This window comes from Ceratosolen solmsi, unplaced genomic scaffold (assembly GCF_000503995.2).
Source record: "Ceratosolen solmsi marchali unplaced genomic scaffold, CerSol_1.0 scaffold10, whole genome shotgun sequence".
In the NCBI taxonomy this organism is placed as follows: domain Eukaryota; kingdom Metazoa; phylum Arthropoda; class Insecta; order Hymenoptera; family Agaonidae; genus Ceratosolen; species Ceratosolen solmsi.
The window spans coordinates 19900923-20045101 of NW_011948412.1; the positions used below are offsets into that span (position 1 = coordinate 19900923).

At 25.5% G+C, this 144179-nt stretch overlaps 11 protein-coding genes across 12 annotated transcripts; all 11 read left to right on the plus strand.

Annotated features, from left to right (window-relative positions):
* The first annotated feature begins 26893 nt into the window (after positions 1-26893).
* Positions 26894-29151, plus strand: LOC105361770 (trypsin-1-like). The gene is made up of 4 exons (XM_011499040.1): positions 26894-26989; positions 27526-27838; positions 28227-28542; positions 28830-29151. The coding sequence occupies exons 1-4, from the start codon at positions 26944-26946 to the stop codon at positions 28992-28994; spliced, it is 840 nt and encodes a 279-aa protein (XP_011497342.1). The 5' UTR covers positions 26894-26943; the 3' UTR covers positions 28995-29151.
* Positions 29152-42546: 13395 nt separating this feature from the next.
* On the plus strand, positions 42547-45291 carry LOC105361776 (trypsin-1-like). Of its 2 annotated transcripts, none has more exons than XM_011499062.1 (4): positions 42547-42787; positions 43814-44096; positions 44405-44744; positions 45091-45291. In XM_011499062.1, exons 2-4 carry the CDS (start codon positions 43828-43830, stop codon positions 45253-45255), a joined length of 774 nt encoding a protein of 257 aa, XP_011497364.1. In that variant the 5' UTR covers positions 42547-42787; positions 43814-43827; the 3' UTR covers positions 45256-45291. The 2 variants fall into 2 exon arrangements, with proteins under 2 accessions (XP_011497364.1, XP_011497355.1); XM_011499053.1 differs by lacking the exon at positions 42547-42787 and adding an exon at positions 42845-42927.
* Positions 45292-52177: 6886 nt separating this feature from the next.
* LOC105365793 (trypsin-like) lies at positions 52178-55210 on the plus strand. Its single transcript, XM_011504046.1, has 4 exons — positions 52178-52223; positions 52872-53154; positions 54336-54672; positions 55040-55210. Exons 1-4 carry the CDS (start codon positions 52178-52180, stop codon positions 55208-55210), a joined length of 837 nt encoding a protein of 278 aa, XP_011502348.1.
* A 3430-nt stretch (positions 55211-58640) lies between these two features.
* On the plus strand, positions 58641-62056 carry LOC105361791 (trypsin II-P29-like). Its single transcript, XM_011499073.1, has 3 exons — positions 58641-58919; positions 61290-61629; positions 61855-62056. The coding sequence occupies exons 1-3, from the start codon at positions 58642-58644 to the stop codon at positions 62020-62022; spliced, it is 786 nt and encodes a 261-aa protein (XP_011497375.1). The 5' UTR covers position 58641; the 3' UTR covers positions 62023-62056.
* Positions 62057-64207: 2151 nt separating this feature from the next.
* LOC105365801 (trypsin-2-like) lies at positions 64208-67749 on the plus strand. Its single transcript, XM_011504057.1, has 5 exons — positions 64208-64267; positions 64828-64878; positions 65405-65687; positions 66700-67039; positions 67561-67749. Exons 2-5 carry the CDS (start codon positions 64833-64835, stop codon positions 67723-67725), a joined length of 834 nt encoding a protein of 277 aa, XP_011502359.1. The 5' UTR covers positions 64208-64267; positions 64828-64832; the 3' UTR covers positions 67726-67749.
* A 1797-nt stretch (positions 67750-69546) lies between these two features.
* Positions 69547-70536, plus strand: LOC105365808 (transmembrane protease serine 3-like). Its single transcript, XM_011504069.1, has 2 exons — positions 69547-69624; positions 70247-70536. Exons 1-2 carry the CDS (start codon positions 69579-69581, stop codon positions 70534-70536), a joined length of 336 nt encoding a protein of 111 aa, XP_011502371.1. The 5' UTR covers positions 69547-69578.
* A 226-nt stretch (positions 70537-70762) lies between these two features.
* On the plus strand, positions 70763-72047 carry LOC105361802 (kallikrein 1-related peptidase b5-like). Its single transcript, XM_011499084.1, has 2 exons — positions 70763-71083; positions 71784-72047. Exons 1-2 carry the CDS (start codon positions 70859-70861, stop codon positions 71949-71951), a joined length of 393 nt encoding a protein of 130 aa, XP_011497386.1. The 5' UTR covers positions 70763-70858; the 3' UTR covers positions 71952-72047.
* Positions 72048-77288: 5241 nt separating this feature from the next.
* LOC105361811 (glandular kallikrein-3, submandibular-like) lies at positions 77289-79284 on the plus strand. The gene is made up of 3 exons (XM_011499095.1): positions 77289-77571; positions 78115-78451; positions 78930-79284. The coding sequence occupies exons 1-3, from the start codon at positions 77291-77293 to the stop codon at positions 79116-79118; spliced, it is 807 nt and encodes a 268-aa protein (XP_011497397.1). The 5' UTR covers positions 77289-77290; the 3' UTR covers positions 79119-79284.
* Positions 79285-81021: 1737 nt separating this feature from the next.
* On the plus strand, positions 81022-82920 carry LOC105365818 (trypsin-1-like). The gene is made up of 3 exons (XM_011504079.1): positions 81022-81358; positions 82161-82509; positions 82756-82920. The coding sequence occupies exons 1-3, from the start codon at positions 81078-81080 to the stop codon at positions 82918-82920; spliced, it is 795 nt and encodes a 264-aa protein (XP_011502381.1). The 5' UTR covers positions 81022-81077.
* Positions 82921-84598: 1678 nt separating this feature from the next.
* LOC105365829 (uncharacterized) lies at positions 84599-91182 on the plus strand. The gene is made up of 7 exons (XM_011504090.1): positions 84599-84644; positions 84900-85185; positions 86028-86367; positions 86614-86768; positions 89299-89469; positions 90013-90349; positions 90828-91182. The coding sequence occupies exons 1-7, from the start codon at positions 84599-84601 to the stop codon at positions 91014-91016; spliced, it is 1524 nt and encodes a 507-aa protein (XP_011502392.1). The 3' UTR covers positions 91017-91182.
* Positions 91183-92132: 950 nt separating this feature from the next.
* LOC105365840 (trypsin-6-like) lies at positions 92133-94571 on the plus strand. The gene is made up of 4 exons (XM_011504101.1): positions 92133-92229; positions 92790-93075; positions 93762-94101; positions 94407-94571. Exons 1-4 carry the CDS (start codon positions 92184-92186, stop codon positions 94569-94571), a joined length of 837 nt encoding a protein of 278 aa, XP_011502403.1. The 5' UTR covers positions 92133-92183.
* The last annotated feature ends 49608 nt before the right edge of the window (positions 94572-144179 follow it).

Consider the following 144179-nt stretch of genomic DNA (forward strand, 5'->3'; position numbering starts at 1 on the left):
TTTTACATTCATTTACTATTTCTCTACATATTTTTTAACAGTTTAGAATTTGATTTAATACTAATTTTTACATGTATATTATAAGATGTGACAAATTTAATTCTATTATGTAATTTATACTGTGGCTAACAAAAAATATTGATTTCAATCAAATAATTAATAAATACATATATTAAATGTATATTAATTTTACATTCAATTCAGTAATTTCAGCCCATTTTAATATTAGAATAACATTTAATTATAAAAAAAAATAACTATTGTATTTTCATTTGTAATGTTTTGTAGTATTATTTTGTATAATTTACAATTTATAATTAATATTATATTAATGCAATTAGTTTGATAATTCTATAGTAAACATTATCATAATTAATAGTATAAGTTTAGAAAGAAAGATTACAAAAAAAATCAGTTTATTATGATATATTTAAGACTTAAAAATTGCGTGGAAATTATTCAATTAAAGACACTTTGTCATAGATATCGCTTGAAATATCCCGATTTACTCTCAACATTATTCTCAACAAAAAGCTTCAAAAGCTGGAATTCTCTCATTAAGCGCTAAGCACGAAGGTGATGGTAAAATTTTGAGGAGTACGCTTTTCGAACAATGGATAATCGTTGGGATAACATCTGCCGAACAATCTCCACTACTCAGGGGAGAAGTTTTGTTTTCTCGATGTCGGGTCCTGAAATAGTTATAGCTGCGGTCGCACGAGTGTACTTTATTCGGTCAAGTAGGAAAAGTTTCCAGGCGATTGAGTCGATATTGAACAATCGAACTAATTAAGCGTGTACGAGGACATTTTAAGGTTTAGAATTCCAGGCCTTATTTGGCAAGCATTCAAAGCATCACGCGAAATTCATGAAGTTCATTGTCCTGAGCTTAATTAATTATATTATCTAATATTTGATGCTGAGGTTTGTATATGAGGTTTACAGCTGCTAACGTAAATAACGAATTCAAATGAATGCAGCGGATTATTGGCATTAATGAATGAACTTTTCTTTGAAATTCTTTAACATTATTTTATTATTTATTTATTATTATTAAGTATTTTATTATTATTATGTAATAATATTAATCTTAATAATAATCATAAAGATTGTAAATGATAGTACAACTGATCTATAATATAGTAATACAAGTTTTGATAGTATAAATTGAAGTAATAATAAAATATTATGGAGTACATAGTGATTATTTTGTTAAGAAAAATATGAAACAACAGAATTAGTATGCTTCGTACAACTAACATTATGAATGTTTGAACCTGTCTAAATAACAAATGATTCAAAAACATTTATAGTAAATATATATTGTTATATAATTTCATCTTGAGACGTATTTTTGTTAATTTTTTATGTTATTAATAAACAATTACATTTAATATTCTTTAACAATTTTTTAAATTTTATTTCAAGGATAATATGTTAAACAATGAGCAGTTCATTCAAATATGATGACTTATCAAATATATCAATATAAATAGTATAATATTTACATTTTAAACGTTAAATAGTAACTAAATTTTTATAAAAATTTGTGTTATTATTAAAGATAAATAGCCAACAGCAAAATGAAATGTTACCTTATTTTCTCTCTATCTTTCTTTCTCGCTATATATATATGTATAAATAAATTATTAAGAAAACTTTATAAAATATTATTATGCTCGGCAATATATTCCAAGTTTCCGCTACTTACATAATTTCTTTCCTTTTTCTTTCCTTTTTCAATACTCCTCAACTCAATTCATTCGATAAAGCCATTGCTCCAGATTTCCTGATAAAACGGAGAAAAAACGGGAAGAAACATGTATAATCAACTATACAGTTGTGTCTCCAATTTTAGTTTAACATAATAATATGATGCGGGGAAGTGGGGTATAGAAGATCGTAATGCGTTTAACCATTATGATTCCTACCTAGGCTGCGGTTGACTGCATGCGATGCTGCATTTAGCAGTACATGTTGTCTATGTAAAATTATTTACTTTCTCTACTATCTATTTGAAAAGATATTTATTTGCAAATTGCTATTTTAAAATAACTCATGCATACATTCATATATATATATATATATATATATATATATATATATATATATATATATAATATACATTACACTAGCTCTTATATTTCTATATTACTTTGATTTGAAATTTATATTGAAAAATTAATTCGATCAACTATTACAATTTATTATTGTCAAAAAAATATTTTTTATTTTTTATATCTTGTTAATTTAGTCAACAAATATAGTATAGTAGCAGATATAAAATGTTTTGATATCCGACAAAAGTTTCGAGTTTTGGAGAACATTAAGTAATTTCATCAGACCCAATTTATCGGTAAAAACAGTTAAATCTTTTAAAAAGAAGGCATTACTTTTCATAACTTTATCTTCGAAATAAGATGATGTATGTGCTTCGACGTATTTCATATTTTCACTAAATTTCAGCGAGTCATTGATAACTGAATTTCGAGAACCGTTATACAGACAGAAATATCATTTTGAAATTATTGAATAACTATTGTTCATATTGTCTTGGTTAATAAAAAGTTTCATGATATAAACTTTCGTATTTAATTCGATAATGTTTGATGGATAGCGATTCATTAAATAAATACAGAGAATCTCTTTCATAGGCAGAGTTAACTTATTGCGAATGATTAAAAATTTAATATTTAATATTTTTTAATATATAAAAGATATAAAAGATATAAAAGAAATAAAAGACTCAATACTTACTGTAAGCTTATTATACCTATAAATATTTTAATACTCTTTAATTTGTGGAGGATATTAATTGTTATTTATATAATTCGTATTCAATAAAAATGTAACATAAAATTATTATATGTTATAAAATTATTAGTTACAATAAATAGTTGAATTAATTACAAAATTAACATTTTGAAAATAAAATTTAAAATAAAATATATATGTATTCTTTTTTTTTTTGTTTACAGTTTTTAAGTTCTGTAAACATTTAAGCTTAATCGTCATATATTTAAAGAAATATAATTTAAGCCATAATTGCAATTATTTACATATTAATTCACAATAGCTATAATACTAGTTTTCGAATTTTTATTCCGAATTTTATTCCAGATACAATTTATAATTCTTAAATAAGAGTTTGAAAACTTTCGATTATTCATTCAACTATGAAAATATATAAAAGATATAAAAAAAAGATTAAATGAATATTGAATATTATTGTTCGAATTCACGTAACTTCAATTTTTTATTCTGATTTTATCTGAAAAATTAGGAATGAATACATTACGAAGGCAGTACATTTATGAAGTACAGTAAGTATATATTAAAATATATGTTTAAATAAGCTGAAAGGAATATTCTGTTCTTAATATATATGGATTATCAGAGATTTTAATAATATTTCAATAATAATTTGATCAAAGAAGAAAAGTCATGATAGAGTTGAGTTTTCATCTATCTTATTATCTTTGAAAGAAGTTCTTTATTCCTTAATGTACATGGACTCATATTTTATTGTTAACAGTTGTAGAGGTCACTATAACTTAGATAAGTCAAAAGTGCTTCTACTTACACGAATGTATAACCAGTTTCTCCAAAAATATCGTTCATAAGTCGAAAATGAGTCGTTAAAAATTGTCTGCGTCATGTACGAACGGCACTCGGCATTTCAAGTCACGGAACCCCAAAAGTCTCCAGTTAAAAATGATCATCGAGCTTTTACTATCTCACTCGCGCAGAAGCTACTGTAGGCTTTTCCAGACAGTCCTCACAATGGGCCTCGAGATGGCGTTTTTAGCACCTTCTCTCTCCCTTCATCATTTTTGGCGCCATTCAAAGCTACGTGTGCCTTTGACTTGTAGACGTGGGCCAACGTCTAGCAGTGAGACGATTGAATAGGCCTTTCAATACCCTCGTGCGAAGCTTTACAGAGACGCCAATGTAAACTCGAGGATCGATGGAATATCGCAATATTTGTTACCATTGCTCTCAGACGACCGAGTTACGAATGAGTGGATTCTTTTCGCGATGCATTATTTTATAATAAATGTTGTAAAAATCTTTCTTTCTTATACTTATAGAATTTCGTCAATAAATATTTTATTAACTGATAAATAAGTCTACTTATTCATCGAATTTGTTTGTAGAACAAAAATTTCAGTTACAGTTTAAAGTCCTCTAAATTGGTTTTTGTTGAAAAGAGTTTCACATTCACTCGGGCAACTAATTTTCGTTGAACAAAGTTTTGTATGCTTCTAGTTTTTCTCTTAATATTTCAATTCATATGTATGAAAAAGGACATAAACATCATCAGTAATATGACATAAATATTAAATTAGATTGGAATATTGTTATATTAACTGCCATTGCAATTGTACTAGTTTGACATTTTATAAAATAATTTCGAAATTTTATTTGAATTTTGAATTGATTGTTTTGAATTTGAATTTAAAACTGATTCGAGACATTGGTATTATAATAATTTAATTTTAAATAAATGTAATTCTTATTGTCATTATCGCGTATTATTAATTTTCCAACCGAACGGAAGATCGCAGTTACGTAGTAGAATAGAAAAAATAGAATAAGAAATAAAATACCATAAGAAATAAAGTGGAAATGAATCATTTTCTATTTACAGCTCTCGTATTTAAAAGATAATATTCCAATTGAGCTTTACCAATTAATAAGTTGTGATAAAGTCTTAGATGAATTTCGTGAAGCGTTTCTGCGGTTGACGCGAAAATCTTTACTGCGGCACTGAAACAAATCTATCCTGCACCCAAATGAATGCCTATCTAACTTTTTGTTTTAATTTTGCGTAATGAGGTGGAAGAGAGGAAAAGTTAAGCCAACAAGACAGGGAAAATCTGCATTGTATCGTATTTTAACAATTACATTGGTCGCAACAACTCGAAATGTTTTTTATATCAAATAGAGGATTCATATTTGTTTAATGTAATGTAGAAAGCGAATGAAGAACAGCGATAGTTAATTTTATAAATACTGACAACTACAGAAAAAGAGTTACTCTTTTTTATAAGGTTCAATTCAGCTACTAGATTTAATTTTACGATTGTCGAGTTCAAGAATAATAATAATAATTTAAATAATAATAATTTTTTTAAAATAACTTCTTAACAAAATCAAATATATCAAAATCATACGTATATATACTATTATATATATACCACTGTAAAAAATTTATTATAATATACAAAACTTATTTTGTATTAGTTATTAAAATCATTACCACAAAATTAAAAAATAAGAAGATAACAAGATATTAATTCACAATTACTTAACAATTAAAGAATGAAAAATATACTTCATGATATTATTTTAAAATTTGTCTGATATTTTGATCGATAAACGGGATATTTCAGATAATTTATTCTAAAGTACTTAAAATACAATCATTAAAGAATATAGTTTATAGAATAAATTATTCCATGTGCATTTTACAAGTCTATCTTATACTAACGTACACGGATGGCCACATATATACTTGCTCATGTATATATAGTTTGGATAAGCTGCTGATACAGCGATTGTTGAAAATGGTATAGTAACTCGTTACTTCGATCAGTTTCCGATTTTCACCTACCTCTTTCACTCTCGTATTTCGTGTATGAAATATCGTTATTGTCCAATCTTGAAAGCTGTTGATTGTTAGATGTAAAACCGATATATCGTTCATGATACGGACCCATCAATTTAAAATATACCAGATCTCTCAGCTTTTCAGTTTGTCAGTATAATGAGCCATTAGAGACTTTACTTCAATATGCTGAATAAATTAGAATATAATTAACAAGTGAAAGTAATTTCATACAATTTATAATTTATTGTTTGTAGATAAACGAGGATAAGATGTTAGAAATTTTCTTGATAAATAATTAAAAATTCTAAAATAGTAATATAAAAAAATATTCACTTAAATGATAACATTCATTTTTTAATATAGTTCATATGGAATAATCCTAAAAATAACTAAATTCAAACTACGTAATATTATGTAAATGATAAAATTTCGTATTATTTAATACGTTATTTATAATTTAATTAATGTTGGTGGTAAAAAATTACTTTAATAACAATTAATTATATTTATAATGTTCGTTTATATTCCTATTAATATTCATTTTGGAGGATAAAGAAAATTTTGCATGATGTTGAAAGAGGATGTTCGAGTAAACTGGCATTGCTCAGAAAATATGCATTAGAGTGGGATTCAGTAATCGATTAGAGTAACATCCGATAAAGCTGATTACCTCGGTTTGAACTTTAACTGCTTCTTTTACGCTGTCTAAACTCCTTAATATATTGATGCAGAAGTTGTATTACGAATTTAATCGATTATGTAATTGTACATAGAAGTGTTAGCTAATGTAAATATTTGAATTAAACTCTACATTATTATTGATTTTTTATATTTATTATATTTTACACAAATTTAATAATTTATGTGCTAAATTTAAATGGCGTATTTAAATCCTGTATGTATACAATATTTATTTATTCTTGTATATGTGTATTTATTTGAATGATATTTGTTCTAGCATGTGTTACTATTTAATATACTATTCAAATTCAATAAATTATTATAAAATTCAATCGCATTTTATATTTAGTGGTAATTGATTTTAATATCCGATCTAAATTAATGATAAAAAAATTATATAAAAAATTTGTATACATTAAATTATATCAAAAATTTAATGATTTGTGTAAAACTATCGATATAATTGAATATATTAATTATGAGAGCGAAAAATCGTTTCGATCGATAAAAATCGAATTTTATCGAATGATATCATTTTTAGGAAAATGCCAACCGTTATCATTTCTGGAAAAACCCTAACTATCGTTGGACTTACGGAAAAAGCCGTTCCATCGGAAAACGTGCACACTCGCATCCATTGTTTCTAGCACCACAATCGCCTTCATTGTTGTTAGCACTAACTAGGCTGTCGCGTGGATATTTAAAGCAAGCGCACCACGAGACACGCGCTATTCACTCATGAACTAGTCACTCAGGAGTTACTGACTCAATCACGCTCTCGGTGAAGCCATTACACAAGGAACCCACGTCAATTCTTCAGTGTGCAACAGTTAACAAGCAGTCAAGGGTGTTGACTGCATTACAAGAAAATATTCGACTAGAAGAAGCGTGGCATCGAGGTACTCCCTCCAATTAAATATACAGGACTTCTTGCTAATCTTTAGAACATTAGCAAAGGCCTCAATTACATAAATAAGCCATACTCCTTTCCAAGGAGTGTGCATAATCCATTGCTAATCCTTACAAGATCAGCAAAAGTATCGTCATCATCAACAAGGAGCAAATACATCCTTGTGATTGAACATAGTTCATACTCTCCTATGAGAAGTCAATTCAACTCATCAATAATATAATGTTCAATAAATCATAATAAACGATGTTTTAACGAAGTCTGCACACACCGTACACCTCTAAATCCCTTCCACTGAAATCCTTACCTAAGCATCCGCTAAGGCGGGCGACAAATTAATTGAACTATCGAACATTGGCAGTTCGAAGCAGAAAATGAAACACTTTCGAACAGAATGATTAAACCGTTATTTAAGCATACACATATAAATATATTATTATTGTGTAATGAATATGAAATTAAAAAATTTTATTATATTTATTTATTCTTCTTATTTATAAATATATATACTAATTCTATATATATTAAAAACTAAAAAAGTCTATTATTGGCCCACTTCTTATAAAAAGAATATTGCATTGAGACTAAAAGTATTTTGACTTGTTTTTTATATTTTTTATAGAATAATTCTAAACATATACATGAATTTAATCTCATAATAATATATAAAACAATAATAAATTCATATTCCCAAATGAATTAACTGATTTGCCTAATAATTCAAAAGTTTTAAGAAATGCTTTTGCATTATTTATATTTAGATTCGTTAAAGTATACTTTCACTTAATAACGTTTTATATTTTACTTTAATTATAAACTAAAATGTCCAAGATTTTTTAATTAACATAAATTTATTAGCAAAATATTTTAAGATTATATTAAAAAATATAGAAAAGCATTTTGTCCATTTTGACAAAACAATATAAGAGTTTTTGAAATTTTTGTATGAGTAGGAGTAAGCTATAATATAAGAGGAAATATATTTTTTTAAAGTTAATTCAGTAAATGTGTGATATGTCATAACATAGAGAGAGAGAGAGAGATGAATAGATTTAGAAAATTGTCTAGAATAAAATTTGAACAGTTTGGATTAAGTCTCTGAATTATACAGAATATAGCATTATTTTTTATTCTACAAAACTAGAATTTTGAAGATTTGCTTAAATTATTATTTTGGAAAGAATGGAGGTTGGAAATTTTGTATTGGAATAAAGAAATTAAAGAATATATTTATTAATAAATGCATTATTAATAATTTTAATTTTATATAAATTATTTATAAATTATACAAAAGTCCACTTATTTAGAGTAAATTATGAAATTATAATATATAGATAATATTTATAATTAATAAATTTATTGTACATAAACATATTGATTAAAATGTATATATACTGATTTAAATACTCTAAAAATTACCAGTGTAAAATGAAATGTAAAATTGATATAAGTTTATAAGATGATCCATCTATTAACTTCCGTCAAATAATCTGAGTAGAGGGAAAAAATTCATAATTACGTCCCCGTTGAAAAGAATGTCCCAAACAAGCTCTTAAATTCTGATTTTCCAACAAGCCGGTTCCCATCTCAAAAACTCTATCTCCCTAAAGAATCTAATTCATTGATCGATACAACCATGAGTTAATATTCATCCCCTCGATGCATCAAAACTCGCGTACACTGCTCTGTACACGTCGTTTTTAATTCGTTTGCGATATTATCGCTGAATAAACATGACACTTTTAAGCGACGAACGGCAAACGCTTGCGAATTAACATACAAATTAAGCGAGCCTATGGCTGCTGACTTTTGCGCAAAGGCTCTTTCGGTCAAGAGCTTCAAATGGCCTCAACGAGTTTCAGCACTTGACCGATGCTATTCAATTATCTTGGCTCTAATATTTATTTGAGAGCTATCGTATATTCAGAGAAAGCTTTTTAAGACGAAGAAATGTGGGATAAATTCTACGTATATATACTCGATTTAAGGCTATTAATTGTTGCATTTTTCTTGAATATAAAGTTTCGTCGCTGACAGCTGATTCTAATTTTACTATCAACTAATCACATCCTTTATAAAGAAACTCTCATGTTCATCAACAACTATCGAAATATAACATTGTTTCCGACTCTACTTAATTGACTTCAAGCGATCAAATTTATTATCGTTTTAGAATATTTTATAGATAAACTACAGTGTTGGTTAAGTTAATTTTCAGTTCACATTAAAAGAAACATTCTATTCTATTCAAATACAGTGCTCACATGAATGAAAAATTCACTTAAATGCTTCTAGTATCATCGAATATCGTGAACGATTAATTTCATTAATCTATTATGTAAGAGCATGAGAACGTAACGGGGTGGGGCGGAGGGTAGGGGTGTTGAGTACAAACCACGATGTATCTTGGCGCGTGTGGGCGCCGTTAGACAAATGTTCTGAATATTTCAGAACGTTAGCTTGCAAGCCGTGATGTTTAGAATTCTAAGTGACCGACATCAACGCCTCTGTAATTGCGCATGCGACTATTCTTCTCTCTCCGCTATCTCGACATCTGAAAAAGATAGCGAATGCCGCGCGAGATTTATGGACTCCTTAATTCTTTCCCACTATTGAGATTCCTTTCGTTTTACTCTTCATTTTTATTGCACACTAGAGATTTTAGAGCGGCACATTCATTGCACTTAACGGGACAATTTGAATTTCCATTACGATGTTGATACTAATAAAAATTTCCTCTAGGATCAAGTGTTGAAGAACGTTAAGATTTTATTATGAAATTACAATTAGTCGTATTACGTTACAGGAAACATTAATTATCCGATGGCTTATAAATATATCTGTTGAAATGATTATGTTTGTCAAGAATTTTGTTGCAAACTACAAAAAAAATTTTAAATTAAATTAAACTAAAACATCTTTTCATACAAATTTTATTTTTGTCTAATAAAAGATATACGAGAGCTCAAACTTTAATATAATTTCAATATTATGAATACGAATTATTTATTGGTAATTGATTAATTATCGAAAATACCGAAATTTATAAAATAAATCATTTATCATCGAAAAATAAATATAACAATACCAACATTAAAAGTGAAATAGTTGATGTTATCTTTTTACACATGCCATAGCTTTACAGTATAAAAATATCGAATATGAAACCACGAAGGAGACAAAAAGTTATTCAAATTTTCAATAATTTGATAATCGTTTTCCAGTGAATAACATGCATCTAACAGATGCATGCCAAGTCTGGCGGAGCGCTAAAAAATTGCGTGCGAAAGTGATTATAGGGGTCGAGTCGTCGTTCTCTACTCGTTCCGTTGTGTCGCCTCAACATGACATCATATTCTAGTGAAAGAGAGCGAGAAGCGAAAGAGGGATGAGGAAACGAGATGAGAATGATAAAAGGGATGAGAGGGGTGTCGAAAAAGCGAAAGCTTGGTCCTACTTCACGTCGCATACAAATGATGAATTACGGATATTGATCCACGGCATGTTGGAGAAGCATCTGCGTAGTCTGTACTACTGAAAGATGAAGTGGATGGAGACAACGAAAATGTACGGATGAAGAGAACGAGGTGCAGAGATGGATAGAGAAATAGAGAGATAGAGAGATAGATAGATAGATAGATAGATAGATAAATTGATGATAGATAGATAGAGAGGGAGAGAGAGAGAGGGGGGGGGAGATAGAGAGAGAGAGACAGACAGAGAGACAGAAGCTATGAGTATTAATGCCTTTAAAAAGTATAAAAATTCAGAAGTGCTGAATTTGCATTTTCTAAAAGGTATCCAAATCGAGCATGTAAGTTAATTATTATTTTATTTTTACATCAAACTTGCAGCACCAGATTTATAGAATTTTAAAATTGAATAAGTACAATTGATAATTTCGGAGTTATTTGATAATTAAAGCAAGCTTATTTTTAATAGATATTTTTCTACGTTTCTTTAATACAAATCTTTCTATGATATTGCATTGAAGTAATATGCAAGCTCAGGTAGTTATTATTTCTCAAGATTTTACAAATTGACTTTCAAGTATCTTACTGCAGGCATAAAATGTTTAATTACCTTGTACTTAACATTAGAATTTATTAATTTATTTTTCATATAAACTTCTAGGCTGATTGCAATTGCAGTTGGATCGATAAAAATATTTACCGAATGCGACGAGAGCATGGCAAACCTATTAATAGTACTCTAGATGCAAAAACAATACCCTAGTGTACATATAAAAACATTTGAATAGCGGAGGTCGAAATCGAGAGGAGCGAATATTGTACCAACATAGTGTTATTCTCCAAGGAACGAGTCAACGTTGCGACTTTCCACCCCGACTTCCCGTGACGCAGATGACGATGAGGATTTTGCAATTTCGCAGCGACGCCACTCTTTCTCTCTTTTCCCCGTTCGGTCCAGCTAATTTTCGTTGGGTCTAATTGAGCGTAAGCCCACGGAGGTTCGAAATCGAGCAGATATTGAGGCGAGTATATGTTGCTGTCCGTGGTTAAAAGCTATCACGATAGTCTTTCTGTTTCCTGTCTAGACTTTGTTTTGATCTAAGCTCCTCAAGTTGCAATAATATTTTGCATATGGCCTACAGTTGAATAGGTAGTCGTCATGGAATAACATTTTATATTTATTATGGGCATGTAAAACAATTATTGGTTAATTCTTTAAAATTAAAATTTAACACGTGATAATTTTTTGTGAAATATTAAAACTTAATTTTCTATTCATACTATATTTACTTATTAACAATTTACTAATCTCATATTCGATTGTAATGTTCCAATAATTTATTCTTAAATTATATTTCTATGAAAATGAGGATACTTACTTTTATATAATAGAATTTAGGTTTTTTAAGGAATATATATTTCATGTACAGAAAGCTATAAAATTATTGCTAAAAAATAAAAAATAATGAATGTATATATATATATATATATATATTATAATATTCATAAATTAATGGATGAATAATTGCCTAGACGTAATTTGTATTAATTTCCCGAAAATATAAATTATTGTAATTAAGTTTGCATATATAATACTTTAATGTTAGATTCATTTTAAGATAAAATGTCGTATGACACATTCGATTGAAAGGCTTTTCAATGCAAGGTATAGTCGACGGTAAAGTTTACGTTCTAAAATAAAACTAATAAATGAAACCTAAAATAAAAATAATAAGTTGAGATGAATAATTTTTTTATTTCTGAAATACAGAGCATTTATGTTCAATTGAAATTGCTTTATAAGTACAGTCTTATTAAAATTAATACAAATCTTATTTTTAAAAGTATAGCAGAATGAAATCCCTCGATTCATAATGAAAAGGTAAAACTCCGAGTGAATAAAATTTTCTTCCCTCTTCCAAGTCTTAAGTAATACCTCGAAGTAAAGATTCGAGCTTTTAAAAGAAGGAAGAAGTAAGGTGGCAAATAATATTGCGATGAAAACGAAAGGAAGGGAGAAAGTGCAGAAGAAAACGTTGAAGTTGCTTTGCCGGTTAGCAGTCCGTGAAACGAGTCCTGCCACCAACTCATTGGCTCGTATTCTTAAACGTCCATTCGTTTATTTTCGGTGACCCTATTTGGATTTTCATAGGCAGCGGTGAGAGAAGGATGATTTATATTGAAATTTCACAAATATTATTACGTGAAACACTACTTTGTGCTTCCACTTTACGTTCGGATGCTCTATTAATTAGATCAACTTGGCCTACTTATTGTTATACCTACTATGCCTACTATCACTGCTATTAATAAACATTATATTATATGTCGTAAATTTCAATTGAATATATGAATTGGTAATTTTAAAATGTATATATTATCAATAATTATGAAAATATTTAATGACCATACATTTTATATTTTATATTTTAATGAATCTGTTAATGTCATTTTGTTTACTTTTACACTAATTGTGATCATTTTAGAAAAAAGCAAAAAATCAATTACAGTAAATGATGCATATGAAATAAATAAATTGCAATTTCGATGGGTCTGTTAATACTGATTAATACAATTGCGAAGGTAGTAACGCTCAAGTATCGAGTTTAACGCTCGTACATTTTCAATAATTAATTATTAATACTCGCATTGAGAAGTAATTTGAAATTGTATGAAAAAATTTATATCAGTATTTTTCAGAAATTAATTTTTATTTAAATGGTAAATGTTCATAATTATTCGGATGACGGGAATTAAAAATATTTTATGCTAGACACATTATTAAATAACTCATGATAGAATAGCGGATGAAATTATTTAATGTTATTTCATATAATAATTACGACAAAGTTGCTGAATTTTTATTTATGGAATAAATCACTAAAACGATAGATTTTGCTTAAATATTTGAAGAATGTTTTTTTTATTATAAATTTTTAATTTGAAGCATTTAACAATATGGAATTTTTATAAATTTGTTAAAAATTTATTATTACGAAATTAATTAATACTTCATTAAATATTACGTTGAAATAACATAATTTTTTTGATCTGCAAAAATTGAATAAATATTATTTTACATATTATTTTAAAAACCATAAATTTGATTAATGGCATGAAATTGAATTTTAGGAGTAGTAATAATAAATATTATCTTTTATTATAGCATAGTTATATATACATATATATATATATATATATGTGTATATATATATATATATATATATATATATATATATATACGTATATGTATGTATTATTACTTTGCTTATTTGGTTATATGTACACATATAATAAATAAATCAGTTATATTATGTTGCACTTATTCATTAACAATAATGCACGAGGATTAAACTGTAATAAAATTCTAATACTTTATCAATTTCACATTAATGCTTAATTCATAAGTATTTATTTAATGTGAAGTATTATTTTATTACAAACTAATATATATATATATATATTTTTTTTTAATATAATAATAATAGTTGATATACAATAAGTGATTACACAAAAACTACTAAATATTTTTATTTTATTATGTATTTGAAAAACATTTAATAAAATATTTACCAAACATGTTATTTTTATAAATATTTTATCAGTATTTTTTTATCAGAAAGATCAATGATACATTATGATTTTCGAAATATCGAAATGAAATGTTTTGCAAATTCGTTAATATTAATGAGTGTATAACGTTATTTCGCAGTAACATAAAGCACTTAGCCCTTTAGAGCGATACTAGATGTACTCCCGTTAATATTTAATTATGGCACTTGATTGCATATTGCATACATTTTCCGTATGTAATAGGCTATTTAGATGGTCTTTATTTTATTTAAAAAAGTTTTAAAGGTAAAGGGCAAAATTAGACATTAAAGATTATGAATTGTTACTATTATTTTGGGTTGAAACTTTTTATTCTTTATGTATTCAGTTTAATTTAAAGCAGTGTTGTTATAAATTGTTTGGAAAATTTAACATAGATAGTCGTAAAGTTTCAGTTCATCGTTTTCTTTAACCTAGTTCGTAAATATTGTTAAATAAAAAATTGTTTACAGGTTTTTGATAAGAAAGCCAAGATAGTATCAGAATATATACCTGGCATATGTAGCACTTAATGATACATTTATAATCTCTAAACGTATTAAAAATTATTAATTAAAGTAATAAACTAGAATAGTCTACAGAGATATGTCAATTATCTTCTCCAATATATTTCCTTATATAATATACAATCTTATATTTTTTAACATTTCTTTTTCCTTAGGGAATGCATTTTAAATGTTCATGATTTATTTGAATCTATTATAACACAAGTAGTATATATAAAATGGGCGTATTTTAACAATATTGAGCTTCTCAACAAAACTACATTTATTTTTTATTATTATGCCCTCTTCAGCTGGTCTAGATAAAATTAAAAAATTCCTCGTTTATTTAATACATTCTTTTCACGATATACATCTTAATTAATTTTTAATTATTTCACAGAATGAAATGTAAAATATTTATATCGTAAATATAAATTTTTAATTTTCCATATTAATTTAAAAAATTATGAATAGTTTTTATCAAAATGCAAATTATTTTCAGTTTTTAATTACAAGCTAATTTAATTTTGAATACATATGTTAAATTTAATTAACTCTTGATTGTGAATTACCTATTTTATATATTTACTGGCTTATCTGTACTTGCTACTACTATTAGCAACACTATGTTTGTCTAATAAGGTAATAAATTTTATTTTAGCTATATTTATTATTACCAGTCTCAAATAAATATTATGCATATTATAATTGAACATAGTAATAAAAGTACCATCTTATACCGGAAATTTAATATTTCCTAATAGATTACTAATACATGGTAGACACGTATAATTAAAAAAAATTGTGCAACGGAGAAAAAAAGTTGAGAAAATGCGATCAAAGTTTGCGAAATAGCGTCAACAAAATTTCTATGTACGTGCAGTTTCCCAACGTTGGTTAGGACTCGGCTTTGCAGCAACGAAACTTATATGCTCCTATACAAATTTACACATACACGTCTTTTTTTCACGATCGCTCATAAACTTTTATGAGCTTCAGTCAACTTTTATTTAGGAACAAATTAAATTTTTTTAATACATATTTGTTGTTTATTTCTATCAAAAAATAGATATTTTTTAAAAATTTATTATCACATTCATTCATATATAATCTAATTATGCTTATATTTAATTATTATATATAATTATTTATAAACTTATATATAAACTTATATGTAATTATTATAATAAGTATAATTATTTAATAATTTAATATTAATAAGTTCAATGTAATATTTAATGCGCAGAAAATTGAGCATCAGGCTATAAATAGTGAATTTTAAGGAACTTTCATTAGTATAACTTTCTTTAGTAATTTAATTTTTGTTTTTTTTTGTATGCGTTATTAAACTATCAACTTATTATAAACAAGTCTATAACTTATAATTGGCGATTAATTATGCGTAACATTGGTAAAAGAACTTACAACTCACATCTGCTTTAGGGAATAGTCGAATATCGAACCACGTATCTGGACGAATATATATGCTGGTGGATTACAAATAAGAAAACTTTCAGGATCGATGTCATCAGACGTAAATGAGAAGCACGTAGAGAGTCGCGGGCACGTAGTGCAGGCGCGAATTGCGCGACGCGGAATGATAAAAGAACGGCGGACACATCAGCGACGAGGAAGGAAAGAAGTTATGACTACATGAACGAGATGAAGGAACATGATCGTCGAGTTTCCGTTGCTAGCGTTGAATTAAATCCAGCGCTGACTTTCTTGGTTGTTTTATTTTTTTTTTTCGTTATATAGCGAACTTTCTTGTAATATTACGCTTGGAAGTAAGTTTTATTAACACTTATGAGATTAAGCTAAAGAAAGTACTTATATTTATGCGATGGTTAATTTTTGTTTGAATAACGAATTCAAATGTACGTCGTAAGATAAATATACAAAAAATTGATTAAAACTTCAAGAGCAATGATCGTTTAATGAAAATTCTATGATTTTAATATACTTTCAGTTTCATCCATAGTGAATATTTATATTAAAATTCATAGCAAAAACTCATACACTGCTTATATTATTATTTGATATATTAAGATTCAGATATTACATAATAATTGTTAATTAATAAATTGAATTCTGGAGTACTTCGTGTAGCACAATGACACACAATGAGAAATAGAAAACTTTTGTAAACTCTAGACATACGATGCGTGTAATACTAATTTTATTTAGCGTGATAATTATGCATTGCAACAAATTTTCATAAAAGAATTATGTTTGCGACATGTGGAGACACCCTGTATCTTTTATTGTAATTTATGAAATGTGTTTAACCTGGTATTCTCGTAAGTACGAAAATAATTATGTATTTTAATGACATACGCAATATCGAAATTTTAATTAAGGAAGAAGTCTTTTATGTATGAAATTAATTGTTAGTTTTATTATTAATTTTAAGAAATTATCTATTTAATTATTTTTTAATTACTAATAGAAATAATATATTATTTCTAAATATCTATAACTTAATACCGTCGCAAAATGAGACATATTGAGAATCGCAGTTGTACTACGTGTAATTAATTGTACACGCAATTTCCGAAATGCTTATTATTAGTAAATGTTAGCATGAAATTATATTATGTATTAGTTTATAGAAATTTTGTAAATGTTCAACAATTTTTGTGATAAAGATATATACTTAAATTCCATATTTTAATAATACTAATTAGAATCCTAATGCTTAGATTTTGTCATATCATTATCAATGATATAAAAATAGCATATGTACATTATGTATTATTTAGTACATGTGTCTTTGTATTGGTTCAAAAATACATAGTTATGACATAAAAAATATGTAGCATGAGAATACTTTAATGAATTAGGATGTAAAGGGTTTATGAGCAAATATTTTAGCAGCTAGAAAATTGTCGAATATTACCTTTTTTATTTCCAAATTATTTATATTTACTGTTTTGTACACGTATTTCTACCGACTAATATTTGTAAAACAAGATTATGTTTGTGACGTTATTCCTTTCCCTTTCTAATTCGTTTTTAATTATTTTTTCACTTGGTCGTGTGGTATTTCTCTGTATATATATTGAATCGTACGTGCTTAGTAACATTTCTGCTAGACGTACAGATGGATAAGCTAACAATAAATATAGTAATTTTGTGCTTATTGATAAATTTATCTTCAATTTGCTGCCAGCTTAGAAAATGATTACTTGATTATACTGTCCTGTAACATTTGATTATTTATTTATTTTTGTATTGTATAGAAAATAATTACTTATTAACATATTCTTATCTGCACGATGAATAACGATCGAATATTTCTTATGCTGATGCAAAAGTAAATCAAAACAATTGTAACGTTTTTAATCTACAACGTCTGCATAAAATATTTTAACATTTTTATATGTAATTTACTTTAATTTAAAAAATATAGAAACATTTAAAAAGTATACATTTTATTGTATTTAGATGATTTATCATTTACTTGTGTATGACCGATAATTTTTACTGTAATACCCGTATTTTGTAGTAATATACATTTGGAAAGCAATACACCTTATAACATTCTTAATAACTCATATGATTTAATATTTTTAGATAGTGTTAATTCATATTTTGTATTAATTTAGATTGAAAAAATTTTGGTATATAATATTTCAAGATATATTGCAGTATTATATAACTAAAGTAAGAAAGATACTTTGACTTTTATTTGTAAACACCTTTCTTTTATTTCAATGAAAATATTTATGGCGTGGCAGTATTTACTGATAAATAAACTTTGATAATAAAAGTACGAAGTATTACGAAGTAAAACATATTGTTGGACCAAAAGTTTCTGAAATAACGTTATGAATGAAGCCGTAGGGCGCATCAACAATGAGGCAATGTATGGAACATAAGTAAACGGGAACAAGACGTGAAATAAAAACTTGATGCTTCGCGTGATAAAGAGCAATATAATAATAAGACACAACTTCGGATAGGAAATTTTACATTGAACACACCCACAATTTGCCTGCAGCTATGTGTGTTTGTATAGGCGTTAGCTCCACGAAAATGAATTATGAAGAGGCAATCGATCACAGCTGTAAGCTTATCAGGGTCACTTTAATTAAATTAGTTTTTTTTAAAAATTAATTATCATTAGTTAAAAAATATCACCTTCGTACATTATTCACTTATACATGATTGGTTTATTATGTATGAGGTAGCTGTTTGCTTATTCATACTTTACTAGAAAAATACATTCAAGTTGTCACATCGATTCAGCAAAACAATTATTTAACCAATACAAAACCATTGGATTTTTTCCTATTTACGAAGTATTTAAAGATAGTTCGTGCTAATGGAACGATTTTTCTATACAGAAGAAAGAGCATTGATAATTACATTTTAATAAAATATATTCGGACAAGCAGATAATCGTTAAATAGAAGATTTCGATATGTTTAATCACAGAATGTTTCAATTGTGCGTTACTTGATCAAGTGGTACAAATTTTCTCGGAGACGATACAAAATACGATCGAGTCGTGGTATTCTGGTGAGAGTAAATTGGTCAGATTGGAAAAGCCTTTTAAATAGATTGTAAATTCTCCTACCCTTTTCCAAGAGGGGCAAAGAACACGCTTTCCCGCTTTACAAATTACGGGAGTGAGAGGGAAGGATGCGAATTGATTGATTAGTAGTTTATTATTCTCATAGATCTTAATTTAATTGCAAAGTAGTTTTCTTTTTCAAGCGGCAATATATAAATCATAGTTTTTACAAATTTATGGAGTTCAGGTGGATAGAATGGTAAAATTGCATAAATTTTATTTATTTATTATCTATCATTGTACATCACATATAAATATGTTTCTTAACCTTTCACATTTAATGTCATAGAAAGCGTTGCTTCTATTGATTCGATAATTGGTAATATGACTTCAAAAAAATCTATGTCTTATTTAGATTTATTTCTATTTATGAGATAAGATGATAAAAAAATATTACCTCGTGTTTAAAATATTCTATTCGGCCTATTCTAGATAGAAAGTCAGAGTACTTCTATAAGACGATTGGAAGATAAGTAACTGTTGGCATATAAAGACCAGTTCTCTTTGAAATTTGTTTATAATTTGTAATTATTTATAAAGTATGATATACCTAAGGGTTGCTTCATACTGGCTTTCCTGACACGTTTGATAAACTAAGGATAACCAGAGACAATAGATTATTTTTCGATTATTTTTCACTCTATTCCATAACAATAATAGTACAAGCAATGATTAATATCTTTAAATTAAACAAAAACGTTCACCATTTATTTTCCGCGGTACGAGTTACAGAAACAAAACCATTTGTCTAGATTTACATTTTCAATATTTTTTCTCTATCCTTTCTTATTGTCTCGATTTGTATTATCTTTCAAATGGCTATATGGAAAATAAATGCTAGGATTCTAAAATCGCGCTTTCAATCGTATACTTTCAACTTCATTAGAACGCTCACGGGGGCGAATGTTACCCTCAATTTTTCCAAAGCTGGTGATTAATATACACCAGCCTTACACAATCGACGACGCTATTATCCCCCATCATCCTTGCCATTTAATCTATCGACTTGGTAAATCGCTGCGAATTTCGTCTTCAAACACAGATCGAGTGGAGGGTTTGAAGACGTTTAGTGAGTCTACTACCTCTACCCTTTTTATTTTTCTTCGTCGGCTACCATACGTCGTAGTCTGAAGAAGGACATTCACTTTTTCTTAGTTTTGCTTTTTTTGAATCTTACGTCTCCATGTAAGCGATAAGGTTAAATTAATTTACGTCGTTCGACGAATGATCAAAGAATTATTAATTACAAACATTATTTCGACTTTAATTGCGTAATTTCAATTTTCATTTTTCATTTTTTATTTTTAATTGATGTTCGGCGGTGATTTAAAATTATAGTTTTAAGTATAATTCAACGTAAAATGATTATTTTATATAAATTTATAATAAAATAATTAATTTTATTAATATCTATTCGCTAAAATTTGCCAGTTAAACTAGTAGAGGCTTTTTACGCTAATTAATAGTTTCACTAAGTTTAATAAGTAAATTCAACATCTTTATGGGAAATGAATCTAATGAACGTATCAAGTTTCGCAACATTTTCTTTATTAGAAATAACAATTATAAACTACTTATAGTCTTGAGATCGTAGCGAATTATTTAGAAACATCATATTTCGGATAATGCATATTAATTTTTAAAGTATTTTCAAAATATATGTAAGCTAATGTTCAATTCTAGTTTATTACTGCGTAGTAATATATATATTTTTTAAAGATATGATAATTCTTTTTTCTTTTTATAAATCTAACATAACTGATTGAAAACTGTAATTATTAGCGTGAATTATGAAATAAAAATTATGCCGTGCCGTTGATCATCTATGTCGATATATGGAAACGTGATGTAATTTTAGTAATAATTAATTTGTAAAATACAAGCTCAATCCGCTCTACGATATTTCCTCAATTTTCTGAAACAAGCGCCAAAGCATGGAGTTTCGTAAACAAGACCCGACTTTTCATGTTTGATGGCGAGAAATCGCAAGACGGATCACTATTCGAGTCTGATGTAAAAGTCTTGTTATTTCATGTTTGAGTTGCCCGTGAATGATCGATTAGGCCCCATAAAAAGCGACTATTTTGCGTTTTGAGTCTAAAGGAGCGACGGATAAAGAGAATAAGGTGACTATTGATTGATGGTGAATAGTTTTGACGCTTGAGTCTGAAATTGTTTGGATATTGCAACACTCCAAAAAGCAACACAGTGGTTAAAAATCTCTCTTTACATTCTTTTTACACTTTATAGTCAAGTAATGGGCAAACGTAAAAGTTACGATTTTTTATACGCTGAATGTTCATTCTATTAGTAGATAAACGGAAAAGAAATAAACAATATTTTATTTCTTTATTCATTTTTTTTAACGCAAGAATGTATTTGAAAATGACAAGATTTATATTTTAATATATTCATTTATCTTTTCATAAACATATATACGCTGTATGCACGCTCCTACAGTATTTTATTTCTAATTACGTATAGTATCTTACTCTTCTGTATCTATATAATAATATGAAATCAAGGTCACATTCGCAACTTATTCATCATTTTTATAAATATTTTATAAAAATAGCCTAATAGTTTAAGTGCAATATGGAATTGAAATCATAAATATAATTTTAATTGAAAAGTTTTCTCAGATATTTAAATGTAAATAATTTTAAATATGAACTTGTAGTTTATTTAAGTGAAAATTTTAAATGTAAAATTCATAGAGTTAGTTGCACCAGGAAAATCAAGCACTCAGCGCAAAGGATCTGTGGTGGAAAACAATCCGAAGAATGAAATTAGTCTGCCTTGGGCTACACACTCGTAGACTATGCACGTCGATGCGCGCTTGCGGAAATGCCGAGTAGTCTGTAGAATTAAACTTCACTTTTTATCATGGACTAATCCACTTCGGCATTGTGAAATGTGGGCGTACATAGCAAATCCCGATGTAAAGACAGAGGAAACGGAATCGAAACTCGAATGTACATGCCGAATGGTATGCGGCAGTTTTGTGGCTGCATTTAGCGAGTGCCCCTGGAATTCTGCTCGAATTTCAAAATATTTGCATGCTTTAGCGATCCCATTGAAGAGATTGTGGGCCCAGGGTGTTTTATAATATAAGGAACCGAAATGAGTATGATTTTCTCTTTCACATTCACTTCAGCACTGCTTTTCCTTACATATCCGGAAGAATAAGCTAGATACATAGTACGACAATCACACAGAGAGACATATAGGTAATAGATACATAGATAAATATATAGTTAGGGAGAGACAGAGAGACAGAGAGACAGAGAGAGACAGAGAGAGAGAGAGAGAGAGAGAGAGAGAGAGAAAGGCAATGAGAGGAGGGGTCTGCAATTGCCCAAGCGAGAATTAAATCCAACGATATTATAGCTTTCCTTTCTTTCTTGAGTTTTTACCTTCTATTTCCATGTTCTTTTCAAGAAAAGGTTAAAAGAGCCTTCAATTTAATAAATCTTTCTATTATAATATTTTGATATCGATATTAAAAAAAAGTTTCCTAATTGCAAATTATCTGATTAATTTTTTTTATTATTGAATTTAACAAAAAATTGGTTGCTCAGCTTATCTTTACGAAAGTTTACCGATTATAGAAATTTATTTGGCTGATAATAATAATCACATTAAATTACTGAAAAATAATTAAAAAAATGAAATTGATATTATAAATATATTGAAAAAGTACTTCGATAATTTACGATAGGTTTGCTATATTTAATTCTTATATGAAAATGTCATATATTTTTTTTATATTAATATTAAGTAATAACGAATAAAAATAAAATTATGAAATACTCAGTATTTTAGCTCCTTTATCCAATTAAATATTTAAAATATTTAAGAATATAGAATTTTTGTTAATTATTGTCAATTTTTTAATTTTATCGAATATAATTTAAATAATGTTTCGCGATTTTCGTAACAATTAAATACAATTGTTTTTTATTAAAATCGCATTCTCGTATTTTCATATTATTATATTGCGTTATTATTCATAATGGTAATTGCAAAATTATTTGTTATCTAATATTATTTGTTATCTATTTATTATCAGTTCATATTGAAATTGCTTTAGTTTATTAAATGAGATTATTATCCGTATTTATATCCGATGTAAAATATCGTATTTGTAATGGTAACTGTTGATAAAGAATTAATCAAGAACCATCGTATAATAGTATTACATTGGCTACTGCTACTATGCAATTCATTCAACGCAATTAGATTTTTCCTTAAATATTCATTCTGATTTCAATTATCATTTACGCACTTGTTCATCTAAATATCCTATCGGAACTGTCATCCGTGCGATTCCTGGATTACATTTAATTTTCTGGAAAACCGACATCTGTCCGTTTTTCCGCTAGCGACAGGTTATTTCTACTTCTGTTTTTTTAAGTGTGACAAGTGACTGTATGTGTATTAGTCACAAAATGCAGCGAAAACTAACAGAGCAATAAAGCAAGGCGTGTACAGAAATGACTGTATTTTAAAAAGAACGGGAGTATACGCATTTCGTTTGCGAGATACTAAATATGTCTTTACATGCGATTTGTATTCCTGACATTATTTCTCTTACTTTTTCCCTTCTGTATTATATTACATTATCTCAAGCGAATATGCAGATGAATAATCGTGTAATCATTGTTAATGTAAGCGCATAATATTATTGTGAAAATATTTCTCATAAGGTGAAAATTTTCTTTTACATACATTCTGATATCATTGTCTAAAGTTTCATAGATGATTATCGAAAGTTGAATCAAATATATTACGTATTTGTAGATAAAAATTCCAATGTAAGCTAATTATAATTATCTTGTCTGATTTGTATTTTATCAATTAAAAACAAACGAATGTAAAGAGAAAAAACTGAACAGTGAAACATAGTAAAATGCCATATTTAATTTATCCTTAAAAGATGACAAATTTACAATCATATTTATATCTACCATAGCACTCAGTTTTTGTGTGAAAGAGATGGTAAAAAAGGACAATGGCAAAGAGTGAGAGCCTCCCTTTTTCCTTGGAACTCCCCAGGGATGTTTAAGGACTACGAAACTGGAAGAGTCGCGGAAATTAGAATAGCGCCGCCGGGAGTGAGTCTCTCGATTCGAGGAAGACGACTCCTTGCTATCCCTTCCAGAAAAGTAAGACAAATTTCGTGTAATTTAAAGTGCCAGGGAGTCTTAGAGACTTTATGGCGTCCTGTCGACTGCCTAGACTCCCTTCTTTTACCTTTTATCTTTTTTTGCTTCTCCGTGAGCTGTGTAAAAATAATGTCACCCTAACTTCATTATTGGCCCTTAGTGGGGTTGCTGCTACAGTTTTTTTGTTGTTTTTTTTTTTTTTACTTATTTTAAGTCTTCCCTTTTGTACCATATCTTATATGAGATAGGAGTCTACTTTCATTTTTTGATTTTTTGATTTTTTTGTATAAAATTTATATTTTTACATGCAGATGTGTCTGTAGAAAATGATAATACGATAATTGATTATTTTTCAAAGTGTCGGTATATGAGATTTCATTCGTAATTCCTTAATTCGTTCTATCCATAACAATTATTCATGAAATGCTGATATTTTATTTCAAACATTTACAAATAATAAATCTTTTTAATAATGTTTTAATAATGTAATTTTACAAAGGACATCTAAAAATCTAATTTCAAAATTATTCAATGATATTATCAAATACTTTATTAGGCAAACTTGTGGTTTTTATCTTAATAAGTTTAATTATTTTATATTAAACTTACGATAGCCTCATTATTAAAAAATTGTTGTTAAATTTTATTTATCATCCAATCCAGTAAATCATTAAAACATTTTATCTTATATTTTTCTAAATCACGATTATTGTTATATAAAATTCTTTTTCAACAAAAAATGTAGTAATCACCGTATTATTTTAATATCGCAATATTATTTACAGATAAGTTTGACTGAATTCATATTTAAGTATTAATTACATATCTTAATCCAATTAACAGCGAAAATAAAGAATATCATGCATCGATCCGTCAATTCTTTTAATTATCGTATTAATTTGTTGTCCTCGTTGTATTTGAGTTGAGTTTCTATTTCTATTTTTTTCTCTCTTTGATGTTCTTCATGCGATACCTATTTACTGAGCCGTACTTTCGGGTAGTTCAAAAACTTTTTCAATACCGAAGCTGTCAAATTCGTGAAAAAATTGTAAATCGAAGCAGCGTGAAATCGGGAGTTCTCAATTAAAATATATTAAAATTACAATAATTCTAACTTTTGACAATATTTATATATCCATCTATGTATTTATGGAAATGTAAATAAGTATCAGCGACTGCTGTTATAAATTTATTTATCGAGTAATGGGTTTACCTAGTAAAGATAAACATTTGTAAATGTTACAGCCCGTATCACGAATAAATTTAAATTTTCTTAATGAATTTTGGTACTTCATTTCGTAATTCAATCGCCAACTTACCTGAAACAAAGAAATAAAACTTTTCGTTATTTTCATTATATAATATATTAGTTCCATAATGTATTTAAATATGGCTTATATAATATTGTTATAAAAAACTATTAATATTTTTCATATTAATAGTGTAACATTGTTATAAGAACTGCTCGTGTATTATATATTTTTTAATGGATTCATTACAAATCTAAGAACAAATTAAATGTATATTAATGATAAGAAAATAATTCAATTTACGAAAATCTCAAAATACCAATATTACAAAAATCTCAATATTACATTAAAATTGAAGAAACAGTATTATTATATAAAAATAGATATTATTGATATAGTAGTTATTATATTTATTATATTTTTTATCATTAATTTTTTGTTTGATTCTATTTTAATAATTCTATTCAATTTTATGTTAAAATTTGATTGTCTTATGTTCACTATTACAAAGAAATGATTAATTTTTTATAAGAATTGATTGACTGATAGATTTTGATAATCCAATTAAAAAGAAAGGTGAACACTATGCTTATAAATATCTGATAAGCTTCTGTCGAAATTAGCAAATAAAATCGATTTTCAAACCTGATAATGCTAATAAAGATGTAGAATTAGCAGGAAGTTTTTAACAATAAAATATATGTGTCATTAGATTGCAGAATGATTACATAGTTTTGCTTAAAACTATATGATAAATAATATTTTGATAGATTTGAAAAATGAAATTACTTAATCAAATCATGTTTTAAATATCAACACTCTTTACGTTGACTAGTAAATTAATTCGTAAGCTATTTTGCAAATGTTGTTATAATAAAATATTATTGATATTTACTCTATGCTATATTTTATACAAATATTATTTATTTGTAATTATAAAATAGTATTTATATCAAGCTATTTTGATTTATTGAATGCCTTGATGATATTAAAATAAATTATATATGCTTTTATTAATTTTATAATTAAAAGATCTTGATCTTGATATTGAGTATTTAAATTCCACGATTCAGTAAGCTCTGATAAGAATTATTATTAGTGATTTCTGTCGCTGTTAATTATTATATAAATATCTGTGACTGTATTGCTTATTTGTTTCAACGCTTTTAGCATGGCGAATGTAATTGATATTTTGTCTATATTTCTGTTGATTCAAGGTAATTTATATTTAACATAATTTATATATAATGTATTAATATTCTTTATTTTAATAGGATAAATCTGAATTGAAATTTCGTTCATTAGATTGCGTACTCCATTTATATAATACAGTATAATATATTAATAAACTTATATGAACGCATAGTATAACCAAATTTTTTAATATAACATTGTAGAATATATTTAGTGTTACATATTAATTTCCATTTAGATTTCAACGTGCATTTTCTTAATTTTTATATCCTATATATTTGCAAGTGAAACGTATAAATGATAATATACAATGTATACTTGTCATAAAATTATAATGAAGCATTTGTAATATTTCAAAGGATCATTTGTTTTTTAATTTTAATTTGTCTTTCTTATATTATGAATCTCGTGATATATTACAAATTAATTAATTTTATTTCTGATTCTTAATTCAATGCAAATAGATGACCAGAAAATCTCAGAAGGAAATGTATTTTTGCTTTTTGAATTTCATAATAATACAATATTAAATTAAATTAAACAAGTACATGTATAATAGGATCACGGGCTTTTAGTGTGGCATCAAGAGTGGACAGTAACTTCATAACCCAAGGAGCAGATGCTTTTCCAGGACAATATCCATATCAAGTATTAATACTGCACGGCGTGCCCCCAATCGTCAAGGATATACCACTCTGTGGTGGATCCATTATCAACAACCAATGGATTCTTACTTCCGGCTATTGCGTAACTTCCATCCCGAAAATTGGTAGGGCTATAGTCAAAGTCGGTAAGCACGAACTACGCAAGGATAGCGAATTCGTTCAGACGTCTGAGGTTCTCTTACGCATTATTCACAAGGAGTATGGGGGGTAAGACATTATTTTACATATACGTATTTCAAGATATTCAATAGCCAAAGAATTTCTCTATGAAATATTTCGGTTCTATATTTTTACAATTGTGAAAACACTAGCATCGGTGCGCACTAGGTGCAATTACTGTTATCAACAAAACAACAGTACAGAAATCAATTGAATTGACAGACGATGCTATCGATTTTCTAACTCTACTGAAATAATTAATAACGAAAAGTATGTACAGAATTATCGTCAAATAATACATTAATATAATTTATGTGAATGTATAATTCTACGATTTCAATCCTTTTCAATCGAAAAACCTTCAGACCTTTAATTTCTATTACGACAAACCATGACCTATTTTATTAGTATTTGTAATCTGATATTGTACTTTCAGATTCTTCAATTCCATCAAGTCGCATGATATCGGCCTATTGAAGCTAAAGACTCGCCTACGAACAAATAACCGGGTGCATCCCGTTAAGCTACCTAAAAATAAAAACGATGCGAAAGGCATCGGCATTCTCAGCGGCTGGGGTTCTGTTTCAAAAAAAATCATCATCAATCTACCCGATGTCTTGCAATTTGCTAAAATACCCATTATCAAACAAAGCAATTGCGAAGACGCGCTGAGAGTAGTTGCACCCATAGAATCAATTAGCGATATTCAATTCTGCTCTGGGCCACTCGATGGGAGAATTTCTGCTTGTATCGTAAGTATCGTTTTGTCATTCCATTCGTTTCAATAATTAATGACATAATATTATCATAAGCTACTTATTCCGTCAGCTATTAAATTCTTTGATTAAATGATTTTAAGCCTCGTAAATTACGATAAATGCACAAGCTTATAATTTTGACATTATTATTTTAAAAATTAATATTCTATTTGTTATAATATTTGAATAAAGAGTACATTTTTTTAAATAACGTGGAATGTGAACTATCATCTAATTTAATAAAATTGTAAAATTACTTAAACATGTCTCTTTATTTAAAGGGTGATTCTGGTGATCCACTAGTTCAAAAAATAAACGGGTCAACTGTTCAAATCGGAATTGCATCTTGGGCGCCGTATCCTTGTGGTGGGACGGGTTCACCCACTGTCTACACTCTGGTTTCTGCTTTTGTCGATTGGATTAACGAAAAAATTGAAGAAAACTAATAATTGGAATTAATTTAATTTGTGTTGAATGAACCAGAACGAAACTGTCTGATTTGTGTGTAACATGCCTGACTTTCAATTTCGATTATACTTAAACAAATAGAGAATTTATAAATTCGATTTATCTATATTAACCATGTTATCATTATATAAAGTATTAAAATTATAGTATTAACATAATAAATATTATTTTATTCGTCGCTAAATAGTAAAGATGATAACAAAATGATTAAAAATCCTGAAATTATCATGAAATTATTGTGCCATTCAAAAAATCGGTTTTAGACATTGGTAATAGTAACTGCTAAATTTATTGAAATATTATTATATATGTGATGTATATTTGAAACTTATAATTTAAGAGAAAAATAAAACCGTGGAATACTGATAATGGGTATCAAAATTATAATCCAGATGTTTTTTATCATAGTTTTTAATAAAATTCTAATCTTTTCATATTATCAAATACTTAGGAATTTCCTAATAATATTGGATTTAAAATGAAGAAGAATATTTTAAATTTAATTGTCAATGTAAAAATTTTCCATAAATATACAAATAAATATAAAGTTAAAATATTTCATAGAATATTGTATTATTATATATTTTATGTTTTATCAGACTCTCAATTAAACATATTTTTATGTAATTTGGTACAATCTAGCAAGAATAACAATCAATTACAATCAATATGTAGAAGCATAATCGTTAGAACAACTATGCGAATCATAAAATTTTATTTAAATATAATTCTTCTGTAATCTGTAAGATTATTTAGTATAATATAATATATACTTCTAAAACGCCTGCTCTAAATGTATATGAATTTCAATTATAAAAATTGTTCCTGGCGTATAACTTCCATTATTTTACAAATTTACATTAAAAATCTTATTTCAAACTATTAAACAGAATGTAGTTTGATTTATGCATAGTAACTATAGTAAATATATTTAACAACATGATAAGAGACTTAGTCATCTCAGTGCGATCATGGTAATACTATTATGCAATTAAGTGATTACTTCAAGTCATGTAATAAAGGTTCTTGACGATCGAAAGCCGGACCATTGACAACTGTTATTAAACCAATATTTGTACTGTTTTAATACGTAGTATGAAATATAAATCTACATAGAATTCTATTAAGAATTATATGAATATTACATGAATATTTTTTATATAAAAATGTACAATGATATATGATAATGATCATTAACAAGAATTAAAAGGAATTATGAATTCCTTTATGTAGACTCAGTAGCTCGATACGTACAATGAATATTTTTATTTGAGTAAAAATATAAATTTTATGCAACAGTAAATTTATGAAATATAAATTAATATCTTAGTAAATCTCATAATTTAAAAAGAATTTAGTTTAATATATATATATATATATATATATATATATATATATATATATTAAATTATATAATTATAGTTTATCTTTATATATAAAGATAAAACTAGGTATACGTTATTCTGTATTATAATTTAAATTATATGTACTTATAGATTTAAATCGAAACAATAAAACATAATATAATGAAAAAAAGAATTAAATTAGAAATTCCAATGTTTGATTTTATAAAAAAAATCTATGTTTTTATTCTCACATGTGATGTTAATAAAATATTACATAAGCATTGATAAACTTTCAAAATTCTCAAACTCAAGACTATCAATTAATATATCTAAAAGAAAATTATTAATTTGTTAAGTTAAAACGTGAACAGTTACCTTCAATTAAAAAATATATTTTCAATAGTAAAAGTTTGCTAGGAATTCGTTATGTGATAATTCTATGTAAAATGACAGTTTTACATTGAAGATGAATAAGATTAACTATGTTTTGATTATTTGATTTATATTAACTATGAATAAGATTATGTATAGATTGTAATATATATTGAATTTAATATATATTGACAAAAAAATTTATCAAGAATGTTTACATCGTTTTACTTACATCGTAGATAGGTCTATAATTATTAATGAATAATTTTATTAATAACCCATAGAAATATAATTTTAGTATCCAAGTTTTCTTTTTATCAATTATTAATAAAAAACCAAATATATATATATACTAAATTTGATTAAATACATACATATATATATATATATATATAGTTCCATTTATAGAAATAATAGATATTTTATTTAAAGATTTTAAAGGAATTTGTGTATTTTTTATTTTTATAAACAAGTACTTTTTGTATTTTTTTTCATTTTTTATATTTAATAACATTTATATAACTGTTTTTTTATTATTAAATGTGAATGAACATGTTAAACAATACATAACGATGATATTATATTAAATGCTTGAACTGATACTTTCATCTAGAATATTAATATTTAGTCATATACTTATAATTAAAATAAAATTGTCTTTATAATTGGAATTCTTTCATATTTCAATAAAAAATACAAACAAGATAATTTATAATAATTTCTTAATTTATTTCGTATAATAAATGATACTCGCTGTGGATAATGGTCATTTTATATATAAATTCATAATTACACATACACGTTGGTATTTATTTATTTATGTTTCTAAATTATTTTAATATTTATAATCTTTATAGTCATACTTTATAATGATTATCAAAGTATTAAATCATTACGTTAATCATGATAAATTTATAACAATATACACAATCTTATTTGATAATAAAAGAATCCAAGTACTTCAAATTGATATAAATATTAATAATTCTTTATTTTTTTATTAACACAGTTTTCTATAATGAAGGTTGTTATTGGTATTGTAATTACATTTTTATGAATTCGAGGTAAGTAGCCATATAATTATTGTGAATGCCAATTATGGAACAATTCTCTTTCTAATATATATAAAGGTTAATTTATGGTAAATTTAACGAACTATTTCGATTAATAATTGATTTGTTAGAATATTAATAATTTAGATATCTCAATATATATAATTCTTAAAAGTTTCTTTAAAATGTAAATTGATGTGTTTAATCTTATTATTATGCAAAATATTAATATAATTGTTTAACACGTTCTAACAGTTTAATTAAAATGGAATATAAAATTCAATCTCGTAATTTCCTTAAAAATATTATTAATTTCAGATGGAGAAAATGAATAATTGATGCTTAGGAATTTAAATTTATATTTCAAAAGAAACATGTTTTGTTTCTTTACTACAATATTTTATATTTACTACGTAATATTTTAGTACATTTTGTATCAAAATATTGTTACGATTATTTAAAATACATCTTAACAATTGTTTTACTATAAAAAGACTATATAAATCATGTATAGATTATAATGATAAATTTAGTATTTTTACAAAATTTACATATTTTTATATCCAATTTTAGACTAATTGTTAGAACACTGCTTATTTCTACGTGTATAGACGAAACTGAAGGTAAATAATGAGCTTTCTGAATAAACAGAATTATTAAACGTTTTAATTTAATATATAAAACTTAAATTTTTGACAAATGCATCTGTTATTTGATCGTTGTACTCATATAATAATTATTAAAATAACATAGTACTGGAGTATTTCTTTGAATTTTTCTTGTCATAGGGTATATGTTTAACTAACATTTGTTTAATTTCGTAGAAGAAACATTCATAAAATGTGTTAAAATAATTTTATAATACTATCCAAGTCTAGATAATGAGTGAAGAGTGTATTTATATGCACATAATGGGACAAAATGTGTAATAGAATTTTTTCATACGTATGTAAGTTTATTAAAACCTTTGTTGTTTCGTAATATCCATTTATTTGACGATATTATTCAGTAATAATTCAAAAAGAGAAAATAGATATAAGCCAAACAATCGTAAAAAAAACAAAAAAAAATGAAATGATAATTATTATTAAAATTTTGGTTTCATGATTTGGAATACTTGTATAATATTTTTTATTACGAATGCTCTGTATTATTTCCAATGTCTTAATCTGTTTATTTGGTATTTTATCAAATATAAAATGAGTATTCACTCATAATTATATTATTGTATTAAATAAAAATAATAAATATCTTAAAATATTTTAATTATTAAATCATTAAAAGTATTTTTATAATTTCACGATAATTTATTTAAATGTATAAATACTTCTAAAATATATATAATTCGTAGTTTAAAAATTCATTCAGATGCTTATATCAAGTTTACCATTCGTTTCAGTTGTTTTCAAACTTTGAAAATTGTTCAGGCAATAACTTAAAGGTGATTATTGTACCGACATTTTAAATTCCACACTTTTCAACGCTTTTAGAAAACAGTGGCTATTCGTTCGATATGGTGATCGACGGCCTCGTAACTGAAGGTAAAGACACAAGTCCTGGACAGTTTCCTTAACAAGTGTCAATACTATGGGGTCTCCTACCAATAGTCCCCATGACGCACATATGCTGTGGTTCCATCATAAATCAGTATTGGGTATTCACTGCCGGATACTGCGTCATCAGTATACCTTCAATCGGGACGACCAATGTTAAAGCTAGAAAGCGTCGGATATTCTTAGTACATGCAAACCGTCAGGATGGTTAAGACGGATTAAGACGGCTAATACTAAGTATATGAATATATTTTAATTATAAATTAAATTAATTTTCATATTTAATTTGACCTCTCGTTGATGGATGTACTTTGTACGTACCGTCGATGAATTAGCGTCATGGAGAATGAGAGTCTGAATAATCCGCTAAGGAATAATTTTCAGGAACATCACGCTAAACGACATCGCTTTGCTCAAATTGAAAAAGCTTTGACGTATCATCGACGCGTCCGTCACCTTGTTCTTTCCGTAGCGAATAGTGTGCAAACTGGAGAAGCAGTTCGTAGCGGCTTGGGCTCGATCTTCAAGTGTGACGCGTCAAAATTACCCACTGTTCTCGAAATGGCCATTGTTCCTGTGATCGGAAACATGAATTGTGCCAAAGTCATAATGGACATAGGCCTCTTAGAAATGAACTACGATACTCAAATGTGCACTGGACTTCTCGACGGGAAGATTTCCGCCTGTTCGGTAAGTTTAAAAAACATAAAACCTCTTATCTAATAATACGATCTGAGGAATGTGCCAAGTTGATATTACGATAAATGCGAACAATTTTTGTGTCTGAAAGTATATGTCGTATAAATTAGTGATATTGGTGTCACGTGAGGCTCTTCCACAATATCAATAGTAGATTTATTAAATGTCCTTAAAACTCAACTTAACGCAAGTGATATCAGTTACATAGATCAAGCAGAAAATATTAATATTAAGTAGTGAATATTAATACAGCGTTAAAATGTTTATTGTATTATAGAAAACTTTTTGAGTTTTCAATTTTCATGATAAAAAGTATTTATAATTTAATGGCAATGAATTATTTTTGAATAATTAAATAAGTAGTTAATTTCCTTGATTATTAAACGAAGTATATTAGCTTGTATTTGTATTTTTAACGGCGCAATTTTGGGAATAAATTGTCTTATTAATTGTTATATAATCAATTATGAGATTTACTATGTTTAAATGTTCAATGTGAATAGAGATGTCTCGATCTTTATTAATACTCTATATTTTAATATAATTTATTTAATATTAAGTATTCCTAAGTTGCTTTTGTTTTAGGCTTATAAATATTAATATATATATATATATATATATATATATATATATATATATATATATATATAAATAAATAAATTTTAAATTAATACACGTAACAATATAACTTTTTGCAATAATTACGAAATGATCATTATATAAATTTATTTCTTTTTTAAATAAACAATCCATTGCTATTATTTTCTCTTTCGTTGTTGTAAAAATTATAAGGATTTTTATTTAACTTTTTTAAAGTTAATATGAATTAAAGTGCTATTGTATTTTTAGGGTGAGATTAGTGGTCCACTTGTCCAGTAGCAGAACGATGTCATTGTGAAAATAGGTATTGTTTCTTGGGGTATACAACCGTGTTGGTGCATCAGTTTACACGCAAGATTCCTCTTTTATTGAGTGGATACACACGAGCATGGAACATAACTAAATATATTCATTGTTCACAGTCTGTCTAGAATTCAGTGTTTTGAATTTTAAATCAAATCCATGAAAATAAATTGAATTAACATATTAATTTCTTTTACAATGCAATTACAACAGATTTTTTGTAAATTTATGAAATATTTGTACATAAAATAGTTCCTTCTTTTAAGGCAATTTTTAGACCAACAGCATTTAAAAAGTATCATTTAATAAAAAACTTTTTCCTCAAATTATGAAGTTTGTTTATATCATTTTGAGACACAATGGAGTACTATTTGTAAATATTACTTTTTTTCAAATGTACACGTAGAATCAAATATTTTGAATTGTAATGAATGAAATATGCCTGGTATTTCATTATATTAAAAAATACTTTTATAAACCTTAATATGCTATTCGAATAAATTCATTTTAATAAATTTATTTATTATTTAATAATAAAAATTTACCTGCAAAATATTTCTATAAAATATATTTTTTATTGCTGAAAAATGATGTTTTATTATTAATGGCTTACAAATACTAAATTGTTCGAGCTAATATTTTTGACGTGATACAGTTATGTAATAGACACTTATAGTTTTGTAGTGTTTCTTCTACTGTTTTCTTTTGTCATCTTTCAGAATTAAATCATTTTTTCTTTAACTTTGATATTATGCTTTTGATGAAATTTCTTCGAATCTTTATTTATTTTGTTATCTGCTATTTCAAAGACCGTCCCATATCTATTTTCTAATTTAAGAAATGTCTGAGTCTGGTTTACATTATTTCTTAATTCTATTGTTTCGATTGAAGGTTAAATGATTATTATATTATTCACTGAAATACATATAATTATAATTTATAGATTAACTTATAGATCAACAATATAATTGAATTAATACTATAATTACCGTTTATTAATACAGAACATCTTTGTGAATTTTTTTTTATTTCCTTATTATCTTAATGATATTGCATTTTTTGTATTATTTGATATTTAATTAATTTGTATTTAAAATTAAAGTTTTATAATGCTTTGGCATAGGTTTTTCCAAGGAATATGGAAAACCAGTTTCATTATAAATTTCATAATACAAGTATATTTTATTATAATTTTAATTTTTTGTTTAATAGAAAGATAAATTGCTTGTATATTTTGAAATTATATTTGCAATTGTTAATACTCTGTAGTACAATTAAAAATGAGATATCTTTTTATTAAGCACTAATTTGCGTAATTCAATTTGAAATTGTAAACGCGAATTATGTTAGAATATGAAATTTCTTGAATCACTGAAAAGAATACAATAAATGATACATATTGTCCAATGTATGTTGCCTTGCAATTGTCGTCATCAAATAGTATAAAGTCGAGCTCTATTTGCTGAAGAATAATTTAACTTCTAATAATTGAATCTAATAATTTGAAATAATTATATAATGAAAAATTAAATTTATATGTAACTCAATGTTTGATTAATTTTTTTTTACATTTAATCATTTCATTGAAGTGACATTTCTACGATTATATTATTACTATTATTATACCACATTGATTATCATTCTTTTTAAGTTTAATTATTATTTTTGTGTTTGAGTACTATTTTTATATTTATTCTAATTCATAAGTTATCCTAACAAATTAATTTTTTAAATGAAATACAAAATTGATTTTACTACCAGACTAGAAAGTTAAATATTCTAATCATAGGCTTAAATTATAAATACAATTGTATATTTAACAAGGCGATTAATATTAATAATAATTACAAGAACAATAAATTTTTTTTACAAATGATGCTAATAAAATATTTTTATACATTTTATTTTAATATAATATGTAAGAAGAAGTACATTAAATTTCATTATTAATTTTATTATATAATTAATTATCATTAATTATTATATATTATATATATATATATGATAAATTGCATTTTTGACATACTAAAAATGAAAAGGTATATATATATATTATTAATAATATAAAATAACAGTTATTAATTATTATATATTATATATATATATTATAAATTGCATTTTTGACATACTAAAAATTTGAAAAGGTATATATATATATTATTAATAATATAAAATAACAGTAATAATACTAATAATTATTATTATTATTATTGTTCTTTCACGGAGATAGATATTTTCTAAATTTTTAATTTTGTTGAATATTAAAAATTATAATATATAGCTTTTTATATTATTTTCTTATCAGCTTATATCCACCGTTAACAACTTTATATCAACGTGTGCGATGTTAGGTATCAAGAATGAGAACTGAGTAAATTTAAAAAATAAATGTAATATTATTAAAAAGTTTACTATTCGGATATTGAAATTGAATAATAACTATAAATACGAGAAGGCATTTAGATTTTTATTAATGTAAAATCTGTTTCGATAAGATGAAGCTTATCATTACATCGTCATGTGTACTCATTTTCATCCAAGGTAAATTTCATAAATATAAACTTTGAATGTATATTTAATTTTTTTTATAAATATACTTAATTTTCCAAACAGTATGGATACATGCCTAATGTATAATAAATTGTTGTATAAATTCAATTTCATTAAATTTTAATTTATTTAAATTAAATTTCTTTTAGCTTATTTAAATATATTTCTCAGGTTTATAAAACGAATTTCTTTATATAATGAAGTTGTTGCACAAATGTTTTTAATCACAATGTATATTCTCGGGGTGTAATGAAAATTTACAATTAAATACATTTATTACTTTATATATTATAGATACTTTATGAATTATGCTAATTCGATGTAGCATCACATAAATATTTATTCAATTTTTATATAAATTAGTCTGAATATCGATGATATAATTAAACAAAGAGTGTTGTGATGCTTGGAATTAAAGGTCGCAAATATGTGAAAACATTAATCTTTTATTTTATATACTTTTTTCTAATTACCTATGAGCTAGATATTATGATATTCCCAGTATTTTTAGCGTAAAACAAATATGCACTGGTAATAAAATATTTATCTTCGCTTTACGCTGTAGAGTATATCACGTTTTTGCGTTTGTAAAAAATCATGTGTTCTGTAAATGATTAAAGATAAGGTAATATTTTTCAACGTTCTTAGTCTATCAAAAAGATCGACTATCAGCAAATTAAATCAAGTCTAAAGCGTGATCGTTACATTATTGACATTATTGACAAATGAGGCGATTAAATAGTTATACTCTTACTATTGCGATATCTGTACCACACAATGTCAAAATCATTAAGACAATTCAGAGAAATTTGGTTAAAATAGCATCGTATGAAATTTGTGGATTGGATTGGCTTGGTATATGAATAGGAAGTACAGTGAACTTCTGTAGGCAAGCCAAGCGCTACATTTATTATCGAAATATTATTTCTATTACTAAATTAATAATTTGGATATTTCGCAAATTCTTTATGTTCTTTAATGATAGATAATGGACAATTTTGTACAAATTAAATAATTTATTTAAATTTGAATATTTTAACATTTTAAGAACATTTTTTTTAACAAACTTCTAAAAACGCTATATTCAGAATTATAGAACCGGTCTATTTATATAATTTCGCGATTATAAGGAATTACACAATTATCTAAAGTCATTTAAATAATCATAAAATAGTCATCTAAATAATCATGTAAATATCGGCTTTTTATATCAGCGTAAATTTTTAATTTTATATCTTTTTTAATTATTAAAATTTTACTTAACTTCTTATTTTCATCATTATATACGCATACATGTGCTTTTAGACACGCACGTACGCACGTACGCGCGCACACGTATAAATGGTTATTAATTTATATTTGCAAATAATATACATATATTTCTGAAGTAAGGTTTTAGTATTTTATGCATCAAGTCTTCCAGTCAAATAAATTGGGTGAATTTGATTCATTTTGACCGACGTACATATGACCTTCTAATATCATATTTAATGTAACTTTAGGCAAATCGATCTTAAAAAAATCAATAAACAATTCATCTATTTACAATGCATCTCTGAAGTAAATAAACCATAAATTTATTTCTATTCATCGACTCTCGATCAATAGTAGTCAGCATCATATTTTCGGACTTGATCCGCGTAGAAGCGATTAGTGACACAATTTCTGGTCAATTTCCTTACGTGGCCTCCATGCAATGGGGCATGCCACCTTTCATTCGACTAAAGCACATTTGTGCGGGAACGATCATCAAACCAGATTGGATCTTAACGCTCGGAAGCTGCGTCACCAGCTCGCCAAATTTCGGGAGAACCGTAATCAAGGTCGGCATCTATGACATTTTGCATAGCGATGAGCATACACAAACAATCGACGTTGAAAACTTCATCATCCATGAAGATTATGCGGGGTGAGGCTATTCGTCAATTTTATCAAATGAATGCTATTAACTTTGAATTTGTTTGATAATGGCATTTCCAGTAATAATTTTTCAAATAGGTAATATTCATAATTCTTAAAATAATAATTTATTTAAGAAATCTATTATCAATTATAATTACTAATTACATTAATGGACATATATATGTCGAAGTACATTAAAAACTATAAGTTATATACTATGAAAATGTAATAATAAATATTGCACATGCATATCCATCCTTCTCCGCCAATAATGCGAAATACCTTTGATATGAAATGGATAATAATTAATTAAGTAAAAATTATTAGCGGCATAGCACCGAATGATATCGCTCTTCTCAAGCTGAAGAACCGGATAATCTATAACGAGCGTGTAAGTCCTATCGATTTCCCAGTACAGAGCAACGTATCAATTGAAACTGCTGTACTTATTGGCTGGGGTTCGGCCTGTAACAAGTTTCATCCAAAGTTACGACAGAAATTACAGACATCCACGGTATCCATAATTACAAATGAAAAATGCCAGACATATTGTCGGGAGATTAAGGATGGAAGCTTCATTTACGACATCCAACTCTGTACAATAGAACAAAAAATTCTATCCACTAGCCCGGTGAGTATTAAATTGTTTGCTCTTGTCTTTACGATGTGTTGCGACTTAGGGACCTTTATTATACGCTTAAACTTTTATAGTATCTAAGGACAAGGCATTCTCATGGTTTTTACAATTTCAATTTTTAGAAAATATCTACGTAAAACATAATAAGAAAATTAAAAAAACAATATCATTACTTCTTTGAGTCAATACTGATAGTGACGTATTATTTAACACAACATATAATAAATCATAAATTTTGTATAACAATTTAAATAAAACATTCGAAAAAAATTATTACTGTATATAAAAGACATTTATAATTTTATACCAAAAGATACCGAAAAATTTTAATGTAATTGTGTTATTAATAGAAGAAAAAAGAAAGGAGTTATTCTATGTACAGTGTTATAAGCTATTTCAATTTTATTTTAAATACGGATAGTTTTATTCTATAATTGACGTTATATAAATGGTTTTTGCAATTTAACGAATCTGAAGATATTTATGCAAGTAAATTAAGAATGATGGCTGGCTACACTTTAAAATTTTAAAATATTTTAATGAATTTTTTATAGTAACTCGATGGCATTTTCTTAAATTATTTTGAGCTTAATTTTATAATTTATATTGAAATCTCACTGATCTGTTATTTTGAGGAATTCCTTAACTCTTTTAACTGATTTTAAGTATAGTATTTAAAAAATATTAATTAATTTCATTGATCAGTTTTTAGTATATGTACATGTATAACGTATAAATTATTCGCATTAGTTATTTAAAATACAAAGATATATATTTCTATCAATTTTCTCTATTTCAGAATAATGAAACATTACGTAAAGTAAATAAATTTTGTATTTTACATTTAAATTTAGTATTTAATACATAAATTTTTTTTAGAATTTTTTTTTATAGTAAGAAAAAAATGGTACCTATTCAATAAATTTCAGTGGTTTGTAAAAATAAATTGCATTTTCATGAAAGCGGTTTTGAATATGATTACATAATGTCACTTTACGATATAATTTTTCAATAAATAATTTATATTTCGAAGGGCGACAATGGCAGTCCACTAGTCCAAAATGTGATGGGTAAATCCGTACTGATTGGCATTGAATCCTGGAATTTGACACCTTGCGGTTCGGCAATTCCTTCACCGACCGTTTACACGCGGGTCACTTCCTTTCTCAACTGGATCAATTCAAAAATCAGTGTTTGATTTCACACAGTTTATTATTTACCTATAGTTTATTTAACTCAAAACGTCATTCGATAAACTAGATAGTGCAAGAATCTTTACCGAAATGAAATTACGAAGGCTTTCAGTGTTTATTAGTTTTTTTTAAATTTTTTTATTTATTTTACAAACTTTGTTGATTCGAGCTCTATATTTGTATATATTATAATTATATTATTATTTTAAATTCTTTAATTTTTCAAAAATTATAATAAAATTATAATAATATGTGATATTTGTATTACAGTGCACATTTAATAGATAACCAGCTGAAATAACCATGTCCATATATCCTACATTCATTAAAAATGTTCAATTTTTAAAAATAAATACTTATAATAATATATAGTATGGACGTCTAAATATTTCCGTAAAAAGCATGTAATGACATTAATGTATGACATTAATGTATTCAATTAATCGGGTCTCACTGTAAGTGTTTATCAATAGTATTTATTATACCATCACATAATTTAAAAAATTAATTTCGCTGTTGATATTATAATTTGATATTCATTTATATTTTATTGAATAGAATAAAATGTCTTATTAACTTTATTGATTATTATAGAATTTAATATAATGCAAACTATAAATAATATTAAATAATTTCTATAAAGCAATATGTAGATATAATTAATACATTTAAAAAGCATAGTAAGTATATAATTGGCATTTAAAATAATAATCAGTTATATGCTAATGGTTTTTGTACTTATTTTCATGTTAGATAGAATAGAAAATTAAAAAGATAAATATCAATATAACTGTATGGTTTTAAATAATTTATTATTATCCTTATTATCTTATCAGTGAATGGTAACATTAGATTGATTTTGTTTTAAATATGTTTTTTCTTTCTTAATATAAAGTTTAAAATTAATCTTCATTCTAGTTTATTTTAGTTTTCTTTTATAAAATTATACTAAATTTAAATTTGAAACTTAAACTTATTAAATTATAAATTTATAAAAAGACGGAATGTATTTAATTTCCTACTCTTTTATTTTCCTCCTTTAAAGTGAAAATTGAATTATCATTTCTATTCTTTTAATATTTGGACTTGAACATTTTTTTTATATTTTTAAAACTCTGTGTACCTACAACACCTTTTTCAAATATTTTAATATTATTCAAATATCCGATTAATAAATTATTCTGTAATATTTGAATATTCAAAGCATTTTATATATAGTTATTGTGTACATAAGTTAATATAAAAGTTTTTTAAATTCATTTTCATTAATATAGTAAAATTAATTATTAAAAAATTTTTAACTCAATTGAATTATGAAAAAATTTGATTCTAGTTTAGATTGTTGATCTAGAACATTCATTTAAAACTTCATCTACACATACTGAAATTGTTTAAAATGAAGAATTGCTATTTGATCTATAGTTGAAAAAGGTAAAACAGTTGTGATTATGTTATTTGGTTAAATACCTAATGAAATAATGAAACAAAGTGATTATACATAGAAAGTTCAAAAAATTACGATAAGAATTATATATATTTTGGGAAACATTTTGGCAGTATAAAAGTAAGAAATATTTGATTAATTTTTCATATAAATCCATGTCTAAATATATTGAAATATTATTGTTGGATAATTTATTGTAAACTATATAAGTATTATTAAAATGATCATTCGTACCTTATGTGTATTCCTGCTATTACAAGGTAAGTTATGCAGTATTATAAATATTTGGACGTACGTTTATTACTCCTGAATATTTTGTTTATCAAAATATAAGCGAAAAAATTTATATGGATCTTATTGCATATAATTTTATATATTAAAAAAAAATTAATTATAAAGAGAAAATAATTAATAAATGGTTCAATTAATTTAAATATATCTGTTTTAGTATTCTAAACAATATATTTAAATAAAATTTAATAAGAATATATTTAAATATATTTAAATGTTCCAGTGAAACACAAATTGTTTTTTTTTTACTCTTATACTAATGAAGTACATTTCGTATTTGATAATTAATAATTATAAAAATAATATTAGAAATTTTAATTTTTTTTTTTAATCTTTTTCTAATTCTGTAATAATATAATAATTTGAATAAAATAGATTTTCATTATGTATATTGAATGACTAATATCGATACTCAATAATATATTTAAAAACATAGATCGAAAACGTCAATATTTTAAGAATTATGTTATTTTATTAAAGATTTTTTTTTAAATATTCTGATTTTGAATTTTAATATCAGAGAATTAGATGTAGTGAAAATTTGCCGTGTGATTTGCCGTGTGTAGATAATTTGTTCCATACACTTGAATTATAAAATGTAAATAATACCATACATTATTTAATATTATTAAATATTTATTTTTAAAATGTTATTATTTCTATGAAATTATACTAATTATATTAGATATAAATCGTAAGATTTTATGTGTTTATAATTTTCATGACAATTATTATTTTGTATTTATGTGCTTTTACGGATTTTACAAAAGTATAACGATATAATATCCATTTAAGTATAATTTATTTTATAACAATTCGTTTAATATTATTTAATAACATTCATTTAATATACAGTAGGCACTGTGCTTATGTGGGATCGCCCTAAATTTGCCCAACCCGGTCAATTCCCGCACCAAGTGTCAATACAGTGGAGTCTTCGACAAGGAAGTCCGTACATACACTCTTGCAGTGGTGCGATCCTGAGCGAATATTGGGTGATTACGTCTGCATATTGTATCTTTCACATACCGGCTAAATCATTTAAAATCAAGGCTGGCTGTCACAATATTTCCAATACAGACGAATATACGCAAACAACGGGCGCGGAGAGAACCATTATTTACGATAAATATACAAAGTGAGAAAATTACAAATCGTTAATGTGTACTGATTAAGATTGCTCAAACTGATTTATTTGATATAATTAATAAGGTTGGTCAAAGAAAAAGTTGTTAGTATAGGGTACTCTGTGTTTTAAAAAATAACAGAATAATTATGTAACGATGTTAAATGGTTGTAGAAATTGTTAAACTATACAGATTCTTCAGACCCATTAATAAAATAATATTTTAATAATACATATTTGTGAATAATTGAAAATTAATATATAATAGCTATTTCCATATTTTAATATATTTGCTAAGTTGTTGATTTAATCGTTATAAGATTGGTAGAGCTGAGGGATTTAATGCCTTACGACTTGGGATTGATAAAGCTGCAGCCAGCTTTCATTTTTAACAATCGTGTACATTCAATCAAGCTTCCTCGGATAAATAATTGGTTCTCGCATAGCTACAAGCTTAACTACAACATGATATTGAGTGGCTGGGGCTCGATCGGTTATACATTTCATAATGCGAACATGGACATTATGCGTACCGTGAATCTCCCTGTCGTTCCCAACAAAGTTTGCATGGATTCCATTGCGACTGTTAATCGACGTATTGAACTATATGATACGCAAATGTGCACGAGGCCTTTAGATGGGAGTCTTTCAGCCTGTATTGTAAGTCCTTTATCGTTTATGCTTTGGATGAACAAATTTTTAATGTTTATTGCGCGAGATACAATACTAATGTATATTACGCTTATAATAATTTGTTTTATTTAATGATTAGTAAATACAAAATTGAAAGTGCCGTAAAAATTTTTTACTAATATATTTATTTTCAATTATTATTTGTTGATAAAAATATAAATCATTTGATTTTATGATGTAATGTACGGAGGACAAAAAATTCACTCAATATTCGAGAAAATTTCACATAATTAGAAAAAGTAAATGAAAGATGTGATTTATATAGTTTTCTAAATATATAAATTAATAATATAACGACTTTACTCTTTGGCAGGCCGACAATGGAGCTCCACTTATTCAGTATGAGGATAAGACACCTGTGCTAATAGCAATTCTTACTTGGAATTGGAGTCCATGCAACACTTACGGCATACCGCTGGTATATTGTCGTATCGATCCTTTCATTAAATGGATCAATAAACAAATGAAAATCAATTAATTTAGAAATTGTGAATATTGTAGTTATACAGTTGAAGTGACTTTTATTAAACTATATTAATCTTGCTTTTGCAGGGTATTTCCAATTTATATTTTAATGCAATTAAAATTTATTGGTTTTCTATGAAATAGATACGAATATTTATTTGAACTACATATCAATAAATTTATTGATAAGTATCTCATACATGCTCTTTATACTATTTTTGAGACAGTCTATTTTTTATTAAAAATACAAGTCACCAAAATATTAATATTCTTTCATATAATTTAGAAACATTTATTGCCTTTTATTATATTCCCTATATTAACATACAGTAATCTTACATTATATAAAAACTCTCATACTTAAATTTTAAAAATTTATGGACAATTAACCAAAGTTTTTAATAGATTCACAATATTCTGTTAATATATTACAATTTTAATTAACATATTCTAATTTTTATGCAACGTACATTATGATGAATGTACATTGGGAAAATAAACATTACGATAGTTATATTTTTATTTATTAATTATTAATATTAGTCAAACCTTACTTCTACTTACTTATAAGTTTTATCTAAAGACATTTTCAGCCTTAGTTTTGAATAAATCCAAAATGAAACGAAACCACTACATTGATACTTGCGGGTAAATAAAAACGATTGAAAAATATATATAATTATTCATTGTTAGAAATATAAATCATATTTCATGTTCAGTAACGAACATAATTTTGTTTATATTTACTTAATGGTTTACCTGACCATTATCAGCTCCAATAGCGATAATATTTAATGAGAAGATGGTCATTGGTGTTGAACTATTATATAAGAGTCAAAATTATCATGAAAATGAAAGGACCGAGTTACCACAATATTCAAGATAAATAATCATCAAAAGAATATTGAAATATTGACTTTTAGAGATTTTCTTATTTTTATTTTTATTTTATTCTTTCATTTTTAGGCACGTTTTAGTTTCACTAAATTTACTTCGAGGAATGTGGGATATATTAAATCTTGTATATTATAATTTAAAGATAATCTATACAATTTTTTAATGATAATGGATTTTCAAATATAATAAACGTAATGAAATCGATAAGTTTTATGGAAAATAGAATCATATCTGTATTTAGCAAAGTCTACAGGTTTAATGTGTAAATACATTATTGATCATATATATGATCAAATTAAACAATTAGAATATTTTTAGATAATAAAAATTAAATATGTACTTAAATATATGTAAGTCATTAATTATTTTTTAATGGATAGATTTTACCGAAGGAGACAAAATTTCTTCAATAAAAAAGCTAAATAATGTTTTTATATTAATTTATTTAATATAAAATAATATACATTACAATATTTATATTTGCAACAAAGCTTTCATATTATCATATTCGTGATAAAAGAGTCAATAAAGAGTGTATTTAGCATTTCTTCAAAATGAAGCATCAATATAGGCCTTTCTGATTTATAGTAGAAAAAAGTACAAGTAATTGAAAGAAAAAGACAGTAGGTAGCTAGAGTATTCATATATTAAATGAAACATTAACTAAATGGATTCATATTATGAAAAGTTTATGGAATTAGATTTACTGAAGTGAACGGAATTCATTTACAGCTTAGGATGACTATTAAGTATAAGTATTAATGATCGAATAAACGTTCAAATGCTACATCGATTAATTGAAAACGTTCAGTCGAATAGGTTTTCTTAAAAATCTAAATAATATTCTGTAAATAAAAATATGTTATATATTAAAAGTATATAAATATTTTATTATACAAATTTATATGTAAATATAAAATATAAATATTTTGTTAGAAAAAATAAAATCTATGAATACAGCTCATAGCTTGTTTTTTTTAATAATCCGTGATAAGTATTAAGTCACCAAATGATTATTGTTTACTGAAAATATATATACTTAGTGTTGTATTTAATGAAAGATTTCCTTCATTTGACTTATCACGAAATGCAATATTTATTTTAATTGTATTTTAGAGTATTAGTTTTTAAATAAAATTTCTGCTTGTGATATATTGTCAAATAATAAATGAAATATTTATATAAAAATAATCAATTTCACATTGCATAAAATTCATAATATAATAAAAATAGTAATGGTTTTCTTAAATATTTATGTTTCAAATTTTTTTTATTAATTAATTTTTTTATATTTATTTTTTATATTTATTTGCTATTTATTTTTAATAAATTTATTTTACATTTTATTTCAATAATCATTTTTTAAGTAATTATTGATAAAATTAATCGATCTGACGAATATTTAAATATATATAGAAAATTCAAATTGTACTTTAAATATTAAATTAGTTTCTATTTCGGATTATAAATCTTATTATTATTCCATTAGTATACCATTCGAATGCTTACATAATATCTGGTAATGTACTTAGATTGCTTATAAAATCTAGTTTCAAAAGTGTTCTATTAAACATTAAAACTGATTATAATTATTTCATTAAATGTTTAATTATTTTTAAAAATATTAAAAAAATACGGTTTTATACATAATAAGATATTTCATTTAATGAAGAGTAAAAAAGTATTGTAAAATGTATTAGTAAGGTATTATTTATTTCTATTTGAATTGTATATTAATCTTTTAACCTTATATAATCATTATTTATAAGAACGAAACAGAAGTACGTACTGCTGATATTTCTTTCAGCTTTATTTTGAAGTTCATAATTTTTCATTTTCTTTCTGCATACAATAATTTCATTGCAAATTTTGTACCTTCTCGATGTTAAATTTGACTTCAATATGGTGGAGTTCTAGAAATAAATCGCTTAAATGTAAAAGGACATAAATTCATTGAGAAATATATTAAGAATATAAAAATATTATATATTATAATTTCCAATATATAAATATATAAAGTAAAATGTGATATATTAATAAAAATAAAAGAAAATACAAAGACTGGCACAAGTTCTCGTTTCTTTACATCATTTTTTCGATATAAGACTTTTTATTATTCAATCGTTATTTGTACAATGGAACTTAAATCTGAGCAGATATCTCATTTTACTTATATGCATATTTGAATTTTTAGAATTGTTCTTGTCAACCAGGTAGATGTGTTCTTTCAGGTCTTTTAGTGACACATTCTTTGTGTGAATTTTTTCATAATCGTCCATCGCGCATCACGTCTTGTGTTTCCTATTGAAAACCGTTAGATCAATAATTATTCTTTCTTTCATAATTTTTAGCGTCTCTTTTTTGTTCTTTTGCTTGTTGCTTCACAATATATATTTGAGTTCAAAATATTAAATGACAGCAACTTCAAATAATATAGGTTATTAATATGTGATATTTGTTATTACAACACTCGTTGTGATAGCGACTGAAGCATTAGGAATTATTAAAATACCAGTTTAATGTTATAAGTAATTAGTCGTATTTTTACAATAACAGAGTTAACAAGCAAATAATTTTATTTTTATCGATTAAAAATAAATGTTTAAAATAAAAAAGCAGTTTATACATGTTCTATAAGATTAACGAATCGATTTGTTTTAAACAACCGAAAAAATTGATAGATACATAGAAAAATATTTATGCTGTAGGTGTGTTCGATCAGACCACGTTACAATAAACTATCTTGGAAAAAAATTTGAAGGAAAATTTCGTAAACTGGTTTTATTGATTAGAATGATCAATGAGAATAATAAATGAGAAGATATCATAAATGAGAAGTACGATTGTGAGATTATATGCTATATTAGCAATTATTCTTTAAATTAGAAAAAATCATATTAGAGTACTTTATTATTAGTTTTTTTATTAGTTTTAAATTCTTCAATATACCATATGTATTAGTTACACTCATTAGGTTAAGCTACATTTATAAATATGAATTGCAAGATAACCGAAAAGAAATAAGAGTTAAAAGAAATTTTCTAATATTCGAAAATAAAGGTTAACAAATATTTATTTTACAATTAAAAGAGATTATTCGAATAGGCTTTATGGTAGTTTCAAGTACTGAAAATACTTAAGTTATTTTGAAATTTTACTAAATAAACTTAATAATAAGTATGCATTGAAAACTTAAATCTTTTTAGACAACTTGATGAGACACACAGAATATCATAAAAAAGTAAAATATTATAAATCATTTTTTTTTATAAATTTATAATACCAAATTTTTTCTTTGACCTATTAAGCTGTGATATTTGAGAACAATTTTTAGTAATACAATACAATATGAACAAGAACATATTTACTTCTAAATGTTATACATCATTTTGTGTGGATTACTATTGAAAACAATTACACATGCTGGATTTGTATCTTTCTAAAGATTAGCTATTTATCTAAATGATAACATTTAAAATATTGTTTGTTCAACTTCTACTTTATTTATTCTATTTTTAAATCATAATTTATATGCATAACTTATTTTGTTTATTAGTATTCTTTTTTTAATAAAATTTACTTAACATCAACTAGGGCTCGGTATAGATAATTTATATCACGTTTTTTATTGAGCAACTGCGAAATCCCTACCTACCACCTCTTTTAGTACGGCTGTATATGAAATAAATCGAAATAAGTTTTCTATATCAGCTTCCGCTAAAAGTCTTCCTACATTTATATTCTAAAAGTTCTGTTCTGCGGACTACAGAATATTCGTTTACGTTTAAAACACAATTGCACGTGTCCTCGAGAACATCGTCTATCGCACTAAAGTTTTTGTCCCCTATGTCTGTTCCGTCGTATCAAATTGATTTTATTTATGCATAACTGATTTGTTTTTAATTTTATCAGTTTCAATACATTCTGATTTGCAAATCGTTTGTACGGTTTTTCAACAGTTTTTCAATATTAGTGTATTCATCAGTAAAAGCCTCGCTTATTTTCTAAAAATTATTGTAGTTAATTCTACATTATTTGTTTCTATACGATAACAAAAATTATGCCTATATATTTAACGATTCACTATCTATAATACTGGATTTCATTTTCAAAATATATCGCTTCAAGTATAAGATCAAGGAGGCTACAGCTACATACTTTATATAAAGGTATTTTTAAACATTGTTGTTCACATCATACTATGATCAGGATTACTGTATAATATTATAATATATAAAATGTGTATTATATATTTGGCATTATTTTAAATAATTTTTAATACTTAAATTTGTTTGTACATCATTTAATTGTTTCGTATCGAGGTTCCATGCGAATTTATGAGTTTCAATATTGATATATGTGTGTATATGTTTTATTCATAGTTTAAATGTAATTTATATCTATAATATTTTCTTAATATTTAACAAATATGATTACGTTTTTACTAATTTTCTACGATTATATATAATTAATTAATTATATCAATATTTATACAGTTAATTCAGAAGAATATAATTGAGCATATATATTAGTTAAATTTTATTCTTAAAAAATGAAATTATTTTGAAAACCAAGAAAATGTGTAAGGATGAAATTTTCATGTTAAAATTCATTATTTTATTTAATAATATCTTCTTCTATTTAAGCTGAACGTTATTTTCATTATCATAAAAAATGATAAAAAAATTAAATTCTTCTAAATTATTATTTATAAATATAAGTTCGTGATATAAAATGTTTTTTCATTAATTTGACATTTTTATTTAAACGTGCTTATAACACTTCATGTCATGTATTATCAATACGTCACTGAATATTTATATTATTCACTTTACAAAGCTTCTTTTGTTCTGTAAGTAATTCATAATAATGTACATTTATAAAGTTTTATATTTATTAATGAAATATTGAGTTGTGAATTCTATATAATAGTATACAAATTCTTAATATATTTATGTGTTTTTATTAGAAATATATGTAAAATATCTAAAAATAAATTTTAATTTGAAAATAAGTATATAAATATTGTAAGCGAAATAATTTAAAATATTCGAAATTCAAGATAATTAAATATTGAAAGTTTTAGTAAAAAATGCAAGTTTTAATTTGTACTATATATTTTTATTTTATGGGTAATACAAATATAGTCCGTTCTAAAAAATTTAAAGGATGTGTATTTTATTTTTATGATTTGAGAACATACAATTATATTTAATCATGATTTAAATATTATTAAGTATCTTATATATTCTATTTTTAATGTTATTTTAATATTTTACTGCTTTTATTTTTATTTATATATACAACATACGCACTTGTGTGTACTTTATAAAAATTCCAATTTACTATTTAAATTTTACTATTCAATTTACTATTAAAAGATACCAATACATTAAAGCATTTATGATATTGAATAATTTATAAATTTGATATTAACATTCTTAAAGATGTATTAATTTTCTAAAATAAATTGTTTTATATTATTTTTAATTTCACAGCTAATTATATAAAAGTCGAAAATAAATAACAATTAGTCATATAATTTAATAATACAAAATTTTTTTTTAAGAAAATCTGAATTGTTTCAATCAATTTTCATAAGTTGTCTATCATAATGATAAATTATTTTACAAGATGATTTTTTTTAAGATTTAAATTAAAAATTTTAAATTAAATAATATTCATAATATAAAGTACCTATTATATTTTCTGCAATTTTGTTAATATAATATTTTTACATATAATACTAAAAGAACATGTATATATATTATTTTTAATAAAATAATAAGAAATCTGTCTTTGTTAACAGGAAATTTCTAATAATATATGCAGTTACATTGAAAAAAATTCTAAATAAGTTTAAACTAACTTTTTTAGATATAAATTTATTAGTAAATATTTATAAAAAAGATTTTATTTTCTCCTTTACAGATTTAGTTATCCAATAACATTGCAAACATCCAAAGTTTCCATTTTTCATTATATCTTAAAATTATTAATAAATTTAGAAGTTTATTTACTATTTCGTTTATTTCACCATGCGGTATTTGATTAATATATTAACTGGACTTCTGCTACTGCTTGGTGAGTATATTAATTTTTGTTATTAATAAATTAAAAATTATTTCAATTTCGAACATTAATTTTATCATTTAGTGTTATAGAAAAATGATATAATTTAAATTCATGTACTTTTTAATTTATTAAAATGGTTATATAATATACATAAGTTTATGTGGAAATTTAATTTTTTTATCTATGAGTTTTAAAACAAAAAGAATATGTATAAAATATGTAGTTAAAACAATAAATTTTGCTGCTTATATATAATTTTTAATTTACATCATTAGAAATGTTTATAATATTATGTTTTTTCATAGCTTGATAAGGTAGTAATTAAATGTGATTTATAAAATCATGAAATATGTCTTTTCATATATAGAAGTTAAATGGAACTTAATCCTTTCAGAAATTAGCTAAATATTTAATCTTTATAATAAAATAAATAATTTAGGAAATTAATGCAATTACTAATGATCGTCAATCTCTTTAATCGGATTATTTATTTAGATGGGTACAGTGTGATAAAATATCAATATTTAAGTATAATATGATGATAACGTGTATTCATTATTTTTAACGTCACTTATTTTTATCTGTAGTAATAATAGATTTTACAAAAATAAAACATTGATAATATTAATTCCTAAATAAATGTGATTGTGCGACTAGTTCATCGAGCTTTTTCATGGGACACGCCACGGCCTGCCGTACCTGGACAGTTTCCATTTCAAGTGTCATTTGAGTGGCATAATTTGCCGATTTCCCCCATAAGACATTTATGTGGTGGTGCTATTCTTACTGAATTTTGGATCATCAGCTCAGGATACTGTCTCACTCGCGTACAAGTTGGGATACTTTACATTAAACTCGGAAGGCATGATATTGCTGCCGATGATGCGGCTGTGCAAACGCATCAGATTATAAAGACTGTTGTTAATCCGAAATATCCTGGGTATGGTAATTTCTAATTTCTATTTCACTTTTTTTTATCAATATTTAATTATTGATAATAATTTTCGAAGAAGATGTAAGACGAATAGTTTAGTAAACTGTTCCCTTATCAGTTGTTGTTGTTAATAGTTTAGTTTATGCAGGTGACTATATAATGTGAATTTAGACATTTTTGTTATTTATTAGTACAGTAATCAAGTATATTTAGTCGTATTGACAAATATTTGTAGATTAGATGTTGAAATTTTATAAGATATCTTTTAATATATTAAATAAACTTAATGCTACAACGTTAGTTCGTATATAATTTATTGTTTTAAGAATATTTATTTGTACACAATCAAATATCATTCTGTTATCTATTAATATCTAAACACTTTTACTTTAGATATCAGATAATTGTTCTATTTAAATTTATAATGCATTATTTTTTAAAAATTAACAATTTTTTTATTTTCTTTATATTTTGTAACACAAAAGCCGACATGAAGCATTGTGATTTTTTTTTATGTAACATTCTTATTCTGAAAATAGACTTTATTTGTACAACTAATTTCTTATATTCTTTCATAAAATTTATTCTAATATTTTTTATTCAAAAAATTAATGTAATGATATTTTATCAATTTTTTGTATTGTTTAAATATGTATTTAGAATTATAATATTACAATATTATTATTCTACGGTGTTTTTATTGAATAATATAGTATTATTAATATAAAACATTAACTAAAAAACATTAGTATATAATTTTTGTAAGTTTCAATTATACTTCATCGCAGATATAATATTATGCACGTAAAATAATAAATAAAAAGAATGTACTATGTCAGTACCTTTGCTTTGGTTAAAAATTTTATTAAGCAACGAAATGTAAATGTAGCTAATATATAGATCGATGTGGTACGAAATTATCGAGTAAATGGCACTTTAGCGAAGAGTTTGTTATATATTTACCGTTATAGTAATAATTATTTATAATTAATTGGTTACAATGTATTTGTATATATATTGTATTTGCATATATACATATGTAAATATATGTATATATGCCTATTAATTTTCTTAAGAGTATAAGATCTATATAATTTTAATAATTTATATATATTACTGGAAACTCAAGATTAATATTTTACATAATAATAATTTTAAAAACATATACTATATTTAATCAAATTTAGGGCACAAGAGTTCAGAAGCTTCGTACCTCATGATCTTGCGTTGGTAAAAGTCGCACCGGTAATAACCTTCAATTCTCGTATACAACCATTGAAGTTACCAAAGAAGAACACTTTATTTAAGAGTCAGAGATTGGAATATAATATGGTGATGAGTGGTTGGGGCTCGACAGCTTATCTCATCATTGAAAATCATCCAACAGTACTAATGACGGTGCAACTACCTATTATTTCGAACAAAGTTTGTGTCACATCTCTTAATCAATTCTATCACAATATGCACCTAGATGAAACGCAGATGTGTACTAGACCGATTAACGGAGCAATATCCGCTTGCATTGTAAGTTATAATGTCTATTTATAAAACCTTATTGACAAAAATTTCAATGACAAAACTGTTCCTTTGATAACTAATAAATTTAATTATATATATATATATATATATATGAATATTGGGATTAAAAAAATTTTTTTTACTTTTTAAGTAACGGTTCGTCGGACTCCGTTTTTTTACTTTTTTAAAATACCAAATTTGAAAATGAATAAGTAAAAATTCATTTAATTGGATTAAAAATGGACTCTGACAGACTAAAGAATTTCTATCGGCTTTGATTTCAATTTCTACTCAAATATAATAAGGTTTCACAAACATTCTTAAATGTATACTCGTGGAAAATTTAATAATTATAATTATATATCCATTTTAGGGTGATTATGGTGGACCATTAATTCAGTACAATGCCGACAATGTACCTATTTTAATAGGCATTCAATCATGGGGTACGGCAAACTGCAACCAGAATCATGTTCCACCCGTTTATACACGTGTTTCTTCTCATATAAAATGGATTAAAGAAACTTTAAAGGCAAATGAATAATAAGAACATTACTGTCGAATGTAATAAATTATTATCATTTATTACTTTAGTAGCTTAGCAATCACATGTCAATATTCTTTAAATACTTGCCAATATTTTGAGTGTAAGAGTATGTACGTCTTATTAAAAGCTCTTTCGAAGATGAAATATATAATTGCCCGAAAATAGGTTCTCTCGACATGAAATTTTATTTATTTATTGATATTTAAATTGTATCTAACTCTATTTCCTCTTGATAAAATACAAATTATCAAAACATTTGTAAACGAATTGTGATAATTAGAATTGTATCATCAAAATACCAAAAAAATTAGTAAAGTATTTCGACTAAAAAATATCTTTACTTATTTATTTACTTATTTACTTAATTTATCCATTGTATACATATATATTACATTTGTATAAACATGGACATTTATATAATTTGCATAACATCAATTCTTCGTCTATAGATTTTTATATCATGAATTTAACTTTATACATTATACAATAAAAACTTTCAATTGATTTAATAATTAAATACAAATTACTGCATTGAAATTAATATTTCAATTACATTAAAAGAATGTGTTCATCTTAATTTTATACAAAATTCACATATTAGATCAAAGTTACTAATAGGTTTAACTGCAAATCATTACGTGATAATTATTATATTATTTGAAATAAGTAAATCAGTACTAAACATATCTGATAATGTGCATTCAATATTTCATAATAATAATAGTAAGATATAATAATATTATAGTATCGAGGATGAATTTTTATCTGAATTTTGATTTTGATGAATCGAAGGTGTATTTTGTCAGCAGGCAATAATCTGAATATTAAAAACGAAAATTTTTAAATATATATAAGAAATATCAATGTATTTTAAATTCAATAGAAATTCAATATTTAAAATCTAACAAAATTATTGTATCTTTATATACTTGTAATATAAATATAGATTTATACTATAGTAATATGTAATATTAGTAGAAACAAATTTATCATCAATATTGAAACTAATAAAAAAATGAAATATTATTTAGAAATAGACTATTTATGAATTATTTTCTGTTAATATTCCATAAATATTTTATAACCCAACATTCATTACCAAACTTATTTATATGTTGATAAAGAATTTCTGATACAACGAACACTTTTAAATATATATTATATATGTAATATACATGCGTAATATTATATATATATATATATGCGTTACAAAAGCATATAATTTATTCCATTAATAGATTTAATTATATTAATATAAGTATTATTGTGAAATATATAAGTATATACATATTATTTTATATTTTATATTTTAATATATACATTTTGCAGATTTTGTCAAAATTTATACATACTATACTTATATATACTAGACTATACATTATAAATAATATAATGATCTGGAAATGGCGAGGATAAAAAAAATGTACAAAATGATTGGAGCGGATGTTCGAGTAAATAGACATTGTTCAGAATATATACATTAGAGTCGGATTCAGTCATCGATTAGAGTAACACCGTTAAATCTGATTACTTTGTTTTGAACTTTAACTAGGTGTCTTAATTTAGTCGTACAAATTAGTTAGAATTTCGAAAGTTTTTATTCACCTTATACCGTTATAAGTATTGATTGAATTTATTGACTTTATTAAACAAAAAACAATACGAAAAATGATAAATAAGTTATTATTTTGTTAGTTATAAGTATATTTATAAACTATTAACATGAAAATAAATTAAGTCAATATAATTGAAAAATTAATACTCATTTTCATATTTATTTTCATATTTATCTTAAGGATACAGTGAGTTGTAAGATTTCAGATTGAATGTGAGAAAATTAGATATATGTTGAAGAAAAATATCTGATTATAAACAAAATTTAATTATTACATTCTATTTTAGTCTGTATTTTAAATTACATATTTTCAAAAAGGCAATATTTTTTAAATTTTATTAAAAAACATTTTATTTTACAAATATTTTAAAGAATTGAAAAAATAGTCTTGAATAGATAAGTTCTAGAATTAATATATTTATGACATTCATTTATTTTAATATAATATAATATGTACATTTATCAATTTTAAGTAATCTAAAAGCTTTAATAGAACCTTTTTATTTTATTTGAGCAATAAGTTTATTTACTATTATTTATATGTGCAGTCTAAAGAGGCAAAGATTAAGGTTCAAGGTTATGGTAAAGAATGATTTTTTTATAAAATTGTTTTCTAGCTGATATATATTAAACATGCCACCTGCTTAATTTTGGTTTTTATTAAAAAAATGTAATATACCAATACAGAAAGGAAATTGCTAATTAATAAATATACATTAAAATGTAGAAAAACTAGGATGAAGTAAGAAAAAATTTCACTCAAAAGTATGAATATCAAATAAAAATCTCCCATATAAAAAACTTCAAGTCGTAATTATTTATTTATACATTATATGAATATAAAACTAATTAATTGTTCCTAATAGAAATAACGATTTGAAAGTACATTGTAAAAATAGTAATTATTTTGAAATTATTTATTTATTAAATAATATAAACTGGATAATAGAAACAATGACACAGTTGGTTAGAAAATTGAAATACATGAACAATAATTTCAATATAAAGTTATGATTGTAATTATTTAATCTCAAAAGAATTTTTTGTAATATCCGTTTATTAATTGTTGAGTATAGATATAAAATAAAATCGCATCTATTTTATTTAAATATTTTAAGTAAGAAATACAAGAAGTAATATTTTAATATTTTAATAGTAAAAAGTTATTTATATATAAGTTTAATAGTAATATTTTAATAGTAAAAGTCATATTTAAATTTTATGTAATAATAATCGTAATGTATACATATATTAATATATATAATTCTGTTGAATTATAAAATAATAAATTTTTTTATAATATCGAAAATAGATAACTTATAATTATATAATCACATGTCGTATATAAAACAATCAAACCAACTGTATTTATATTGTATATTTGAAGGATAAGGAGTTCGATAAGAATGGATTTATTATATATAAATCTCTCTATCTCTCTCTTTCTTTATATATATATATATATATATTTATATATATACAGTATTTCAGAAATTTAGAAAACGTGTGAATTGTCTAAAAACTATGAAGTTACTTTTTGCGATATTAATTCCATCAATTATTTTCATAAAAGGTGAATGAAGCAAATATCAGATCGATTTTATGATCGTTCGTAGATTATTATATTTATTTTAATAATTTGAAAGATAGCACTTTTTTTTAATAAGGCCGATTTGTCGTCACCTATCTAATAAGAATAAAACATTTTTATGTTAAATATAATAAAACAATTGAATAGTATGATAATAAAAATCGTTTGATATTCATTAAATATGATATTTAAAATACTAAATGTGTTTTCTATCTAGGCAATATGGTTTTTGCATGGGATCACCCTCATGATGCAGGTCTTGGACAGTTTCCACATCAAGTTTCATTGGTATGGAGCCTACCACCGGATGTTAATAATTTTCACTACTGTGGTGGTTCGATTCTCAGTAATTTGTGGGTTTTGACTTCTGCATTTTGTGTTACAAACATATATATGGGGAATTTACTAATTAAAGTGGGCAGACATAATATCATTGTGGATGATGAATATGTTCAAACAAGTCATATTCAAACGCAAATAATTCATCCAAAATATCAAGGGTGAGATGATTCTTAAGTTATATATTGATTTGAATTTATAATAAATAATATATGATACATATTATATGCATATAAAATATATATATTGTGTATAATAAATGGTAGTAACTTATTATTAAATGATACTCGTTGAATATAATATCTCGATAAGACTAATTTTCAAATCAAACTTTTATTGTGCTATATTTTGCTTTACTTAAGTTGGCATGCTAAGACTATTTTGTTTTCATTTTGAATTTATTTTTATAATTTTTATAAGTTACTACCATTTATAATAAATAATATATGATACATATTATATGCATATAAAATATATATATTGTGTATAATAAATGGTAGTAACTTATTATTAAATGATACTCGTTGAATATAATATCTCGATAAGACTAATTTTCAAATCAAACTTTTATTGTGCTATATTTTGCTTTACTTAAGTTGGCATGCTAAGACTATTTTGTTTTCATTTTGAATTTATTTTTATAATCGATGCATCTATCTTATGCATGTGATAAAGATCGAATTAATATTTTAATTGAATTTAAATATAATATTTAGAATTATATTAGAATATTAGAATTATACTTCATATATATTCCCTTAATTTGTATTTTACGTTTTTACGTTGTATTTTACTTTGTATCGAATATTGAACATGTGATGTATAAAATATAATTTCTATAAGTTATTGTTAAATGTACATAAATAAATATTAATTTATTTATTATTTTATTTGCATTAAAATAGTTAGTATATAATTATTTCTGAAGTATATTTCATTAATATTTCTTATTACAAAGTTTCTATTTTTTTAGTGTGCTATTAAATTGAAATTTCTAAGGTTAACCATAATTCATGATAAATTTTAATTCTACAATTTTAATATTGAAAATAATAAAAGTAATTTTTTATATTCGATATAAATAATTTTAACGAATATTTATGATTTTTGTGCGTCATCAAACATATACCTTGAATATAATATATTCAGATAAATATAAAATATTTGCATGTTAAATATTACTTATATGTAATATGAAATGAATTGTAGATCAACAATGGTTCTTTAATAGATAGTGAAATTCGATTTTCATTTAAATTGAAGTTATTTATAGTCTTACTAAATTAAGCAATGTCTTTCATTTTATGATTAGTTAAAAATCCAACTTTCATAATTTGTAATATTAAAATATAATTTAAATATTTTAATATATATCTATATTTAAGACGGAATAAATAATTTTGTTAAAATCTAATGAAGTCTTTTCTATTCTACCAATATAAATATAAAAAATATAGAAAATAGATATAGTGTAATATATTTACTGAAATACTTCAATTTATCAATAGATACTTGAAAGATTTGAATTTTAATAATTTGGTTTAAAAGATTATTTAAAGAATAGTATATATAAAGTAAATATAAAATATATCAATGATTTATTCAATGTTCACATTGTAATCTTATACTTATATATAACATATGTTTTTAAAAAAAATTTTAAATATTATTAATACTTTTAGTATCAAATATGCATAGTTTTATATATAAAAGACAGTTAATTTGAATTTAATACAAAATTTATTGACATTATTTAACATAATTTGTTTCTTAAATGATACCGGAATTTGAGATTTATAATGAATCAAATGAAGTTCAATTTTTTCACTTCAATGTAGGTAAAGTAAACGATTTTAATTAGAGAGTTGCTTTTTCATTGTTAATCGTCATTCTTTTTCTACTTACGTATATTTTGTGCATCATTCGTGTGAATATCTGATGAATGCAATTTTAACGAAATCTACTTTTCATCCTATATAGCCACAATTTTTGCCATAATTTTCAACAATAATTCTACTGCAGCACGTCGTTAATCAAATCACATATATACCATTAGATCTAATTTTTTTGCTGTCTTAATACTTTTATCAAAATAAAATATGATGTAGAAACTATTCATGTTTTCCATTTTTACTAAAAAAAATTATACGAATTGTGTGTTATAGTATCACATATTTCTTAAAATTCTTCTATACATGTGTTTTTGTATCAATATGCTTAAGTATTTTGGTGTTCATGAGTACAGTAATTTTTGCCATTAAAAGCATATTCTTTCCGTAATTATATTTTTTACAATTTTTCATAATTACTTACATATAAATGGAAGTAATAATAAATGCGGATAATTGAAGTGCTTGTTATAAAAACTTTCATTTTTTAATTTGAATATATTTAAACTAATGGTCTATACTTAATATGATTTACATAGAACATAAAATGTAAATATACGTAAAATGTAATATGAAAATCACTGATTTTATTTAAAAAATAATTTCAAAGAAAAGTATGCTTAAATACAAATGTTTTTGCAGAGTATACGTGCTTGAAAATCTTGGAAGTTTTGATCTTGCCTTACTAAAGCTAATCGAACCATTAGAATTTAATAGACGCGTTCAACCAATTGAGCTACCGAATAGTGGGGCATGGTTTTGGAATAGTTTCAAGTTCAACTACAACTTAATTCTGAGTGGTTGGGGTGGGATTTCCAATGGTGTAATTTACAATCACACGAAGATTTTGCAGACTGTACACCTGCCTGTTGTACCCAATAAAGTTTGTTCGACTTCTATAAAAACCATTTATCCACATTTTACATTGGATGATTCGCAAATGTGTACAAGACCTATGGATGGTTCGATTTCTGCTTGTATCGTGAGTTAAATATATAATTGTGTTTATATAATTAAATTATAAAATTTCGCCTCGTTTGAAGTAAGAAGTAATATTTTTATTTATATATTTCCTTTAGGAACAGTAATAAATAAAAAATAGTTGAATTGATATATATATTTTTTGAATTATAAAAATAAAGAAATTGCTAAACTCTACTTATAAATACTTTTAACAATATTCATCTTTTTTATATATGTAAATTAGGGTGATTATGGGGGTCCACTAATTCAATATGACAAAACAAATCGGCCTGTCTTAGTGGCTGTATACGCATGGAGTACGATGCCTTGTAATACCAATGGTTTGCCACCAATCTATACTCGCATTTTTCCATTTGCTAAGTGGATCAAGAAGACTATGAAAGAGAATTGAATTTTAACAACAAAATCATAATTAAATATTTATGTATTTAATTTTGCACATCTATAATTTATCGTATATTATAATTGTATATATACTCATTTAATTCATTTAACGCTTATACACATCTATAATATCGATTGTGCCTTGTATTTATTAAAAATTAAAATTAAATTATCTTCCATTATATTTTCTGTCTGTTAATTTATCGAATAAAAAAATCAAAGCACTAAAATATTGAATTTATTCATTACATTCATTTAAAAATATATGCCAAATTATGCTCTTAGATTAAATAACATTAACTAACATTAAATAACAATTTTGAATTATCAATATACAGATGTTGTTATGTCGAATGAGCTGCATTTAAATATTAAAAAAAAAATTATTCATTATTGGTAATGTTTGCTTAAGAGTAATCTATTTAGATTTCAATATACTATTATCAATAATTCCGTAACAATTAATGTATACCAAATTCTAGATAGCGTTAAACATAACTTTGAATGAAACATATCAATAAACTCTGCTATTCGCTCATATAAATTTGAAATTGATGATGCTATGTAGGGTAAGGCCGTCTCAATACCTATGTAATTTTGTTTTGGTGCTAAGCACAAAGAAGTTGCACTGACTAATTGTCTAAAAAAGAACGATTAGAAAAAGAAATTAGTTTTGACATCGGTCGTTCCCATTTCACGTTGAAAATAGCTACTAGTTTTTATCATTGATTGTATGACTTTGTTGATAGACATGTTCATTATTGGCGAAACACCTAGAGACCATTTTATATTATAGATTTTACCACGAATGTACGAGATGAGATAAAAATATACGGGACAGAGTATTCTCATCGTTCGTAGTCATATACGATTATATATAAATCATTAAAATGCTTTTCCAAATAAGTTGTTTTCATTAAAATATATTTATATTATTTATTTTTCTGCTTTAATAAACAAATTAATTGACACATCCTAACACACTCAGAATGAGTCCGAATAAAACATAAATATACATACACACTTCTTGAGTTTTAAAATTTTTTAAAAGACTGATTTTTGATGGATAATTGCGAAACAGCGTTAATAATTTTGAACACCGAGAAAATCTAGTTCATCCTTTTTAATATGACAACTGCATTTGTTCGAAACCAAATAGCTTACAAAATTGGTATTTCAAGGGAGGTAAGACAGTTGTAGTCGCAGAGAATTTATCTTCTATTAAGATAACAACGTTTGAAAACTTGTTTCAATGTTCGATCCACATTATATTTTTATTGAATATTATTTGTCATTTTTACTACTTTTCATAGCCCGCAATAATAATTTAAATATCTTTAATAAAAATACTTTAACATAAATACTTTGAATACTTTTAATATAATAGTATAATAAATACTGTCAATATTTATAAAAAATGGAAATATTTAATAAAATTATTTGTGCATATTAAAGAATTAAAATTAAAATTCCGATTTAATCATATATAAAATATTTCAAATAATACATTTTTTATAGATTTCAAGCATATCATATAGTTATATGATGATCATACAATTTAAAATCTTACAATTAAAAAAAAATGTTTATATAAATATTGATCTGCAATGATAAGAACAAGTTCATTTGAGCTCATTCTATTACAATACCAATCGATTTTCTACATGTAATTGTTTTACATCAATTACAGTATTAATTCAATTTCTATTCAATTAATAATTTAAATTCTCTAATTTTACACATTTATTATAGAGAAATTGAATTATATTAAATCAAATGAAATGAAATAAATATGTATTGTCCTAGTGTTACATATACTACAAGTAGTACATACTATGTATGTATTCGTGTTTTTGATGTATATATAAATATATATATATATATTAAATTATTATCTGTAAAAGTTTTAGTCAAAACAAATATCTATTTATATGTCCTAACATTATTCCAATTTTGTAAGAATAAATTATTATTATCAAATTTTTTATGTTAATGTACTAAAATTTGTTCCAATGTTTAAAGTAAAAAAATTAAATAATCCATAATTTATTATTCATTATAAAAGTGCACATATTTGTTCAAATTATCCATGCACGAAGAGAGTTTTTATTATCATTTTAAAGTTCATATAATAAATCAAATAAATTTTGATTATTTGTTAAAACGCAAAATAGTTAGCTGAAGCGTTGAAAAAAAAATAGAAGGAAATTGAGAAAAAAATTAATTAAAGTAGCGAATCGTAAATACATCAAGTAAGTTAAACAAGTATAATTAAATAAAAAATTATGAGTATGCATGTTGCAATTTATTTTTATAAATAGTAATAAATAAATATATATGCATATATATGCATATATATATATATATATATATATATATATAGAAGAAATTAAAACATACATACTCATACTAGAAGTATGTTTGTTTTTGAAGAATGAAAGACTGTAATAAATAAATAAATTAATAAATAACATTTAAAAGCATTAATTTTACACTAACTGTGTAACTAAAATAGTACTTTTTAACTAATGTGACGGCATTATAATGAGACGACAATAATACAATTAAAATATAAAACAAAAATTTATTTCACATGAAAATTAATGTAAAATATTCTTTCATATGTTGTTGCAATTAATCATTAAAAATTCTATAATCTTATGATTTGCCTAAAATATACATTACATTCAACTCATATACTAGGTGTTAACATATATTGAAAACTATTTTATTTTGTGTTTTTTATTTCGCTTATTTGTAAATATTACTAAATTACTTTAAAACTTACTTAATTCTATGTTAAATTGTGTAGTTGTTATGAAGATTATCATTGACGCATTAGTTGTATTGTTATTGGTAAAAGGTGAGTGACATTAATAGTTTAATAATGATAAAGACTACCTTCAAATATTTATAAAACTACGTATATAATTTTTATACTTGCTTGTATTAAATTTTTCAAATTATTAATGAATAAATAATGAAATCTATCGTGGTTTCATACAATCACCAAATACTTTTCATATTAGAATTTAATGATAAATTGATTTGAAGATATAACCTTGTAGAATCTGTATTGCATCAATAGAAATGGTTATTGAATGGATAATTATTTATATATAGTTATGTCTAGATAATTATTGTAATATTAACTTAAAATTTTAGAAATACATTTATTACATGAAAAACTTGTATTATGTAAAAATAAGTGTTGTTTGAAATTTAAAAGTAATATTTATAATTATTTAAGAACGTAATCTCTAAATATTTCATCTCAATTATTAAAATAAAAAACAAGTTGTATTTGAATGTTCTTAACATCCTAATAATTATGGTATTTGATAATCGGACTATCAACTGGAATTGTTTCGTCACTAAACGAATTGCAGTCAAATTTTTGTTGGCGTGGGACACTCCCAGGCCTGCCAATCCAGGTGAGTTTCCGTATCAAGTAAGTCTCCAGTGGGGCTCACAGGGTATTCCTCTTGGCCATTCTTGCAGCGGTGCAATCATTAACAAATTCTGGATTATAAGCTCCGGATATTGTGTATCTCATATATCGACAATGACTATCAGAGCTATAAAAGTTGGATTTCATAATATCAACGAGGAAGATGAGTTTGTACAAGTTTTGGAAATTGCACAATTTATAATTCATGAAAAGTATGAGGGGTAAGAATATTTGTCATTTTTATATTTTTTTTTTGTTTTGCAAATGATACATTGGTTAGATGATATGAAACTTCTATTCATGACATAAATTTGTATGCATTAAATTCAAAATTAAGTAGATTTCATTTATATTAAGTTGTAATATTTTAGTTGAATAATTTTAATTATTCCATATATATTTTCGAATATTTTCTATATTTTTCAGTCATCTGTGAATAATTAAAGTAAAATTTCATTTTAATGTACGTAGAAGGAATTAAATAATGTGTCTATTAAATACTCTCCCTTATACATATATATATATATATATATATATTATATATAGTTGATTGACATTCATTACGTATTTAAGTTTCAAAAGTATTTTTTTTTGTGACTATTAATGCTGGTTTAGTACAATTATAATGTTTAAAAAAAATTATATGAGAATAGTTAGTTAACAGTTCAAAATGAAAATATGATTAATTTATGTTTTGTAATATTAATATAAATGTTTAATTTTAAAACATTCCAAAGTAAAATATGTTTATATTATAATTAACCTTTCTATGTTAATTTATACAAACAAATTTGAATTCGTATTTAATTTATTGTAGTAAAAAAATGCGAAAATTAAAATAATAAAGAATATAAAATGTTTAATGTACATAATTTAATTTATATATGTAATATTTAATATATAATCACGGAAATATATTAAAAAATTTTAAATATAAATATAAAATTTATAATTATACAACTATTTATAGGTTAAAAAAATTTGTAAATAATTTTTAATTTACCTATTGTTTAATTGATTCCATGCCAATAAAAAAATTTAAATAAGGATATAGATTTGAAACTATATATGCTAATATGAAATTTGAACTTTATATTTATAGTCCTTAGTATCTTACTGAGATGGTATATTACTTTGGAACTGTATACTACAATAATTTTTGGAATTAATTTTTTCATTGTATTTATTTTTTTTCAAAATTGAATAAAATGTGTATAATTAAAAATTTTTCAGAGGCAACATGATCGGTAGTTATTTATCTTACGACCTTGGATTGATTAAGCTGGCGACGGCCATCGTTTTTAATAATCGCGTGAATGCGCTTAAACTTCCAAGTGGCAAGAAATACGGTAAAAGCAAATTCAAGCTAGAATATAACCTGGTGTTAAGCGGCTGGGGGTCAATAGCTGTCGGGGTTACCGAAAATCATCCGAAAGTTCTGTATACTGTTCAATTACCCGTCATACCGAACAAAATCTGTCAACAATCAATCAGGACCGTCATTCCAAATTACGAGTTGTCAGATACTCAGCTTTGTACGAGACCCATAGATGGATCTTTCGCCGCCTGTATTGTAAGCTGAATATACGTTAAGGAACTGCTTTTTTTTTAAACTTCAAGACAATTTAGTAATTAAAGTTCTCTGATTGAATAGATGTTATGTTTAATGATTTGAGTGATTTAAGTATTAGTTAATGATATTTGATTCGGGGGAATTATGACAAGGTGATTTTAAAACAGCTTCGAATTTCCATAGCATAATAAAAATATTTTGATTCGATAATTCAGTTTCATAATATTTATAAATTAAAGCGAGTGTAATTATTTGGTATCAGATAAAAAGAAATATTTTCATTAATGAAAGGGTTATAAAAACTTATCTATAAAATTTGTAACAAAGATATAGGGAGTTAATACAAGGAAGTTAATATACGAAAATATAACTGTATTTACATTGACTATGTAAATGAAAAATTTTCTTTTGTCATTAACTAATTCAATATGTTTCTTAAAAGTTTTCCTTAAAATTAATTATTTAACTGAAAATTTTCTACTTCCACCGATATATGCAAATGTGTAGTTTCTTCTTTACAGGGCGATTACGGTGGCCCAGTAATCCAGTACAATCAGTCAAATGAACCCATATTAGTCGGCATATATAATTGGGCTGTAATACCTTGCGACACTAATGGTTTACCACCTGTTTATACACGTATTACCAGTTTTAAGCAATGGATCAAAAATAAAATAAAAACATAATTGTATATATTACACAAAAAAATATATATGCGTATTAAAATTGTAATAGCCGCAACTCCTTTTATAATCTTATATTTTACATAAAGATGCACTATATATTATTCTTCAATTTATAATTCAATTAATAATTAAAACTAGATAAAAATGGAATAAAATGAATAGTTCATCTAATAATAAATAATTTAAAAAATGTATAAATTATTCAAACAATTTGGATATAATTGATTTTGTTTTTACTCACTTGCGAATGCTAATATATTTATATATATATATATATATATATATATATATATATATTATGCTTTATAAAATATGATTATCTTTATATTTACATTTACATCGTTATTTATTTAGGCTTTAATTATTTATTTTTAAATCACTATAAATAACTTGTACTTTAATTAAAATGTCCAATAAAAATTGATTTTCATTCAATATTAAAAATGTATTTTTCATGCTTTTTTATTTTCTTTTATTTATTCTACAATATTTCATTGTGAAAGAGAATAGCAAAAATTAAAAGAATGCAAATGTATTAAAGTATTTTCGTGAACATTATTCTAATCTTCTGTTACTGAACAATAAATGTTTTCCGCCTGATATTTTACGAATCATTAATTTTTAATTTTTGCATTTTTAACTTCATAAATTGTTTTCAATTAATGCTTTTATATAAATCTAGAATTTCTATGAAATACTAAAATACCATATATTATGTAAATTAAAATTAAGATTTCCTTTAGTTTATATGATACGTTCATTTTTATTTGAACTACTTTAGTTATTATGAAAATTTATGAATTATGAATAACATTAATGACTAAATTTATTCTTTTATTGGGAAAATTACTGATAGAATACAAGGGATTTGAATGGTTCACTTTTGAAAGATAGAACGTAAAGTACATTGCACAAATCGAATTATATCGACACTGAAAGTTTTTGTTTAACCTACTTATTTATTTCCGGCATCTCATATTATTAAATAAAATAAATTTCATCACCTAATAAAAATTAAATATTTTAATTATCAAAAAGGAAATATTTGTACCTTTCGACACATTATAGGATTATATCGCTATTATATTCAATTGAATTTCGAATATTGAATGTTTGAAAATTATCTACATATGCAATGAAAAAAAATTCTATACGGTTAATTAACTAAAATAAATAAATTAACTGTATACGCGAGGTTATTTTATTGTTTACACTTCTGGAGTTTATAAATATTCTTGAATGAATGTTAAGATTAATTTTATATATGGCGATAAACTAATTATACAGAATACATATTTAATATTTTATATAAACATGACATAAACAAATGATAAAATAAATCAATTTATTTCTTCCAAATTATTTGTATTAATTAAATCATATATAGTTGTACTGATTTTTTATGTATAAATTTGTAGTTTAAATAAGTAACTATTAGTAATTATAAGTCAAATATTCAATAATGAAAATAAATAAATTTCTGAATTCAAGCATGATAACTACCTTTTCATAAGTTAAAATTATCTATGATAATTAAAAGTGTTTCATAATTCATTGCACAATATTTTGAGTTTTTAATAAAAGTGAATAAATTATATTTTATGAGGGTGATAATTATTTAAGAAATTTGATAAATAATTTCAAATTAGTAAGATTCTACGGTTTCAAGTTACTTTTACTACGTTTCAAATTTTTTACGAATTATTTGTTTTAAAGATTAAATTATGATTATTCTCCATTTATTTTACTTATCTGTTATATAACATATTCTAAGAAGCTATTTCGCCATATAAAATTCATTATCTATAATTGACGTACACTTTTTCAATTTAAATTTTTGCTCTTCAGATACTATGAAAATTATTTTCAAAACATTAATTGCACTTCTACTGGTGCAAGGTGAGTGAAATAATAAATTATTACTATTATTATAGAAATTATATATATATGTAACAGAAGTATATATGTATATATATAGATGATGAATATATATATATATATATATATATATATATATATATTAGTTATAATAATGGTTCTAACCTCAAATTTGAACCCTGAATTTAAGAAAGAACTAATGAATTGCTATGTTGATATATATATATATATATATATATATAAATTCGTGTAATTTACGTCATTAAAATATTATGCATTAGGACTTAATATAAGTTATAAAGGGACATTTTACATTTTTAACACTATATAAATATGTATGCAAAGAATATGTTAACTTTTCAAATATGTGGATACATATTTTAAGATGGTTATGAAATTTTTTTTCACTTATTAATAATATTATTTAAGTAAATTCGTGTACCCATTTTGCGTATTTCAGTTCTCCGTATTTTCAAGTCCCTAATTTATTATAATACGTATTGTTATAATGCATGGGTTTGTTTTATCTACATATAATTTTTATTTAATACTTTGGATTAAACGCAAATACGATAAGCAAATTATTTAATTGTATATTATTGTTGAAATATATTTATTCTAAAGCATTAAATTTAATATACAGTCAGTTATGTAAATTCGTGGGATCATCTCAGGCACGCCAGTCCTGGTCAGTTTCCACATCAAGCAGTATTGGTATGGATCGGAGCATTACCATTTCCTCCATTTCACTTATGTGGTGGTGCAATCTTGAACGAATTCTGGATTTTAAGTTCAGCGTACTGCGTTGTTGATATATTACATTTAAATAACGTACGTATCAAGGTTGGTAGTCACAATATTTCTTTAGATGACGAGCACGTACGAAACGTTGAGGTGGCAAAGATTATCGTTCATGAAAAATATACTAGGTGAGACAATTTCTTTTTATTAAAATTTTAACCATATATAAAATAATTATTAATATTTTATATCGGAGTCGATAATTGTAAAATAACTATTTTACCGGAAAGTAGACTTAAATGTAACTTATCTACCTCTATAATAATCTACAAGCTGTATATAAATAATTAAACGTCTGTATCTGTAATCACTATTATAATTAAATTTATTATTGAAAAGATATGCCGTATTACGGAATTATGCATTTTACGACGTGGGTTTGCTGAAGCTCAAGCACGCACTGGTTTTCAATCATCGTGTGAGTCCAATCAAGCTTCCCAAAGCCGATGGTATCATGTCTGGTAGAACAAAACTTAACTACAATCTTGTAATGACTGGTTGGGGCCACGTTGGTCGAGGTATTTTACCGGAAACCTCTGATATACTATGCACTGTAAATGAGCCGAAAGTCCCCATTAGAACATGCCAGGAGTCTATTCGTCAAGCTTTCAACTGGGTTGAGCTCAACGACTTACAAATTTGCACCAGACCACTGGATGGAAGTGATCTTGCTTGTATGGTGAGATTCTTGTTTTTACCACTCGTTTCGCTTATTGAATAGATAAGATAGTACGGGGTTGGGGATCAGATGTAATTTGTATGTCATGTTAACACATTCACGTATATGTTATTTGAATTTTCAGAGCAACTATAAATTCAACGCATTTATCGATATAATGCATTATAGAATAATATAAAATTTCCAAATTACTGCTGATGTGAAATTGTGACATTAAAATTTTTAAACCAATAACATAAAACAAATAAAAAATAAACATTTTAAAACAAGCTCAAGTATTTAATATTATTATTCAAATTTTGTTAATTGAATCTTTTTAAATGACTAAAAATTTCTTTTTTAAATTCTACAAGATGATGATATCATTTTACTGGCTGATTAATAATTGGAAAAACTTTGATACGTCATTTTTTAACAAATTCAAAATTTTTCTAAAACATTTATTTCAGAAGTGTTAAATAAATTTTATAAGACAAAAGTCAATGAAATTTTTAAAGTCGCAATGAGTTGTTTTCAAATCAATATAATTGAGAAATAATTATATAATTAATGTTATACATATATATAATACTAAACCAGAATATAAATTAAAGGCGAATGTTTCTTATAATGAAATATAAATCGTCAAAAAAAAAGGATTTTCATTCACAGTCAATATTATTTTTCATAATTAATAATCGTTGTTTCGTCCTTCATTTAGGGTGACTTCGGAGGTCCACTTATTCAATATGACAGTAATAATAAACCTGAAATAATAGGAATTCGTACTTGGACAATGATAGCTTGTAACACCAACGGTGTTCCACCCATCTATGCACGAATTCCTTCTTTCGTCAAATGGATCAATAAGAATATTAATCAAAACTGATTCCGACGTTAAAGAATATTGAAGTTGAAATTTCACTTATACACAAATTTACTTATTTCAATAATATAAATGGACGAATTATTATTTTTGAAACTAAAATAAACTTTATTGTATCTACTTAAGAGTTGAATTATATTTGTATAATATTATATAATATTTAGTATAGAAAAATGATGATACCTTTCAAGTACAGAAAAGAAATATTAATAGAATCAGTATCAGTTTTAATTACAATTTATTCAAGAATTAAAAATTATTTCATCTCATAATAATATTTATTATGTTTATAATATTAACAACTAATGCTTTAAAGGCTGCGATATAGCCATTTACAACAGCCTATTCTATATTGCTAATATGATTTATTAATAATGAAGTAGAAATTTCTTCTCTGATTTTCAAGCCTACTAGATTATACATGTTGGATTTAGATAATTTTGTTACTAATATATAAATATTATGAAATAAAATGTTTATAAACCAAGAATAAAAAGTATACCTTTGCAGATGTGAAATTTTGTATATGATGGTGCAAGTATTATCAGTAATACATAATAAAGTAGGTGAATTTATCTGCTTACATACTTTAAATTATTAAGTGTCGTCACATTATAACAGATTTATATTTTGATACACCAGTAATAAATAATAAAGCAGGTGAACTCGTCTGCTTACATACTTTAAATTATTAAGTGTCTTCATATTATAACAGACTTATATTTTGGCACAATTACTTTGTGAATCTTTTATGAAATTAGATTCAATAATTTTACTTTTCAGCAACAAGACTAAATATATTGTCCACCGTATTACTCTTTAATTCATATTTTTTTTACTTCAAGATAAATAATAAATGCATGTTTTAAAATGGATAAGACAATTCATAAAATATCATTAAAAATTTCATATATTTATTTAATTTGGAAATATAATAAATAAATAAAAAAATTTTTACTTAATGATATTTGAATTTGTATATATTATAAGTTTCAACCATACATTCTGTGTGTTTATTATAATTTAAAACTTCTATTTTGAAATACAATGCCATGCTAGAAACAAATATTGAAATGTATAGCGTTATTTAATACCATCTTAGACACTAAATATATTTTATAAACTTATATTATAGAACTTTGTGCTATCTTAGGTATTGTATATACTGTAGGTATTATATAATATCTTGATAACGGATTATAAAACTGAAATAAAATTGTATATATAATAAGATTTTATAATTTAATAATTTGGCTAATTCAAAGTACTTTTCAGAGTATTTTTTAATATTATCAGAGAGAGCCATATATATTTACAAAGAAAGAAAATATTTTTAATTTCTTTACAAAATAATTAAAATTAGCAATGAAAATTTATCATATAATTATGAACATTAAGGCTGAGATAAATTTTCTCTAATTACTGTGTAACTATTTGTAACAGTTTAATCTTCAAATCATATATATTTTATGTAAATACAATTCTGTAATAATATTAACATGATCATTAGGATTCATGATTTATATATTTATCTTCGTTTTATATTTTTATATACAGAATATAAGGATTTGTATATTATATGTGTAGATTCACATTTAAAATTTTTATTTGCAAATATTAACAAATAACTTCGAAATAGTTAAATTGTTATTAGTAAACAGTTATTTATTAAATAATCGATATTATATTTTAATTACATTTTATATTAATTTTTTTCATATATATATAGTTAAAATATAAATTATAAAGTTTTCTAGAATGGCTAAGAATTCATTTCTAATATTTTATAATTTTTTTCATTAACAATTAATAAAATAATGAATCTAAATAAATATATTAAAATTTTAATTTATATTAATGTAAATATTTATATTAATATAAGTAAGTTTTCAAATATTGCTTAAAAGTAAGATAAGAAGTTGAGTGAATATGTTTATGACTTAATAGTGGAATAATTTAAGAAGTTTCCGTATTAATTATTTTGTAAATTAAAGTTGCAGATAAAGTACTCCGTTTTTTTTTCTAATAGAATTGTAAAATTTATTTTTTTTTTTGAGAAAATTTTTTGCATTTTACAATTTTCAAGTAAATTTAATATAATTATTGAGAACGTGTAACAAAAGATTTTATATTTATTGTATAAATCATTAGATCCATATTGTAATATTGTTTCATTAAATTTTAAATCATTGTATAATTAATGTTGGATACAATTTTATTATACATATTATTTATAAATAAAAAGGTACAGATGAATTTTATATATTTATTTATTAATTGTTGAAAAACTAAATATTAGTGTAAAAATTTTTCATAAAAAAACTGTACGAAGATATTTTTTTCTTTTTAGAATTTATGTATCTTCTTTTATGAATTTATTGATTATTTTTTTATTGTTACATCAATTTCGCATACCCTTAAAATTATTAGTTAATAATAAGTTTAATTAAATGGTAATAGATATTATATTAAAATAAACAAAAGAAATAGAAGAAGTTAACGCAGAAATACAGAAGCGAAGTCGAATAGAATATTTATATGTTTTTAATATTTATTATAATTTTTTTTACTACCATTGTTTATTTCATTAATCTTTAGGTTATATTTATATAATAAAAGACAAGATACCTCTAAAGAATTTATTCTTTTTGGGATTTTGATAAATTGAATTTTATCATTATCAAAATTAATTAATTTAGTTTTCATATCATATTATTTCGTTAGTTATTAGTTCTATCAGTTGAAAATATATTAACTTAATGTAATAAGATACGCAGAAAACAGAATTATCATAAAACAATACTGTAATTCTTGGTGAATGAACGTTAATATATTAACGAATGAATTGTTAATAAATTAACGTTTTTTATAACTATTAGCAGCAGTTGTTTAGAAAATTTAATTATTAGTTTACTTATTATTTTTGCTTTTAAATGAATTCGATTAATAGTTTGTTATATATGCATAAATATAAAAGGCATTTATATACATTTTATTAACATCAATGTCAAATTATATCAGTATTATAAATATTTAACTAGTTTTTCTTAATAGTAACAACGCCTTTGATGATAGATATATTTTAGAAAAAATTCATTTACCTTGTGATTACATTAAATAAAATGGATAATGATTGAAGATAATTATTTTATACCAAAATGAATATATTTGTATGAGAATTATTACTCTTACACTTTGTATGACAATTATAATATGTATATAAATGATAATCTTTATATTAAATAAAAATTATATTTTTTAAGCTTTGTTTTAGGCTCTATAAATGCGTTATACTATTATAAATATTTACTTAATTTATTATAGTAAATACTAATACAGAAAAAAATAATATAAAAATGTTAATAAGTTTAGTATGGGCCAAACTTTTTCTAGATTACATTTTATAAATATTGAAGCACCAGTACGTATATTAATTAATGGCCACATTGGAAAAATACTTTGAATACATATGTTGTTGATATTGTCAATTAGGTATTCATTTCCGGTAAACATCGTTTTGAATTATGTTTAACCATTCCATGATATACATGCCAAAACATTTTAAAATATTAAATAATACAATAATATTTCAATATATTCAACGTAACTAGTAAATTTTAACATACGATTAATATGGAAATAAAGTATAAGGAAAAATTACAATATTAATTTTATACACAATATATAGCGTTTGTATTATTTCGTTTCATTTCGTAATATCATATAGAAACATTAAAATATTTAAATAATAGATATTTTATATTATTAAGGGTAAAATAATTTTATTAAAAAAGTATTTACTGTAATAGTGTTAATATTGCATCGATTTTATAATAATAATATTATAATTTTAATTATAGAAATTCTAAATTTCTACTATAATATAAATTCGAAAATAGACATAAAATTTTTAATTAAAATATTTTTTTTATAATTCACGATTCATAATATATTCGAATTCATTTAAATTGATATGAATTTTTCGATACAAGATGGTTTATATTAGAAGAGTTAAACCAAAACATATATTTAAATAGTTAAGCAAATTCAACTTAATGTAATCTCAGTAGATTAACAATTTTTACAGGATTAACTGTTACTGATTAATTATAATGATTTCCTTTTATATAGTCATTCATTCAAATTGTTGCCCAAAATTTAATTTTTATACAAAATTTCAAATAATAAAACGCAATGCTAATATCTTATTGATGAAATACGAATTATTTTATAAAACAAATAATTAACCATTACGTGAATTAATTGATGTTATATAAAATATTTATTAAGATTCATAATAAGTGTTGTTTTTCAATGTATAGCAGGTGCATAATATTACTTCTTCATAAATATGTAAAATTGATTAATTTGTACTCAAGAAAAAAGCGAATTTCATACGATATAAAAATTCTATTTCTATTAGTAGTATTAGATTTTCATACATTTTTTCTTTTGATATAAAATATATTTGGTAATGTCCGATAAGAAATAAAACAGTCTTTCCGAACCTTTATATTGAGTAAGAATTACTTAAAAATATATTTCATTTATCGAAATCTCATATTATACATCTCTTATTATAAAAATTCTAACTGCGTAGAATTTGAAATGTGTACATTTTAGTAAGAATTACTTAGTAATTCAATCAATTACTTGATTATTCAATTATTATTTTTATATTATATTTTTTATTTGTTTAATTAATGATATTCGAAAAAATAATACGTAATCTAAGTATTTGATAATAAATAAAGCATTATAAAAAAAAATAAAAAGAATAAAAAAATTTTATCTAATTTTACAGTACAGAAATGCATGGGCAATCTCAAGATATAAAAGTGCCATCTGTCTATACATAGTAAGATAAGTTTAATATTATTCTGATAAGGACAAATTTATACAGTTTTATATATTTTTAGAATAAGAATATTTCCTTATTGTATATATGTATTTAGAAGTACTATAAAGCAATACCATAGGTACTCTCAAAATATTCTTGACTATGAACGTCCACGCATTAGTTCTATTTTTGATAGTGCAGGGTAACTTTTACGCAATACGTTTCCTATTTTAAATTAATAAAAATTAAAAGATAAACATACATCTTATAATAGAATCCTTATTTTCTATCTCTATATATCCTTATCAACAAATAACCTTTAACAAAACAATAATACTGAATATATTTTGCATAAATGTTATGGTAACAAGTTCGAAATAAAATTGCTTAATCAAAATCAAACATTGGAGCATAAATAATTGAACACTATTAAAATTAAAAATATTTTATCTACAACGATTAATTCTATTATAATGATGCATTAAAACTTGTATTAGTGAACATGGCGTTATCAACGGATCAACCTATGGATGCAACTCCAGGTCAGTTTCCATGGCAAATCTCAATGACATGGAAGAACCCACCAGCTATTATTAATCTTCATTTCTGCAGTGGTGCTATTATTACTGAATTTTGGATTTTGCTTTCGGCTTATTGCATCACCAATGCACCTTCTAATGGTACTGTGTATGTAAGGACTGGCAGTTATAATATTAACAAAGACGATCAATTTGTACATAACGTGCCAATCAAGCAAATGATTGTTCATGAAAAATACGAAGGGTGAGACATTCCTATATGTTATTGCACAAACTTAGTCGTCGGCATAATTGTTGGAAAGAATCGTTTAAATTTTTAAAACTCAATTTATTATCTCAATGAAGATACGTAGAGTAAAAAACGTTATACCAATTTCAATTTTTTGGTAAATTTACGTTTAATTCGTACAGAGTACGTAAGTTCTTTAATTATTGATGCTAGTCTAGTTAGTTTTATCATAATACATTAAAAATTAATTATAAACAAGAATTGTACTCGTTTCCAATACAGTGTAATATATGACATTGGTTGCTTTATAAATAAAATCTTGCATATACTTAAACTTTATCTTATTTCGTATTTTATAATTAATTATTATTATGATATAAATTTATCACTTTTGAAAAGAGTATTGAAAACGAATATTACCAGTTCAGAATAGGTATATCCGAAGCACTTATCGGTTAGAATACTAATTATGTCATCGTGTGGAGAATGCAGATTAGTTATGTTAAAATTCTGGCGTTGAAGATTTTTGACAAAAAGTAAAAGAAAAATGTCAATTAGGGCAAAAACACTGAAAACCCTCGCTTGCTACGACATCGGTCTGATCCAATTAGGAAAACAGCTGGACTTTGATAAACGAGTGCAGCCCATCCTAATGGCGAAATCCAAAACCTGGTCATATGAGATCAAATTGGGTGACAATGTGATCTTGAGTGGCTGGGGCTCGATATCCTACGGTGCTCTATCTGATCATCCGGACATAATGCGCACCGTCAATGCAACTATTATTTCCAACAACGAGTGCGAGAATGCTATCAAGAAGATCTGGCCTCAATTCAGAATATCTGAAATGCAGATATGCACGACACCTTTGGACGGGAGCCTCGGAGCGTGTATTGTAAGTATATTCATTTTCTAAGGATAACAATGAGATTGCCCATCTGCCTAAAATGTGTTATAAAATGAATTATTATTGTTGATAAATATTATATAATTGGTGTAAAGTTATATTTTATTGCATTGATTGCGATTAGGATTCACCTTTTTATATGCTTCGATATTGTAAAAACAGTTGCTTCATCGAGAATGATAATCGACAAATTTATACTCCCATGTTCGCAATTACATAATGAAATCTACTATACATGTCAGAATATTTATACATTGAATCTCACGATTAACAGCAAATCGATTAAACATAAGGTAACTGCTATATACGTTATAAATTAAGCTGTATATGATATTTAAATTCTTAAATAGGACATAACATAATATTCTAATGGCGGACGATATTTAAATTAAATCTCAGACAATCGAGCCTTCGATTTAATGAGAACTATGAAAATTAACGTAATTTCCTTCCTTGCGTATGACAGGGTGACATTGGAGGTCCACTTATTTACCACGAAAAAGTTGATGTAATACCGGTGCTAGTGGGTATATCCAATTGGAACTCGGAGCCCTGCAACAAAAATGGCTTGCCTCCTGTTTACACAAAAGTTGAATATTTTCTAGGTTGGGTCGAGCAGAAGCTGAAAGAGAATTGTAGTCGACCGTCTGGTTAAATTAATCGTAAATACATTTATTTGTATGGATGATGTATCACATGTCAGTCGATATCCTCTTTCTGTAGCTTCTAAATAGCTTAACTGACAAACTAATTTTAGCTGCTTAATTTTATACGATAAAATAAGTGATTTGTGCTTTTTTTTTCTTTCGTAACTGATTTTAAGCGGTACGTGGTGTACTTATTTGCTTCTTACATTTTCATCAATTAGAATTTCAAAAATTAGTTGCTGTATAATGTTTAGTCAAAATTACGTGTTTCATTAAAACGTTCATTCGTGCGACTAGCTTTATCAAATGTTAATACACAAATGCGCGCAATGTTAAGAATTGACTCGAATCAGTTGATAACAATTATCATATGATTGCTAGTGTGCATAAACAAAAACTGTTCAAAAACAATTTATCTATTGCTAGGTTAAATTAATACAGATTACGAAGCCTTCTAGGATTGTGAACCTTTGAAGGTCCTATGAACCCAACGATAGCTTATGCAAAGCTACTGTAGCTTTGTTGTGCAAACAATAGATAATTTCTGGCAACTTCTTTGCTGTCGAAAAATTGTTACCATCAAGATATTTGAATTAAATTAATCCTACAAAATCACTTCGAATTTTACGACATATCAATTCTTATGTATCTGTTTAAATAAATGTTTCAATGTAAATTTACATTATGTAAATTGTTTAAAAATTATGATTTTCACAATTATTATAATATATAGGAAGTATTGTACAAATTACATTGGTTAATGAATCAATTTTTTATACATTGTGTACATGCTGAAATATTTGTATTCGAACATTTTATACTTTTATAATATTCTTTCAAGAAGTTAAAAATTTATTCATAATTATAAAATGTTTTGAATATAAACATTTTTTCGTTCGACAATCTTGAAAGTAAATAATTTTATTTCTTTTTCCGAAATTTATGTTATCTCATTATTGATTTCCTAAGGAGAGTTCATTAATTATAACTATAAATATTAAGTTATATTTTTTAATTTGTTTTCAATATATAAAAATCCGTCATATTTGAAATAGCGTCTGTAGTAGTAGTTTAATTTAATAGTTAATTAATGTATTATACTTATACTTATTCCTAATTTATATCGATAAATATACAATTATTCCTTTTTATAATTATTCTTTTGTTTTGTATAGTAAATGTTAATATTGTCATGTGTTTATTTTTTATTTAATAAATAACCAGTAATAATAAATCTATTATCTTTTCAATAATTATCAAAGATGATTTTGACATTCCCATATAAGCCTCATATATAATATGACAATTAGTAATCCGTAAATTTAATAAATCATATTTAAAATAAATAAAAATTAAATAGCTTTTGTATGCCTCGCATTTATATATTTTATATTTAAATACGTTGCATACTCCTTGAATTATTCGATGCTATTATTTAATAATAAATTATTTAACACAATAGTAAAATATACTTTATGCATTTATACTTGAATAACTATTAATAGTCAATTTCAAAAAACTATTATGATAAGATACCATTGACACTGCTAAACATTTTAATAGCATTCGAATTATTATATATATGGGTTTGGTTAAGCAGTGTTTATAAGTAAGTTGTCGAATTCGTAGCAAATTATTTATTCAATATGAAGCTATTTGTTGACTTCATAAACTTACTTCTCATAATGAAAGGTATGAATTTATTACGTATATAGAGTCACATATATTCATATGTGACATAAATTAAGACGATGAAATATTTATACAACTGACATAATTTTTTATTTCTTTTTTTTTTTAAAGTGATAAGGTGTTTATTGTACACGACAGTTTTAAAATTGTAGTGACAGTTATTATATTATAATAATTAAGGCAGTAATTTTATCTTAGTTTTTAAGTTACAAAAATTTAAGTTCTAATTAACAGTTAAGATTACTTTTATATTTAATTTTTATATTATAGCTGGCATGGTGTTGTCATGGGATACTCCAAGACTTGTCAAACCTGGTGAATTTCCTTACATAGTTGGAATAATGTGGAAACAAAACGAAATAGCTATCCACTTTACTTCGTGTGCCGGCGCTATTCTTAACGAATTTTGGTATTTAACATCTGGTTTTTGTACTACCTTCATGCCAACTATGGATTGTCTTGTTATCAAAGCTGGTAGCTATAATATTGCTACAAGTGCCGAACATGATCAGATTATTAAAATAGCAAATATTATTGTTTTCGAAAAATATTCAAGGTAAGGTTTCATTTATTTCATTAACGTTTTTTTATTAATATTTTTAACAGATAATTTATTTATTTACATAAATTTAAGACTGCAAAATTTTTAATATAAATTAAGTTTATATAACGAGCTATTTAATTTAGGCAATATATCTATAGAATGTTAAGGATAATTATATAATAAAGAATAATTTTTAATGCTAATGGTTGTATATTATGGTATATTTTATGTATGGTTATATATATATATATATATATATATATACATACGCTATGGCATATTTTATGTATAATTTATTTATATATATTTAAATGAAAATAAACTAATTGAACTACAATATTTTTAGTAAAATGATTCTGCATTCAAATTTTATAATTATAGTATTTTTACCATAACATTCAATTTGTGAAATCGATTTCAGATTCAATATTCTTTTTTATATACTGTCCATAGATTACGTAAGAACAACTTTTCGCGAAGGGGAAAGTTTCAAACGTCAATCATGATCTTGAAATAATATTTCATTAGTTTAGTTTCAACAGTTAAATGAAGATTAATTATTAATTATTCTTTTACTTATTTATTACTAAACTATTAAATAACCATTAACCGATTAGTAAATTTATTTAATTTAATAATCGTTTATAATGCATTTATAATTATTCAAAATATTACTCTATAACTACCACAATCAAATAATTGATTAAGAGTATATTTATTTCTATAATAAGAAACATTGAGCAACACAACAAAAATATCACTTCTTTATTCATGCAGTCAATGAAATTATTAATATTTTTAAAAAAATTACTAGATTAGTAAGACAATTCCAAAATCAAACAAACCTAGCATATAATGATATTGGTTTGATCAAAGGACAATCGGCTCTGACATTCAACGATTTTGTAAAACCAATTAAATTACCTGAATCCAAGACTTTTTATAGCAATCAGAAATCAGAGTATAATTCGATAGCAAGCGGTTGGGGATTATTTCCGCATACCATGGTATCTGAGCAACAAACAACAATGCGTTCCATACGTTTGCCTATAGTACATAATAAAGTCTGTCAACACGCACTCAGAAACCTTTTTCCTGGATTCACAATGTCCGATCACCAAATGTGTACCAGACCTCTTGATGGATCGATTGGAGCCTGTATTGTAAGTTTTTATATAAATTTATTCGATGACACTTGGATTGTTTATTATCCCTTGATGATATAATGCATACGATAACATAAACTTTATTACTTTTATGAATATAAAAATATTATTGTGATTGAGATGTTGAAATGCTACATGATTCGCTATGGATTTATATTTAATATATGCTTTTATATTGCTATCACATATTGCACATAACATAAAAATCAGTTATAATTACATTTTATCCATCGTTTATTTTAGGCTAATCATGGAGGACCCCTTGTTCAATATGATAAAGACAATAAACCTATAGTAATTGGTGTTGTGAGCTGGAGTTCATTACCCTGCACTACAAATAATTTGCCACCAGTTTATGTACGAGTTTCTCATTTCGTCAATTGGATAAAAAGAAAAACAAAAATCTAATAAACATTTTTTATTGGAACTTATATATTAAATATCTTCAAATACTATTTTTTATTTTATATATGATATTTTGTAAAATTATAATGTATATAATATAATTTTCAATAAGGAAATTGACAAGTTAATTGAGTACAAATAATATTGTTTTTTTTTATGGAAAATTGAATCTACTTAAAAAAATTTCATGTTATTATGTATGATTTCTATATGTACAATTTGAAGAATATTGTAAATATACAGTTGAAAACATTAATAAACAATTTTTTCTTCAATGATTTGTATGAATAAATAAAATATATTTTTATATTTTAAACATATTATTAAAAGTCGTAGATTATTTGACTTCTTTTCTCAGTATTTTTATTTTATTAAATGATAGCACTTTCACTATTGGTTGATGAAGTTAATCAAGTTAATTTGTGATACTGATTATACTTTATTTTAGAGGAATAGTTGAAAATATATTGTAGTTCATACACTGTATTAAAAGTTAGAGTTCAACAACTGATAGTTTGCTTAATTAAATATAACCATTACATATCAAAGATATTGTACTTTTTGGTACATTATTATCTTTTTAAGTTTGGAAATCCAGAACACAATACCATTGATTGCAAAATTTAAATTAAGGAAGTAGATTCACGTTACAATTAGGAAAATCTGTTAGCAATTGTAGCATTAATATTTTTATGAAGTTAAACATTATGCCAAATGAATATTATAATCGTAGTATAATTAATAATTTTAATAATGTAATTGTATTTACATAATCATTCATACATTATATCTTTAATTTATAATATTTTATATTTATGATTATTTTAAGTAAAAACATAAATGATCTAAGAATGAATATTTTTCTGCATTTTTTTCAATAATGATTACTAAGTCAAGAATATATGTATTGTTTTCTAACAATGCTAACATGTATAATTCATTAATGATAAATTATACTTGTTATCTTTATTGTTGTTATGTACAAATATCTTTTTAAAATTAAACATTATACAAATTGTAATAGTCAGCTATGCACATATTTGTACTTCAATATATATCGCAGTAAACAGTCATATTTTATTTATACATTTATAAATTTATACATTTACTAGAATCTGATTAATTTTCATATATTATTACTTAAAAGGGCGATATTATTAATGAAAATAATATAAAAAATCAATATTCTCATGTTTTTAATTATAATAAAATATTAATTTTGACAATACCTGTGACAAATCAATTCACAGATTTACCATAAAATAATGTTTCCATGCATTGTTAATAGTTTCCATTAAATAATTACTATACATAATATACTGTAGTTGAAAATACATTTTAGTTTTTCTCATCCTCTGTACTATTCAATATTCTATGTTGTGGAGTGAGGCTTGAATTTATTTAAATAAAATTACTTACTATGAGAAATATATAATAAAATTTAGAAATTAAAAAATATTTGTCTAAGGTTATCCAAACGTTTAATTATCAAATTAATTATCTTGTAAAAAATGAAACCATCTGTTTATATAATATAAAAGCCAATGAAAGTTAGCGTAATTCCAATACGGCTAGCGTACATAAATAGATTAACGGTACATTTATTTTAATCATTAATTTACATTCAAATTGTGAATACTACACAAAAGAAAGTTCAAGTTCTTGGCAAGACTTGTTCGCTATGAAATTGATAGTTGAAGTATTAATATCACTGCTTTTAATAAAAGGTAAAATCACCAATTACTATATATATATATCTACATTATCATTGCGTATTACAAAATGTGAACAAATATAAATGAATTATTTTACAAGTAATTGTAAGTTTTTAAACTGCCATGATATTTAATTAAAATAATTATAGGATTAATTTCAATATCGTTGTTATAACATAGAAATTATTGCAGAGTTATTATTTTCGTTTTCAAGTTCCAGAAATTCAAACATTAATAATGAGTTAAGATGACTTTTTTCATTTATAGCCAACATCGTGTTATCATGGGATACACCCAAAGTTGTCGAACCTGGTGAATTTCCTTACATAGTTGGAATAATGTGGAAACCAAACGAAATAGCTATCCACTTTACTTCGTGTGCCGGCGCTATTCTTAACGAATTTTGGTACTTAACTGCGGCACACTGCATCAGTTTTGTATCACAAATTGGTTATAGCGTTATCAAAGCTGGTACTCATAATATAACTGCAGTTGATGAAAACATAAAATTAATTAAAATAGTACAACGTATTGTTCATGAAAAATATCCAGGGTATGATTATTCCACACAAACTTATTAAAATATTTATTTAAATTGAAGCTACACTCTTTAAAGTTGATAAATATATATATATATATATATATATATATATATATATCTTTATAACAGGCTCTGCTATATCTCAGTAGTAACATTGGCTTAGTTATGATTGTAAAATATTAATATAATTTTTTTATTAACAGAATATCATTCGTTAATAGAAGACAACAATTGCTAAATGCCTGCCTATATTAATAATGGCAATAAACTATTAATTTTTAAAGCTAAAGTTTAATTTCTTTTTATATAAATTTTATATTCTTGTTTACAATGTTCCTACATTATGTTATAATTAAGAATTATCGTTTATTATAGTTCTTTTAACTTTATCACTTTATTTCTTCGAAGACATTTAGTTCATTAACACAGACGAACATATTTTGTTAAATCTGTCGTGTCAAAATCATTGATTTCTATTTTTATTATATTATTTAAGTTTGCTATATAATAGATTAAAAAGCTTGCATTTTTTCCATAACATATTGCATGTAAATGTGCAAAACAGATTTTGTAAAAATTAAAAACAAATTATATAATTTAAATTATTTTTTAATATTGATTATGTCGATTTGTTCTACGATGTTATCGATTTATACTCATGTAATGCAAATTATTATAATTATTCCTAGATGTATCAATAAATGATATAAATTTGATTTTATACGATTTTAATCAACAATTTGCATTTATTACTATATTACAATTAGCATTGAAACCCAGGCTTTTACAAGAAATATAATTTACAATAAATAGTTTAGTATAATTATTATTATTATTGTGGTATGTCTATATAGTATGTCACCAATACACGCAAATCTGGCCAATTACGATATTGGTTTAGTGAAAGGAGAGGTGGCTCTGACATTCAACAATTTTATAAAACCAATTAAACTTCCCAAACCCAAGACTTTGATTGGAGATCAGAAATTGGAATATAATTTCATAGCAAGCGGCTGGGGGTTATTTCCTCATGCTTTCGTATCGCAGAATCTAAGTGGAATGCGCACCATACATTTGCCTATAGTACGTAATAAAGTATGCCAAGACGCACTCAGAAACCTTATTCCTGGATTCACAATGTCCGATCATCAAATGTGTACCAGACCTCTTGATGGAACGATTGGAGCCTGTATTGTAAGTTTTTATATAAATTTATTCGATGACACTTGGATTGTTTATTATCCCTTGATGATATAATGCATACGATAACATAAACTTTATTACTTTTATGAATATAAAAATATTATTGTGATTGAGATGTTGAAATGCTACATGATTCGCTATGGATTTATATTTAATATATGCTTTTATATTGCTATCACATATTGCACATAACATAAAAATCAGTTATAATTACATTTTATCCATCGTTTATTTTAGGCTAATCATGGAGGACCCCTTGTTCAATATAATAAAGACAATAAACCTATAGTAATTGGTGTTGTGAGCTGGAGTTCATTACCCTGCACTACAAATAATTTGCCACCAGTTTATGTACGAGTTTCTCATTTCGTCAATTGGATAAAAAGAAAAATAAAATCTTAAATTTTATTTAAATAATTTTTAATAAGCTTGCACGTTAATATGAATTTTTAATAGGATTTTGTATATTATATATCTTCATTATTGTTTTGTTTGTATTAATAATTATGTTTTATAAGCTCTGAACATATTTTTCAATAAGTAAGTTTCAGAATTTGTTTTGGCTGTTTAAATTTTATGGTTGACTTTTATTTCTTCTTGATGAAATACGTTATCTTTATGGAGGAAAACATTTGATTAAAAATTCTTTGAGAAAAGAAGGATCTCTTTGTACTTATTGTGTCTTTCATGAAATTAATTTGAACTGAAGTGAAAAGATCAGGATAGTTATAATTTTCTGAATTTTCCAGTAAAATCCTTGTGAACTGCGATATATATTTATACGGAGTTGTCTAAATTCGTGAAACCATATAATTAATTTTTTATTTTAATTCAAAGGTATTGTTTCATGGTTCAATATATTTCATAGTGAATTCAAAATTGTCATTATACAATAAAATTATAGTGATGAAATGAAATGTTAGATTGAAAATATTTGATAGAATGAAAGAAACTGTAAAATCTAAATATTTTAAATTTATATAATTTACTTTTACTTAATGTTTTGAATGTATCTATTGGTTTAAAAAATTCAAATTACGAAATAGAGGTATTTTCTTGTTTTTATATCACTATAGTGTTTTAATTAATTTGGCATATTATTCATATTATTTTATACTACTGTGTTGCAATTTCGATAGATATAGATTTCATATATAGAATTCAATGTTATCAAATAAAAATAATAATATAAATAGGTTTTTGTTTTATAAATTTTCTTTTATTTGCGAAAAAATTTATGAATCGTTAGGGAAAAATTTGTTTTCAGACAAAATAAATCATTTGTATTAAATTTATTCAGAAAAATATTATTTGTTTATAAAATATAAATATATAGAAATTTATCATTAATTTTTAAGGTTACAGTTATATAAAAGCGATGATAATGAGGCGATGGTTGATACAATTGTACGTTTGTAAAAAATTTTTTTGAATGCATGTAACATGTATCTAATACATAAGTATATTTAGTATACATAATATATTATTTGCTATATTTACACAAGTTGTACACTTATAAATACTTCATTTCCTTTATTAAAAATACACTATTTATTTAATAAATAGTTTATAAATATAATACTTGATAAAATAAAATGTAGTACTTTAAATTATTATTCAATTATCCGTTCAAATTAAATATAAAATTGAGCCGCATATTTTTAGCTTTACGTGAGAGGTCAGAAAAATATGTTATATTTACTTGAAGATTTTTCCATATTCGGTATGTTGAGCATTTTATGTTGCAGGTGGGAATATCTACAATTTAAACTTAATAAAACATAAATTTTAAAATTTCAATTATTTTATTAACATAATTAAGAATTGGACGTATGGGTGAGAAGAAAAGTAAATTACATAATAAGAACTATTATAAATTTAGGGTCGTACTAGGATTCGATAAACAACAGTACAATGTTAATTTGTTTTATTTAACTGCTTATAAATATTTTAACGTTTATAACTTTTTTATGCTGTGTTCTGCCAAATTGCAATTATAATTTCAATCAATAATAATGTGATTAAATAATAGTATTTTTAAGCTTTTGTAGATTCGTAATGTTATGTATAAAAATTGATAAGATTGTCAATATTTATATATCAATCTGAAACTATTAAAAAAATTTGTCAAATACTGAAACTTATTTCAAACTATCCTTTTTTATTCCTACTAGCATTAAATTTTAATTCCAATCACATATAATTATACATGAATTCAGTGTTTATAAAACTAAATATATACAATTAATTTCAAAGTCCTATGATGAACAATTCAATACTCTCAATATTACATAAAAATAGTATGAAATAAAATTTTTCTTTTCTATACTGTAAACTGTAGTAATTATACGAATATAAAGTTATTAGAAGCAATAAAAAATAGGATTTATACATTATAAATAATACTCTAACTAATCTCAAGTTGCCTGTAGTAGCCTTATACTTGTCAGCTCCAATTTTCCTGTAGTGTTAAATAATCTATAGATACAGGGTATCATGTTCATCCTTAGTATCCACTTCGGCGCAATCGTCAATCTAATCAATGAACCTAAATTAGAGGTGACTCGTATAACTGCAGCAATGCGATTACAATAGTTCGAACTCTGTACTACTAAGTAAAAATGTCTGATCCTCTGCTAGTGTCAGCTGAGCATTAGTGATTGTTGAATTAGTGTAAGAGATTGAAATGATTTCCGGCGTTACAAGCGTATTTACATTAGATAGGATACAGTTCATGCGATCATTATCCTGCTCTCCATCGTTCGAACGGACATTCATCCTGCAAGGAGGGGAAGGGAAAAAGGCATTTTCTTTATTTGTTGAAAGTAAAAAAAATGAGCTTAATAAAATAAAAGCAATAAATGTTCCACATAAGTGATAGCATGAATCTAAAATAAGATATTAAATCTGTTCATCTTACAGTGGTGCTATTATTACTGAATTTTGGATTTTGCTTTCGGCTTATTGCATCACCAATGCACCTTCTAATGGTACTGTGTATGTAAGGACTGGCAGTTATAATATTAACAAAGACGATCAATTTGTACATAACGTGCCAATCAAGCAAATGATTGTTCATGAAAAATACGAAGGGTGAGACATTCCTATATGTTATTGCACAAACTTAGTCGTCGGCATAATTGTTGGAAAGAATCGTTTAAATTTTTAAAACTCAATTTATTATCTCAATGAAGATACGTAGAGTAAAAAACGTTATACCAATTTCAATTTTTTGGTAAATTTACGTTTAATTCGTACAGAGGACGTAAGTTCTTTAATTATTGAGGCTAGTCTAGTTAGTTTTATCATAATACATTAAAAATTAATTATAAACAAGAATTGTACTCGTTTCCAATACAGTGTAATATATGACATTGGTTGCTTTATAAATAAAATCTTGCATATACTTAAACTTTATCTTATTTCGTATTTTATAATTAATTATTATTATGATATAAATTTATCACTTTTGAAAAGAGTATTGAAAACGAATATTACCAGTTCAGAATAGGTATATCCGAAGCACTTATCGGTTAGAATACTAATTATGTCATCGTGTGGAGAATGCAGATTAGTTATGTTAAAATTCTGGCGTTGAAGATTTTTGACAAAAAGTAAAAGAAAAATGTCAATTAGGGCAAAAACACTGAAAACCCTCGCTTGCTACGACATCGGTCTGATCCAATTAGGAAAACAGCTGGACTTTGATAAACGAGTGCAGCCCATCCTAATGGCGAAATCCAAAACCTGGTCATATGAGATCAAATTGGGTGACAATGTGATCTTGAGTGGCTGGGGCTCGATATCCTACGGTGCTCTATCTGATCATCCGGACATAATGCGCACCGTCAATGCAACTATTATTTCCAACAACGAGTGCGAGAATGCTATCAAGAAGATCTGGCCTCAATTCAGAATATCTGAAATGCAGATATGCACGACACCTTTGGACGGGAGCCTCGGAGCGTGTATTGTAAGTATATTCATTTTCTAAGGATAACAATGAGATTGCCCATCTGCCTAAAATGTGTTATAAAATGAATTATTATTGTTGATAAATATTATATAATTGGTGTAAAGTTATATTTTATTGCATTGATTGCGATTAGGATTCACCTTTTTATATGCTTCGATATTGTAAAAACAGTTGCTTCATCGAGAATGATAATCGACAAATTTATACTCCCATGTTCGCAATTACATAATGAAATCTACTATACATGTCAGAATATTTATACATTGAATCTCACGATTAACAGCAAATCGATTAAACATAAGGTAACTGCTATATACGTTATAAATTAAGCTGTATATGATATTTAAATTCTTAAATAGGACATAACATAATATTCTAATGGCGGACGATATTTAAATTAAATCTCAGACAATCGAGCCTTCGATTTAATGAGAACTATGAAAATTAACGTAATTTCCTTCCTTGCGTATGACAGGGTGACATTGGAGGTCCACTTATTTACCACGAAAAAGTTGATGTAATACCGGTGCTAGTGGGTATATCCAATTGGAACTCGGAGCCCTGCAACAAAAATGGCTTGCCTCCTGTTTACACAAAAGTTGAATATTTTCTAGGTTGGGTCGAGCAGAAGCTGAAAGAGAATTGTAGTCGACCGTCTGGTTAAATTAATCGTAAATACATTTATTTGTATGGATGATGTATCACATGTCAGTCGATATCCTCTTTCTGTAGCTTCTAAATAGCTTAACTGACAAACTAATTTTAGCTGCTTAATTTTATACGATAAAATAAGTGATTTGTGCTTTTTTTTTCTTTCGTAACTGATTTTAAGCGGTACGTGGTGTACTTATTTGCTTCTTACATTTTCATCAATTAGAATTTCAAAAATTAGTTGCTGTATAATGTTTAGTCAAAATTACGTGTTTCATTAAAACGTTCATTCGTGCGACTAGCTTTATCAAATGTTAATACACAAATGCGCGCAATGTTAAGAATTGACTCGAATCAGTTGATAACAATTATCATATGATTGCTAGTGTGCATAAACAAAAACTGTTCAAAAACAATTTATCTATTGCTAGGTTAAATTAATACAGATTACGAAGCCTTCTAGGATTGTGAACCTTTGAAGGTCCTATGAACCCAACGATAGCTTATGCAAAGCTACTGTAGCTTTGTTGTGCAAACAATAGATAATTTCTGGCAACTTCTTTGCTGTCGAAAAATTGTTACCATCAAGATATTTGAATTAAATTAATCCTACAAAATCACTTCGAATTTTACGACATATTAATATTATGTACCTAGTTGAGTTCAAGTATTATCAATTTTTTAACATTGGTTTATCTATGTAGACGGAAGAAGTGATCTGTAAATGTAAATTCTGTAAATAATTTACTAATATTATATTTTTACGTATGTAGTTATTATTTCTTATAATTTGTCGGTTATATAATTAATTTGTAGGGATTTGAACGTGTTTTATTCTATTCTGTCTTTTTTTTTCACATTGTACAAATATGATTTTATAGCTTTACAAATTGAGAAATTACTATATTAATATATATAATATAACTGTAGCAGGAATTGTCGTTGTACTAAAATTTTAACAAATAGTGTACTCGTGAGGTTGGATGATGTTATATTTATTTAAATTATTTGTTCATTATGTTATTTTATAATTCGCCGTTTTAAATTAATTGATGCATATAATAATAAAATTTACTGATTACATAAAAACATCATATTCTCAGTTTGTATGTTAATGTATATTGAAAGTTTATGTATATATACTAATAAGAACGATTAAAAAAGGAATTAATCATTCACCATGAAGTTTGGCATCATAATAAGTACCTCAGTTCTTTTGGTCCAAGGTAAACTATTTTAGGTGATAATACGATTAATAATTTAATACAGAATTTGTCCTTGAATGTTCATCTACTTATTGAATTAATAGATTTGACATATTCAGTATGTCCTCTTAAATTTCTATGTACATTTAAAATAATTCGCACTGTATTAATAATTTTTATATAACAATTTTTATTGTACAAATAGTAATATGTATACATCAATCTGTGTAATCGTATTGAAATTTTTTTTGGAAGCTACGTTTATTTCATCAATTTTATCAACGGAGAACTTAATATATTTTTTTAAATATTTAATATATAAAATTGAATTTGTTCAAATTTCTGTATCAGAAACGACTTTAAATATATTAGATTTAAATATATTCATGCATATGTAAAATTTATTACAGGTGTGCTACACTGAAAGTATAATAATATAAATAGCCTTATATATTAAAAACACTATAACCAAAATAACATTATAACGACGACAAAAAATGTTTATACGATTGTATTTTGGTTTTCAAGTTCCAGAAATTCAAACATTAAAAATCAGTTAAGATGACTTTCTTCATTTATAGCTGCCATTGTGTTATCATGGGATACTCAAAGACTTGCCGTTCCTGGCGAATTTCCCTACATAGTTGGAATAATGTGGAAACCAAACGAGATATCAAGCCTCTTTACTTCGTGTGCTGCCACCGTTCTTAACGAATTTTGGTACTTAACTGCGGCACACTGTATCGACTTTACACCAGAAAGTGGGCGCCTTGTTGTTAAAGCTGGTAGTCATAATATTGGTACAACTTCTGAACATGATCAGATAATTGAAATAGCAAGTGTTAATACTCACGGAAAATATCCAGGGTAAGAGTTGAAATTTTAATTACTTTTCTGAATGAATATATTTATAAGGTAATCTTTTCTTTCAATGAATAATTAATAGAATAATTGAAAATTCATTATAAATTTTATTGAGTATCGATGATGATGGTAATGAAATTCTAGGCAAGTTTATCTACGCACTGGCAAGCATAATTATAAAATACTTAATAACGATTATTATTCATATTTGTATAATGACAATATGTTTTATTTCTAATGAATTATTTATTTTAGATATCAAATAGATTTGTCTAAATATAATTGATTCATCAAGAATTCGCATTAATTTAATTTCAATTATTTATAATGAACATTAATTTTATTTTTCATTATACTTTCTGTTCCATTTTATTATTAGTATTCAATTATTATTTTCATTAAATAATGTAGATTTCATGTACTTACATATACCGTCAGGAATGTTATATGTAATTTTGTAATAGTAATTACATAATCAATACTACTGTAATTATTAAAATTAACAATATAGATATATTGTTTTATTTATATTAATTATAAATTAATAATTAAAATATCTGATATTAATAGTTTTTGATCTTATGATATTAATGTATATATAATAATAATAATAATTATAATAATAAAATATAATAAAAACTGATATTAATACATATTAAAATTAATATTCAAATGAGTATTCCGTACAGGAGGGGGCCGGTTATTGGAAATCTAGCGCATTACGATATAGGTTTAATCAAAGGACAAACGGCTCTAGTATTTAACGATTTTGTAAAACCAATTAAACTTCCAAAACCCAAGACTTTGATTGGAGATCAGAAATTGGAATATAATTTCATAGCAAGCGGCTGGGGTTTATTTCCTCATGCTATGATGCCTGACCAACCAACTGCAATGCGCACCATACATTTGCCGAAAGTGCGTAGTAGAGTTTGCCAAGACGCAATAAGGAACCATATTCCTGGTTTCATTTTCTCCGATCACCAAATGTGTACCAGACCTCTTGATGGAACGATTGGAGCCTGTATTGTAAGTTTTTATATAAATTTATTCGATGACACTTGGATTGTTTATTATCCCTTGATGATATAATGCATACGATAACATAAACTTTATTACTTTTATGAATATAAAAATATTATTGTGATTGAGATGTTGAAATGCCACATGATTCGCTATGGATTTATATTTAATATATGCTTTTATATTCAAGAAGTTAAGAATAAGACGTAGTTTCGATATGAAAATGAAATTTGTAAATCAAGCTCCCTATCACATATTGCACATAACATAAAAATCAGTTATAATTACATTTTATCCATCGTTTATTTTAGGCTAATCATGGAGGACCCCTTGTTCAATATAATAAAGACAATAAACCTATAGTAATTGGTGTTGTGAGCTGGAGTTCATTACCCTGCACTACAAATAATTTGCCACCAGTTTATGTACGAGTTTCTCATTTCGTCAATTGGATAAAAAAGAAAATGAAACCGTAAATTCAGGATAAAATATTATTAATAATTTTAAATACTTTTCATAAGTTATTTCAATTAATGTAATGAAAATTGCTACTAATATTAATTGTTTATACATAGACACATTTCCTATATTCAGAAAATAATATGTAATTTTCTTTATTAAATTATACCATGATTATTATTTACCTCTTACAAACGATTTGATTCAAATTAAAAATGTATATTATATTATAGATATAAAATCAATAATTTTTCTTATTTTAGTAAGCTATTAAATATATTTACTAATAAAAGTTATCTCATAATTTGTAATCTAATAATTCCTATATTTTTTATAATTAGAATAATAAGTAATAACTAATAAGTTTGTGTGTATTTAAAATAATAATTGAGGTTCTGAGTGTCATTTTATTAAAATATTATTGATATTTTTATCATAATATAATTATGATATATTTATAGAACAATATTTTGTATATCTATTGTGTAATATTTTCTAATGTCTAAAAAATAAATGAATAAACCGAAATTTGAATAACTATATTTAAGTGGTATTAAAGCTTATTTAATTAATATCTTAAAAATAATATGTAGTCTGTTTTTATACAAATTGTTATTAATTAATCTATTTTCCAATCATTAAAAATCCAGTTTATAATTGATATAATTATTAAACTAAATACCATTCTTCAATCATCATGGTATCAAATAAATAAAAAGTATGAACTTTAATTAACTTCTTACAAAATTCGCTTCTTTCATGGAAAATCCAATTCAACTAGAGCTTTACTTGCAGTCTAGTAGAACCCATATTTTTAAGTTAACAAACTCATCGCAATTTCAGTTCTATTCTTTATTTATTCCTATATTTTAGAATCGTTCAACAGTATAGTTTAAACCTATCTGCATAATAAAGTTATAGATGTATATGATAGGAAATTTCTTTGGTCAATAATAATTATTGTCTCCAATGTTGTGGTAGGAATTGCTGTTTACGATTGCAAAACCTCGCTTTAATCGGCTGTACTTTTGTTGCTTTTGACGATTGGGATTGAGTAGATGAGGAGATTACGTGACGATTCTGATTGCTCTAATCGTTCCTGAACGAGGCCTAACATATTTCAAAGAAACATCGAATGCAAGAGTATTAAACCATCCTAATTGAATTACGCATAAAACATATTGTAAATTAATTTTTATCTATACTATCATTTTAATTTAAATATATTATTTTGATGTAGAAAAAAATATATAATATATACTAATTACAATCTATAATATTTAAAAAACAAAAAGAATTATAAATAAAACTTTAAATATACCTAAAATGAATAAAATATTATAATGAAACTGTCAGAAATCATGTTTTATCAATAATATATATGCTAATCGTTTTTTGAAATAAACGCAGTATATAATACAATAAAAAATGAGGAAAATTATTTGAACACAATGATTGTAGACGGATTAAATAAGTAATTTTGAGTAAATATATATTATGGAATCTCCATAGTATAACATACAGGGCTTTTTTATTATATAAACTCCAAGATGAAAATATTTACCTTATATTATATTTCTATAGTACATAGATTTTAGGTACTGATAAATATTAATATTAATATAATAAATTTTTTAAAAATCAATATTGATTAAAGATTAAGTAATCCAAAATAATATTTTTTAAATTTAAGCGTCATTTCAAATAAATTTTGTTTTTATTCAATGCATTAAAGAATTCTGAATAATTTTAACAAGAAATATATTATTTTACTATATAATATTTTAAATATCGAAATGAAATGGTTGTTAATACCTTTTTATGATTATATACCAAGTTATATATCAACACATATTATTACTTTATATATTAATATCATAGCATATTAAATTTAACATGCGTCATTATAATATTAATGAAAGTATTTTTTTACATATTCTTATCATTTATTTAATGATTCTATATATCAAACACACATAAATTTATACTTCAATAATTAGTTAAATAAAACTATACATTTATATAGTATACTTATCTTTTATCAGTAAAATATATTTGCTTAAATTGGGGTTTTTTTTTAAAATAAATAATATATTTTTATAAAATAACCTTTAATTTAAAAACTCCTAAATTACATAAGAAAAACTGTGTACGTATCATTTATCTATTCTCATTTGTCTTTCCTTAATTTCTTTTGTTTCCTTTCATCACTTTTTCTTTAATATTACCTCTCTTTGTCTGACCGTACCAACTTCCTTTTTTTTCTTTATTTATTCAATTCTATTTATTGTTGACTTTTTTAACCGAATACGTAAATTGGCATACAAAAGACGCTAGGAGTCACCGATAATTTTGGATACCATTCAATAGATGAAATTTAATTTTAATTTTTGCTTACTTTTTTATCATTAATAAATATAATTTTAAATTATTCTTTTAATTTATGTGATAGTAATATAATCTAGTTCTAATTGATTATTTACACACCGAATTAATGAATAATTTAACTGATTTTGATTTGTGTTTTATGAATTTATTATATAATCTTCAATAATAGAAATATAATTGATTCGAGTATATGTTATGTAAACAATTTTGAATTGAAATATTTATATTCTAGATATGTTAAAAATATTATAAATATTTTGTTCTTCATAAATAATAATAAATTTTAATTCTTAAAATATATATGAAGTAGGTAATAAACTTTAAATAATTAATTGAATCATTGCAAATTAATAGAGTTTAATTTGAAACTTAATTATAAATATATTTAAAGTATAATTAAAGTTAGGAAATATGTTATAATTATTTTTTACATATGTCTTAAAGAATAATGTATCATATTTATTAAATATGCTGATTATTCAAAATATATCAGTCATTTGTAGTGAGTCAATAATTATTGAATGGAATAATTTGAAGTTTTAGAAATTTATACATGTTATCGATTATGTAAGATGAATTAATTCGGTTTCAATCCGTTTTGCGTCAGATTTTATTATTATATATTTAAACAGAATGTATCACAAAGTAACTTTACAAAAGATATTTTCTACGATAAATTTTAATAATTTTAATTTTTGTAAATATAAAAATCTATTTTCTTATTAGAATAATAGGATGAATAGCACATTTGGAGGCAATTCACATGGATAATTATTATACTTATAATATTTATTTATACATATTTAAGAGTAACGTCGTCCTTTATTTCTGGGATTTTCTCTAGATAATACGGAGTAGGTGTTATCTCTAATCCCGAAAAATAGCACGACATTTGACACGAAAGGCAGAAGAGAATTCGATTCATTTCGAATTCCACCCCTAAATACCGTTCTCTAGGCGCGTTTTTACGAGCAATGGCATCTCACCCTCGCATGGCAAACACAATTTTCTACTCGGACCGCGCGTGGACGCGAAAAAGCGCAAGGCGATATAACTCGCGTGTATTATGTATTCGACGGCGTTAAGCGCATGTCCTGTCGACACTAGTAGTTTACAGTAGCTCCTGAGACGTTCGACTCCTTTATTATCCTGGAGCGAGTAGCCTACCTTTTTACGATGAAACGTAAAAACGACGTCACTGGGAACTTTTTTTATACTTCAGTACCTTCTTACCTCTCCCCATCTATGTGCAATCTTCTTTCCCGCTTTAGCTTGCTTATCTGTACATTTTTTTCAGTATAGTTTTCTTGACTACAGGTGATGCCCGAGCTTTCTTATTTTTCGTAATGTCGCGTAAAATAAATGGATATGAAATATTTTTATTTTTGTCTTATTTTCTTATTCATTTTATTCCACTTCCCTAATGTTATCAGTTTAAAACATATTAATTTCTATTAAGTTAATTATTCCGTATGTATTACTACCTAGACGAGATATTGACACATATACATGACGCTTTCTGTTTAATTATGAAATTATGAAATTATTGTTTATATAATATATCTAAACCCCTTTTATTTAAATTAATCAGATATTGGTAATGATTTTTTTATTGTAAAGACATCTGATTTCAATTTATATAAACAAAATTTTTTAGAAATTTAATGCTTATACACGAGCAGGTGTTTCAATCTTTAATTCAATTTCAGTGTAGAATGAAAATATGAATTGTATTATAATAAATTTTTGAATAGTATTATTTGTTAATCTATACATTAATATTTTGATTATCTTACTAGAACTTCTATAGATTAAAATATGAGAAAATAATTCAATTTTTACACTATATACATATTAATTTATACACACTGATCACATAATTCTTTAATACTCTATGAATCAAATTGAAGTTTGATCGATTAGTTTGGCATTTTATGATGATTACAATTTTATTCAAAGTGTCTTATTATCTACTACTTTAATTAACACAAAACAGGAACTGTTATATATTTTTATAGACTTTTGGTTAGTTTCATAAATATACGAAATTCTAATATTGAAAATGTACACTCGTCAATATGAATTTTCAATTTTTAAAAGTCTTTATCCATTTATTCAATACAATTTTAAATTTATTTTACAACAATAATAAAAATATTTATTTTCTTTTATGTAACTGCAAACATATTATTATTAAAATAAATTCAAAAAATAATTGGAAAGTTTAACAATAAAACTCATAAATTGTAAGAATAAATTAATTATTTATAAATATTTATAAATAAATTAATTTAATCGTATTAAATACTCAAAAATCAAATAATTACCGTAATGTTTGGAAAGTTAAAGTCGACGATAAACATGTCGGTGATGTCCATCGATCAACTTACCTGAAAGAAAAATCATAGTAATATAATTAGTATATTATTAATTTTTATTTTCAATAATACAAAATGATCGATTAATATTCCAAGAAATATTAATATTGCTTAATAATATTAAAAATGTTATTGAGTGAAATATTATTAAATAATGTGAATATTGTTAAATACTGCTAAGAAGAAATAAAATATGAATAAAGAAAATGAACGTATTTATGGTGAATTGTAAAAGAATTATGTACGAATTTTTTTAAATGAATTTTTCACTTTTAAACTGTCATTACATTTGCCACTTTAAATAATCCGATATATTTTTTATTAATTTTTTTTCCTTATGCTTGACCATACTTCATTAAGAATTGATCTTTAATGATATATTTAAAGTAATATAATTAGCATATTTTTATAATAAAAACCAATACCAAAATCCTCTCATCCTCTTCGTTTGATTTTTTAACATCAATTTCACGCTTTTTTTCAAGCTGACATATAACGAATTCGAGAGATCATTAGTATGCGGTCGACGATATCTTTCATCCACTGCACGTCGTTCATCGACTCTCTATTCCTCGATTCAGACGTCAACGTTTACTTTTCAATACTCTGAATCAGTCACAGGCTTGCTTCTCATTTGTGATAGCTTTTGTGTTCATTTTTTTTCTTATTAGTCTTTTTGAATACAGTGAATTCCGTATTACAATGCAAGTAATCATGTCTAAAGAATCAATAATTATTAATAATCAGTTATAAGAACTATATTATGTATTCACTTTAATTAATACTCCTATGTAAACTTAGATTGAAAAATCATTCATTAATATGTAGACCATATTGATTCAATGGAGTACCTACATTGTAAAGTAATTGTGTGATTACGTTAAAGCATGTTTGATTTTATTAATTCTGTACTAAAAATAATTGAAATATTAATAATTAATAATATGCAAAAGAAATATGTCAATAGTTCATAGTTCATAGTTTATAGTGGAGAGTATTAGAAGAAACATTAAGTAGCAAATTATTTTGCTCAAAGTAGAAATATTAGAATTCCATTATGAAAGAATCACAAATAAATGGTAATATTATATTAATCTTACAATAAAAATCTTATAATATTCATCTTTATGATAAAATCTTTAAAATAATGAAAAATATTATATTTTTATAGTTTGTTTAAACTTGGTAGATTAACTACCTATTGTATTTAATCGAAATTTCGATTAAAAATGTTTCAATTCTTTAAATAATATAAAACAATTGAAGCATGAATTAGAAATGAAATAAAATTAATTACACTCAATACCCTCAAAATTTTAATATTATTTAAGTGAATTAATTTTTGCTAGAATTATAATATTCCTCAATATAGAGACTAAAAGAATTTAACGATGAGTTAGGACAAAGTATTTTTAACGTATTTCTTCAAAATACCCAATTTTTCTACCTCATCTAAATCACATAAATTCGTGTGTCCTTTTTTCTGATTATAATGATTAAAATATTTTATTTTGCAATAAGCGTTTTTATATAGATAAACATTTTAACAAAATTGTTCTAACTATAGCGTTGATAATATAGGCCAATTAGAATATATTAAATTTTTTGCTCATTAACAAAAAAGCTTTGTTTGCAAATCTATACGGACTGAGAATGTGCGGAATGAAATTTATGAATGTATATGAGAATTGTAATGGTAAAAAAACTAATTATATAGAAATATAAAAATAAAAACTATCACAAATTTGTAGGAGTATTGTATTCTTAGCTCAAGCACTTTGAAAGTAATGAGCTTTGATTCTTGACTGATTCGGTCAAAGTTTCTTACTATTGTTACGAAAAAAAAAAAAAAAAAAATAATTATTGACTTTGTTTTAAAATTCATTTTGACTAGTAATTAAAATCGACACACAGTTTATGAAAGCATCGATGGGAGGCGGCGAAATAACTTCTCGGATAAGTCCCTCATATGAATTGGATAACGTGAAGCGCGACAGGTTTGATTATGCGAGTGGCAGCGGAGCTACGGCCAAATGTATCGAAGGCATTGGCGAGGTATGTTGACAGACGGAGTGTGCACTCATGATAGCGATGGTAAGCGTTTTCCAGCCAACTCCATTGGTCGGCTGATCCTGATCTCCCTCTCCATGATTCTCGTATGATATTTCCCACTTGAGCGCCCACGTGCCATGGGGAAAGTGACGAAGCGAAAATACACATGCGCGATGCGTTGCGTGCAATGATTTCACACAGGGAATACAAGCGCTAGTGGACCCAAAGATTTGTACCATACGTATCCCGATATATGTGTGTGTGTGTGTGTGTGTGTGCTTGTGTGTGTGTGTGCGTGCGCGCGCGTGTGTATGTGTGTGCGTGCGTGCGTGCGTGTGTGTGTGTGTGTGTGTGGAGAAATAATTCAAAGCAAGATTCGGACGTACAAAAGCTATAGGAATGTTGTACGCGCTTACACATCATCAGCAAAAGCCCGTTCGCTATTATTTTACAAATTGCATCAACTCGTCCCTATTATTCGTTATTCATGAATGGCTCGTGAGCTTTCAAAATACTTACTCTTATATCCAGGCAAACGCCAATTTTACCAGTTAATATCATTTACATTTCTGAAATTTATTTACTTATTAACTTTAATTTAGATATAAGATAATGTACATAAAAGTTAGATAAGGTTTTAGTCTTAATTTGTAACAATAGAAACAATAACAACAAAATTTGGCGCGTTTTATTATGTTTTTTTGCAAATTAAATATGCTTGTTCGCTTTAACATATAAGATATAAAATAAAGTATAAAGGCTCCATTTGCCAAGTATAAACTTAAATATATTATGAATACAATGATAATGACAATGACAAGCAATATTAATGCAATTATAGAAATGCCAATTTATCAAATACTTTAAGTTCATATAATAAGTCGTAAAAGTGTATTTAATAGCTACAAATCCGATCACTTATCTAATGTAGAAATATTACATACTGGTAGTCAATTTATAAATCATTTTTCACATTCGAAATTTGACTATAATCACTGAAATATACACACATTAATATAAAAAATATAGCCATCGTAGAAAGTGAAATAATATTAACATGTTATAAGTAACGTTTATATTTTTTTTTGTATTCTATCGTTTATATATATAATGCCTTTTCGTTTATATTCCACGAATATTTTATTTTATATATAATCGTTTTTTACATTAATGTTTATAAAATATATTTCATGTTTTAGGTTAAAGTATATTAATAAGTTTAATAATTATGAGTTTAATAATGCGAGATTAGTCAGTCACGTTATTCGAAAATTTGATAAAAAAATATTTGTACCAATAATATTGAACGCAACAATAAAATATAGTTGATATTGTCATTTGACAGATACAAATCTTCTCTTAAATAATAAAATTATATTAGCAATGTTTTACAAAAAATACTGATATAATAAATTTAAATCTAATTTTGCATCAGACTGATGGCGAGCAGGATTTACTCGACACATCCATATCTATTTATTTATCCAGAATTTTATAAATGCATCATTAATATTTTTTAATTATATTAAAATACATGAAATAATTTTAATTATCAGTTTCAATTATGTAAAATTAATAGATCATTTACAATATATGAAACGAAGAAAAAAAAAATATGTATATAAGCAAAATAGTCAAGTTCAAACCTGAAATTGTATTACGTTATCTAAGTTTATATTGGTGATATACAAAAATTATGAATAATTAACTTGCCGATACAAAATTTATTCAATATACATAATTATATTTTTATATGAGGTTTTAAATATTATTTAATAAATATATATTATATAATTTTTATTTATATCCTATGTTTATATAACATTAATATACAAAATTTAAAGACTTTCATAATATCCAATTTTAAAATAAAGAATTCGTTTTAGATTATCGTGCCCATCTTTGTTTGACAAAATATATTAAAATGGAAAAGGTCATAATATGAATGCCATTATATCTATAGTACTATATGTCAGCTACTCTATGAAACTCCGTTAACATGTTTAATCCAACGTAACACGGAATTAAAAAAAAAAGTTGTTTAAATATTTTTGATTTTGCCACAACATTGGATATATTTTAATATTGACTAATGAGTATTTACTAATTAATAAGGTAGTATGCTGTTAACACCACACGCACATTCAACAAACAGCGTGTGTTTTTGTGGTTTTGTCGGAGGGCCGGGAAGGAAGAGAATCAGGAAGTACGTCAGTCGATCTTCATTGCTTTGACGCCCTTGGCCGTCAGCTCCTCGTCCATCACGTCGACAGGTTCGTTATGGGGCTTCATACACCTCGACTCTTTTCCTCCGTTGTTTCCTACAGACCTCGGGTCAGCTATCTATTATCTCGCTAGAGACAGGAAAGTTACTGTAACGCAATTCTCCCACGTTATACACATGCAGAATTGAAATATTAAAGATCGTATCGGGATGTTTTTCAGTAGGAAATACGCTGCAGAAGCTTTTTTGTTCTTTATCGCCTGAGTATACACGATGAGCAGCAATAAGAACGCTAACTGATTTTATCGAGTTTTTCCGGTGAACTTGGAGACCGAGTATGTCTCTATTATTAACAAATAAAGTTTTAATTAGCGATGTTTGATTGATTAAGAGTTTTATTATATAACTGTTTCATTGGACGTTAATATTACAGTGTAAGATGGCCAAGTGCGTATGCAATAATCTCCTTGAATTTATTACTGAAATAATTAATTAATCAATAATTTGAATTTTCAAAAATGATTGAAATAGATCTAAGGTATTTGGCTGGATCAATGTATAATTAAAATAGCGATCCTATTTAAGGTAAGAAATTTTCACACACAGTTTATAAATAATATCAGCTTCTTAGAAGTTAATAAAAATATTGTTTGTAATGTGTATTGTTTTTATTTAATACATACATTTTTAACTGTAATGATATATTGTTAATTATATTTATAAAATGTAATAATTTGATGAAAAACCAGCAAGCATTTTTTGATTATGTACTTTAGAAAATATTATGTATTGCATGTACGTAGATGTGCGTGGGTATTTTTATGATATAGTAAAAGAGAAATAATAAATGCATATGTTTGGAAGAAGTTTAAGTCCCATTATATTTAGGAAAAAGAGGGTGAACGTAGCTTTTCTCTTGGTGGTAAAGGTGGTTATCTCTATGTACTCTACTTGTTCACGATGTTTGTGAAATTAGTAGAATAAATACGTGTCTGTATATATTATAATCACTAGGAATTATGCAAACTATTAATCAAATATATACAATGCATTAAATTATTTAATTTTTTGTTAGAATTTTTATTACTTTATCTAATTTCCTTAAAAATTATTTATTTAAAATTAATGTAGATTTTAATGTTTATTAATAAAATTTTTATAAATTATTTTTAATCATTTTTAACATTATAATTTTATTACCACACGTTAACCATTAAAATGTAATGTTTATCTTTCAATATTACAATATAGTATATTTTTGTTAAAATATTTTTTTTTAAATAAAAATTGCTTAAATAAATGACACAATTAAAATGTTTATTGAAATATATTTCTATTTAATTAGTCCGTAAATATTTTTGTATTTTGGATGATAAAATAAATCAATATTATTATTAGATACATTGACGAGCTGGAATTTAAATACTTTTATTATGTACACTGGCTTTTATGCATACGTAAAATTAAGAAATAAATTTGAATGAGAAAGTAATAGGATATAAAATTATATTGCAATATATTTCATTCCATTTTACTTATTTGCTGAGTATTTTATTATGTTGTTGTCTAAGTCTACGTTGATTGTTTCATTCCTTATCAATCCTTTACCGTTTCAATGATCATATACAATGATCATATGTAAAATAATCGGTTGAATAAACTTACCATCTTTTATATTATTAATTGAAAAAATTAATTTATTTAAAATTCATAACAAGTTTATAATAAAATATAGCAATATTTCAATACCGGTGACTTTAATATGCATTGTCATAAATTAAGAATCTCATCTATTTTTCTGTTTTAGTATCGAAGTATGTCAATGATATTTATCTTGATGGCACAAACACTATTTTAGAAGAAAAAATAATAGTGGAAAGATAGTTTTCAAACGGAGTAAAGCCAAAAGGAAAATTAACCTTAAAAGAAAAAGTCCGTTTTCTGCGTTGTCGAATATTTTGTGCTGTTTTGTCAGTTTTTATATTTGACGTCCCCGTCCAACGACTACGAGTTACAAAAAGTCTAGTTTAAGTTTTCTGAACATACGTATACAAATTTATGCTTTCGTAGATGAGCTCAAAGCATTCATAATACATTTTTTTTTCATCTCTTGCTTTTATTCGAAGTGACAGCGAGTTTATTCCATTTATCTAGCTTGTATGTTTTTTCAAAATTTCAAGACCTTTATAGAGCTTCCAGAATATTATTAATGAAATTTTTTTTATGATCATGGTGTGTAAATCATTATTAATGTTAAACATTTCCTTTGTAATATAATGGATTAAATTTTACCTCTTAATAATGAAGATAATATTGCTATTTAGTAAATATTATCTTATATCTAAAAAAATATTGAATCAATATAGGAAATTTTTTTCTCAATGATATAAAAATTTCACTCCATTGTAGATTTATTTTAATTACATGTGATTTATTAATTGTTGTTATTTAAATTAAATACATGGGTTTCTCTATTGAATCTACTAATACTTAATGTTAGGTGTCAAAGTCAATTATAGTATAATTAAAATATCTTTATAGAAAATATTAAGTTACATTAAACTTGAATGCATAAGATTTCAGTATTTAATAAAGACAATTTTCACAAAATTTTGTTAAAACCTGGAAATATTTAATTTGTATCTAATACTTATTTTTAACTAAAATTTAATATATATCAATTGAAAAAATATGTATAAGAGATCAGAATTTTATAATAAAATTTTATTGATAAATTTATAAATTTTTAGCTAATAAATGCAGAGATCTGCTTTATTTTAAACTAAATTTTTTTGAGGCTAAGTATTGCGATCGGTTTTAAAAAGGACATGACGTGGACGTTATTATTTGATCACTCATTAGAAAACTTAAATCGCCGATTATATATTAGTAGTGGCGCTGTGACGTAAATTTCTTTCTGATTTCTCTTTTACACAATATCATACAATCTCTCTCTTTTGTTTCACTTAAAATAATTTAAAAACTTTTGAAATAATAATATGAAAATACATACTTCAATAGAGCAAATGACTTAAAATATTAAAATAAAACAAAACTAGTATTTTGATAAATAATTTAAAATATTTGAAAAACAATGAAGTAAAATAAAATCATTGAAAGTACTAAATAGAAAAATAAATGAATCATGTAGGAAACTATTTTATTAAAGGAAACTTTCATTAAGCCCGAAATTAAAATGTATTTTGATTTTTTATAGTTATTTTTCCTTAATTATAGCATTAAAACCTTCAATTCTGCTAATTTGTTTATTTAATTTATTGTTGTAAATATAACATCTTAAATATAATCAATTTCTTTTCTTTTTTTCTTTTTAACCAAAATAATTTCCATTAATATACATTTTTGTCATTAATTTATGTTATTAATATAAATTCTTCTCCGATGATCAGTATTTTCGCAAAATTAATAAGGAGGAAAATTCGTACTATAACAACCTAAAAACGTTAGTTTCCAATTTTCCATTTCTCTTTGAAGCAAATCAAGATGAAGAAATAATGAATATATTGATGACAAATATACAGCCATCTTTCTCATTCCTGTTCGATGCACATAAAAGGAAAGAATGATCCTCAGTGAAAGAAAGAAAGGGAGGAAAATAAGGAGAAAAATAACGAAGGAAGAAGGGAGTAAGTTAGCTACACCTCATTACACAATACATGGTTTTGCGTTTCTCCACTGCGTCTTTACCACGTTTCGGGCGACAGATCTGATTGCGTCGAGACGAAATGTCGCCACCTAACTAATGCTATATTTTCTCTCTGTTCCATCTTATCTATGCTCTGTCTTTTTATTTTTATCATTTTTGTACCTTGGCTCAGTTACTATCTATATTCCGTTCATTTTTCTTACGTTTAGTAAGAAATGCGTGTTCGAGTGCTTTCTTCTACAACTCACTAAATCTGTGCGCGCGTGCGCGTTATCCACACACGCAAAACTTGATTGATCGATATATATATATATATATATATATATAATCTTATAATGTATGCAATCTTATAAATCTTATTCAATCTTATAAATTATATGTAATCATGCCTAATATAATCGTATATAATTATACACAGTTATACATGGTCTTCTGTAATTATATTGGCTTAACCGAAATTCTATACTTATTATACAATATATGTATTAGAATATTAAAATTTCCTTTTAATTATATCGTTTGATAAAATTCAATTTATATTGAAATAAGCACATAAAAAGATTATTAACCTAATCATTGATAATTTAAAATACAAACTATTTTAATTTTTATATTTTAATATTCATGTATTATAATTCATATTCTTCATAAATTGATTATTAACTTGGTATTATTCATTTTAATGAGGAAAATAGAGGCATACAAACCTTATGAACAACTTCTGTTCTGTATGAATTAATATGATATCTCTATGAGCTGCGCCTACATGAGTGATGTGCTCATATAATTACTTGTTTTTTTTTTTATATAAGTGAAATTATATAGATTTTTAGTATTAGTCGAACATCCAAATGAAGCAGTTGATAAAATGAGAAAATAAATGATTCCAATCAATTTATCTCAATGACACAAATCAGACATTTTAATAGAAAAAGTGTAGAATACGAATGTAAGCGAAAACGATCAAAGCCATATTGTAGGCTTCATCAATTAGTTAAAACTTTATTTAACAAAGTTCACCACCCGCTCTTATATTACATTGCAACTGTTAAAACATCTATACATATAGTCGTAACTCATGCAGAAATCATATTAATGTACGTGGGTTAGAAGTTGCTCATGGGTTTTGCATACTGCAATTGAGTTTTCTCTGATAATTAAAATTAAATGGTTATCGAAGTTAGACTTCAGAATGAAGCTGCAGAGATTTGTAAAAATCTTGCAGTTCAATTACAATTTTATGACCGACTTTGAATTTATTATTTGTAGTAAATTTCGTAAACCACGCTAATATACAAATTATTAATTCTTCATGTCTTTGATAAGACACCACTTCATAAGATAGCAGTAGAAATCATTATATTTTACTGAATATATATAGCATGCAATAATAAATAATATTAAAGATACAAATATATTTTATAATTATATATAGATATAATAGAATGGTTTGCAGTATCGAGTTAATTAAGAAACGATAGGAAACAATAAACTTTTAGATAATAATTTATTTGAAAATTTATATTTTGTATAATTTAGACAATTATTGAATATAAAATAGTTCTTTAATAACAATATTGTTCACGAAGGTAAATTTTACTTTATAGTTCTACCAAAATATTAAGTGATTGGTCACTCGTAGCAAATTGCCAGCTAATTCATAATCTATATTTAATCGGAAAAGTTTCGCTTATATTTGTTTGGAGTTTCTGAACTTTCTTACTATTACGAGAATACCATTTAAGTAATTTTTCATGTACTAAAAGTATCTAGAAAAAACATAATTACTTTATCTCTTTAATAATTATCATCATTATATAAAACCTTATCGCAAATTGTAATATGCATTCTATCGAATCACACAAAGTTTAAAGTGCTATGTTCTGAAGGAAAATACAGTAAGAAAGTGAATAAAACACCTACATTTTTTATATTTATTATTTCAATCGTAAAATGTAAGAATATGAACAACTTGAAACAAAATGAAGAAATTTTAATATAATATTTTATAAATATCACATAAGTCTGTTAATTTGTATCGTAGTTATGATTTACTGCATTTATACTCTTTTTACTAAAGATTGTATAACTTCAATTATATTTTAGTTTTTCGGTACTTATTAATAGCACATACTTATTGTTTACTTGCTTGAAAAATAGGTTACTTTTCTTTTTAATGTGAGACAAAAGTTTCTTAACATTAGAAATATATCATGCAAGTATCTATCATATACAAAACGTTATTGTATTTATTTTCTGAGATTGTAACAGTGTTTCGATACAAACTGTTGAATTTTCCAGCAATATTATATGTTCTATACTGTCCAAGGAATTTTGCGTGATAGATTAATCTTATAGGCAAGATAAGTAAGCTCGCACAAAATAATTATACTGACTTTTCCTCGGGGATGGGCAGTTCCATCTTCATTCTTGGAATATTGAAATAATGGAATCAAAAAATGGAATATTATGACAAGATGGATTTTCTATTTTTATTAACCACAACTTTATGTATTGAAAGTAAAAATACTCAGAAACTTTAGCAATTTAACCGTTCATTATTTAGCGCACCACTAGAGGTCTTACAGCTTTTGCTCTTTCAACCTTTTTCTTCCTTTTTTATATATATTGTCCAACGGTCCGATAACCATCAGATTCATGATGGTTATATATATATATATATATATATATATATATATGCAATAAAAGATGATCTTATAATATTTTATGGATTAATTTATGTCAGATAATTTGAAGATTTTATAATAACAATATTGTATATTTCGTATACCCGAGGAGTGCAATGAGGTCGATTGTCAAATTGTTAACTAATTTTGTTGATTCAATATGAATAAGTTTTCAATAACTTTATACCTATATATTATTCTAATTAATTAAAATGATTTTTACATAGTTAACCTGTAGATTGGAACTATTTTATTTTAACAACAATGCATTTAAATAAGTAAATGTATTTTTACTTATTTAAAAATATCTAGATATATGTATATAATAATATTAAAGTAATTTAAATACAGTTAATCTGAAGAAAATTTCTTTACGGAATCAAAAAATGAATATTACAGCTGCGCAAGTGATTCTTTTCCTTCTTCCACGTCACTACTAAGAAATTTTCTCCATTTTTACATAGACTGCAGGTTTCATTAAGATGAAAATAATTTCGGGAATATGAATGAACTGATAAGAAATAATCATACTGAAGAGTTAAAGACAATCATGAGTTTAAGGTAATTGAAATTATTTCAATGTTTTGGTGAATTTTTAAAATTTTATATCATTTTTTATTATTTCAGCCTTATAATAATAGTAAAATTGACTTCTATTTTTATGTCAATCAACAACATTCTAATCATTTATCATATTTTCTTTATTATTAAAAAAAATTTGTATAAGCAATTAAATATGCTGTGAAGTATAAATATAGATTTTCAAAATATTTTTTAACATGAAAAGATTTATATCGTATAGACAATTTCATGATTTAATTAATTATTACCAACAATATATTTCGTATCGACGTAAAATAAATTGTAATCGATAAACATTCTGAATTATTAATAAACATATATTATACTAATAAAAATGCTTTCTTATAATTATTTATCTATGTACATTGATATAAATATAATTTAAAATATGCAGAGTGGCATTGAAAATTAATTTATGCTCAAATATTTAAAAATATAGAAAGTTTCATGGGTAAAATCGGTAAAATCTACAAACCAATGGCGATTCATTTCTTTCTTTCTTTCATCTTTCGCTTTTCGTTTCTTTTTATTTATTTTACAATAGATCTATTCTAAGAGAAATCTTTATAAGAAAATAGAATAGACAAAAAAAACTTGTCATGATGTAGTTTAGCAGACACACGGCGCCGTTACATCGATCTCTACTTTCTTTTTAATAAAAACAAAGGGATTTGTAATGGGATAAAAAAAAACCATTTGAAATCAATTATTTGAAATTATTTATATTATTTTATTATAAAAGATTTTGAATATTTATAATTTAAAAGATCTGTTATTAAACTATGAAAATTAATATTTATATTCCTATTATATTTAACATAAAAAACACTTAATATTTTATAGTCTACTGTGTATATTTATATTAGCCTGCTACATTATTGGTTTGTAATTAAAAAATATGTTTTCTTTTTATATTTAAACACTAGAAAAAGTGCTAATTATAAAAACTTTAGTGAGTTCTCTAGTTTGACGATTGAAAAATAGCTAACATTAATTTTTCAAAAGCTAGCTCTGTTTAAATATTTATTTTGATTACTACATTCACAAAAAAATATTGTGAATAATAGTTCGAACGACCTGTATGAAAGAATAAATGAAAAATTGTATTCAATATATAGAGATTATTGTATGAAATTAAAACTGTGACATTTTTATGTCAAAAATTATTATAAGTTACATCGAATATTATAATCATTATATAGTTTTAAAATAAAAAATAAATTACTGTCGAAAATTTATAGTATGTTATTCAGTCGTAAAATATAACTGAAACTGAAAAAATGGAATTACAGTAACTAAAAATGAATGCAAAAATATTTAAAGCGTATATTAAAAGCGAATTATTATTTGATAGAAATATGGCGCGAACAATCTCAAAGAAAAGGAAATAGAGATAGATAAAGAGATAGATAGATAGATAGAGATAGATAGATAGATAGAGAGAAGAGAGAGAGAGAGAGAGAGAGAGAGAGCGATGGTGCGAGTGGGACGGAATATGGTATGAAAAAAGTACTATAATATAAAAGAAAAGATATTAATATTAATTTAATTTGGAGAAAAATATGAATTAAATAGAATAATCAAAATGTTATGTAGCACATAAATATGTATAATTGGTAACTTTTTATAAAATATAACTAATCAATAGTCTTATACTATTTACAGTGTACTATGTTTAAACAATAATTAAATGCAGTATTATGTAAAGTGAATTTTAATATTCAAATATAACAAAAGGTGGATCCATCAGTGAAAATTTTCGGCACATTCTGTAAAATTATAAAAAATAAAGATCCTGAAAAATAAGGAATAAATCTCGCCGAAAAGTCACATATCCAACACAATGGAGCAAATCATCAAGACAAACACAAGTTTAGTATTTGTCTGCTACAGGGGATTTTACTATAAGATAGTAACATGAAATCGAAGAAGAAGAACAAGAACAAGAGGAAGTAAAAGGTCTCTCCTCTCGCGGTAGGAAGAAAGGCAAAGACTATCAAATATTCGCAGCACCACGGAAACACGCTCGCGGTCCCTCGCTCGATAAAGCCAAAAGTTTGCTTACGTTCTACCCCCAATACCCGCCCGCACTTTTCCTTCTTTTCGCGAACATCCGAGAGCATCTTCTTCACGCTTGGGCACACGCGCACTCACGAATGTACGCTTGGTTTTGCCATTCTTTACAATCGCAACCTTCTTACGCTACGCGCCTCTGCTCCTCTCCTGTATTCTCACTTCTCTGCTGATTTTAATCTATTGACTTTGTTAATAAATTGCTCTGACTTTTTTGCCAGTATTTGTATGATACCCAAGTTATTCTTGAATGGTAATTTTTCCGTATAAGGTGCAGACGGTTGCTTTTTGAATAGAAGAGAGAAAAGAACAATCATTATATAACGTAATTCTAATTATTGGTTGTTTTACAGTTTGTACTGTCGAACTATTGAAAGTAGTTAGAAATAAACGAGCTTTCTCTCCATTTCGTATGTGCATTGTCGGTTATTCAATTGAAAATAAACCTTTGTTAGCGAAGGAAACCTATTTGATTGTATTTGATACTTCATAAAATGCAAATGATCGATTTGTACTTGAGACTTATGTGACGTAATTTATATAGAAGTTTACAAATATGTGTAAACATTTAAATATAATATCTTATTGTGAAATTTCGGTGTTTTACGAAGATAACACGAAAGTTTGAATCATCCAGCAGCGTAAAAGGGCGTCCATCCGGTTATTTCTTTTTCCAGCTAGACATTCACGTATTGGTAGGATGAGCGCGGCGACATTTTACTCGCGATTTGCGAGGTTTTCGCGCTTTCTTAACGACAGTCAAGTTTCAAGGGGATGTCCAGTAGCGTCTGCCTTCACCTTCTGGAAGCGCTCCAAATCATTTCCGTCCGCCGGAACTCACGGAAGTCCGTGAAGAACTGTTGGACTTTCCGGGTCTAACCGACCACCATAAAAAATTATTAAGCACGCGTGCCAGATCGATGGCTTCTTTTTGCCCTTTTTATGACTTATGTGAAAAATCGAACCAATTATCAAATAATAAAATATTCATTATTGAAAATGTCATATAATGAAATGTATATACAAAATTTGAAGGTTAATTTTACACTATATTTATGTATAAATTCGTGCTCAGCCAGGTTCACAAAAAAAGAAAAAACTTTGTTTATTAAATAGTTTCCACATAATTAAAATAATGACTACTGGCTTTGTAGATATAACTGATTATCGGTATAATTAAATTTGCCAAGGATAAATCGTACTTTAAGGTTATGTGCTATAATATCAAATTTTCAGATAATTTTTTTTTATTGTCTCCATATTTATATTTAACGTACCGCATATAATTATAAAAAATTATAGATTCATATTTACAATCATTATATCTAACATTATATATTATTTATCATCAGTTTATTATGGTAAAGGTAAAAGTAAGAATATGATAAAACGTATACTTTTATGTACTATTAACGTTAAAATTATGATATTAGTCAATAATAAAATACTGGAACATTATTTAATGATTTTATCAATGCTATGCATATATTTTTCTTTTATTATTTTATTATAACAAAAGTTGATTATCTAACCAATGATTTCATTTACAATTTCAGCTATAAAATTCAAATTAAGGTAATTATCGCAGTTTTCCTTTGCTTTACGTATTATTTTATAATCTCATATGATCTTTATATGTTTGATATAATTATTTAAGTGAATAATTTAGCAGTATGTTAATCAATGTAATAAGCTCAATACTGTGCATAATAATTCTCATGTTTTTGTCACATCTTGTGGCTGGTTTACATAAAATAACCTTTTAGAGTTAATTAAGTTCGGCACGTCAATATGAATTTATTAATGAAATTGAGCAGAAAGTCATTCACGGACAGTATTGTCAACAAGGTTCGCATAAATTTCCACTCAATTTATTCATTAGTAATGTCCACCAACCAATGAATCCCGGATCAATCAATCTCTTCCTTACTCGAACTTCCACATGCATACTTACATTAATTTGCTGCGGTCTAGCTTAGTTGTGCGTTTACCCGGTTCGGCCCTACCTCTAGACTAACTTACGTCTCCCACTTCATCAATCCCCAAACCACTCGCCGTCGCTATGGCAATTGCAATATCGCTGTACTTCGCTTCTTAGCTTGCACTACTTTAATCCCGGTAGAGTCTCGCCCCGGCTCCCTGAGCTTCTATCTGTCAAGTGGTGAGCCAGAAAGTGGATCTGACCGTCTCTTTCATCTACTCCTATGCCTCGAAAACCACTTTTCGAGTACAAATAACGAAGCTATTTTTTTTAGTTATCGGCACACATAGTCAGTCTCGATATTTATATTTAAAACGCATTTTAGTGTGCGATTCTTTAATGAAGGATTGATTTTCAAAAGCTTGTTGTACAATTTAAAAGTTAAGATGAAAAGTTCGATCGTACTAATTATGTAATAAACCTTTTTAGTTTATTTTTTCAATTGAATTATTTGCCGTTTACTTATGAGATGATACGTATGATCGATTTTTCGAGGAGCAGCTTAGAAATAAGCTAGATTAAAGTTTCGTTTTTCGGTTACTATGTCTAGACACATTAATTGTATGTATATGAAATACATTTTCTTTACACATACTGAAAAATGAATTTCTGAAAGCATTACACAATTTTGATAATAATAAAAAATTTTTAAAAAATTCTAAGTTTTGTTAGAAATAGAAAAATAATATTTTTATAATGTACTGATGTAACCAGAAATTCATTATTATTTTACAAATACCTAATGCGTTATTACTGTAAAAGATAAAATATTTATGCTTCGAACGTCAAGCTGTATATTCGGCATTCATTATTTTTTGTGGATTTGTAAAATAATGCTGGGCTTGTTAAAATTTATCTGTTATAACATGGATGGATGATGACATTGATTAAACAAGTATTAAAAATGTCTTGTTCGCATAATTTTAAATTGTAAAACAATCTTTTATACGGAGAGAGAGAGAGAGAGAGAGAGAGAGAGAGAGAGAGAGAGAGCCTAGTGTTATTTCTTCATCCGCATAAAGCATAAATGTATTTTCGCGTTTTCCAAGGTAGAAGATGCCCCTTGGAATTTATGATGTCGTTAAAATGACCTCGTAAGCTTTTACTCTTCGTGCTTCGCTTCGTCACATCGAGGCGCTAGTTATGTCTTTTTATCGATGTCTCGTTATCGCGTTAGTTTGCGATTGTACGTACATCTTCATGTGCGCCTGTGTAGGCACACGTGCTTACGCGTGAAAGCGTACAGGAGCTGTAACTCCGGAAGATACCGTAAATGATCCGTACACAAGAACTTGTAGTTCGGCTTTTTACCCTTTATGATTATTGGTTGATGTTGTTTTTCTACAATATACGTGCGCACATGCAGGCGCACACACATAGTTATCGCATCGCTCGTACACGCGTGCTCAAATACAATTTTATACATTACAATGTTCTTATATTTATTGATAAATTTATATCGACTAGTGGAAACAATAAGGTATTTTTTTATGTATTCTCAGATGAATAAATACCGATGATCCTATATAAAATTATTGTAATTTATATCCGTAGATTTAACAGATAATTGTAATGATAAAATAATAAAAGATTAAAATTTTGAGAAAGAGGCAAAATTATTTTTACTTAATTTTCATAAAATATAATAATCATTACATTGCTTCGATGTTAAATACTATCAGAATTATTAAAACAACAGACGATTTATAAAACATTTATAAAATAGTGTTTATAAATTCAATGAACATAAAGTCTTTCAAAGTATCTTGACTACTGCATCCATTAAGCTGTCCTATCGTACAGCATTTCGTGGGCATGAAGGAAGCTAAAGTCGTAGCTAGTCATATTATGGACTGCCGTAAATCGTAAAATTCACGTTTAAAATGTTGAGGAAGCTTTATGAAACAGAGAGTAGAGCTGTGTTGCAATTGGCAATTAGTCGCGTACCTAATTAGCTAACTTTCCGGCATCAATAGCTGGACCATACCCTTCTGTGGTTTACTCGAATGTTCATATCCTCAAACTCTCTGTCACTATATGGACAAATTCAATCGCTATTGCTAATGTTAGTAATTATGAAATACATATTGAAGTTTAGAAAGTGCGATACATCTTTACGAAGTTAAAAATAATTTTTTATAATGTTTACATATATAATAGTTTGCGGATTAATGTACTTATTTCTTCTTTGATTATTGAATAATATTCTATTATTTTTAATTTAATTTAAGCTTAAGTTTAATTTTTATATTAATCGTTGGTTAACCGACAATAATTAGTAGTATAAAATAATTAATATTCATTTAACATCTTTTAGATAAGATAGTCAGAATTTGATTACATAGACGAACAATATTGATTCGATATAATATTTAATAATATAAATCATAAAAGTACCCATAAATTTTTAATTCATAATACAGGAATGGGGTAAAGCGAAATTTTCGTAAAACATTGTCAAATTCGAAAGCTTCTTTTATAATTTCATTTCTTCTCTACATAGTCTACTTTACCTACATCCCCATTATATATGTATCAAAAAATTGACACAAGTGATTATAGATTTTCGTTTTTATTTATTTATTTTTGTTGTTGTTAATTTCACGATAATAAACTTGTCGCAAGAAAGTTGATGACTATATTTTATGAATTTTTTAAATTTGTAGAATTTAAGAGAATGAAGAAGAGTGAAAAGAAAATTGTAATTGTATTGAGTGTAAGAAAATTGTTGTACAAACTTTATAATGAAACGCATCGTACTGCTTTCATTACAATCTATTAAACTGCCTTCTTGACGATTCTATAAAAAGCAGGATAATTTTGTTTATGTATTATCTAACCAACAAAGAAAGACTCTCTTACCTATGTATCCATATTTTGTATAATTCTCTCTAAGGATTTGGATCAAGTAAGCCTTTAAAATCAATTCACATGATCTACTAAATTTTCAAAACATGTTTCACAATGATGACTTTTAGCTTCGTTCTGTGAATTAATTCAATTAATTCAGGTGAATCGACGATACATTATATCAAAACAATTTTACGTTATTTTTCAGGAGGATTGGCTGAACTTTTATATTTATGAACATTCAGAACAATAATCTTAGCTTTACTAAATATTATTTATACAATTAATTGCTTAAGTGTAGTTTTATGATTTTTGAAAGTTAAAATTTCTTTTTTATAATGTTAATATTTTCAGTATATATTTTTAAATATTGTATTGAGTGGCATATTAAGCAGTTAAGATAATTTAAAAAAAAATATAAAGCCTCAAATTTTGTATTTTGTATAGGTTCTATCTGAAACATTATTATGAATATTTTTTACGAACATAATTTTTTTTAGATTTAACATATATTGTACTATCGGTAATTTGAGTATTAAATAATTAATTTCACAAGAAATTCATTTGCATAATAATTGTACATTTAATTTGAAATATGAAATAACTAATTGTGATATGATAACTTATATTTAGTACAAATTCACTTTTTTATGACTTTATTAAAATTAATATTATATAATAAAAGTTTATATTACATAGTCTATTTATTATTATATATATGCATATAGAAATTAAGTTTGACTATTTATATGTAATAGTCTAGCCTGTTGATAAATTCATTTTTTCTTACAAAATGGTGTTAATTAGAAAATGTGAACAATTAATAATGATGATATAGCGTAAAAACTATATTAAATTAATTTACAATAATATATGTAAAGATTCGATGTGATCTTAGATAGATGGCACTTAAACGATATTCAAGACCTATTCACACACGGCTACTGAGACTTGTCAATTAGTTTATAGAAAACCATTGGCCGGCAAAGAGTTCGTCTAATATATGCTGAAGAAGGAGATGAAAATAAAGGAGAAAGAGCCTTGGGAAAAGCAAATTTACACCGATGAATAAAGTTTAAGTTGTAGCCTCCCGGGTGACGTGTTGGTAATTAGACATGCTGCCTCGCCTCGCCACGCGAATATAATATCGAAGTCGCGCTTCTGCGAGAACAAGAGAGGATGAGCGACCTAGGGTGAGGAGACTTTAATTGCCTTAGAATCTCGTTAATTTCGTCTGAGACATGGACATTGCGCTCAGTCGATCGATGGTCGTTCATCCATCTTATCTTTGCTGCCACGTATAATTGTAGAAATTGTGATTTTGTGAAAGTTGGAACACGATTTTTTCGGGACGAAAGTCATTGATGGCTGGCAAATACCTATTACTCAATCATTGAAAAATCTGCTGCAGATTATGGTTGATGTTAATTATGAAATTATTTGTATGCAAATTAAGAATATACATTAAATATGATACGCATTAGAGATTCCTTCCTTTCCTCATAAAAATGCAACGTATTATAAATATGACTAGATGTAAAGTTAATTTTATAATAATTTTAGATAGATGCAGTGCTAATATAGTAAACGTACATATGAGAATGATAATTTATATGTATAATATTTAATTTTGTACAGATAGTTTTTACAGACCCTTTCAAATTATTATATTAATTTGAAATTCATTAAATATGGTCTATGGTATATAGTAGTAAAGATAATGTAAGAAAAAGTAGGTTTTACTTGTTGAATATGGTGGAAATATTTAAAAAAATTTATTCCAACTTATTAATAACTTATAAATAGTTATTATGTCATTATACTTATTATATTATATTTTTTGCAAGTTTCTGAAACATAATAATATTTCAGAAAATAAAAAAATATTCACCAAAAAGTTTACCAAATTAATGGAACTAAATATAGAATATTATATATATATAAATAATAGATTTAGATGTACTTTGGCATCAATTATGACGTATGCATCTGTAATGGATAAACTATAGGTACAAAATAGTATGTATATGTCTCGAATAAAAATTATCAAAAGACAAGTCTAAATTATATGCAAATTAAGATTGCGATTATCATTATATATAATGAAGTAATAATATATTTTTACCAACAAGAAATTGCCAAGTCATCTAGAAGTAATATCATTACTGACTGCGCAGGTATTAAACAGAGAATCCAATGTTTGCGCCCTTGAAACGAGACATGTATAATCGAGATACTATAATTAAGCTCACCCTCAAGTTATTTCACATCAAGTTCTAGGTTCTCTAAATTAATCAAGCAGGTCGCATAAATTAAGTACTTCACTCACTTGTACTTTGATCTGCAGTCTTTCTTTTGTCAATCAAATATAAACATACCAAAATAGAGATAAATTTATTTTTTATTTTTATAGATCTTAGAAAGCTTGTTAGGCTAAACTTAACAAAGTTTTAGTTATATAAAACGTGTACGGATTTCCCTAATTTATCAAATACAATAAGCTTTATTTAATTGATTTCAGGCATTCATTTGCATTTTAATAATGTGATTGACATTTATTTATACAAAAGAGAACAATAATGTAATTATTTCTTCTATCATTATTTAAACTAGTATTAATTAATAATATTTATTTCTTAAGACTGCTCGAATTTTTAATACTTAAATATTTTGCAATAGTAATATTAATAGTCTGTATAATTATCTGATTATACATAACTGAGGAATCATCATAATGAAACAATAAATTTTATGTATCGAAACTCCCTTAACGAAAATATTTTCAGCCCTTTTAATATTTCCTCGAAGAAAGCAATATTGCTTGCATAAAATTATTTCTCTTCTATTCTCATTGTAAGAAATAAACTAGGCTTTGAAATACACAAGGAGAAAATTATTATTCTATTTCATTTGCCATACTGCAATCATAGAAACTCGTCACCAATTAAATATTCCGAGCGAATAAATCAAGTTTCGTTACACAGTTATGTGCAATAAAGGAATAATAACACGTTTCGAAGAGGAAATACAATTTTTTGGCAATTACACTAGTATAGGTATCCTTTCAATGTCGAAGGGAAAAGACTTATACAGAGCAATTGAGTGAATGCTATGATATAAAGTTAAAAAATTCAAGAGTATAGAAAAGCAATGGTTGCATTATGTAATATCAAGTAATATGTACAGATAACTATGCGAACTTATATGCATATAAGATTTTTTATTTTGTAATTAATGGACTATATAAAAAGTTTCATTATAGCGTAATAACCAGATACTTATAGAATAATGAATAATGAAAATAATTAAATATTAATGAAAAATAGACATTAGTAACATATTAAAATTATGGGTGCGTCGACCTTTAAAAAAAAAAATAATAATAATATAGATATATATATATTATTTTATGAATAATTTTATGACTACAGAACATTTTCAACTTGAGTAACTCAGTAAGTAATTTTATTTATAATAAACAATATTAATTAACATTTCTTTACAATATCTTACGAATTCACGAATTTTTTTTATAAGAATGGTTTCTATTATTCTAGTAGTACTAAAATATTTTATTTTATAAATCATTTCAAATTTTAGTTTTATATTTTTTCCAATTCATATAAAATAAATTATATTTTAACAGTGATATTGTATATTCGTAAATGTTATTAGACAGATATATTTAAAATGAAGTATATTTGTGATTCTTTTCGCAATCGGAGCGGTCAGTATTGTTTCTAAAAAATGTTGTATGTCATATATATTTAAAGTCTATTTTCATTATAAAATTATATTTAAGCAATATGTAAAATTAATATTTTCTCCTTTCTTTAATATATCAGATTTTTTTTTATATTGAGCCCCATATTTATGAAGTCTTAACTCGTTTAACATTTTCTCTTCTCTTTTCGCAGTTCTGCATTATCGTTCATCTGAGCAGAAGTTTTTTCATCGTCGCTCAGATTCGTGATCTAAGCGCTCGCTCGGCCATTAATAACGTGAATTTTATTGAAAACACTCGTCGCACCGACAAGGAGATAATGATGAGAACAAATCAGTCGAGCGCACGTCAACGCTCAGTGAATGCTCTTTGAAGTACCGATAGTATTTCGAGTACATACACGCACGTACCCACGCATTATTATTATTATTATTATATTTTATTTTTTGGGTACGTGCGTGTATGTACTACTGTATGTATATATATAATCTGTGTATGTATGAATGTCGGTATTTAACCGTGTATTGATACATATACGTGTTAAACGTCGATTAAAAGAAGCTTTGAGAAGTCGAAAAAAAGCTAAAAGTTATATCTATTATTTAATATACATTATAATTAATATTTGTAATTTTTCAAACTTCTGTAGTAAGTGTTTAAATAAACTTAGAGATACAAATGATAAAAAGAATATCTTTATGTATCGATTAAAAAAATTTATTTGTATGAATATAAGATTTATATCGATACATATAAGTATAATAAATATCGCATCGTTGAATTATAATGTATTACATAGTATAATGTATTACATCGGGTGATATATACCTTATTTATATTTATATAAGATTATATTTATCTTATATAAATAGACACAATGAAAAACGAAGATAATAATATTCATCTTCGTTTAATACTTTTTAGGCATAACCTCCCATTTAATAAAAACAATATAATTAGACGTAAATATGTTTATATATAGTTTAATTTTCAAAATTATAATGCAAATTTATGCTATAGAATAAATAATAGCAAAATGAAATATTATTCTATTTCGTTTTATTTAAATATTTATTCAAATTCTTAATAAAAAATATGATTATTTTAACCAAAAATTAATAAAAGTATAAGCAAAGCTCAATATGATCAAATGATAATGTGAATGGAAAATGAAAAAAGCTTTTCACAGGCTTAATTTACGGATTAAATTCAGAGCTCGTGGACGAGAAGCAGATGAAGTTTTAGTGAGCGAGAGCATCTTGAACGAAATTGAATTTTCAAGGCGTACCAACGTGTCCGAATTGATGAGAAAGAGCAACCAGGTTAACGTTTTTCTTGATATGCGCTTACCCGATCAAAATCACTTTGAATTAGTAGACTCAGGTGTGAAATTTTAGTCTCTATCAGTTGGAGAGTTTTTTTTTATTGCTAGTCAGAAGTTTATTGAACCGTTTATTTATTAACATACTATTCCAGAAGCCACATAGTGATTATAAATTACTGTAAATAATGTAATTCAATTGTTTATTGTCAATTCTTATTAAAAACTATATTGTTTGAAACTCATGTTAAACTATGTTAAACTATTCAACGTGTTAAACTAAGCTTTATTATTTTAAAAATTCGCAAGTATTCATCTAATCATATATAAAGTTTTATATGAAGATATTTTGTATGTATATACTTTGTTATTTTACGATTATATTTTTCTACTCGTAGTATATAATTGTACATAATAACCAATTTAAAGAAAAATATTACACTTTAAATGAATATATAACTTCAAAAGATAGTTGAGGTATAAACATATTAAAATATTAATTTAAATAAAAATGAAAAATAAATAATTTATATTTATATGTTACTTCATACAAATTTGTTAATCCCATAATGAATTGAGAATATTAAAAATGACTATGACATTTTATAGAGAAATAAATCAACAGCTCTTGTCTGGGAACTAATGTATCTAGAAGATGATATTTTCTAGGGGAACTAATGTGAATAAAGACAGCAGTACTCCAATAATCCAAGTTCTATAATTTATCGGTTGGTCCTAATTTTAGCTGTAATAAGTTCCGAGACTTTCATATTGTTGCTGTATAGCAGCGATAAATATCTCAAAATGAATATTATTGCTTCATATTACCATATCGTCTACCGATTTATCGTTCCCATTGACACAAAATTTTTCTTTACAGGGGCGGTGTTCGATAATATAACGAGTCGCCATGCACTAAACCCGAATTCACATTAATTTTATTTCATTTACTTTATTTAAATATTTGAAAATAATTATAATCGTTTTACTTTTGTACAATTTAATATGTTAATCTTCTGTATGAGGATGTAGAAAAGTTCTCGTAAGTTTCACTACACCAGTATTTAATTATAATTATTCTATTGTCTTATGCTAATAAGTAAAGAGCAACTAGAACTTTAGAAATCGGTAATAAAATCGTAAATCGCTTTCATACTTCATTAATAAAATTAAATAAAATTAAAACCTAAAATGATGAATCTCAAGTTGAAAGTGTGAAATGGAAGCAGCAAATAATAATACGAAAGTATAAATGTAGAAACGAAAAACTTTACTTTATCTATGATCGGTTGCAGTATTAATCGCACCTCCGCTTTTTCATGAATTACATGAATTAATTTGATTTAATGATGGACTAATTACTTATTTATTTTTAAATAAATAACAAATTAGAAATAAAAGTTTTTAAGATGATAAAAAATAGATTCTATTTTCTGCATTTAGAATATGTTAAATACATTTTCAGTAATAAACGATTTTCCACTTCGAAAATAATAAAATAATTAATCTAATGAATTATACTTCATTATTAAAATGATTGTGCCTTTACTCAACTGTATTTCTAAAATTCTTCTTTAATATAAATTTTACATTTTTCTATCGTAACATTCATCTTACATAAAACTTTTTAACAATGAAAACCAGTAGATTCGTCTCCTCGAAGTATTTCTTATCCATAATAGTCTGCAGACCCTTCAAAAAACAATCGAAATTTATTTTGGAAGTTATTACAATTTTGTGCTTTCAATTTCTCCAATAATCAACACAATCTTTTCTTAATATAATGCTGTCGATACGATACACTATTGTACCTTTAATTTAAACTATTTTCTTTTTGTTTGAATGCCATTCAACAAAATTCTAATGACATACTTACTACACATACGAAATATTTGAAAATAATTATTCTATAATATCTAACAATTTTGATCAATGTATTTGTATATTCACATATTCTTATTGGGAAAATTACTAAAGATATGTATAGTCCCATGTTTTATTTTACGAATAATGTTAAATTTAGTATTAACATATGCGTCGATGAACAATAAATGAGATTATATGCCAGAGAAAAATTAAATTGAAATAGTCAATATTTGCTGACACTGAAAGTTTATTTTAGATTTTTGTACTAAACTTACTGAACTTTTATGCACATTATTACATTTATTAAGGAAATTTTGGCAGTGAGAGGAAAAGTTTGTTAAGAACTGTTTATAAATCCATTTATAATAACATAAAATATTTTAATATATTATAATAAAAATAAATAAAACATTTTTATTTTTTGAATGAATAATAGAAGAATAACAGATTTTATTTATATAAAATATATAAAATATAAAATATTATGAATTGAATTGATACATAAATGCACTTATATCGTCTTATAAATGTAGTAAATATATAAGCATATTTTATTTTATTGAATACAATATTTGTCTTAAATTATTACAATTTTAAATTGTAATCGAAGGATTTTATATATTTTAATGTTTGATGGCCCATGCTATAAAACCATAAATATTCACAATAAAGGTTACATGGTTTTCTTCTTACACAGATCAAAAATATTTCATAATATTTTCTTGAAAGTATAATTCACTTCTCCTTTAAAAATTTATCATCTCGTAGAGCAAATGCTTAAAACTTTTATCAACTGACATTAAAATAACTTCTCTTACTCAAATAATCGTACTTATACTTTCTCTATCTCTCTTTCTCAGCTATTAAAATACTCGAATATCATAAATGAAATTTGGAAGAACAAACTATCAAAGTTGCTTTTTAAAATGAATTAAAAGATAACTATAAAAATTTGACATTCTGAATAATTATAATGTACATAAGTTGTCTAATAATTTGGAAAGAAATTTCTTCCTTGGAACTGCCGTGTATTGAATAAATATTTAATAATAAACCGCTTTTGAATAAAATATTTTTTATTAATAAAATGTCTGTCGAAATTTAGTAAATTAGTCGTGCAAAATCATCGTCTAAAGATAGAAGTTGTTACATCGCAACACAATTTATTTTTTCTTTGATTAATTGAATAGGTAAACTACCCTTTTTATATTTAAATATATATTAAGAGTTAATACTTTTTTTATGAAATCTAATATATTTATATAAATTAAAATTTTGTTGTTGTTGATATCAGGTATACTATTGCAACATCTATTATTCATTGACATATATATATTATCAAGGTTTTTATAGATTTACATAAGTAAATAAGAAAAAAATTAAAGTGTATTAATATGCAAAATCTATTTAAATTATGCATTATTAATAAAATCTGTAATTAAGGATATTTCATACGATGCTATATTTAATAAAATTTAATTTGTTTAACAATGTGCTGCAAGTATTTATTCTTTTATAATTTCTTTTTTGTCTTTAATTCCATGCTTGAGAAAATCCTATAAAGCTTATTCAAAAGATTATTTCCATAGAATTAAAAAGTTTAAGCAAGCATTCCAATTTTAATCAATCGATCATAGGAAAAGGGCTTACTCGGGTTCCATCATTTCATTTTATTGGTTTAATTATTAATATTTAAAGATATTACACATTTATATATGAATAACGGTGATATAATATTAGCAATTATTGTTGTAATATGAAATTATTATTATTCGTGTATATAATGTATAAATTTCTAAATAATTTCTACATATATAATATAAAATATATAGATTCTTTTAAATATTTATTTATATACAATATATACAATATATATATATATATATATATATATATATATATATATATATATATATATATATATATATATATATATATATATTTGTAAACAATAATTTATTTATAAAGTTAGTTAAAACTCGTAAATTATTTAGAAAAACTGTTATTAAACATTTTAATAAGATTTTGTATATCTATTATGCTATAAATATTTACTGTATAGAAGATAATTGCAAACATTATTTATATGGTTATGTTAGGATAAGTACTGAATAGAAAGTTAAAGATTAAAATTTATGGAACTTATGTTTTATTTGTTGCAATATTATTCTTAGAATTTATATAATATAAGTTTTATTGATATTATTTATATGAAAAATTATAAATGTTAACGCGATAAAATTTTATGTTTTCTTAAATTTAAAAATATCTAGAAAATTAAGGAAATAATAAAAAATTAATCGAAAGGATTAACAAAATTTAGTTTTAATTAAATAAACAATGAAATAAAACTAGATAATTAGATACAAAGCATAACAAAGATGAGCGCGAAAGTAAAGAAAAATTTTATATTACAAAAGGAAGGAAAGGTACTCTGTCGGTTTTTATACAAGGGGAAGAAAATTGTGAAAATTCCCTGTAAACATTTTTTCTCCTTTTCCAGTACAAAACCCCTGTTGTTATGCGCTGTACTAAGAAACGAGCGAAAGTCGACGAGGCAGCAAACCGTTGATGTGTCGTTTGACTGACAGTGGCGGAAAATTGTTTTTTCTTATTTTGTCTATTGCATTCACGTTACCTTTGTTGGCCATAATAATAATATCACACATAGATAAAAGGACTGGTTTCCATCATTTTTTTATAAAATAAATTACAAAAAAATCTATGTTTATTTGACTTCAACTACTTATTTTTTTATAAAGATAAATTAATGCTTATATATATATATATATATTTACTATCTGCGTTAAAATTTGGACATTTCAATTGATTTTTTGTTTTTGGCGTAAAAAGGTAAATTTCTGGAAATAATTATTCACATTAAACATATAATATAAGAATAGAATCCTTATCTGATGAATATGCATGAAAATAAATTTTATCTTTACTTTTGTAGATTTTAAGGACTTCTAATAAAGAAGTTTTCGTAAATAAAAGTAATTTACTTTTGAATATTAATGTCTCTAACATTATGAACTATAAAAACTATGCAAAGAAGGGAACAAAATCTGTTGAAACTTTTTATGACTATATTTTCATATATTTTACATAACAAAAGTATTACTTTATTATAAGAATTTTGAAACTTTTATCTGTAAATTGTACTTTATAAGTATAGCTGGTATTATTTGCGTAATTACATGAATGTAATTTCAGATATTTAAATATTTTCTTTTACTATTAGCTATTGCTTATAATAATGTTGTATTAAATCAATTTATGAAATATTTATGGATCTTCTGTACCTGCTGCAAATAATTTATTGTATGTAATGCTATTTCTTAATTAATCTACAGTAGATTGTATTTAACAATTAAACGAACTATATTTAATAATTTCTACAGATATTAACCTTTATATATTCTAAAGTTATTAATAGTTATGCTTATAAAAAAATTTTTTTAAGTATTTTATTCCGTTGATAATTGAACTATAAATATACCAGCTATAAATATAATATAAAATTACTATTAAACTTATTAAAATAATGTTTTTTTTTAATTAATAGTATATCATTAGGTGGTATCATTATATTTTAACAAATGTATAATATATAGTTAATTTAATTCACAAAAAATTAATTTACATAAATTTATAATAATATGTAAGTTAAATAGTAATTAACAGATAAACAAGGATAAATGATTTTAATTCAAATACATGGCAGGAGCAATTATAAATTAGGTTCTTTAGTATATTATCGCGAAATATTATAAAAGTGAGTGAGAAAAAATGACGCAGTCATAGTACTTCTTGTAGACATTATATGTAAGAGCTAGAGCTTCTAGAATATTTAAAACTTCATTAAATGTTTCATATTATATTTCATATTCATTCTCTATTATTTCGATCATTTTTTATTGGCTGCTATTTTTTTTTAACTTTCATTGTATTTAGTTTAAAGAGTTTTATTATTTTTTAGTTGTTATATTAATTTCTTTCCGATTATACTTTACTTAAATTATATAGTCATGAGAGTATAAATACAAGGATTTAAAAAAATCTATATATAACCTCGGTTCCCACCAATCAACGTAAGCGGCTATCGTATTAACAAACCAGTAGTTGTCAGTAGTTTCTCTTCCATTACGTAAAAACAATTGGAATTGGCTTTTCTAAGACCTGTGGAGCGCATAATTCATAAATAATTCAGGTCTAGAGACACAGTAGCGTATCTGAGCATGAGAAATTTAACTCGTTCTTCTATTATAGGTGTAGGAGCCCTACGTGAGAAAGACTTAAGCCGAGGACAATCGTAATATCAATGGGTTTTCCCTTTTCTTTTATCCGCTCGGCGCTTCCTCACATTTGACTGCTACGCATACACACGCGCCTTTCGACCACCGAAGCTACTCACGGAAATAGATGGAAACAAGAGACCGAGTCAACTTTAGGCGAGTGGCCGCCAGGGGGGGGGGTGTTGTCACGTCTCAGAGTTCCAGAGGTGCACTAATTAAATTACTTAAGCGTACGGGTATCCAAGAGGCAGACATGCGCCGTCGACTGCGCACGGATACTCTGAGAGCGTTTTGCCTCTCCAGCGCCTTCGATTGCTCGGCCGACGTGCAATTTGTCGGAGAGCGTGGAGCTCTTTGGATATTAAACGACGAACTGTCGCACATTGAGCTTCTTATTCTAGCATAGCGACGAGATGAGTGAAGTCGTACCTAAGGTGTAACAGGAAGCCCAAATTCGTGGTCAATTGAAATTCCCATCTATTCTATCTATAATTCATTGTGGTTATATTGCGTGGCATTGTTCACATGATAATATAATATGACAATGTGAAAAAATACTTTTTTTATTATTCTTGCTTATTATGGAGATATAAATATATATTATAGCGAATTAAATTTGCTTGGTTTCTAAATAATTGTGTATAATTCACTCCACCGCTTTCAACTTTTGAGCATTAATTATGATCGAATGGCAATGCATTTCAATTGAAAATGTATTATAGGAATTTACTTTTAGAGATATATTGATATTACATAACTTATTATAATTATTTATTTTTGTTGGTTAATAATATTATTACTATATAATGTCATTTCACATAAAATAAATATTCATTTATATACATAGAGGATTTCGAATTACGGCGGGAGCCGAAATTAAAGTATTCGATAATTTCCAATTATTGTAGTACTCCTGGAAAATATTTTCAGACGCTAGATTCTTTAACAAAATATTTATGTATTATTATTAATAAATATCTCACAGCAATCGTGCAATTTAATCAGCAACCTCAAGGATACAAAGTGGTCGCTCCTTGCTGAAATTGGAGTAATGCATTCGATGCATAAAACGCCTTCATTATTCATTATTTTATTTTTAATGTTTCTCATCAAGAGGCTACAACCGAAGTAGCGCTACATAAATTACAAATTTCATCTGGTCGGTCGCATTCCCTCTAGTCTTCCGTACAGAAGATCAATCCAATTGCAGTTTCATTGCTGACCCATCGAATCGGGACATCACTTTCGCGAGGGTCGCCATGAAGCTGCTCATCGTGGGGACAGACAGACGCCTCTCACTGCAGAACGCTAAATTGCGCAAAAAAAGAAGGATGAACAGCCTGGATTTGCCTGTCTCCCATTATGCTTGATGTTGCTTTGAACGTTTTATCCATGAACGTGCGCTGGCCACCCGGAATACTTATGAAGCCAAGAGGAATCGTCTCGGCTTATGTACAAAGAGATTAAGCTACAATCTGGCAGTGTTGCGTGGCTCTGCCTTCGTGTACGCGAAAAATAGAACGGTGAAATGTTTCATTGTCCAGACGAATTTTGGGATTTCATAACGATTTTCTTTATCCATTTTTATATCCTTCTGAACATAGCGAATTTTTCTGATTCTTTCTGATTATTCCAGGTCGCTAGTCTTTTCAAATACATGGATTTTAAATTAAGGTTTGAGTGCTTGAATGTTGCATATGATTTTCATGTATTTTTTAATTTACAGGTAAATAAGATCTCGAGGTGTAATTTGCTACTGATTAAATAATCATTTTATGTGGTCTACTATACATGTGTCTATAAGGAAAAAGAAAATGTAAATATAATTTCCGAATACTTTATATATGTCTGAAACTTATAAATGCTTTTAAAAAACGTACATTATATATTTTGTGTAATAATAATGTAAATTTAAGTTCTTTTAAATATTAGTAAAAATGTTTCTCTCGTCGTTTGTTTTTTTTATACAATATACTTTTTTTCTCTAGCTAATAATCATATCGATCGTATGTCCTATTTAATATTTTTTAATAATGTCTACTTTCTTTACATATCTTTATTGTATACCTTTGCTGATTCAAAGTACATTCCTAATATTAATATTGAATATATTATTATTAGCTGATTTATAAGCGGAATTTATAAGTTAAATGTATTTCAATTTGGTTTAAAATTATTGATACAAGAAAATAAAATATTCGTTGTATATACACTTTTGAGAAAATACTCTGTACTTGCAATGTTAAGAAGATATTGTAACAGAATCGTTAATATCAATTTCATCTGTAAGAAGATGCGGGGAAATATCAGAAATATGTGCTAGAATATTTTTGTTTATTGGATAGATACAACAGGAGATCGTTCATATTGTCTACGTATTGGGTAAAAGTGAATTGCGCGAGCGAAAGACTTGGGAAAGCAGATCATAAGAAAGTTTGAATCCCTTATGATCTTGATAGTACTTAGGTGGAGATTAACTTTATTTATTTAACTTTATTTAACTTTAAATTTATTAACTCTATATTTTGTTTTCATCTTTATTAGAATTTTTATTACCGCGTATAGATTCATAATTAATCGGAATATATGTATATTATTATTATGTATATATAACATTATGTTGAAATATTTTCTTAATTATTGGAAATTTTTGCAATTTAATCATTCTTTCAAATCACATTATTCATTATTTTAAAGTCATACGGTGTAAGCAAGAGTTAGAGGATTTCGCTTGTACTGTAGCTCCTTTAATTTTATTAACATTTTCATGAATTGGTTTAAAAGCTTTTATAACAAATATATTCAATGGATTAATAAAATTATTATTAATATTAAACTATAAATTTTTTAGTTATTGCATCTTGATTAAATGAAAGCGTAGGCATAATAAAAATAATAATAATTATTATTATACTACAAGAGTGCCGAAGACAATAAATTTAAATTATATGTGTAATTGATGTTATCAATAATTAATTTCTATCTTATTATAAATTCCAATTATTGCAATCAGAAATACTTAAGCTGAAAAATAATTTATATTAAGATGAAACAAATTTTTATGATTAATCATGATGCTTTCAATCCATAACTGGCCTTCTCTTCTTACATATTTGCCCATACCTTTGCTCGAATTTTTTATGAACCGAAGCCGCCAATCATTCGTTAGATATTCACGCGGTGTGCCTCGCATTATAGAATTTTGTTCTATTTAAACCGCGTTGAGGGAAAAGTGGGGGTTTATTTCGAAGGGCTAGCGAAAGTGGCCATTAACCCCGTAACTGAGAAATTGGCTTAGATCGACATCATAGAACGTCCCCAAAGAGGCGGGGCTCCCTGTCTCCATATATAGACGAGCCACAAACCAATTACCGCTGCCCAAGTACGGAATAACTGCATTATCTTCGCCGGAGCTTTTGCTTGCATCTCTTCAGCTTCCCTTCCATTTTTCTTTTTTTTTCAACTCTATAACTTCTCAAATCGTCTTTTAATCACTGAATTAAATAAGCTGTAGTTCGCTTTTATAGTATTGGTGAGGTTGAAAAATGTAAATTTTAATTGACACCTTTAAAATTGTTTTTAATTAAAATACAATAGAAATAAAATGATTTTCAAATATGATGGATTCACAAATTTTATTTCAGTACAGTATACAGAATTCATATAATTAGATCACATGGAAATTTGATGCAATATTATAGTAAGTTTTATTTTTATTTTGATTCAAAAATAAATTCTTATGTAATATTTATGGATAGTCTCTAATTTAATGCTTTAATAGAATTCTAAGCTATTATGAAGCTTGAAAAATGTTATCAAACATACTTAATAATATAGTTATCGTTTAATATCTAATTATTCAGAAAATATCGAAAATTATCAAAACTATCAAAAGAATTGTTTTACATTTCTAAGAATTACTAAAGATCAATAAAAGATATGTGGTGCAGCCTTTTTCACTATATCAATTTTATCTTATAAACTGGCTATTGTATATGATTTTAAATTATTTTCATTTCTTTTACAAAAAATTAAATAAGTTTTTCATATTGAAATAGTTTTGTCTAGCTCAGATTAAATAAAATATTAATATAAAAGAAGAAACCTATATCCGCAATAGTACAGCATTGTATGTCGTTATCAGTTGCTTCTTTGTCAAAATTTCGACTCATATTCATTTCATTTCATTTTCGCCTTTAATAAGTTCATGATAAGTTTTAGGGATTGTTTCGTTTGGTTGAACGTTATTGGTCCCCCGTCTCATTTCAACTATTTCAACCTTTCCATTTTTTATCAAGCTAAGGAGACTAAGTAAAAAAGAAAGTAAATGAGGAAGGAAGGAGAGAAGGAAGGAAAGGATCAGGTTGGTACAGAAATTTAATAATGCCGTTTGATAGATGACCCGACACGTGAAACATCAATTTCACGCGGCCAGTGAAAAAAAAGTCATCACATTCTTCAGTTACCGTACTCCATGTTATAGGACTTTCTTATTAAAAAAAAAATCTAGCAACTTTCTAGGTAATTATGTTAGAAATTTTTGCAAGAGATTATTATAGAACTCTTATTATAGAATACAAATTACATGGATGAAGTCTGTTCTTTCATTCTTTCCTAGTGCACAGAGTAGTTCTTATTGACATTATAGAAGTCAGTAAGATGATTAGCCAGAGTTGCAAATTGGTTTTATTATATTTATAGAAGAGACATATCTTGGGAAATATTTTTTACTATTAAATTACTATAGTAACTATAGTATAATAGTATTTTTATCATTGCACGTGCCCATGTAAGTAGACGTAGCTATGTATATTGTTATTTGTTAATATTTGTATGCATGCATGTAGAGAAATTACCATTTCTTATTTCACTTTATTCTGAAATAATTAAGTTATACAATATATTATTTTATATTAAAATAAAATAATCTTTACTTTATTTGAGAAATTTTTAAATATTAATCAATTGAAACAACTACGGTTGATTACAAGATATTAATAAAGAATTTTCACACGGATTTTTTATTGAAACTGTCATTTGCTGATATTTTGTCTAATACTAGACATAAATTAATACCGTGAAAACTTCAATTCAAACGATTTGAAATTATTTCATAAGAAATATAATTTTTTTACGTGTATAGCACATTCTATAAATATTTTAGTTGTTTATAATATAATTCGTATTGATTGTATGACCGATCAGTTTTGTAATATAGCAACATATATTTGTATGCATCCCCTTATGAATTGAAATTATATTAGAGAATATTCAAGAAGTAGGATAAGCAAAAGCTATATTCGAACCCATCTTATAATATAGACGATAGGAAAATAGAAAAGTCTACAATAAAAGCAAAAAGAGAAAAAGGATCGTCGTAGGGAATCTTAGTTCAATTTCTCTGAGAAGGTTGGACCATCTCTTTCGGACTCCATTCATTCGACCATGAAGACTCTCTTACTCTCTTTTCATTCTTTATTCGTCTTGCATTTTATCTTGTTCCGTTTCAACCCGTATGCAGATTTATGAAACAGCGACAGGGGCGGCAGCGAGCAATTTCCCGACGGTATATAAGCTCGCATTCGCCGTGGGCAATTTCCTTTCTCTATCCTTCACTCCCTTTCCGCTCGTGCACTTCACTTTCTCACTTTTTCCTTCTCTATTTGTAATAGTTCTGAGAAAATACGCCACTTTTTCCTTTCAAATACCAACTCGCGAACAATTAAAATGCGGATGATCTTTGCTTCTCTTACATACGTTTCTCTAACTTTTTCTTCGCTTCCAAAACACTTTATAGGATTCTTTAGTATCTTCGTAAATAACAACAGAATATTAAAGATTAATTCGGTAACTAGAATATATTGATGATAATATTTTACTTCAATTACAATAGGTGACACGAATATAAGATGAAAGTTGGTAGGTCGACTAAAAGGAATTTCTGTTACATGAATGCATGTAAAATGGCATGGAAAATTGAGAAACAATTCATTTTTTTTCTTTTTTATCTTTTAATAGAACAAAAACAAGAAAACCCAGGAACTTTATTACGATGGTCATAATTCCACTTTCAAGACTTTTATACCATTCAAATTTTATTCATTTTTTAAGTAGGTAATTTATTTTCCAGTATTTTCACTCATATATTATTTATATTCAAAACTATTATTTCAATATAACTTGCAATAACCGAAGTATTTTTAATCCTATTTGCATTAAATGTCGTCGAATAAAAAATTTACTACAATTAGTCTGAACTTTAAAATTGTGCAATTGTAAAGAACTAATTTAAATTCGATATTGTTATTACCTCTATCAATCTATCATTTTTTTAATAACTAAATTTTACGCTACAGATATATGACATTGAAAAATGTAAAAAATTTTAGGAGTATGTTATGCGCTTTATTAAAACTTTATTTATAAGTATAAGCATAATATATGGACTTTACATAAATATATTTTATGTATAAAAATCATTCATTTTAAGTTTTCTTGTAAAGGGATAAGTTATAAACTGATAAATTTTTATCAAACTTCTTAATTAGTCACATGTCATAAAAAATAATGAAATAATAAATTATACAACGTATATTTACTATTAATAATAAATAAATCTATTATAAACTAAATAAAAACAGATTGTTTCAATTTATATAATTTCATAATTAAAATTTTTTTCATATTAGTATTTATATTATTGCAGCATAAATTTATTTTTTAATATGTTTCATTCTTTTTATTAGTATGACTTATAATAGCAATAAATAATAACAAGCCATGTATACTCACATCGTATTAATAATATAATTTTCGAAATTTCATAAAGATACTACTATAATGTATAATTAATGTTTTTAATCAATTAATTAAAATATAAATTTTAATATTAATAGCTAATTTATTGAGGGAGATGTACAAATACAAAACTGTTAGATTTATTAACAATAACAGTTTACTTTCACTTCTATCTAATATAGATTTGGTTTAATCAATTCTTTTATCCTTCTAAAATATCGTGTAAAAAAAAAATTTCAGAGACATTCTAGTGATTATTGCATATAAGAAATAATAAATATGAATAATTTGTGAGATATTCGAAAATTTGTAATAAAATGATCAATTATCAATGCTAGGTGAAATGAAACTTCAGACCTTAAAGCGAAGCAAAATTAATATATTGACTTCAATGCAAATTCTAAAAATATGCCTGAAATACAATTAAGTGGAATCAAAGGTATTCATTTAATTTTAGTTAATTTTTTAAATCACTCGAGTAAACTATCAGTATGTCTGGAATACAGATGGTATTACTCTTTTACTCTCTTTCCATATAACTGCATTTTTGCTGGGCACTGATATCTCCCTTAACAGTATCGCTATCTTTCTTTGTAAGAAATGTGGAACCGAAGCACTGTGAGTGATTCTCGATCCAAAGGTACTTTTATCATTTTTTCTTTGTGTATTATTATTTTTTACTTCTCTTTCTAATTTTATGTTACTGCAATTGCTTCTATCATAACAATATTTTATTTTTTCCATACATTCTTTACAAATCCCAGTAAGATATACATTCGGATTTATACATTCCATATCTCATTTGTACTTTTCATTGTATTATAATATTGTCCCTTAATGTTAACATATTGTTCAGTTCGTTATAAAAATCTTATAACAAATAAATAATACATATAGTATTACTAAAACTGAACCAAACTTTTTGCATATACTAAAGATAGTAAACAAAAAAATAGATAACAAGAAATTAAAACATCGCTGTTTTACATTGTACTTTCAGTATTCCTTTCTTTTTATTTGTGACTTTATCTCATGATGTTTATCACTATACGTTTATTCGTCTACACGCATGTCTGTCGAATCTATTCTACGAGGATACCGGGAATGAATTTGGTTTGATTCAAGGGTATGACGCTAAGTCCGATGTTGTAGAGACGGTGGAAGGAGAGGAAAAGCAGAGCTTTTCACAGGCCCGTACCAAATACTATGAATAATGCAGACTCGAAGTAATTGATCACCCAATCGGAAAGGCCTTTTATTTACCTTCCTTCACTCGACCATCCGTTTCATCCTCTCATTCCCACACGTAGATACACTTACTAACTCCCATTTCCTTCTTCTTCTTCTTCTTCTCTTTCAACGCATACTCTTCTTCACTTTCCTTATATTATTGCTTCATTCCCTCACTGACTTTTATAAATTGTTTTAATTTTCAACCGATATTAAAGACTCTCTCAAATTTGTGTACCTCTACCTTTTTCTCAATTTTATAACCTTTTTTTGTTTATTTAGTTTGCTGATTTGTCGTATTTTATTCGATTAGTCGTTTCTTTTTATTTTCTTCGCTGTATTCTAAATTTTATGATTTTACTTTTTATTCTAGGCCTAATCGATTACTAATACATTATGATAGTTGTACGTTTAATTATGATAGTGATTCGTATTAATAGTGATACGTGCCAAGAGTTCAAACAGTACATGAAAGTTTAGGAGTTTTAAATCAGTTTTGAATTTATAAAGCTTAATACGGAGGCAAGAAAATATTTTCTTATAATAAAAGCTGTACTTGCAAATATTGAGTCGCTCTGGTTTATTGTTCAACACAAACCTTTAACTGCACCGTTAATCGATATTTCCAGTGCAACGCATAAAAATTAATTTCTCAATAAGTGAAAAAAATAATTTTGAAGAATCAGTTAACATTTACAACAGAATCAATGGTCAATGTCAATACCATTAACAGAACAAAAATTCTGGATCAAAATTCAGAAGTGTCCGAGACAAGCCGCAGCTGGCCTTCTACTTCATACGCGGTCTTCCATCTTCTCACCTCGGTAAAAGACGTAGACATCTCCTTGCGTCCCGGCTGGTTAGCGCCGATGGTATCATCCCCGTATACCAAAGGGCGATCCAGACATGGTGGCGGAGAGGTTAGTTTAGTTGGAGGCACGCCTGGGCGAGCACGGCAAACACGCGCTAGAAACTGACACGGGAGGGATGAGGGAGATCAGCTCTGGTCATACACATGAATATATACATAGGCGAGGAGGTGGGTGGAGTTACAGCAACCGACGTGGACAAACAGACGTGCGCCGACGTCCGCGGGGACGCTTCGCTGGATGATGACAGTGGGCTGGGGAAGAAGCGGCAAAAAATTATACAATGTATCTTTTTTATTTGGCTTGTCGAAGAGTCGGTGAGTTAGTCAGGATTATTAGAACGAGCTGAGTACTTGGTTGTATTTTCAAAAATTTCAACATATCCAAGAGTACTCTAATGAAGTACAAGCGCAATTGGCAATGCTTACCAGTAATGCTAATAATTGCAAGCTCTTTTTTTATAAAAATTTTTAATTTTTTAATCTTGCGAATGGCACTTTTTCCACTATCTGATATCGGTTTAGTTAAAGATCAATACTTAGTACTTATTGATAGAAAATTGAGTTTTAATTTATTTTCGAAAAATAATAATGTTATTCTGCTAATTGATATAATGACATTGCTTGTAGTGGCTTATATATTTATTGATCGTTAATTACGCTATTACATGTAATATATATTTACAGTAGAATTAAAAAATTTCAATAGCTTATGAACTATATCAAGTGAACAATAATGTAACAAAATCAATAGTTAATAACTTAGCATCATGATAATTGACCTCCTTTATAGAAAATAAACTAATTTGCATTTGTATTTTACATTCCTTAACATATTTTTTAAATATATATAAACAGTTACTTGGTAGTTTCCCCATTTACTTAGTAGTTTACAAGAAACTTTAATTTCCACAATATTCTTGCTCGGATTCCTCATGTCTTCTCTAATAAAGCGCAAACATTGAAAATGCTATTAATCTAATTTTTACAAAATGCCGTGCGTTTAATCAAATAAACTCTGTACATAGAGAAATACAATGTTTTACCATTCTTAATAAGATCTCTATCTAATTTTTACAAACATCTGCATAATATATGAAGTATTATGAAAATATTGTTATGCACGTGACCATCTGCTATCCGTTGAGATGAGAGATAGCTTATAAATATTATATCAATACATTAGTTTACGTAATGTATCATTGATTCTTTTTTTTTCACAAAGCAATTCTAATATATAGCATATCATCAGTATAAAACATACAGCTCGATTATTTTCTTCCGAGTTTAATATCAGCAATTTATTTTGGAAAACTATTCATCATAAATTTGAAAATTGCTGTCAAGCTTACAACCCTTTTATCGAATGGACGTGTGTTACGGATCCAAAAAGTATGACATATATACTCATCTCTGTGATCTTCAATCTCTTTCTATATTCTGTGATTCTTTTTACCCCGTAGGGATTGAGTTTCTCTGTCTCCATATATACACCCGAAATGGAACGAAAGCGACAAACACAAGTTATCAAAGCTTTTCATCTGGTTATTACGTCTTTGAGCGACCTATACATACACACTATCTACGCGGGTAGGCGTGAGCGCGCGTGTACGTACGCACATAGGCACATCATGTATCATTATATATATCCCACATTATGTCCTGTATGTATCTTTTCGGTTTGTTTGTTTCTCTCGATATCCGTGCGAAGGCAAATAATTATACGGGGAATGTAGTTAAATTTTCTTTCTTTTAGTATGTAATAAAAGTTGCCTAACGCAATTCTACGGCCATTAGAAATCAGTGTTTTGTTGCGAGAGATATTTAATGGATACCATGACATAGTTCTACGTTTTTCATTAAATTTTGCCGAGATTGACTTTAGTTGAAAATTAATTATGTTTTCTAAAACTTTTCAATCGTGATTTAAAAATATAAACTGTTTATTAAAAGTTAACGTCGAAATTGAAAACTTGAATAACACAAATCATATATAATTTCATTTGCATAGTTAGTTGATCATATTTCTATTAGTTTTTCAGTATATTTTTAATATAAATTGTATGGTTTTTATATAATTTTCGTCAAAAGTGGGATTATTAATATACAATTTCGCTCAAAACATATTTATATTTACTTTTAAATTCGATTTAAGTTTCGGTGTTGCCATAGAAAAGGATATTCATATTTTTCTTCATATAAAAGAAGAGTCCGATAGGAAAAATTTTTCAAGAAGGGGGTGAATCGAAAAGACGGACGCATGTGGGCGCACATGTGAAGAGCAAGAGATGCACGAGGGTGAAAATTGTAAATTTCTCGAGCGCTTATAGGTCTTTGCCTCGAGGGTGAATTGAAAAGGACATGTGCACATCGTTCTCAAAAGCGATATACAAAACTTCGATTTCGATGGATATTTTTCTACAAAAAGTTTTATTTCATACAAGGGGAGGACGAGTGTAGGATATGGAATTTAGAGTATATCGTATTAAGTTCAAGAGCAGCGGATTGACTGGTGAGACAGATATAATTTTGTAATAATTTAAACTTCGGTAAAGCTATTGTGTAGTTCAAATAGCAGTTAATGTACAATCCAAGATGTATAACATTTTGACATACGATTATTTTCTTACACTTATTCACCTTAATTTAATTTTTGCATTGTCTTTAAACTACCGAGACTGGACAAACGTAATGTCTTCCTAAGCAAAAGTGCGAATCTTTTTTATTCTCATATAATATCTGCCAAGTTATTACGATTTTTGCTTGTGTGCTACTAAATTTCATTTACAAAGCTCAATGCCGAGTTCCCTACCCTCGTACCCACTGTCTTCTTTCTCCTTATACTGACATTTAGTATTTTTAAGCAAATATTGAATAAGCTTATATAGTAATTGAAGTTTCTATTTGGGAAGTTTATTGTTGGAAATGAGTGAAAGATTTGGACTTTGTGTCTTCCTTTTATAAATTTATGACGCTCATTTTTAAACTAAATACTTTGCCTTTACTTAGAGATGATTATTATTTTCTCTTATAGAAAAATTATTGTTCTTTCAACAACCGCACTTTTTACTCTTGAACGGATTATGCATATTAATAGTAAAAATTTTAATCAATTGTATTGTTTGAATATATTCTTATCATTTATCAATCGAGAGCTGATTCTACGAGTTGTAATATTAATTGCAAACACCTTTTAAATTAGTTTGATATTCATAAACGTGTATAGCGTTTACTATCATTTGTGTGGTATTGTATCAAAACCGTTTAAAATAATCAAGTGTAATTAAATTCCATAAAATATGCATTTCCAACTATAAATTTTATACATAGAAACTATTTAAAATTATGAGAAACCATTTTTAAAGCGACTTTTTACAATTAAAATTTTTATGTGATTTATGAAACGAACTTGAGCACGATTGGAAATTTTAATAATATTCTAATGCTTTATATAGAATCGTATTATTAGCAATAAAAAGCTTTAAGAACTTGATTATCAAATACTAAATCTGTATTTTTGTAGGAAGTTCGTATGAAAGTACAGTAAAACGTGAATCTGAAAGAAAATGGATCCTATAAATCGACTGGACAAGGCTTCAAAGCTCTATACTTGACAAGAATCTTTAGAGGATGTTGATCCCAATCGAGCTGGCGAGGAAATCGTCGATCCACTTCTTTCTACACCAGGTATAATGTTTGCCGGATGAGCAGCTTTTTAGAAGCATCTGCTCGTTGGACTGAAATGTTGAAGCTTCTACAGTCGTCTTCTACAGGGCCATGATTCTGTTATATGTTAGATGGAATCAGATGAGTCATCGAACGAAAAGAATCTTCCACATTTTTAGAGAACCGTTTAAGAAATATGAATTGTGTTAGACAGTTAATATTAATTATCGTTTTTATATATTTAATTAGTTTTCTTTACATTTCTATTATATAACACTACTTTACAGTTTAAAAAATGTTTAGTTTTGACATATTTAAAAGAACGTGTAAAATATATAATAATATCTATTATTAAAAGAAGTATTTGTTCTATTTTTCATGTATTGTTAGTACTTTAAGAGTATTTTTTAATTAATTTTATTAATAATTTAGCACAATTTCAGTTATTTTAATGGTGCTGAATAAAATACTTTAAAAGCTATAGTTCTGTTATGCAAAATCTTCCTAAACATAACACACACGTACACAAATGTATAGGCATGTACGTACATATTATAAAATATGTTCATATCTATTGATTTTATGAAATATAGTTTATATAGCACTGTTTTACATCATGGTTTAAGCGATGTACTTATTTATTGTGCATATGTAGGCAAGAGTACGTTTAAGAAATATTATATAATCACATTCATGTAGGATATTGTCAGAAATAATAGAATTGTAAAATAATGATATTTTGTTTTAATGAAAATATTTCTTTTCAATAATCGTAGAAAGGAAAAATTTATTAAATATTAGAAAAATAAAGCAAAATTCAAATAAGAAGTTCATTGAAGTATTATTAAGATCTACGAGTAATAGATCTTAGATATCTTTGATAAAAGTAAGTGCTTCAATGTAAAGGAAAAATTTACTGGCCTCTCATTTGTCTTCAAAATTAGCTTGAGACAAATCTTCGCCTACTTTTACTTCTAGACTCAATTTAGTGCTTTGTATTTTCTCGCTTTCATTTACGTTCAAAAGTATATTATGTGTGTGTGTGTGTGTGTGTGTGTGTGTGTGAGAGAGAGAGAGAGAGAGAGAATTAAAGAGGGAGAGAGTGAGGGGGAGAATTATTACTAATTTAATGATATTATTTCTATATTTTAGTTCTATATTTTATTTCTATATTATTTGTGGATACTACACATTATTACGTTTTTATATATAAATAGGTTTATTTAAGTTACTGCTAGTTAATTAAAGATTGCATCCATTGTTTGAAATTAATGAAATATTGTAAAAATAAAATGTAGGTTATTAATTATAAATAAAGAAGACTATTTAAAACAAATAGAAAGTTATTTTAGGAAAGGACCGGAATTCATTTATTTACTATCCTCTTTCACGTGTGCATAATAATGTCATAGATACATAATTACAACAATCTATAAGATATTTTCAAACTATATATGGAAAATTTCTATTTAGGAATACATTTTTTTTTTTTACAAATAATAAATGCTTCATTTATATATAATGACAGCGTATTATTGAAAACACTTTCGATTGGTTCAAATCATAGTTCATAAATATTATATAATTGTTACTAATTTAATGAATGAATAAGGCGGTGGTAATTTATAATTCTTGCATAAATTTTTAATTAAACCAAGCAATAGAAGTGAATATTACATGGATTTGCTAAATTTAGAAACAGTATAGGTATGGACAACCATCAATCCTTTCGGCCTTTTTTATTATATTGCAAATGGAACTTCAGGATTATATTATACATGACTAACGAGAGGAAAAAGAAGTGGAATAAATACAGAATTAAAAGAAGGAAGTGCAGTAGAGAGAGGTGGTCTAACCGAGGTCTAGGTAAGTAATGGAGTTCCATCAATGGCGTTTAGGATAGGCGAATTCATAAGATTCCAAGTGCTTCGTATCTCCTGTACAGCGAAGTAGTCTCAAATTCGAAATGTCCGATGGAGTTATGTGCCTCGTACATAAGACCCTTAAGATGCACCTCCTTTATGCCCATAGTACACGTCCTTTACTGCATATTTGTAGTCGATGAATTCATGAATACAAAGGCCGATAGATCTAAAAAAATTTATTTCAAGACTATATTCACATATTCAAGACTAGGCGTAGAAAATGAACCTATTCACTTTGAGGTAATGTCAACGTGTCTGAACCTTTTATTCTTTATGGCAGCTATTTATATCACTATTGTGAGAGTTGAAATAATCATTTTTATTTTGAAATACATTTGTAGTTTAAACATGAAAAGCTTATCTTGGTGTTATAGTTTCTGCTATAAATGTTTTATAAATTTTTTATATAATTTAATCGTATAAATAGTAGAAAACAGTTACAAAGCCCTAATATTATATAGTTGCTATTAATTTAACAATATGGAATATTATTAGTTTAAAATTGGTACTTGGAAATAGAAAATGATCGTTATAGAAGTTATTATAAAAAATGTGAATATAAAAATCATAACTATCTGGAATAGTCTTTAAGATAACATATTTGCAAGTAGGAGTAGGTTGAAGAGAGAGAGAGAGAGAGAGAGAGAGAGAGAGAGAGAGAGAGCTAGGGAGTATGAGAATAAGCGTGTATGCTCTACGTGAGAATCAAAGAAAATGAACGTTCATTAAAGCGAAACCTCTGTCGTCATTTCTATCACTCGACATAATATAAAATGTCTCTGGAAATTATTTTTTCCTTTGCAGTTTCAACATGAAAAATTATCTTATCATTGTGTTCATCAATCAATTATTTTGATGCTAATGAAAAAGTTCATGATCGACTTTCAGTTTTAATGAGATATTTTATAAAATGACAGTGCTTAATTAAATTTCTCTAATAATGTTAATATTATGCCTTTCGTTTAATAACTCCGAGAAATATTTTCAACATTACATATATATTTTCATTTATTTTATGAACTATATCCATGACAAAGTTTAATGATT

Coding starts and splice junctions, on each gene's coding strand:
- LOC105361811 (XM_011499095.1), top strand. CDS start 77,291: ATGGCGTTATCAACGGATCAACCTATGGATGCAACTCCAGGTCAGTTT. Junction 77,572..78,114: donor GTTCATGAAAAATACGAAGG/GTGAGACATTCC, acceptor AATGTCAATTAG/GGCAAAAACACTGAAAACCC. Junction 78,452..78,929: donor GGAGCCTCGGAGCGTGTATT/GTAAGTATATTC, acceptor TGCGTATGACAG/GGTGACATTGGAGGTCCACT.
- LOC105365801 (XM_011504057.1), top strand. CDS start 64,833: ATGAAGATTATCATTGACGCATTAGTTGTATTGTTATTGGTAAAAG. Junction 64,879..65,404: donor TGTATTGTTATTGGTAAAAG/GTGAGTGACATT, acceptor AACGAATTGCAG/TCAAATTTTTGTTGGCGTGG. Junction 67,040..67,560: donor GATCTTTCGCCGCCTGTATT/GTAAGCTGAATA, acceptor TCTTCTTTACAG/GGCGATTACGGTGGCCCAGT.
- LOC105365840 (XM_011504101.1), top strand. CDS start 92,184: ATGAAGTTTGGCATCATAATAAGTACCTCAGTTCTTTTGGTCCAAG. Junction 92,230..92,789: donor CTCAGTTCTTTTGGTCCAAG/GTAAACTATTTT, acceptor CTTCATTTATAG/CTGCCATTGTGTTATCATGG. Junction 94,102..94,406: donor GAACGATTGGAGCCTGTATT/GTAAGTTTTTAT, acceptor CGTTTATTTTAG/GCTAATCATGGAGGACCCCT.
- LOC105361776 (XM_011499053.1), top strand. CDS start 42,888: ATGATCATTCGTACCTTATGTGTATTCCTGCTATTACAAG. Junction 44,097..44,404: donor ATTTACGATAAATATACAAA/GTGAGAAAATTA, acceptor AATCGTTATAAG/ATTGGTAGAGCTGAGGGATT. Junction 44,745..45,090: donor GGAGTCTTTCAGCCTGTATT/GTAAGTCCTTTA, acceptor ACTCTTTGGCAG/GCCGACAATGGAGCTCCACT.
- LOC105365793 (XM_011504046.1), top strand. CDS start 52,178: ATGCGGTATTTGATTAATATATTAACTGGACTTCTGCTACTGCTTG. Junction 52,224..52,871: donor TGGACTTCTGCTACTGCTTG/GTGAGTATATTA, acceptor TTGTGCGACTAG/TTCATCGAGCTTTTTCATGG. Junction 53,155..54,335: donor GTTAATCCGAAATATCCTGG/GTATGGTAATTT, acceptor AATCAAATTTAG/GGCACAAGAGTTCAGAAGCT.
- LOC105361802 (XM_011499084.1), top strand. CDS start 70,859: ATGTCTGGTAGAACAAAACTTAACTACAATCTTGTAATGACTGGTTGG. Junction 71,084..71,783: donor GAAGTGATCTTGCTTGTATG/GTGAGATTCTTG, acceptor TCCTTCATTTAG/GGTGACTTCGGAGGTCCACT.
- LOC105365829 (XM_011504090.1), top strand. CDS start 84,599: ATGAAATTGATAGTTGAAGTATTAATATCACTGCTTTTAATAAAAG. Junction 86,368..86,613: donor GAACGATTGGAGCCTGTATT/GTAAGTTTTTAT, acceptor CGTTTATTTTAG/GCTAATCATGGAGGACCCCT. Junction 90,350..90,827: donor GGAGCCTCGGAGCGTGTATT/GTAAGTATATTC, acceptor TGCGTATGACAG/GGTGACATTGGAGGTCCACT.
- LOC105365808 (XM_011504069.1), top strand. CDS start 69,579: ATGAAAATTATTTTCAAAACATTAATTGCACTTCTACTGGTGCAAG. Junction 69,625..70,246: donor TGCACTTCTACTGGTGCAAG/GTGAGTGAAATA, acceptor TTTAATATACAG/TCAGTTATGTAAATTCGTGG.
- LOC105361770 (XM_011499040.1), top strand. CDS start 26,944: ATGGCGAATGTAATTGATATTTTGTCTATATTTCTGTTGATTCAAG. Junction 26,990..27,525: donor TATATTTCTGTTGATTCAAG/GTAATTTATATT, acceptor CATGTATAATAG/GATCACGGGCTTTTAGTGTG. Junction 27,839..28,226: donor ATTCACAAGGAGTATGGGGG/GTAAGACATTAT, acceptor TTGTACTTTCAG/ATTCTTCAATTCCATCAAGT.
- LOC105365818 (XM_011504079.1), top strand. CDS start 81,078: ATGGTGTTGTCATGGGATACTCCAAGACTTGTCAAACCTGGTGAATTT. Junction 81,359..82,160: donor GTTTTCGAAAAATATTCAAG/GTAAGGTTTCAT, acceptor AAAAATTACTAG/ATTAGTAAGACAATTCCAAA. Junction 82,510..82,755: donor GATCGATTGGAGCCTGTATT/GTAAGTTTTTAT, acceptor CGTTTATTTTAG/GCTAATCATGGAGGACCCCT.
- LOC105361791 (XM_011499073.1), top strand. CDS start 58,642: ATGGTTTTTGCATGGGATCACCCTCATGATGCAGGTCTTGGACAGTTT. Junction 58,920..61,289: donor ATTCATCCAAAATATCAAGG/GTGAGATGATTC, acceptor ATGTTTTTGCAG/AGTATACGTGCTTGAAAATC. Junction 61,630..61,854: donor GTTCGATTTCTGCTTGTATC/GTGAGTTAAATA, acceptor TATGTAAATTAG/GGTGATTATGGGGGTCCACT.